This window comes from Loxodonta africana, chromosome 15 (genome assembly GCF_030014295.1).
Source record: "Loxodonta africana isolate mLoxAfr1 chromosome 15, mLoxAfr1.hap2, whole genome shotgun sequence".
Lineage (NCBI taxonomy): Eukaryota > Metazoa > Chordata > Mammalia > Proboscidea > Elephantidae > Loxodonta > Loxodonta africana.
In genome coordinates, this window is record NC_087356.1 from 15,842,205 (window position 1) to 15,986,383 (window position 144,179).

Here is a 144,179-nt window from a genome sequence, read left to right on the forward strand (position 1 = left end):
CTCAGGAAGACCTAAATCCTCAGCCCAGCCTCCAGGAGTCCCCTGTAAGGGTTCATTTCATGCGTCAACTTGGCTAAACCAAAACAAAACCAAACCCAGTGCCGTCAAGTCGATTCCGACTCACAGCGACCCTATAAGGCTATGGTAGCTAGTCTGGGTGTTGCTGTGAATGTACGTTGAGTCCCTGGATGGTACAAATGGGCAATGCACTTGTGATGGTCAAGGTTGTGTGTCACCTTGGCTCAGCCATGATTCTCAGTGGTTTGGCAGTTATGTAATGATGTAATTTGGCAGTTATGTAATGGTGTATGTAATTATATAATGATGTATCATTCTCCATGATGTGATCTGATACGATCAGCCAATAAGTTGTAAGAGAAGTTTCCTCAGAAGTGTGGCCTGCAACCAATATACATATGGACCTTCTGGCAAAGCTCACTTCCTTGCTCTGGATCCTGCACCTGGCTCATCATTAGCTCATCTCCGGCTCCTGGGACTTGAATCAGCTGCCTGCCTTATCGCCTGTCAATCTTGGGGTTCATTGGCCTCTGCAGCCTCTGAGCCAGTGGCCTGGCATCGTACCTGACAGTCTTAGGTTTGTTAGCCCCTGCAGCTATGTGAGTCAGGAGAAGCCTCCAGCCTGATGCCTCACCCATGGACTTGGGACTTGCCAGCCTCTACAACCACATGAGCCAATTCCTTAAGATAAATCTCTCTCTCTCTCTACACATAAAACCAAAAACCCATTGCCATCGAGTCGATTCCTACTCATAGCGACCCTATAGGGCAGAGTAGAGCTGCCCCATAGGGTTTCCAAGGAGTGCCTGGTGGATTCGAACTGCTGAGCTTTTGGTTAGCAGCTGTAGCTCTTAACCACTACGCCACCAGGATTTCTCTCTCTCTCTTTCCCTCTCTCCCTCCCTTCCTCTCTCTCTCTCTGCTTCACTGGTTTTGCTTCTCTAGACAACCCAGCCTAAGACAATCCTGAATCTACCTCACTAGCAATTTCTCCATATCTGATATAAGTACCTCTGGAATTTTCATCAGCCTTGTAGCTTTCAGTGGAGCCAATCCTTTAACCGCTTGGAGAATTTTTTCTTTGTTTTTGAGGATCTTTGTGATTGTTCATTGCAACGTGCCTAAATCCCGTTCTCCAGTTGGGATTTCTGAACTCTATTAACCTCATGGGACCACAGATGTATATGTGGTTGGACATTGCTAAACTATACTGTCATTTCCTTTCTTCTTTCCTAAAAAACAAAAAAGGAAAGTAGGAGAAAAATGATTCCACTCCATGGTGATAAAACTGTGCATGGCTGGAGCAGGACTGGGGACGATTAATCATAAAAAAAATTAGCTTTCATTAATACATGTCAAGGAGTTCACATTCATTACCTCATTTAATTTTCACAATACACTCCAAGAGTTATGGTTATTCTATTTATAGATGAGGAAATTCAGGCCTGAAGAAGAAAAGTGACTCGATAAAGATTACCTATTGCTGTCAAGTAGATTCTGACTCATAGTGAGCGGCACTACAGGGCAGAGTAGAACTCTCCTACAGGGTTTCTAAAGCCGTAACCTTTATAGAAGTAGACTGCCACATCTTTCTCCCATGGAGTAGCCAGTGGTTTTGAACCATCTACATTTTGGTTAGTAGCTGAGCACTTAACCACTGTGCCACCAAGGCTCCTCTTATGGTGGCCCTATAAAAAAAAAAAAAATTTTTTTAGGACAGAGTAAAACTGCCCTCTTCCCGGCAGCAGATCGCCAGGTCTTTTCTTTTGAGAAGCTGGTTGGTGGGTTCGAACTGCAGAGTGTGACCCCAAATACTCCCCAGCATTGTTTTCTCCTATTTCAAAATGGGCAGCTGAGAACGTGACATAACTAAGGCTAGGATGAACCTGTAAGTTCTCCTTCCTCTGCCTGCCCCTCCTTCACATACCTCTGTTAATGACTTTGTTTTGACCAAATGTTAATGACTCAGTCCTTTGTTTTACACTGATGCAAATAACCTTTTGTTATGTCTGACCACCTGTGCCTTACAACCCCCCACAGGAAAATTAGAGCCCAGGTGTCTGATATGTATATCTTTAGCCTAATAAAGAGATGTCTGGCAGGTATCTTTTGTCTCTATTCTGTAATGAATAACTCCTCTTGAGCATACTTCTGGCCAAGTAACTACAAAGACACTTCTAACCCTTGTAAAATTCTATATAAGCTCTAATGTAAAATTGCTCTCTGTGACTCCATAGAGACAGCCTGTGTTGCTGTGGGTACCTGGTGATGTATGCATCTCCTTAATAAACTTTTTCACTCTTTCTGACTTGGAGTATGTTTCATTGGCTCGACTGCTCCAGGGCACGGACCCTAATCGGGTAACAAGAACTTTTGATTAGCAGCTGAGTGCTTAACCATTGCACCACCAGGGTCCTTTTGATAATGATTACACAGGTAATAAGAGAAAGAGATGAACTGGATCTACCAAGTTAGAAAGTCTTTCTCTTTCCAGCATGCACTTCCTTCCTCCTCCCCCTGCTCCAGTGGTCTCTCTTTCCCCTCCATTTGCTCTTCAAACTCACCAGGTCCAGGACTCATAATTCAGGTGAGGGCCCCCCCAAAAAAACCCACTGCCATCAAGTCGATTCCGACTCATAGCGACCCTATAGGACAGAGTAGAACTGCCCCATAGAGTTTCCAAGGAATGCCTGGCAGATTTGAACCGCTGACCTGTTGGTTAGCAGCTGTAGCACTTAACCACTACGCTACCAGGGTTTCCCAGGTGAGGGCCCAAAACAACAAAAAACCCCAGTGCTGTTGAGTCAGAATAGGCTTTAAATTTCAGCCAAAGAATGAGTTAAGCAGACTATTGAAGGGGGCCTTCCCTAGAAAACAGGTCCTGTTCCTATGGAAAAATCCATATGGCACTCCCCAAAAACCACTGATAAGTGAACATTTCGCACAAAGCCCATTTTAAGTTACAGGCAGCAAAGAGATCTCCAACAGGGCAAAGAACGGTGAGAATCATCTTGATCTGCTAGGGCCTGAGGGGGTTTCTGGGGAACAGACATCTTAGTTTTAAAATTGGGAATGTCCCTGGAAAACTGGGACAAGTTGGTCACTCTCAGGCAAGGAGGAGTTTTCCACAAAGGGACTTTCACCTTAATACATTCTGACCACTTTCATTCACTATATAAACCGTGTTTTTCAATTTTTTTTTGCCACAATCTACCCGTTGCCATCGAGCCAATTCCGCCTCATAACGACCCTATAGGGCAGAGTAGAACTGCCCCATAGATTCCAAGGAGTACCTGGTGGATTCGAACTGCTGACCTTTTGGTTAGCAGCTGTAGCTGTTAACCACTATGCCACCAGTTATATATTTTACATCACAACCCAGCATATATTCACAAAAGGAAATATAATTTAGATGAAAAACTCATGAAATAATACTTCCCCTGTCCACATCTAATAAACTCTGATATTCTGTACTCTATTCTGCGTCATGAAAAAATGTTGACTAGCAAAATATCGACTCGACGACACTAGGTTAGCAAAATACTAAATTGATTTCAAGACCTACCAGTAGGTTGCAAAACATGGTTTGAAAAAAACTTCATTAAAATATGACTGGGAACTTTCACTTCTGGAGAAGATCCAATAACAGGGACTGGATTTACCCTCCTGCCGGAAACAACTAAAAAACCAGACAAATATATGAAACAATTTCCGAAACTCTGGACATCCAGCAACAAAGGAGCATGAACCCTGAGAGACAGGAAACAAATGAGGTGAGCCTTATGACTGTCCCAGCTTACTGCCTGAAGAGGGTTTTGAAGTCACCACACATGGAGGGAAAATCCAGGCAGAGCCTGGCAGCATCCCTGAGTAGGGGAGACAAAGCTGAGGAGCCACAGGCCAAAGCCGCTAGTAAAAGGCAGAATACAGGGAAAGTACAAGAAGGTAGAGTGATATGTAGAGAAAGAACTTTAGAGGTCTCTGGGGGATTCCCTTAGGTCTCTAGCTGAATTCTAGATCATCATAACCTTGGGAAGAAACAGTCCAAAGCTAGAGAAGGAATCACTTGAAAGGATTAGAGAGGCCAATCCCCACAGGCCTCACAGGACTGGGGATAGTCCCAATTTTCATCAGCCAGAGTAGAAAGGAGCCCTGGTAGTGCAGTGATTAAGAGCTTGGCTACCAACAAAAAGGTTGGCAGTTTGAATCCACCAGCTGCTCCTTGGAAACCCTACGAGGCAGTTCTATTCTGTCCTGTAGGGTTGCTATGAGTCAGAATCAACTTGACAGAACAATGGGTTTGGTTTTGATTTTTTTTTAGAGTAGAAAATCTTATAATTCACAGGACATGGGGTATAATATTCAAAGGGGTTTTGTTTCAGTAATGGGAAATTTGCCCTTAGACTAAATGCTGCCCTGTTCCTGCCTAACAAAGCTTAAAAGCAAATTTCTAAAAATGAAAACTACTACGTCTGGGATGAAGAATACAATGGATGGAATTAATAGCAGATTCAACAATGCAAATATATAGACTAGGGAACTTGAAGACATAGCGATGGAAACTACCCCAAATAAAATGGAGAGAAAAAAAGGCTTAAGGAAAAAAAAAAAAAAGAGCAGGGAAGATCATCAATGAGCTGTGGGAAAACTTTAAAATCAAAACAACATTGGAAAAAAAAGAACGTTTGACTACTTGACTCCAATTTGTGTTCTAAAGCTACTGCAATCAAGACAATGTAATATTACTTTAAAAAAGAGACAAATAGGTCAATGGAACAGAATAGGGTCTATAAACTGTTGTTGCTATGTGCCATCAAGTCAAATTCAACTCATAGCGACCCTACATGACAGAGTAGAACTGCCCCGGTGGGTTTCCTAGGGTGAAATCTTTGCAGGAGCAGATCGCCAGGTCTTTTTTCCCTGCGGAGGTGCTGGTGGGTTCAAACCACGGACCCTTCAGTCAGCAGCTGAGCGTTTAGCCACTGCACCACCAGGTCTCCTTAGTTTATAAACAGACCCACATACATATGGTTAGCTGGCTACTGACTATGGTGCCAAGACCAGTCAGTAAAGAATAGTCTTTGCCACTCCTGAGGCTCACCCGTCAGCCAAAGATTAGACAGGCCCACAAAACAAAATGACAATAAATGAGCACACCAGCCCAGGGGCAAGGACTAGAAGGCAGGAGGGGACAGGAAAGTTGGTAATGGGGAACCCAAAGTTGAGAAGGGGAGGGTGTTGACATATCGTGGGGTTGGCAACCAATGTCACAAAACAATATGTGTATTAATTGTTTAACAAGAAACTAATTTGCTCTGTAAATTTTCATCTACAGTACAATAAAAAAAATAGTCTTTGCAACAAATAGTGTTGGAACAATTGTTAACAAACAAATAAATAAATAAAACCAAAGTTCAATCTATACTTCATACCATTTAATTCAAAATGGGTCATAGTGTAAAATATAAAACTTAAATCTGTAAAATTTCTAGAAGAAAATCTTTGAGATCTGATTAGGCAACTATGACACCAGAAACACAATCCATTAAAGATAAAAATAATAAACTGTATTTCAAAATCAAGAACTCTGCTATTTGAAAGAAACTTTTAAGAGAATGAAAAGACAAGCCAAAGACTGAAAGCAGACATTTGGGAATCACACATCTGATAAAGGACTTATCTCCAGAGTATTTAAAGCATTCTCAAAACTCAACAAACAACTCAACAATTGGGAAAGCAAACAAGAAAGAAAAAATGGTAAAAAATTTAAATAGACATTTCAGCAAAGAAGATATTCAGGTGACAAGCGTGTGAAAAGTTGCTCAACATCATTATTAGGAAAATGCAAATCTAAATCACAAGGAGATACTACTATATACCTACTCAACCAGGAAACCAGTTGGTGTGGAGTAATGCCAACTTATGGTGACCCCATGTTGTCAGAGTAGAACTGTGCTCCACAGGACTTTCAATGTCTGATTTTTCCAAGGTGCCTCTGGGTAGACTTGAACCTCCAAATCTCGGTCAGCAGCAGAGCTTGTTAACCATTTGCCCTATCTAAGGACTCCATAAGCCTAAAAAGCTAAAAAATAAAAAAATAAGCTAAAAACAAAAACAAAACAACACTGACCAAAGCAAGCATTGAGTGAAATGTGAAACTTTCATACACTGCTCACAGGGATGTAAAATTGTACAACCAGTTTGAAAAACAGTTTAACACCTACCATTTCATTCAGTCATTCCACTCCGAGGCGTTTATCCAAGAAAAATACAAACATACCCATACAAAAACTTGAAAGTAAAATGTTCCCAACTCGCCCACAGCCATCAAGTCAATCCCAACCCATAGCAACTCCACAGGGCTTCCGAGGCTGTAAATCTCTACAGAAGCAGACTGCCACATCTTTCTCCTGTAGCGCCACTGGTGGTTTCGAACCGCCAGCCTTTCGGTGAGCAGTCCATCACTTTAACCGCTGTGCAAGCCAAATATCCATTAACAGGTGGATGATAAATTGAGGTATATTCATGTAATGGAATACTCCTCAGCAATAAAAATGAATAAACTGTCGATACGTGCAACAACACAGATGAATCGCAAAATAGTTATGTTGAGTGAAAGAGGCCAGACAAAAAGAATACATACTGTATGATGACTCATTTTATATAGAATTCCAGAAAATATAAACTAATCTATAATGACAGAAAGCTGATCCTTAGTTCTGCCTGACACTGGGGATGTGGACTTGGGCAGAGAAGTTCAGAAGAGCAGGATTGGCAAGGGGCATGAGGAAACTTTTTGGCGGGGGTAACAAATGTGTTCCTTACCTTGACTGTGGTGATGGTCTTATGGGTATACGTCAGAAACTCTGGTGGCATTGTGCTTAAGTGCTACGGCTGCTAACCAAAAGGTCAGCAGTTTGAATCTGCCAGGCGCTCCTTGGAAACTCTATGGGGCAGTCCTACTCTGCCCTATAGGGTCGCTATGAGTTGGAATCGACTCGATGGCAACGGGTTTATACATATGTCATAAAAACGAAAAACCAAACCTGTCGCATTGAGTCAATTAGGATTCATGGTGACCCCATGTGAACTGCTTCACAGGGTTTTCTTGGCTGTAATCTTTACGGGAGTAAATTGCCACGCCTTTCTTCTGTGCCACCACTTAGTGGGTTCGAACTGCCAAACTTTAGGTCAATAAAAAATAAAAACCTATTGCTGTCAAGTCAGTTCTGACTCATAGAGACCCTACAGGACAGAGCAGAACTGCCCTATAGAGTTTCCAGGGAGTGCCTGGTGGATTCCAACTGCTGACCTTTTTTGGTTGACAGCTGTAGCCCTTAACCAGTGCACAGCCAGGGTTTCCTTTAGGTCAGCAGTTGTACAGTGAAAACCATTTGTACTGTATGTCACAACTATATGTACAGTTTATTGTATTTCAATTGTACCTCAACAAAGCTGTTTGAAAAAACTAACAGCAAAAAAAAAAAAAAAAAAAAAAAAGACAGAAGTGATTGGATTGGTCTGCACCCAGCACAGACAAAATAATAGGTACTTAACTCATATTTCTTGAATGAATAAATGAATGAATGGTTTTATGGCCTTGGAATCATGACCTACATACAAATGGTAATGATAGAAGGGAGACTGTAGAACTTCCATTTGTCTATAGACTCCTCATTTCCCATCCCACCTCTAACCTTTTATCCTAGTTTATGCCTGGAGCGAGAGTAGCTGCCAGCTGTCCATCTTCCTGGCCAGGAAATGGTTAACCATCCATATAAATCATTCATTGCCCTGGGTCTAATCTACTGCCTGCTGTGGGGGGTGAACTATCTACTTCACCATGGCTATTTCAGGGTCTATAATGTAGTGCCTGACAACTCTTTCCATTCTGGGAACACGTTATCCAGTTTCCATTTCTACCTTAGAGCAAATTTTCTGCCCCTGTAGCTAGGTTGAACAATTTGGAGTTAGCTTGGGTCAGCCCACCTCCAAAAAGGTCTCCAAATTTGCTGAGTTCCCCAGTTATCAAAATCCAAATGAGCCAGTGTATGGAAATGTATTATTTTAAACCAAATCTCTACATAACAGTGGATATTGCTGTTGTTGGGATACTAACTCAGTAAAGAGGGCAGTGGTGCTTCAGTGGTAGAATTCTCCCTCTCATCCAGGAGACGCTGGATATATGCCCAGGCACATGAGTGTCACCCCCTGCCTATCAGTGAGGCTTGTATGTTCCTATGATGCTGAGCCGATTTCAGAAGAGCTTCCAGACTAAGATGGACTAGGAAGGAAGGCCCGGTGATCTACTTCCAAAAATCAGCCAGTGAAAACCCCATCTGCAATCAATCGTGGGAATGGCGCAGGTGCAGGCAGTGTTTCGTTCTGTTGTGCATGGGACCATCGTGAGTCTGGGGCCAACTCAGAGGCAGCTAGTAACATCAACAGCAGCAACGCAGTGAAAGTGGGTGAATTGGGAACACAGGGAAGGAGAACCAGGTCCAGCCTAAAAGAACAGCAGGACCAGTGGGGGCCTGAGGGGCGCCACCCAGCAGGAGCATGCTGATACCTGATCATCTAAAGCAGTGGGCCCACAAGTCAAGCGCCTATTATCCCAGATAAATGTATAGAGGAATGCTCATCCTTATTTGGACCAAAAGTCTCTGAGAGATGTCTGAACTATATAACCTCTCCCCTACACACACACATACACAAAAGCAGAATATAAATGCAAACAATTTCTAGGAGCCTCCATACTCCTTGAAGTCTATCCACAGACTCCTGGGTTAGAGCCCCTAGGATATAATGGATAAAGTTGCTAGAAAACTACCTGGCACATAATAGGTGCCCGATTAACTCTGTGTCCCATGGATTAATTAATGAACTAATTAATTAAAGAGTCTTGCAAATGAACAACCCAAGAATTATTTATTTTATTTTTTAAAATTTTTATTGAGCTTCAAGTGAACGTTTACAAATCAAGTCAGTCTGTCACATATAAGTTTATATACACCTTACTCCATACTCCCACTTTCTCTCCCCCTAATGAGTTAGCCCTTCCAGTCTCTCCTTTAGTGACAATTTTGCCAGCTTCCAACTCTCTCTACCCTCCCATCCCCCCTCCAGACAGGAGATGCCAACACAGTCTCAAGTGTCCACCTGATACAAATAGCTCACTCTTCTTCAGCATCTCTCTCCTACCCACTGTCCAGTCCCTTCCATGTCTGATGAGTTGTCTTCGGGAATGGTTCCTGTCCTGGGCCAACAGAAGGTTTGGGGACCACGACCACCGGGATTCCTCTAGTCTCAGTCAGACCATTAACTAAGGTCTTTTTGTGAGAATTTGGGATCTGCATACAACCCAAGAATTTATTACCCCATCCAGATTTTAAATCAGTAGCTCTCCTGAAGAACAAGCAGCAGGGAAATTAACATAATGAATATTCTTCTAAACACCGGGGTGCTTTCAGGACTGAATCAGCCTAGGGAAACCCAGCCGCGTGTTCCTCACTCCCTCTGTGTTTGAATCTGTAGTCCACACTGGGAAAGCCCGTTGCCATCGAGCCGATTCCGACTCATAGCGACCCTACAGGACAGAGTAGGACGGCCCCATAGTTTCCAAGGAGGGCCTGGTGGGTTCGGACTGCCAACCTTCTGGTTAGCAGCCGAGTTCTTAATCACTACGCCTTGTAATTCTAGTTCAGCCGTAGTTGCAGATGATTTACCTATTCGTTCCCTGAATTTAACATATATACTCGTTAACTCCATCTTCAAACCAACGACCTCAAATAATTCTACCAGCAGTGACATTTCATCCTCCCATTACAGATGGCACGATAAACTGAGGTCCGGATATCTCACGGTGTTGAACCCACCGGATAAAATGACCAGTCATTTGGGGTGCAGGAGGGAGGATGGATTGCTATCCATTTTTTCATCTTTGTTTTGGGGTGTGGGGGATCTCCGGACCAGAATATCCCAAAACTCGTTCTGCGCCGTCCCTCTGCCCCCCATGGCGCACGTCGGGGGCGGGGGGGCGGGTTGCTGCCTGGGTCCAAGTCCCCGTGAGGGGTCTGCCCTGTTTAGGTTTTGTTTGTTTGTTTTTTGTCTGTGATTTTGCGAAATATTCCGAGACGAGAGACAGAAAGTCTTGGTCTCTAAGAACAATCAAAATATTGCTTTCAACTTAAACATCTACTGGGAAACCTCAAGGTTTTGAATATCATCATTGTGGAAAACAGATTACAAAAGAAAATAATTTAATCTCACTCTCTGGACTCGAAGGGATTCAGTTTGACCTCAGTTTATCCTTTCTCTGTTGGGTTTTAAGTCTTGAGAAAATGTGACCAAGAATTAAGAATCGCCAAAGGGTGGTAGATGCCTGGGGCGGGGAGGGGGGGAGCTGGAAAAGAGGTTTACATTTTCAAATTGTACCTGGAAAATTGTCCATTTGTACCTGGTTTAAGTGGTGCCTCAGGAGCCCTGGTGGCGCAGTGGTTAAGCGCTGCGCTGCTAAACGAAAGGTTGGTTGGAACCCACCAGCCAATCCCCGGGAGAAAGATCTGATGACCTTCTCGCCTAAAGATTACATTCTTGGAAACCCTATGGGGCAATTCTACTCTGTCCTATAAGGTCACTTTGGGTCGGAACCCACTCGAAGGCAACGGTTTGGTTTTTAAGTTATACCTGCGTATTCCTTTTTCTTTTCTTTTCTTTTACCCTCACCCCAAATTAAAAAAATTCAATCATTGATTAGAGAGAAATTCCTTCTTGAAGGACACACTAGTCTAATCAGTGGGTGTGCTGAAATCGCCACGTTCCTGATAACCTCTTTTCTTCTTCAACCTTTTGATCCTCCCAACTAAACACTCAAAGGCTCTGCAACCGAATTCAGGAGCTTGGCCAGGCCTCCGCCCGCTCCCCGACGCTCTGTCATCCGAGGCGGGGACTGCCCCTGGCCGCTCCCCGGCCCCTCCCCCGCCGGCACCGCCTCCCCCACGCTGCCTTCCCGGCCGGCCGCCGCCTGCGGCCCAGAAACGCTCGGAAGCGCCCTAGGTGCACCGCCGCGCCGTCGCGGGGATGTGAGCTTCAGAACCGATTGGACAAAATGAAAAGGGCGACTCCCCCGCGGCGCCCGCGGCTCGCCAGAGCTTCCCGGGCGCTCTGACCGCGCGGCGCGCTCTCGGCCCGCACGTCCGGCTCCTCCGCGCCGCCGCCGCCTCCGCCCGGCGCACCGCGCTCCCCGCCGCCGAGCGCACCGCGCTCCCCGCCGCCGCCCGGGCCCGGGACCCCGCTCGCCATGCAGCCGCCGCAGCCCGGCCCCGCCGCCGCCCTCGGCACCGCGCTGCTGCTGCTCCTGCTGGCCAACGAGTCCTCGCACAGTGAGTACCATCCTGCGCGACCCCACACACGCGGGGTGGAAAGCGGGGCGCTGCTGCCCGCAGTCCTCGCCTGCTCTGTGCTCCCGAGCCGGCCCTGCAGCAGCCGAGGGAGCCACAGAGGCTGCGGCGCGCCCCGGGCACCCGCCGCCGCTGCAGCATCCCCAGGTCAAGGGCACGGAGCCGGTGCCCGCAGTGTGGCGTGCGGGGCCTGAGGAGCAAGGGGCCCGGGTTAATGGCCTTGTTCCCTGTTCTCTTCCCCGCTCGCCCCCTTGCCTCCTGCCCGGCTACTTCCCCGCCCGCTTTCCTCCCCTCTGCGCCCGCGCGGGTGACCGGGCAGCGGTGCTGCTGCGGGCGCGCGAGGCGGCGCAGTTCCTGCGGCCGAGGCAGCGACGAGCCTACCAGGTCTTCGAGGAGGCCAAGCAGGGTCACCTGGAGAGGGAGTGCATAGAAGAGCTGTGCAACAAGGAGGAGGCCCGGGAGGTGTTCGAGAACGACCCCGAGACGGTGAGCGCGGGCCTCGCGGGGGGTTCGGGAGAGAGGGTTGCGCAGTTTTCGCGCTTCCGCCGGCCGCCGCTGAAGTCCGGGTGTCAGCAGTCTGCCTAGCAGGGGAAGGTGGTCGGAAGAGAGGGTCCGTTATATAAACAACGTACACTTTACCACGTAGCCGACCTTGTCTTGCCGGGGGCGGGGGGTGGGGGGGAGAGGATTGAGAGGAGTTTGAGGGGCGAAACCATCTAGAGCGCTCTCCCTGCAGCACCTCATTTATGGGGACAGAGATCCCAGCACGCACTGATGGAGAGCCTTCGGGATTCCTCCCAGCACCTCACATTTCCCTTCCCGGGTTCCCCGCGTGAGTCCCTAATGTGAGGAGGGTCCAGTGCAAGTCACATTCCAGAACTCTTGAATATGCAGAAACCATCTCTATAAGAAATGCTGAAAAGCGAATGTCAGGTGGCAGAGGAGAAAAGGGAGTAGGAACTCTGAGGTCACCCTCACGTCTCCCTCCACGCTTGATGCTCAGTTCTCTTGGCGGCCTTCAGTCCTCTGAGAGGAGGCAGGGTGTTGAGTGGCGTTCTCCCATTCAAGACACTGCAGTCATCTTCTGTCAGCAGGCCCCTCCCTGAAGGCAGCCACTTAGAAGAAAATATGCACCATGTTAGACTTTGCCAGAATAAAATAGGGAATCCATTTTTAAAGTGTAAAGGAAATACAGTGGAAGAAACAGCTTCCTACCTTCCCTGGCCTGTTTGCTGGATTAGACCGTGAGGGGTGTAGCCTCACACAGCTCCTTGATCTGCATCAAGGGAAGATGGAGAGTTTTCATGAAAGAGGAACTGAAAGATCTGAGGGGTGGATTTGCTTGCAGCAGCAGGTCCAAAAATATTATTACAGGAATAGTGCAAAGAATATATATTTGGGGGTGCTAGGAAACAGGGGGACTGTCAGGGTAGAAAGTAGGGAAGGGTCTAAGCCCCAAGTGTGTGCAGGGGCCCCTTACAGCAAGGTGCTCTTTCAGGAGCAGCTGGTGACTTCAGGACCACAGCCTGACAGGTGCTGGCCCAGGACATACTTCTATTAATAATGTCCTTGGAGAATGCGTGGGATGGGAAGGCCAGCCAACTTGGAAGAGACTGCCCGAGTGTGGAGGCCATGTGTCTCTGTAGGAGCTGAGTGATGGTAAAGGAAGGGACAGAACGCTGGGGGGTCTCTTATTTAAGAGCATTTTTTGTAGTTAGCACCTGCAGGACCCATCGGAGGCTTGAGATGTTTGTCCGTTCAGAAGCAAATGACATTGGAAAGGAGGAATGATAGAAATAGTCTTGGCTTTACATTGTCATTTTAAACAGTGAGGTCAGAGTGATTTCACAGCTAATTTTTTGGTACTCCTGGAATTTTTCTTTTAAAGAATTCTGGAATGAAATAAAAACCACATGCAATGAAAGAATGGCTCTGTATGGCCAATGTGTGCTTTTATTTTGACTTACATTTCTTATCTGTTGACTTGACTGTCCCCTTGAGATTCCCTTTTCTGAAAGAAAGTTTTAAAACTATTGGTACAGTTCTCTTTCTGGCACAGCTAATCATTACCGTAATTGAAATCTGATAGAGATTATTTTCTCTCATTTAACTACCCTCAGTATCAATAACAACAGGGCTTCCAGCCCTGTCTCCCTGGACTAGCATTATGCTGCAGTTTTTTTTTTTTTTCCTAGCTTCATTTTTTTTCCTTGTTTCTTTAATGATGAATCATGGTGGCCCTATGAATCATGCACCTGGCACAAGATCTTTAAATATGCTAGTGGCAGGGCTCGTGCACCCCAGATCACCCTGGGTCATTGCTCAGTTTTGCGATTATGTGGCAGGAGCAATGCCCTCCAACCCCCATGCCTAACCTTGAAAATTTTGCTTGTTCTCTTTGGGATGAGGCTTTCTGGCTTCAAGAGTTGAAAGCGACAAAAATGCCACCCACCTCAACTAGCCCTTGCCCTGCTGCTTGCCAGCTGGCCCAGGATGGAGACACCCCACCCTAGCTTTTCCGTGCTGACCTCTAGGGCACAATTTGTGCTAATTGGCAAAACACTGTTTAAATATAATACATGATTGGTAATAAGCACTGTGCTGCTCTGTTCTTCCCAGTGTTAATTCCCTTTCTGATTTTAATGTACTTTATGTTTTATTTAATTATAATGTATAAATGTGACATCACTTTACAAAAATGTCCAATGAAGACAAGAAATAAAAAGTACTCATGATCCTGTCGCTTTAGTACAACCTCTGGTATTTGGGGCCATTGCTGTGCAACGCTTTTATATTTCCTTGTAATCAAGTGTTTCAGATCCCTTCTGCCTTTTTCTGCACACTTGTATTTTTTTAAGACTGGGGCTTGCCTTTCACTTCTGTGTCGGCTGCCATCTCCTCCTTCAAAAGCCCTCTTTCACAGTCTTTTCACAATCAGAAGTTGGTAAACTTTTCATAGTAAAGTTATCTGAGCTTTTCAGAATTTTGTCCTCCCCCGTTTCAACTCCCATCCCCAAATAATAATATTTTTTTTCTTTATCGGTTTCCCACATTGGGCCAGCTACTCTTTGAGTCTTCCCCTGCAGTCCACGCAATTGCAAGTCATTTATTTTAACCTGCCATCTTGCATTTTCATGTATATCCTTTGCTTTGTTTTCTGGATTTGGCTGGTTTTCTTTTTACTTAACAATGAACATAATTTGAGAGGCAGTGTGGTGTGCTGGGAAGAGCCCTGGATTAGGAGTTAGGCACTGGTTGTATCCCCAGCTCTGCTCTGAGAGACAATGAGTGTTCAGGGCAGGTGTTCACCTCTCGGAGCCCTGGTGGTGCAGTAATTTAGAGCTTGGTTGCTAACCAAAAGGTCAGCAGTTTGAATCGACCAGCCGCTCCTTGGGAACCTCATGAGGCAGTTCTGCTCTGTCCTGTAGGGTCTCTGTGAGCTGGAATTGACTCAATGGTATTGGGTTTGGTTTTTGTTTTTTGTTCACCTCTGAAAGGTCCTTATCTTCTAGTCCAGACTTCTCAACATCTTTGGGGAAGTCCTCAAAACACAATTAGTGCTAACGTACCTTAGTCAAAAAAAATCGATAAAGCACTTTTTAAAGGGGCCAAAACTCATTGCTGTCAAGTCTATACCGACTCATGGTAACCCTATAGGACAGAGCTGAACTGCCCCATAGGGTTTCCAAGGAGCAGCTGGTGGATTCAAACTTACTGACCTTTTGGTGAGCAGCTGACCTCTTGAGCACTGCGCCACCAGAACTCTGAAAGGGGCAGTGCTATGAAATTACTGGAGCAAGAGTTTCTGTACTCCAGAACATTTGAGTTCTCTCTAGGAAATAGGAATTAATGTCTTTGCCTTTGAAATGTAGCTCTAATACTCTGTGGAATGAGGCTGATAGGGTTAGCTCAAGAAATAACCCAGAATCTGGCTATAAGACTTTATAAGACTGGTACCCTCCTTGGAATATTAAAAAAAAACCAAGCCCAGTGCCGTCGAGTCAAATCTGACTCATAGTGACCCTACAGGACAGAGTAGAACTGCCCCATAGAATTTCCAAGGAGCGCCTGGCGGATTTGAACTGCCAACCCTTTGGTTAGCACTTAACCACTACGCCACCAGGGTTTCCCCTTGGAATATATCCTAGAGAAATAAGAGCCTTTACACGAACAGGTATATGGACACCCATGTTCATTGCAGCACTGTTTACAATAGCAAAAAGATGGAAGCAACCAAGGTGCCCATCAATGGATGAATGGGTAATTAAATTATGGTATATTCACACAATGGAATACTACGCATCGATAAAGAACAGTGATGAATCTGAAACATTTCGTAACGTGGAGGAATCTGGAAGGCATTATGCTGAGTAAAATTATTCAGTTGCAAAAGGACAAATATTATATGAGACCACTATTATAAGAACTCAAGAAATAGTTTAAACAAGGAAGAAAATATTCTTTGATCATTACAAGAGTGGGGAGGGAGGGAGGGAGAGGGGTATTCACTAATTAGATAGTAGTCAAGAACTATTTTAGGTAAAGGAAAAGACAACATACAATACAGGAGACGTCAGCACAACTGGACTAAACCAAAAGCAAAGAAGTTTCCTGAATAAACTGAACACTTCAAAGGCCAGTGTAGCAGGGGCAGGGGCTTGGGGACCATGGTTTCAGGGGACATCTAGGTCAATTGGCATAATAAAATCTATTAAGAAAACATTCTGCATCCCACTTCGGAGAGTGGTGTCTGGGGTCTTAAACGCTAGCAAGCAGCCATCTAAGATGCATAAATTGGTCTCAGCCCAGCTGGAGCAAAGGAGAATGAAGAACACCGAAGACACAAGGTAATTATGACCCCAAGAGACAGAAAGGGCCACATAAACCAGAGACTCCATCAGCCTGAGACCAGAAGAACTAGATGGTGCCTGGCTTCAACCCTGATAGGGAACACAACACAGAACCCCTGAGGGAGGAGGAGAGCAGTGGGATACAGACCTCAAATTCTTGTAAAAAGACCAGACTTAATGGTCTGACTGAGACTAGAAGGACCCCAGAGGTCATGGTCCCCAGACCTTCTGTTAGCCCAAGACAGGAACCATTCCCAAGGCCAACTCTTCAGACAGGGATTGGACTGGACTATAAAATAGAAAATGATACTGGTGAAGAGTGAGCTTCTTGGATCAAGTAGACACATGAGACTATGTGGGCAGCTCCTGTCCGAATGGGTGATCAGAGGGCAGAGGGGGTCAGAAGCTGGCCGAATGGACACGAAAATAGAGTGGAAAGGAGTGTGCTGTCTGATTAGGGAGAGAGCAACTAGGAGTATATAGCAAGGTGTATATAAATTTGTAAACTTTCACTTAAAGCACAATAAAGATTTTAAAAAACAAAAGACTTTAGGTAAATCAGATACCCTCCATGGCCTTCGCTTCCTGAACTATAACAACGAAAGAGTTGCCCTAAAGTCATCATTTCGTGCACTGTGGTCCACAGATTACCTGCTTCAGAACCCAGGGGTACTTGTTAAAAATGCCAGGGCTCACCTTCAGGGTTGATGATTCCACCTACGCGCCCCCCCGTCCCCCCGCCTGCCACACACGCACACACTGCTGTTTACAGAGTTAGGATGCTGAAAGCTGGCAGCCTGTCTTCAATGTGTCTCTCCCAGTTTTCCCTTTTAGTAAAAAATCAAAACAAAACATCTGTCCAACTCTGGCCCTGCCTGTAGTAAGGAGTTTACAAATGCAGCTTCTTTCCCCTGCTGGCAAAGAAGAGAATGGTACATCTGCCACTCCAGCAGTTTCCCTGTGGTCTCAGGCCGCCGTAGGGGAAAACCCTGGGAGAGGGAGTGGGAGAGCCTGTCCTGGGCCCCGCCTGCTCTGCCACTTACTAGCTGGTGGATTTAGGCAACCTCAACTCTCTGGGCTTCAAAGAGAAGCTAGGAGGAATTTTCTTTCTCTGGGGAATTAGATTTGTTCATTCTACAGGTGTTTCTTGAGCACTTACTGTGTGCCAGGTATCCTCTTGCTTAACCTTTCATCATTCCACGTTGGGGGGTTTCTTCCTCTTTTTCTGTGAGGGCTGGAGCCCAGCCTTCTAAGTTATTCTCCTTTACAGCAGGTAGATAATTAAGCAGGAGCCCTATTGGCACAACAGTTAAGCACTTGGCTGCTTGCTAAAAGGTGGTTCTAAAAGTTGGTGGTTCGAACCTAACCAGTGGCTCCAAGGGAGAAAAGACCTGGTGATCTGCTCCCAAAACCAAAAAGCAAACCCCTTCCTGTTGGGTCTATTCTGACTCATAGCGATCGAATAGGACAGAGCAGAACTGTCCTATAGAGTTTCCAAGGAGCGCCTGGTGGATTTGAACTGCCGACCTTTTTGATTAGCAGCTGAGCTCTTAACCTCTGTGAAAACCCTATAAGGTAGTTCCGCTCTGCACTTTAGCAATAGATAACTAAGTACAATAGTAGACCATCCCAGATTCCTGCCAATTACACATAAGCTGGAGGCTTAAATGTCAGAGACCACTACTTTGATTTTATTATAAAAAACGAAGGTGTGTGCTTTTCTAACTCCTGCCCCACCTGTTGCCACAGAACTCCCTTCTCTCCCTTTTTTGCATTCGACTCCAGGGCAGTGGGTTGGGGCAAAATTGCCAGCGAGATAATTTCAACATTTAGCAACCCTATAGAACAGCTGAGCTCTTAACTACTGGCCACAGATAATAACATTTAAGCCCCAGGGGTATGTACCTTGTGTTCTGAATAACAATGCTGCTGCCTCGGCCACTGATTGTTGCCACAGGTAATCTTGTCTGGCCACTGATTGTTGCCACAGGTAATCTTGTCTCAGCTCTCCAGAGCCTTATCTGCCCTTCTCTCTTTATCTTCCTTTTCTTTTGGTATTCTCCCCTTTTTTTTTTTTTTTTTTTTTTGGTATTTTACTTGCTTACTTGTTCTGAGTTCTTGCAATGCGGAGAACCATGGGCTAAGTAATCCCTGTACAGTTGTCTCTACCTGGGATTTTTCTGAGTTCATTTTAATGCTCCAACCCAGGGACGGATTACCCAATAAGCAAGGTGTGCACAAACTTGCTTGTGCTTACTTACGTATCTGTAGTACACAATTTCATACGTGAAACCCATGTGAGAGTGTGCACTACAGATAAGTAAGCACAAGTAAGCCCGTGTGTACCTTGCTTACTGCATAATCTGGCCCTGCTCCAACCCCTGCATCCCAGCCCGGGTTCTCAGCACCAGAGTCACCTTTTTACTTAAATGCTTCTCAAAGCAGGTGGGTTGTTGGCTGCCTGATGATCAGTGTTTGCTTCCAGAGAGGATTCTGGACAAAAGATTTCTTCCAGCCAGGGATTCGCCGTGCAGCTACTCATCTGTTCCTGCATTCTGCTCATCTTACTGCACACAGTGTGTCTGTCTAGCAGGCACCGACAGGTACAGCTTGATCCATGAATTACTGGTAGGAAAAAAAAAAAAAGACAGAGCTGCAGTTCTTGATCCCCCCACCTTATTTGTGTTTGAAAGACAAAGTACAGTACTTGTACAACACTGCTAATGGCATTCTCTTTCTGTCTCATCGCTTCAACACCGCCCCCACCCGCACCCCCAGCTCTTACAGACATACTAGGCCTCATTGATGGTGAAGCATTTAGGACGGTTTTAGGGGTGCAGTTTCAGAAAGCTGCTGGTGTGGCTCACCTTGTCTTGAACCACATTTGCCCATCAAGGGGACATGGGTTTTACTTAGATGGCAGGTTCTTTGGAGATAGCTGGGGGAGGGCCACCCCTATTGGAGACTAAAGCATTCCCCTGAAGTCACCTCTTGGCACAACCACTCTGGGAATGTGAGGCATCCCAAAATGTGGCAGAGGTGTGGTGGCCTCTGTAGGTTGGGTAGCCTAAAGGATCACATAGGACCCAGGAAGCCCTGAGTCTCAGCAGGAGGGTGGGGGAGAGGAGGCGGGAGTGGAGATCTGATCTGTCCTGAATGACTTGCCATCTGCAATGTGAGTGAGCCAGCTGGCGAAGGTGACATTTCTGCCAGCAGATGGCCTTCTCACTGGTTGTGACTTCCATAGCAGCAGCAGCCCCCTCCCGCCCTCCAGTTCTGCCTTTGCTGGACCCCCCTCCCAAACACACACACACACACACACACACACACACGCACGCACGCACTTTCTATGGCTTTAGGGGTTGGAGCAGACACAACAGAAAACATCAGACTCGTTAAAAAGTAAAAGGATCTCATCTTCCTATGGAGGCCCAGTCCTTCTGGCTCCTTCCTCAGGGATGAGTTCTCTTCACTCCCAAAAGCATCCTGTCCTGCTCCCCCAAGTGGTGCTGCTGCCCCACACTGGCCAGGCTCAGGGCAGGGGCTCCCGCCTTGCCCTGGGTCCCCTGCCGGCCATGGCCGTCCTTCCTGCGCCCTTTCTCTTCCAGGGCTTTTGCCGCTTGAGGCTTTGAGAAAACTGGTCAATTCAGTCAGACGACCGTTGTGGTGCTGCTTTTTCACGGAATTGACTGGTTGTTCGCAGAACAGTCAAACCGGTTATCCTGAGAGGCACCCTCCCTTTTCTCAAGAGCTTGCCGCCTGCATGAGCTCAGAAGTTTGCAGATGGAGCTTGGTTAGACCACGGTTTCAGACATCTCTGTCAACCTCCCCACTCAGGGTTCTGATGTGACAGTGGCCTGTCTCCATCACCCATATTTAAATGACAAAGGGACAACCTGAGTGAGTGCCTGAAACCATCCATGAGCACCCAAGTCTTGGGATCTACATTTCATTGAAGGGCACCTTGTGGGTCCTCAGAGCCCAGACCTGCTGCTGTTTTGGGGTGGGGGGTGGAGTGGGGTTGCTGAGAGGTACACTTTTGATTAGCTTGTGGCTTTGAGAGAAGATTCTGTACTTTCGTCTCAGTTCTGTGCTGCCTGACTCCCCTGTTTGCCTTTTGTTATGCCACAGTGTACTTTTGCCTGTGCCTGTATATATACATAGAAAACCCTGGTGGCATGGTGGTTAAGTGCTACAGTTGCTAACCAAAAGGTCGGCAGTTCAGATCCACCAGGCACTCCTTGGAAACTCTGTGGGGCAGTTCTACCCTGTCCTATAGGTTCCCTATGAATCGGAATTGACTCTGTGGCAACGGGTTTGGTTTTTGGTTTATATATACATAGAAGCCATGGTGGTGCAGTGGTTAAGCAATACAGCTGCTAACCAAAAGGTCAGCAGTTCAAATCCACCAGCAGCTCCTTGGAAACCCTATAGGGTGGTTTTACTCTGTCGTCTAGGTTTGCTGTGGGTAGGAATTGACTTGACGGCAACAGGTTTGCTTTGCTTTTTTATATACCTAAATGTATATATGCATATATGTATTTTTCTTTAATCCTAGGGTGTACAGGGATTTAGGCTTCTTCCGGTTGCTTTGTGTAATAACAGTCAGGTATCCCAGGAAAGTGCCAGGTACTGTGAATTACACCTAGTTCCTAGCCAGTGGACTGAATCTCTATGGAAAACTAATTAAAGACATTCTGAAACATTTCCCTTTGTTATTTAGGAACAAAACACACTCTTAAGAAGTTAATGTTTATTGTCTGTTTCTTGAGATTCTGAAATAAAGGGACTTTAAGATAGCTAGCTGGGGCCAGGACATTCCTAACACTTCCTGGGTTATTGTTTTTAGCCTAGAGCCATTGACAACTGTCAGAATTTCTTCATGCTTCATTTTCGCTTTGTTTTTCCTAAGCTGAAAATAGGAAGCTGATTCTATAATGCAGAGAATTTGCTGTTGCTTAAGGATTGAATACTGGGTGTTGGAAATATTCTTTACGTGTTGTATGGTTATTATATTCCAGTGAACCCGGTGACTGTGCTTTGTAGATTTTGACCCTGAAGGATTTAAGAGTTCATTTAAAAAGCTTAAAAGTGTTTTTAAAAATAGGGTTGAAAGTGGAAAATGGGGGTGGAAGACATTGACAATGAATCAGTTTTTTATTTCCCTCTTGACAAAGGCACAAATTTGCTTTGAGTGATTGACAGACACTGTGAATAATATAATATGAAGAAGAAACAGTAATGTATAGTTGGACCTTATGAATGTCGCACTCACTCTCTTGGATCTTTCTTTCCAATTGTTGGTAAAATTTGTTTCCTTCTAGTTTTTCCATGTGCCAGTTGAGTCAACTGCGACTCCTGGAGACCTCATGTGTGACAGAGGAGAACTGTACTCTGTAGGACTTGCAGTGGCTCACTTTTCAGAAGTAGATTGCCAGGCCTTTCTCCCAAGACACCTCTGGGTGGACTTGAACCTCCAACCTTTTGGTTAGCAGCCAAGCATGTTAAATGTTTGCACCACACAGGGTCTCCTTCCAGTTTTTAGTGCCCATGATAATAAAATATATTTTAAAAACATCTGTCCAAAAAGCCTGCCATCTAGACCCAGTTTAATGAGGACCACCTTGGAAAACACACAGCTCAACTCAGCCAGCACCTAGGGGAGGGCTTCTGCTAGGCCACAGCCTCCAGCCAGGTATTAAGATATAAGTGCTGCTGACAGCCGAGCCCAGAGCGCCCTTCCCTCTAGCCTGGCTGGGATTGTCTTCCATCCAGGAAGACTTAATTGTCAGCAGTTTGATTAGGCTGTCTGTTTAGTCAGCATTATTTCTTTTTGGAATTGCTAAATTGACCATTCTTTCACCATACCTATTTAATCCGTATGCTAAGCAAATAATCCGAGAAGCTGGACTATATGAAGGCATCAGGATTGGAGGAAGACTCATTAACAACCTGCGTTATGCCGATGACACAGCCTTGCTTGCTGAAAGTGAAGAGGACGTGAAGCACTTACTAATGAAGATCAAAGACCACAGCTTTCAGTATGGATTGCACCTCAACATAAAGAAAACAAAAATCCTCACAACTGGACCAATGAGCAACATCATGATAAATGGAGAAAAGATTGAAGTTGCCAAGGATTTCATTTTACTTGGATTCGCAATCAACAGCCATGGAAGCAGCAGTCAGGAGATCAAAAGACGCATCGTATTGGATAAATCTGCTGAAAAGGACCTCTTCAAAGTGTGGAAGAGCAAAGATGTCACCCTGAAAACTAAGGTGCACCTGACCCAAGCTATGGTATTTTCAGTTGTATCTCATATGCATGTGAAAGCTGGACAATGAATAAGGAAGACCGAAGAAGAGTTGACACCTTTAAATTGTGGTGTTGGCGAAGAATATTGAATATACCATGGACTGCCAAAAGAACGAACAAACCTGTCTTGGAAGAAGTACAGCCAGAATGCTCCTTAGAGGCAAGGATGGTGAGACTGCGTCTTACATTTTTTGGATGTGTTGTCAGGAGGGATCAGTCCCTGGAGAAGGACATCATGCTTGGGAGATTACGGGGTCAGCGGAAAAGAGGAAGACCCTCAATGAGGTGGATTGACACAGTGGCTGCAACAATGAGCTCAAGCGTAACGATGATTGTAAGGATGGTGCAGGACCGGGCATTGTTTCATTCTGTTGCTCATGGGGTCGCTATGAGTTGGAAGTGACTCCATGGCACCTAACAACAACAACAACAACAAGGTGACCATCCTTGTGAAAGCTGCTAATTTACAGTTAGGCACTCCTTGCCGCTCCCCCTACCCCCCCATGGCAAGAGCAGTGGGCTTTGAGTAGCAGAGCCTTGGACTTTGCATATTATGGACTATTTCCATTTCTAAGGTGAAAGGCTCCATTTTACTACCTTCTTCTATTTGTAGGAAAGACAGAAAAATAATGTAACAGTGTTTACAAAACAGACAAACAAACCCATCGCCCGTGGAGTTGATTTTGACTCACGGTGAACCCTGTAGGACAGAGTGGAACTGCCCCAGAGGGTTTCCAAGGAGCGCCCTGGTGGATTAAAACTTTGGTTAGCAGGCAAGCTCTTAACTACTGTGCCACCAAAGCTCCAACAACGTTTACAGGCAGGTGAATCACTTTTTCTTTTTTTTTTAAGAAATGACTGACCAGCATCAAAAGTTGATAAAATTTGTATTATGAAAAACATAGGTTACCCATGATTTCTAGAATGGTCTTCTGTGGAAGGAGAATCGTGATCGTGAATAATACTGTCTAGTAATCATAATAGCACACAGTATGTCCCAGGCATTGTTCTCAACATTTACATGTATGGAATTGTTTTGTCTTCATAACAACTCTATGTAATAGCGACTGTCATCATTCCCATTTTTCAGATATGGAAACTATGGTTGAGAAACTTCTGGGGTTGCACAAGAAGCGGCAGCGCTGAGATTTCATCTTCAGACGTTTCAGCTCTAGAGAACCCCATCTTAATCACTGACTATTGCCAGCAGAGATTAGTGGGGAGAGCAGGGGATCCAGGTGATACAGCAGGCACCACGAAGCCTTAGTGTGCTCGTGGTAAAGGGAATCGTGCCCCCTCAGGTCAGCAGGTGATTGGAGAGTGTCAAATGAAGTAGTATATGCTAACGCACATGATAAATTATGGCATATGTGCTAAGGCACGTGATAAATCACGGCATATATGTACAGTTTGATTGATGGTAGCATCAGCATGGAGGGATCAGGATATAGTACAGGTCGAGGATAAGCATGGTATATACAAATTATCAACTCAACAAGGAGCATAAGTTCAGTGTGAGTGCTTCTGTGCTGGGTCTGCAGAGCCAGGCTATACCTATTACACACATGGCGACTTTTGCTTTTGTACTGGTTGAGTTTCCTACCTGGTGAGTTTTGCTGACCTGATGAGGTGAGAGGAAAGTGCAAACCCACATCCGCTGCTCCAGCTTCCTGACACCTGCCGACAGCCACCTTCTAATGCTCTTCTGTCCGAAGCGTTTCATGAAGAAAACACCTGTCCAAAGCAAAAGAATCTGAGCATATTTTCAATCCCCCAAGAAGGCTGGGACTAAAACCACCAATCGTTGGTCAGTGAGATAGCGTTAGTGCCACGTGTTACTGGTTTTCTGGTTGCAGACATGCTCAGAAGCTTGGATAAAACTGAGTTAAAAACGGACCACATTTGTTGATTGGGCACCTGCTAGGAAAGTCTCCATAGCTTGATTCAAGAGGCTTCGTAGTTGAGTGGCGTTAGCAATTTGCTTTTGCGTCATATTCGGGTAGTTACGCATCTCCTGTACCCTTGATTTGTTTTAATTAAATTAGCTGGGCAGAGTCCAATAGAATGAGATGCAAGGAGAGATGCATATGACACATTTTGAGGCAGCAACAAATAAGAGGCCTAGAGAGGGACCCCTCTCCGGGTTAGAAGCCTTGAAGTTGGGTCTTTGAATTGATTCACACTTGCTGATGAAACCAATCGTTTCAAAGGAATTGGGACACACTTAGAATCACACAGAAAGCCAGGGTCATAGTCACATGTTCAGGAAGCTTTCTTTGGATTCAGAGAAGCACCAAGATCCACTTAAAGTTCTCTTTTTATAAGCCTGAGGAACAATCGAGAATTTTGCAATAGCATTTGTCACAGACTCATAATCCTGTGGCCGGCAAGTCTTAGGCGTCCTGTTTAATCCTAGGCACTCATGAAACTGAAGTTCAGTCATTTATTTCGGCACATGTCCAAGTTAGCTCTTTAACCAGATGAAAAGTCAGGTCACCAGCCTTCAAGTTTAACATGTTAACGTTGAAGTAATTAACACCTTCCTGAAGTTATTGAACTTGGGCCCGAAGTAATTGCCTACACAACTCATTATTCATAGGGAAAACTGACTTCACTAAGAAGATTGACTTGGGCCCACGTTATTTTATCCAACTGCTAAATTGTTAACCCTGTATTCCACTGAGGAGTCTCTAGGTGGTATAAATGGTTAATGTACTTGGTTACTAACCGAAAGTTGGAAGGTTTGAGTCTACCTAGAGGTGCTTTGGGAGAAAGGCCTGGAGATCTACTTTGGAAAAATCAGCGATTGGAAACCCTAAGGAGCACAGTTCTACTCTGACACACATGAGGCAGCTAGTTAACTGGTTTCTTTACCGATAGTGAACTCTATCCAGAACCTGCTGGAATTTTCCCTGCTGGGATTTTTCTTTGCTCCAGCAAAGCTTATATGTTGAATGTATTCTACATGCTGGGTGCCCTGCTAGGGGCTTTTGGAGTGAGCCTTTTGTTTCAGGCCAGTAGTGTAATAGAAAGGCTTTGGAATAAGAAGGACAAGGGTTTGAATCTCAGCTTTGCCACGGTGCAACTGTAAACAAGTTACTTAAGCTCTCAAAGTCACCGTTGCTGCAAATGTAAATTGGAGATACTAACGTCTATTGTGGAAACCCTGGTGGCATAGCGGTTAAGAGCTACAGCTGCTAACCAAAAGGTCAACAGTTCAAATCCACCAGGTGCTCCTTGGAAACGCTACGGGGCAGTTCTACTCTGTCCTGTAGGGTAGCTATGAGTGACAAATGACTCAATGGCAACTGTTTTTGTTTGTTTGTTTAACGTCTATTGTATGTGGTTTCTGTGAGAATAAAATTAAATGAAAGATGTATTAGTTTCCTAATTGCTGCTGTAACAAAACGACAAATTTAATGGCTTGAAGCAACACACTTAGAACTTATAGTTTGGAGGTTGAAGTCCAGAATGGGTCTCGCTGGGCTAAAACCAAGGCGTCAGCAGAGCTACATTCCTTTCTGGAGGCTCTAGGGGGAAATCATTCCCTTGCCTTTTCCAGATTCTAGAGGCTGCCTATCTTTTTTGGCCCACGGCCCCATTCTTCCATCTTCAAAACCAGAATGTCAGGCTGAATCTTTCTCATACTACCATCTCTCCGGTTCTCTCTTTTCTACCTCCCTCTTCTGCTTGTAAGGACCCTGATGATTATGTTGGGTCCGTCCAGAAAATCCAGGATAATCTCCCAGTATCAAGCTCAGCTGATTACCAACAGTGATACCGTCTGAAGCCTTAATTCCCCTTTGCGTGTAACCTAACGTGGAACAGGTTCTGGGGATTAGGGCATGGGCGTATTAGTTCTGCCTACCACAGAAGATACATAAAGGGCTTAGCACTGTGCCTGGTATTTAGAAATCCCTCAATACATTATACCCTTGATTTTAATAGAGTTCCGGTTGAATCCCACATATAAATCACCTTTCTCCAATAAGAATTTGGCTGGTGTAATCTAACATTAGAACCCGTTTAGATTCCTGAGAAGAGATTTAAGCCTGCTCAGCACAAAGGTGGTTCCTATGAGGCAGAAGTCAGACATACCTTTACTCTCCAACTTTTTCACCATTTCTGGCCCCAGCTGTCCTCCACAGGGCACTCTCTAGTTCTTTTCTGAGTTTGGTAATTTGTTGGCAGTGGCCACACAGAACTCACAGACCAGATCCATAGTTACAGGTTTATTAGGGAGGTAATAGGCTACAGCTCAGGAGACAGGATTACCTTCATCAATCAGGACAGCTTCCAACCAGGTCTGCTCTCAGTTTCTTGGCCATGCCAGCCAATGGCCCTTCTCTAGGCCTCTGCCACTGTGCCCGCTAGGCCTCTACCCTGCTTTGGCAAGTGTTAACAGCTTTTTAGCTCCACCAACAAGTGCCCAGAGGCACCTCTCTCCACCAGCAAGCCTCTTGCTCAAAGGCACTCAGCTCTCTTTCGCTCTGTGGGCCAGCAAGCCCACCACAGCTGTCTGCTGGTCCTGTGGTTCCCGTGGCTTTAGGAGGTTCCCTCTCTCTCTGTATTGCCTCTCTCTGAAGCCTCCGTTGGGCTAGCTGCTTATATACGCAAACTCCTTATTAATTTCAAGGCATGGTCCTCCCAGCTGGGCCACAAACTGACCAATCCCCACAAGAAAATTTAATCCTTACTGGTTAATTTTATGCACCCTGTTTGTATAGTAATTGACCAATCTTTTTGCAAGATTGTGGCAGCCAGACATTTTGGGCAGAACTGTAAACCTGAGGCCAGAAAGGGCATATATAAGAGAAACTGATTGCACTGCAGCTAGCCATCTAGAAGGCAGGGCCTACCAGAGTGTGGCATTTAGTAAGGGCTTAATCATTTCTTGACTTCTTTTTTCTGCTCATACCTGTGAGTGGCATCCATTGCTAAACCCTGCTTTTGACATCAAGAACAAAAGAGTTCGCTGTGCTTAGCTGTTCATAATAAACAAGCAACAAACAAAGTACTGTGAAAAGTGAGAACCCAACAGTCCTAAAGGACCTCGCTAGAAGAGCACTGTCAGTACAGGGAAAAAGGCCATTTCCAAGGAGCAACTGGTGGATTCAAACTGCTGACCTTTTTGGTTAGCAGCCGAGTGCTTAACCACTGTCCCACCGGGCCTCTGAGATCACCATTACATAATAAATGTAAAAATTGTTCTTTAGAAATGAAACTACACATCATAAAAATCAATTTATTCTACTTTGTAGAATTTTGATTATAAATGCAACTAAATCAAACCCATTGCTGTCGAGTTGATTCCGACCCATAGTGACCCTATGGGACAGAGTAGAACTGCCTCACAGTTCCCAAGGAGTGCCTAGTGGTTTTGAACGGCTGACCTTTTGGTTAGCAGCCATAGCACTTAACCACTATACCACCAGGGTTTCCAAATGCAAAGATTGAATTAAGAGCTGGGATAGGGCATAACTTTTTCAATACAATGATTTAAACTCAACAATCTTACCATAGATGGGGATATTTTCACACACACAAAAAAAATGCTCGATGACTTTATCCATCTTCAAATACACTTTGAGAAATGTTATGAGTTGAATTGTGTTCCCCAAAAATATGTCTCAAATCCTAACCTCTATGCCTATGGTTTTACTCCCATTTGGAAATGGATTATCTTTGTTATATTAATGAGGCAGGATTAATGTAGGTTAGCAGCCGAACTCTTAACCACTGCACCACCAGGGCTCCTGGTTATGAAAAAGTACCCAGAAAACTTGGCTATCCAGTTGTGATTGTAACTGGCTCCTTGAGGGCCCCTGCTAGTTCAGGACTCCCCTGTAGTTGCCACAACTCTGATTGTGTGGAGTACAGAGGAGACGGCCATCTGGGCATCCAGGTGGGTGAGACCTTCGAAGGCGCAGCCTGAAGCAAGCTGAGGGCTTCTGTGCAGCTGGCCCAGCTGTCACTGCTATAAGAGGCTTTTCCCATCTTTCATTTCTGTAGCTCGATGGTAACGCCCAGGATTTCGATCTGGCAGGAACTTCTTCCAACCAAACATGCATTTTCTTGTTAGATTTGGAATTGTATTAAACTCGAGGATGGATTACCCAACAAGCAAGACAGGCACGGGCTGAATTGTGCTTACTTGCTTAATCTGTAGTGAGCGATTTCTCATGGGTTTCACCACTTCTTTACTTTTGCTTACTTACTTACTCATCTGTATAGCAGAGATGTGGTGAAATTGTTCACTACAGATTAGTAAGTAAACACAGTTCAGCCCGTGTGTACCTCGCTCACTATAAACCGGTGCATACCATGCTTACTGGTTAATGGACCCCTGATTAAACTCATAGTGTCTGAGGAAGGAAGAGAAGCATGTCCTTGCCCTCTTTGGGGAAAAATGAAACCAACATTCAAAATAAGCCTGTCTCCCCCTGGTTACAAGCAGCCCTGCTGACTCCATTGATTTCCTTCGTCTTGGGGGTTCACCCCCTGATAGGGCCAGCCACGTGCGGTCCCCTGTCCTGGGGCCTGGGGTAGGGGGAGAAACCAGAAGCCTTCTGCCTGGAAAAACCCCTCTGTGAGTTTCCTAGGGCCATTGTAACAAAGTACCGCAAAGTGTCTTAGGGCTGCCGTAAGAAACTACCACAAAGTGCTGGGCTGAAAACAACAGAAGTGTGTTCTCCCACAGTTCTGGGGGCCAGAAGTCCAAAATCAAGGCATCAGCAGGGCCAGACTCCTTCCAGAGCCCCTAAGGGAGGACCCTTCCGTGCCTCCTCCATCTCATGGCTCCAGGTGTTCTTGGCTTGTGACAGCATCTCTCCAATCTCTGCCAATGTCCGCCTTCCTGTGTCTCTTCTGTTTTTCAATAAAGACACCAGTCATATTGAATTTGGTTGTTGTTGGGTGCTGTTGAGTTGATTTTGACTCATAGCAACCCCGTGTGACAGAGTAGAACTGCCCCACAGGGTTTTCTAGGCTGTAATCTTTATGGGAGCAGGTTGACAGGTCTTTCTTTCTCCCACAGAAAAGGGTATGGGTTTGAACTGCCAGATGCTTGGTTAGCAGCCAAGTGCAGACCTGTTGCACCACCAGGGCTCCGGTATTGGATTCAGTCCCATCCTTCTCCAGTGTGACCTCATGTTAACTGATAACATCAGCAAAGACCCTATTTCCAAATAAACACATTCACAGGTCCCAGGGGTTAAGACTTGAACATAACCTTTTTTGGGGGGACAGAATTCAACCCATAACAGCACCTAGAGCGTGCAGCAGTACTGGGGAAAGTCGTTTTCCTTTGATCACCCTCTTCGGGCATGGAGGAACCAAGTTTCCGTCATGTGGAGTGCTTATGCCAGACAACCGGTTTATAGACGCTTATGACGGGATTTTGCAAAGAAAGGCGAGAAGGACTTTGATGTGGCCCATGCTAGAAAAAGATGAATAGAGCTAACACCAGTCTAAGAGAGATGAATAACTCTAATCTACTGACTTTAATTTGTTTTATTACCTTGAACCTGTCATTTAAACTATTGAGGGATTTATTTTATTGATGCGGGTATATAATCTGTTTTTCTTTGGAGTTGCAGTGCTTCTATCCATTTCTTATTGGGACAGCTTTCCCTCCTCTAAACACCATGGCACAAGAATTTTTAAGTTTTAAAATTTAAAGCAGGTGAACATTTTAAAAGCATCCCACAGCTCTGTTATTATGTTCTATTATATAATTATGTAATCTCACAGCTCTCTTGTTATATTGGAGATGCCTTAGGTCCTGAAAACCAGAGTTGGGGACCACTCCTTTACACGTATGTGAACTCAGAGGAAGAGTTTCCTTTCTAATGAACATAAAAGCACTGTACGGAAGTGGGAATGCTGACTTCACGTAATAATAGCAGTAACCCTGAGGGTGGTGAATGCGGACATATTAGTAAAGAACTGCACGTGTCATGAAATAGTTATTATTTGCTTCTTGAACCATCTTAGTTTCCAGAGTCTTTTCTAAAACAGGAAATAGGTGGAGAGAAAGAATTGCTAGAAGATGTGTCTTGAAAAAGTGTCTGGGGGATTGGTGGGCGTATATATAAACACACCATCTAGTTCGTATAGGAAATATGACTAAAACTTGGTGATCTACAAGCTGGATCTGGCAAAATTCAGAGAGATTAACATGTCATGGGCGTGAAATAAAATCTTTTCACCCTAGGTACAAGATGTTGAAGGACATTCATTCATGTGTTCCACAAATACTATTGAGTTTGTGCCATGCATTTGGCCTTGTCCTAGGCACTGAGCGTAGAGCAGGGAACCTGCCTGTGTGAAACTTAGATTCTAGTGTAGAGAGCGTGTTTTATTATTATTATTCTTCATGATTATTAGCAAAAGCTCATCTTGGAGTTGGGTAGGCTATGTTTCACTTCTAGTACTGTCAGTATTCCATGGTCACAGGACTTTTATGCAAACTGTTCAACCATTTTTGCCCCTTTTATTTAATAATGTGTTTGAGCATCTACGGAAAAACCCTAGTGGCTTAGTGGTTAAGAGCTACGCCAGCTAACCAAAAGGTAGGCAGTTCAAATCCACCAGGGGCTCCTTGGCAACTCTATGGGGCAATTCTGCTCTGTCCTGTAGGGTTGCTATGAGTTGGAATCAACTCGGCGGCAACAGGTTTGGTTTTTGGTTTTGAGCATCTACTACTTGCTAGGACTTATGGGGGATACTAAAGTGCTTGAGTCAAGGTCCCTGCTTCTAAAAAGCTTACATTTCAGGAGGAGAGGGATGGGAGCAACAGGGCAAAGGGAGATGGGGAGAATCCTTGTGGAAAAATAACTGCTACAGGTAAACATTGCCCTAAGCATCTTGAATGGTTCAACGGCATTCTAAAGGAATTCAGGAGGTGAGGGGACATTTTTAGGGCAAGCAGTCAAGGGGAATTTCTTGGAAGGACATAGTATTTTACCTGGGCTGGAATAATAGCTGCTATTACAGCAGGAAAAGAAACGAGAGGGAGGCAAAACAAGCCTTTCAAATAAAGGGAATAGAACAAACTAAGCGGAGAGGTGGGAAAACCCAAGGGGAATTTGGAGTAGGGGCGTGGTCTCTCCCTCCCTGGGCTGATGTATGGGGTTTGGTGTGGTCTTTGCCCCTAAGCAGGGGTGGATTGTCCAATAGGCAAGGTAAGCACGGTGCTTACCTGGCTTACCAGGTCATCTGTAGTGAACATTTTCAGCACATCAAAGATTCTGCTTCTGGGTATGGCTGGCATCTGTCTCTCTCCCAACCCCACAGCTCCTTCCTACAGAATGAAAGCCTCTTTTCAAATTTACAGTCCCTGACAGGGGCAGATGACCCAGTAAGGAAGGTAAGCATGGGCTTATTTGTGCTTACTTATTAATCTCTAGTGAGCAATTTCACAACAAAGACGTGGTTGGAGTGCAACTTTAAGAAATGAAGATGTTTAGCAAATATTTGAAGGTTGTGCTTACCAAGATCTTTGAACCTTCAGAACTGTGTAAGCAGCCTTGTGTACAAGCTACACGAGGGCGACTAGGAGTCCCGCACATTTTAGACTCAAATGCCGTTTTCCATCTTGATAACTGACCGCACGCGTTCCACAGTCTTACTTTGTGTGATTTTTGACTATTTTTGAAAAGCAAGTCTGCCCTCGGAGGATGAAGTGTAGTTACCGCTGAAAAGCCTCAACAAGCCTGCACACTGCAGCAGTTGCCACAAAGGAGTTCCAGAAATATTTTGGCCAGGGAAAGAATTTCACACGATGACCACCTGGAACGGAATTCTGTTCCCCTAGGTATCTGAATTCTCTTTGATACATGTGTGGAAGAGCCAGGTCGTGGTGTAGTTAAGGGCATGGCGTTGCTCTAACCCCTGGTTTATAGAAGAGGAAACTGAAACCGAAACTCGCTGAAGGTCGCAGTTAATTTTGGACCTGGGATTTCAAACCAGGTGCCCTGGCCCCGCAGTCTCTGTTCTGAACTGCCACACCTTGCTGCCTCTCCTGGGCAGAAGATGCTCAGTGAATGTTGGGGAGTTATTGGCAGTCCGGCTGACCCACTGTTCCAGTGTGGAATGTATTCTTTACCTTTTGGTATGTGAGAAAGTTGCCAATTGGAGCCCTGGTGGCACAGTGGTTAAGCGTTTGGCTGCTAACCAAAAGATTGGCAGTTCAAATCCACCAGCAGCTCCTTGGAAACCCTATGGGGCAATTCTACTCTGTCCTATAGGGTCTCTATGAGTCAGAATGGACTTGACTGCAAGGGGTTTGGTTTTTGTTTTGTTTTTTTAAGGGGTTCAGTGGGAGCTTTGAGGGAGGTGCAGACAGTGAGTCCTGATAGTTAGTGCAGAAGTGGAGGTGGGAGCCAGGAATGGGCAGGCTCAGGTCTTACTGAAATATCTGTCCACAAACATTTCAATTCTCAAGGATTTTACCAAATACCTTATTTGTTCTCCTTTCTTACTTTTCCCTGGTTAATGAGGTGACCATTGGTGTGACAGAATGCCAAAATATGGATCTGTAACTAAGGGAACAAAAACTAAAGTGGAAGTGAGGGGCCTCCTATGGCTGAGGAGATTTATCTTATTCAAATACTTTTCAGTAGTTCCAGAACAAATCGCCTTACTCTAACACTTTTTGGTAGTTGCAAAACAAACTGCCAGACCTTGTTTGAAACCTCAAATGGGACTAAGCCCCTGTCTTTCAGGCTTAGCTCCCTCATCTGAGCTTCCCTCACAGGTGTTTTTGGTCACGTGGTCTCCCACCTGTATTTACAAAGTCCAAGTAAGCAAGGATGCAAATAGAATCTGAATCTTCTCAAGGCTACCGGTTTTGTTGATGAAGTTCAACACTCTTGTTTACACAGGAAAGTTCTCTGGAAGGCTTGGATCCCCAGTCAGGATCCAAGCTTCCATAACCTCCTTGAAACTTGGGAGCTTGGAGCAAAGCCCCTGGCAGTGTGGTTTTCTCCAAAGTACAGCTGTGTGTGTGTTTCACAGGGTGCTACTTTACTTTTGTGCAATCCTCTTCCTAGTACTGATAATAAATCACATTATGTTTTCTAGACAATTTGATTGTTTATTCTTACAAGCACTTAACACCCTGTGTCTAATGGCTACCTAGAAGGGTGCCAGCTCATATGCAGCCTTTTCAGAGCCTCATAATAAAGGTGACAGTTATCAGCACAAAATAAAAAGGTGTGTATGTAGCAGAGATTGGAGTGAATAGCGGACAGAAAGTTATGTAAATGTCAGTTAATGGTAAGGACTTAATTTTAAAAACACATTAGCAGTTTGTAAACTTGAGGGAACCATATTATTTCACTTCTGTACTATTCAAAGAGACAAGCTGATAGCATTGATCTAGATTTTTCTGCCAAGCTGGTATGATATAATTAAAAGCAAGAATCCAACATTTTGTTCAACTGTGTGGAAACTGGACAACTTAGTGTGTTGCTCCTCCATCCATCCGTCCATCCGTCCATCCATGCTTTCACCTGATGGTTCTTCAGGGCCTTCTGTGGGATAGTCAGCACCAGTCTAGGTGCTGGACAGATAGACATTGTCCTTCTGTTCTTGCAGCTTCAGCTTACAGTTTAGGGGCCTGTGGCTCTGCTCGTTTCTTTTTATCTTTAGCTATTTAAACACTGTAGAGGCAAACCCCTGAGGAAAACAATTGCTAGGTGACAAATAGCTTGCTCAGCAGAGGCATGGCTGGCTCGAGGCCAGGTTTGGCCTCTGTTTCTGGGCCTAGATGGTCCAGGCCTCCTTCCTTGGCCTGATTGACCACTGTGAGCTCCTTCTGACCGTTTCTCTTTGAGTCCATAACCCTGCCTCCCAACCCAACACCAGTCTTCATGCAAACCTATTTTCACAGCCTTTGCTCCTTGTGGGGCCCGTGAAGAAAGCGTAGAAGTACTTATTTAACTGAGTCTGTGGTTTTAGAAAGCTTACCTGGGCCATTTGAACTGTGGACTTCCATGTGGCGATGTTCCTAAGATTGGACCTGGGCCACAGGGTCTTCTGCACCTAATAAAACTTGTAATCAGATGGGAGTCTGGATGACTTTGAAAAGAAAGTGTTCTGTGCTTGATCCTTTGGCATCAGAATGGAAGGTCCAATATTAATGTAATTAAAAAAAAATGTAATTAGGATACCATTTATTCACGGTGATCTCCATTGGTATTACCTCTGCCACTTAGTAAGGACAATTTTGAAATGCTTCTTTCTCTTGGGAGAGTACATATACAGCATTTTTAGGTGTGTTTGCATGTTTTGCTTTGCTTTTCTTCAGGATTTAGCCATCTCTCTCTTAAATTACCAGGAAAACTAACATGTGCTTTCAGCCCCTCCCCTCACCAGATATAAATCAAGCACACAAATTAGGATAAACTCTCACCAGGTTATGACCTTTTGGTTTCAAAAATTGCATCCCCATGTTGCCGTCATTGTTATTGTTGTTGTTGGGTGCCCTCGAGTCAGTCCTGACTGATAGCAACCCTAGGTACAACAGAACGAAGCACTGCCCAGTCCTGCACCATCATCACAATCTTTGTTATGCTTGAGCCCGTTGTTGCAGCCGCCGTGCCAATCCATCTCCTTGAGGATCTTCCTTTTTTTTTGCTGACCCTCTACTTTACCAAGCATGATGTCCTTCTCCAGGGATTGATCCCTCCTGACAACATGTCCAAAGTATGTGGAACATAGTCTCGCCATCCTTGCTTCTAAGCATTCTGGTTGTACTTCTTCCAACAGATTTGTTCTTTTGGCAGTCCATGGTATATTCAATATTCTTCACCAACATCACAATTCAAAGGTGTCAGTCCTTCTTCAGTCTTCCTTATTCATCATCCAGCTTTCGCATGCATATGAAAAAAAAAAAAAAAAAGGCGATTGAAAATACCATGGCATGGGGCAGGTGCACTTAGTCTTCAAGGTGACATCTTTGCTTTTCAGCACTTTAAAGAGGTCTTTTGCAGCCGATTTGCCGAATGCAGTGTGTCTTTTGATTTCTTGACTGCCGCTTCCATGGGTGTTGACTGTGAATCCAAGTAGAATGAAATTCTTGACCAGTTCAATCTTTTCTCTGTTTATCATGATGTTGCTTATTGGTCCAGTTGTGAAGATTTTTGTTTTCTTTATGTTCAGGCATAATCCATATGGAAGGCAGTAGTCTTTGTTCTTCATCAGTAAGTGCTTCAAGTCCTCTTTACTTTCAGCAAGGAAGGTTGTGTTATCTGCATATGGCAGGTTGTTAACGAGTCTTCCTCTAATCCTGATGCTGTGTTCTTCTTCATATAGTCCAACTTCTTGGATTATTTGCTCAGCATACAGATTGAATAGGTATGGTGAAAGGATACAACCCTGGCGTACACCTTTCCTGACTTTAAACCACGCAGTATCCCCTTGCTCTGTTCGAATGACTGCCTCTTCATCTATGAGCACAATTAAGTGTGTTCCTAATGAGTACAATTAAGTGTTCTGGAATTCCCATTCTTTGCAATGTTATCAGTACTTTGTTTTGATCCACACAGTTGAATGCCTTTGCATAGTTAGTAAAACACAGGTAAACATCTTTCTGGTGTTCTCTGCTTTCAGCCAGCATCCATAAGTGGAGCTAAACAAGGGGAAAATTAGCATGGTTTTTCTTTTAGTAATTTTTTTTTACAACAAAATAACTCATTATTAAAACAGATTACACATAACTATTAACTAGTATTACTAGTCATGATTTTGAAAAATATAATACACCTTTCTAGGAAACTGTGGTGATGCAAACATTTATGTATAATCAGGTACTTTACTTTCTCATTCTCAGTTGTTATCAACCCTTTCGTAATCTAATTCTTGGTTTTCTTGACTTGAGTGGGACACCTTTTGCATCCATCCTAAACATGTTATTTTGGAACGAAAAGCCTTCTCATTGTGTTTTCTAGTGTGACAAAGCCCCTGTGGCTTTTGTTCTTGCTCTAAACCCAGAGAGATGCAACCACCTGCTTGCACTTAATTAAAAGGGCACTAAGCACCCATCGGGAAATCCTGGTGGTGTAGTGGTTAAGAGCTACGACTGCTAACCAAAAGGCTGACAGTTCGAATCTACGAGGCACTCCTTGGAAACTCTATGGAACAGTTCTACTCTGTCCTACAGGGTCACTATTAGTCAGAATTGACTCAATGGCAACAAGTTTTTTTTTTGGGTAAGCGCTCATCCATCTTCTACTCCTAGAGGTTTTACCAGAGGGTCGGTTGGCTTTGCTGTCCTTACATGTACTGGGAGTTTGCCAATGTGGGAATAAAAGCAGACAAGAAAGAAAGAAAACCACCCTTGTCAGGGGGACTCAGAAATTCTTATTCTGGTAAGAAAGGGGATTCTTCCCCCTTCCTTGACCTCATAGTCTCTGACTTCTGAAACCAGGTCTCTTCATTGTCATGTTTGCACTGAATGTTGCCTTCACAACAATCACACAAGTTTAAGGACCAAATTGCTTCTGACCCTTACCGTTCATTTAAGAGTTAATGAGTTCAAAGAGGTCCCTGGGTGGCACAAATGGTTTGTAATCAAGTACTAACCTAAAGGTTTGATTCAAACCCACCCCCAACAGTGCCTCAGAAGAAACGCCTGGAGATCTGCTTCTGTAAAGACGACAGCCAAGAAAACCCTAAGGAGCAGCTCTACTCTCTAACACATGGGGTCGCCATGAGTTGGAATCAACTCAATGGCAACGAGTTTGATTTCGGTTTTTTATTAGTTAAAAAAAAAACCAAAAACACAGTTTTACTACAATTTAACTTCCTAAAACACATCTAAACACATCTTAGTAAAGTTTTACTAACTGTACGCTAGTCGTCACAACAGTTTTCAGTTGCTTATCACGTGGTGAAGCCCTGGTGGTGCAGTGTTTAAGAGCTATGGTGAGCTACGGCTGCTAACCAAAAGGTCAGCAGTTTGACTGCACCAACCGCTGCTTGGAAACTGAGGCAGTTATACTCTGTTTTATAGGGTCACTATGAGTTGGAATTGACTAGATGGCAATGGGTTTTTTTGGTTTATGAGTCGGAATCTATTTGACAACAACGGGTTTGGTTTTTTTTGTTTGTTTTTATCATGTGGCAGAGCCCTGTGGCACAGTGGCTAAGAGCTCAGATGCTAACCAAAAGGTCAGCAATTGGAATCCACCAGCTGCTCTTTGGAAACCGTATGGGACATTCTTATTCTGCCCCATAGGGTTGCTATGAGACTTGACGGCAATGCTTTTTTTTTTCTTTTTGGTTTTATTATGTAGCACCCACCCACCCAGGCTCTTCAGACAAAGAGCAGAAAGAGGGGGCTCTGGCCAGGCATTGATGGGAAAGTGGCAAATAAAGGTGGTGTCAAAACAAATTTTGAAAGCTGGTAAACATCTTGAAGAATGGTGATGGAGGCACACAGCTGGGAGAAAAACTCTGTAAGCTACACAGATTAAGCTCTCTCTAGAATATTGCCTTGGCAAAAGTACAGCAAATTAATTTATTTTAGTGCTATTTAAAATTACGGTGTTTCATTTGAAGCCCTTCTCAGCTTTGTGACCTTGGTCAGATTCCAAAACTTGTCTTGAGCCTCAGCTTCCTCATTTGTAATAATGAGATTACAAAATGGCTTCCCTAGAGGGTGATGGTGAGGATTAAATAAAATAATGTAAAAACACTGAATGCCTACCTGGCATACAGTTTACACTCAGTATACAGTGGCTGCTGATATTATTTCCACTAGTACTAGTCTCCGATTTCAGTTAGTATTTGGGGTCAAATTGCTTAAGTGATTGACCCTAAACTGGAGATTAAAATTTACCATGATTGGAGCTACTTTAACCAGGCTGTTGTTGTTGGGTGCTGTCGAGTTGACTCCAACTGTGACAGGGTAGAACTGCACCATAGGACTTGGCAATCTATAGGGCAGTTCTGTTCTGCCCTCTAGGGTCGCTGTGAGTTGGAATCAACTGGACAACAACGGATTTGGTTTTTTTGTTTAATTTTTATCAAAACAGATCTCCAGGTTTTTCTCCTGTGGAGTCTCTGGGTGGATTCAAACCATCAACCTTTCACTTAGCAGCCGAGTGCTTAACCACTGGGCCACAAGGGCTCCTTTTAACCAGGCTGGGGCTGTAGAACCTGTGGACTGTGGCAAATAGATTCTGAAGAAATTTTCAGCTGATACCTACTGCTAGCCAAGAGTAGGGTCAGTAGTTCTAATATTATGATAAAAAAAACAAAACCAAACCCATTACTGTCGAATTGATTCCAACTCATAGCGACCCTATAGGACAGAGCTGAATTGCCCTACAGGGTTTCCAAGGAGTAGCTGGTAGATTCGAACTGCCACCCTTTGGTTAGCAGCCATAGCTTTTAACCACTGTGCCTCCAGGGCTCCAATATTATGATAATATTATGATAGTCCACTTAAATCATATATAATGTGGATGGACCTCGTAAATTTGCATTCATAGATAAAAAAGATCCCTTATTTATATCCTCTGTGGCCCATCCGGAGACCCTGTTGCCGTAGTGGTTAAGTGCTACGGCCACTAACCAAGAGGTCAGCAGTTCAAATCTGCCAGGCGCTCCTTGGAAACTCTATGGGGCAGTTCTACTCTGTCATATAGGGTTGCTATGAATCAGAATTAACTTGATGGCAGTGAGTTTGGTTGGTTTTTTTTATGGCCCATCCAACACCAGTTTGTTTCACAAATACAGTAAGTCCAAAACAATGCCCCATAGTCGTCCAGGTGTCTGGGGGTGTCCCAGTTCCTGCGGGAGCTGTTAAGTCACTGAATAACTAAGACTTCGTTTTCACTTGGAACATAGTCCAAGTAAACACATTGACCAGCCCTTTCTAAGGCGCTATAAATGACATCGCTCTTGCTTGTTACGGAAAGTCTGGTCTCACAATCGCACCGTCAGCTTTGCACAACACTGATTCTGCAGAAACAGTCAGCAGCCTGGGCGTTTCTCCCTCTCACTTCCTCTCCTCATTACCATGGTCTGCATGGCAGAAGTGGATCTCTCTGCCGTTCCTCAGGGAGGCCTTGGTGGAGAAGTCACCGATCTTCCTCACATACCTCACCTCCACGATAGTCATTGTTTCCGTACTCAAAAAAAAAAAAAAAAAGCCGAGCCTTAATTAACGATCTACGGATTAAGTTGTCTAAGAAGCTGCATACCGTGCCAGTAAACTGTTGCCCTTTCTTTTTTTCCTCTTTCCACAGGACTATTTTTATCCAAGATACTTAGGTAAGCTCAAATCACTACTTTCTTTAGTTGATGTAAAGTATACGCAGTTAGGAAATACGTGCTCCATGTGGGAGAACCAATTGGTCGGAATCCCATTACCATGTTATCCCTGGGAGGAAGATTGCTTAATTACACACTGAGTTTGGAGCTATCCAGAGCACTCAGATCCATAAAACTTGTTTGTTTGATTTGTGCCGTAATGATCCATGTTAACCGAACCTCAGTCTAATGCCAATAGACTCTTCTTCTCTGCTCTAATTCCACACTTAGCTCATTGTTTAGAAATATGATTGATATAGTCCAGTGGTTCTCAGACTTCTTTAATCTCAGGACTTTTTGCACTTTTTGAAATTATTGAGGACCCCAAAGAGCTTTTGTTTATGTGGGCTATATTTATTGATAATTGCCATATTATTAATTAAAACTGAGAACATTAAACAAATTTCTCACTTAATTTGGAAAACATTATGCAGAAGAATATACAAGCAAACATTCCATTAGCCTCTGGAAAACTCCACTGTATGCTTGTGAGAGAATGAGAGTGAAAAGGGGTGCAAACAGTAAATTTGCTCCGGGTTCAGTCTCACCCAGAGGTGCCCTGGAAAAAAGGTCTGGCAAAACTAGCCATTGAAAACCCTATAGAGCACAGTTCTACTATGACACATGGGGTCACATGAGTTGGAGTCAACTCAATGGCAACTGGTTTTTATTATCATGAAAATAATTTTAACCACACTGACTCTCTGAAAGACGGGTCTGGACTACCCTTTGGAGCCCTGGTGGCATGGTGGTTAAGAGCTGTGGCTGTTGACCAAAAGGTCAGCTGTTCGAATCCACCAGCCATTCCTTGGAAACGCTACGGGGCAGTTCTGCTCTGTCCTGTAGGGTCACATGGGTTGGAATCAACTCAACATCAACAGTTTTTTTTTTTTTTTTTGGTTTGGACCTTTGCTAACTGCTAATTTAATTGGTTTTAAAGTTCTTTGGATGAATATTATATATAATGAGAGAAATATATTCCTGAGATTTTCTTTTTAATTTTGTAAAGTGCATTTTGGCAAATTTTCCGTTGACTTTGTATCCTCTCCGAAGTACCTCGTCTGGGTCCAAACTCTGGCCATGAGTGAAATGAACCAGTCAGTAATTAGTCCTGAAAAGCCCAGGAGAAATCTGCTTTATGTAGGGGAACAGACTTTACTGTTTTTACCCTCTGCCAGGCTTGGTAACTTCGAATACACTGGGTGTGTGTCTTGTTGGCAAAGGATGATTAGTTATCCAAATGAGCCCATCCTCCAGATACCGTTGTGTTGCACATAGCCCGTTCACCTGTGCATGTGTGAGCCACAGTAACCTACCGAGTGACCCAGCTGAAGTGGCTCAACACCCATTCTATGCAATTTCAAATCTCGGATCGTCCCTGAATGCACTTGTTCAAAAAGCCAAGTCTTCGCTGCCCAGGGCTCCCACATGGAACTATGGTAAGGCTGTGTCCACTATGTCAGTTAGCTTGGAAGGACTTTTCTGCAGAGCAGGTTGACTATTCAATTAAGGACAGAGTTTCCTTGAAATTGAGGCTTAACTCTCTGACACAGTCAAAAAACTTACTGAATATTATTAGTGATTCTTCTGTACCATGAGAGGAGGAATCCACTTGAGATGCTACAGATAACATGCTTTCACACTTGGTAGTTTTGGGTACTCCGTTTTGCCATTTTGGTTGAGACATTTTCCTGTTTGTCATTGTTAAAATCTTCTGTAGTAAGATTACACTATTAGACCTGGAGGGCTATGTAGCACCCCATATAAATGTGAATAGTCTATGTTTGCAGAGTTGTCTAAAAAACTGCTAGTGGTACTAGTTCTAAAGTCTGTTCTATTGACAAATGATAAATGACGCTGTCCATTTCTCTCTTTCAGAGTGCAATAGAAAATATGGATCTCCATACACCAGAAATCCACGTTTTATTACATGCGTTCAGAGTAAGTCTGTGTCCTTTGACTTCCTCAAAGCACTGTAGCAACTTCAGGCTTTGTTGTGGTTTGCAGGGGGAGTCTCAAATATTTCCATTGTCTTAAAGAGCTATAGTATCTTCTTTAGGTCTGCTTCCTTTTCAGTAAGCTTTTCTTTTTTTAAACAAGTAAATTTTGGGTTTTGAATGGGCAATAAATGTACATAGTACAAAATTTTTTAACTTCACAAGGGTATAAACCAAAAAGCACATCTCTGCCTGCCCTTCCACTGCTTGGGCCCTCTCTCAGGAGCAATGGCCAGATGAAATGGGAAAGTAAAGAGCCCTGGGGGCACAGTGGTTAAGCTCTGGGCTGCTACCAAAACGTCAGCGGTTCGAACCTACCAGCGGCTCTATGGAGAAAAGACCTGGCAATCTGCTTCTGTAAAGATTACAGCCAAGGAAACCCTATGGGGCAGTTCTACTCTGTCACATGAGTTACTGAGCCAGAATTGACTCGATGGCATCCAGTGATAGCAACAATGGGAAAGTGGCATTGCTGTCACAGCCCAGGCTTCTGCTCTGACCAGTGGCCAACCTCATCATAAAAGGGGACGCAGAGCACAACTCTTGTTTCTTTTATTTGGAACAAAGGTGCTTGTTAACTCAGAGGAGTCAGAACAGCCGTCTTGGATTAAGAAAGATAAGAAGGTCTGGGCTGTTCCCTTCTAGCCCTGTGTGACCTAGAGCAAGCTCTTTCCGTTAAGCGTTCCCAGGGGTCAGATTCTGTGACCTCTATGGGGCTTTAGGTTCAGGTAGACGTGGAAGCATCACCACAACTTCAGCCAGTCATGTGTTCTTTGACTTTTTTAGCAGTTTTTTTTTTTTTAATTGTTATTTATTAGATTATTTTAGTTTCTGGGTTGAAAAAAATTATCTAATGTTTTATGTTTAAGGCGTCCTGGTGGCACAGTGATTAAGAGCTACGGCTGCTAACCAAAAGGTCAACGGTTTGAATCCACCTTGAAAACTCTATAGGGGCAGTTCTACTCTGTCCTGTAAGGTCGCTTTGAGTCAGAATCGACTCGACAGCAGCAGGTTTAGTTTTTTTGTTTTTATGTTTAAATACATGATCCATCTGATATTTCTTTTGATGCAACGAATGAGGCAGAGATCTAGATTTAGTCTTTTTTTTTTTTCCAGATAATGTCCCACTTGTTCTAACTCCACTGATTTAATATTCTGTTTCATCCTCAATGATTTGAAATGCCATCTTTCATCGTATACTAAACACCGGTGGGCATTTGATGCATTTTCTGTTTAGTTTCGGTGTCTGTTCATGCTTCAGTGCCACTGTTTTTATTACTGTAGCTTATAATATGTGGTAAGACAGCTCCCCTCATTAATACTCTTTTTAAGTATTTTCCTGACTCTTGCTTATTTTTTATATGAACTCTAGAATCATCATATTTACTTCTAAATTTTTTTTTGATGTTTCTAATTGGGTTTATGATTAATTTATTAATACATCTAAATGATGTTGAGTCTTCTTCAACTAGGGGGGATTCCTTTCAACTTGTAAAAGCCTTCTCTTTTGGTCTCTTTGAGCACTTAAAAAGTTTTTTGCATATAGGCCTTGCACTTCCCTTGTTAAGTTTCTTTCTGGGTATTTCGTTGCTGTAGCAAGTAGGGTCATTTCTTCCATTCTGTCTTCTAACTTGTTTGTAGATATGAAGATTATTAATTTTTGTACCCAGTCACCCTATTGAATTATTGTATTTTTAGTAATAGTTTTCAGCTGGTTCTTTTATGACTGCTGGGCATAAAAATCATATCATGTATAAATAATGATAATTAAACTTCTTTTCCACTTGCTACACCTTTACTTCTTTGGTCTAAGGCTATTGATTGGTTTCACCATAGCAATGTTTAACAATAATGGGGACTGGACATCCTCGTGGTGTTCTCGAATTGAACAGAAATATTTTCAGTGTCTGTTCATAGGTGTCCTAATCTTTGTAGTGTCTTTAATCTTTCTTACATAAAGTGAAAGAAGAGCACTTACTAAGTACTTTTCCCAACCATATTTTCAAGGCTTTTGCTTCCTCGTTCAAATTAACGAGTTCATGCCAGTGTTGCTTGGTGGAAAGAGCCCTGATTGGCAATCCGTAGCTGTGGGCCCTGGCCTCACCTCTGTCACTAACCAGCAGTGTGTGCTTAAGCAAATCCCTTCGCCTTCACAGCATCATTTCTGCTTCTATAGAATGAGGGATGTAAGTGTTCTCATCACACTCCGTTACGACTTCCCACCTATCAGCTTGAGTCCCTTCGTTAGACTAAGACTAAACCCCTTGAGGGCAGGCACTATATGGCAGGCACTGTTGTGGGCTTAGGCCGAGCTGGGCACCTTCTGAACACCCAGCACAGGTTTGTCAAATGAATGAAGGAATGAGTAAAAAATTCTAAAAGTCTAGGCTTAGGAGATTAAATGAATGGCAGTGTTTTTCCTTGATTTGTCTTCTTCCTGCCCATATCTCTGAGTCCTATTCTCAAAGAGCAAGTTGAGAAATTTTGTTAGTGGTATTTGAGCCCAATAATTATCTGAGTTTCACCCAAAAGAGAGGCAAAAACAATCCTGGTTGACTTATTTCCTATGTGAGACATGTCCTGGCGTTAGAATCATTTAAGGTGTTTTGAATAGCAATGATTATTTCTTAATGAGAGTCCAGACTTTCTCTTCTGGATGATGGGCAACCTTGGGAGATTGAGGACAGGAAGTAGACTCCCAGAGTTTTTGCTTTCAGAGGTGATATTTAAAGGATGAGTCTTGTGCCGCTGCTTTCACTGGATGTATTAAATGTACTTCTACTGCTCTGTTTTCCCCCAACAATAACTGAAGCCTTGCCAAACGTAGCACTGCCTCCCACACCTGGTTCTGTATTCGTTCCTGCTGTTGACTAGCTGTGTGGCCATGACCAGTCTCTCACCTCCTCACCTCTAAAAGTAGAAGACATTTTCCAAAACTAGAAGACATTTTCCACAAGTATGGTATGGGGTCATTTTTTTGCACACATCAAATGATGCCTAATTGTTAAGAAAGTACTCTGAAAACCTAAAATATGGCACAAATATGCCTGTTATTCTTATTGATGAGCCATATGAAGACTACCATATGATAGTCTTGGTTAGACTCACTCATTAAAGGAAAGCATGAAGTACCCCCCGCAAAAGTCACCCCAGGAGGAAAAGCACAGTCTGCACTATTGTCCTTGTTGGCACCATATACAAGCCTGAGCTAAATGGACCATGAGGATAGCATTTTAAGGCAACTTTATGTTTTCGTCATTGTTTACCTTATAAAGATAGTCTAGTTTTCCTGGGGCGGTTTATAATTGCTTGAGTTCTTTGGTTATTCATTATTGTTAACATTAAAGCAATGGCCTTAAAGACATAATTTCTTAGTTTCCCAAAGAGCCCAAATTCAGTCCAAGCACCAGCCCCTAAGGTGGTTTTGAGTTTGAATCCCACATGGGTTCCAGCCCTGAGCCCAAGGCTCTTTATGGTGATGACAGTGTCAAGAGCTGACTGGGAGGGATCTGCATGGCCCCACACCCTGACAGGGACAATGGTATCAAATATGTTGTTGTTGGCTACTGCTGAGTCTTCCCGGGCTCATGGTGACCCCATGCACAACAGCATCAAACACTGCCTGGTCGTGAGCCATCCCCATGATGGGTTGTGAATTGGATCATTGTGATCCGTAGGGTTTTCATTGGCTGATTTTCTGAAGTAGATCTCTGCGCCCTTCTTCCTAGCGTGTCATAATCTACCTCAAGAAGTTTTTTACTTAAATCCAAGAGTCACCTCAGTTTTCATTTCCTTCATTTCACATGGACAGTTCTAACTTTTTCTCATCAAAGCTAAACGTTCTCATCATGCCCATTCTGTATTTGGCCATGAGGACAAATGTTTGAGGTTGGTTTTAATGCATAGGTTTTTGTTAGTTCTTTTGCCTTCTTAGGTTTACCTTGAGAAAGTAGCTTTCATTCAGGCTTTGAGTGAGGTCGTAAAAAACCCGTTGCCATCCAGTCGATTCCGACTCATAGCAACCCTGAGGCAGTGGTTGCTAAATTCCCCAGGTCTTTCACCATCATTCTCCCCATGAGGGAAAACATCTTTGCCTTCTTCACCTCGGTCAAAACAAACACAGGGCCTTGTATTGTAGTGTGTTGTCCAGGTTATAACTTGTCATTACCCTGAAATTTCGGTGAGGGGAGGGGGGCGGAGTGCAAAAAATAACTGAGAAAGGCATTCTGTTGGCAGTCAGCAAATGTTTCACATTCCATTCCACAGCAACAAACTAGTTCCTTCCTCCCTTTCCTTCAACACAGCTTTCTGCCAAGGCCAAGATAAATCCTTTATCTCCTAAACAGCTCAGTCTGGAGGCCCAATGTCCAGGGCACAGATCAGCCATTCAGCCCAGAAATCCTTCTGCCAAAGAGGGTGGCCACTCAGGGGCTTGCCAAGAAGGTGGCTAGTTAAGTGGATGGCCCTTGTAGCCTTGTAAAGGTTTTATTTCTTCATCTGCTTTTCCTGAATATGTCAACTTAATTCCACAGAAATTTTCAGTACCTGCTGTGTATCAGATAGTCCTCCTTCCTTTTATCCTTGAGGTAAATTTTCCTGCTGTGCTCACACAAAGGGCAATAAATAAAAAGAGGTGGTGGGTGGGGTTCTTTCAGGGGTGGGTGCTGTAAAGTTTACTCACACTGTGATTTCGAGAATCTCTTGATAAAATTGTTTGTCTCCCTTTGCCTTCTGCCACCGTGGTAGAAGTTGGTGTTTGGCCCTCAGCCTTAGGGACACTGGGACTTTTAAAAAGGGATAGTTAAGGCATTCTTGGCAATTTCAAAATGAAGTTAAACAGCTCTTTGTGTACAAATGTATAATAATATACTTCTGAAACAACATTAAATCTTTCACCAGATATTTTAAATAGAAATACATACCATCTCCTAAACATCCAACCCACAGTGCGATTCAGTTGGAGACGTTTTGTTGAGTGGTGGCTGTGGGAGAGAGATTAGCTTAATAAGCTGGGTTCCCATCCTGGCTGGGGTGCCAGTGGGTCAGGGGGACCTATGAGACTAAAGAAATACTTGCTGGACATCTCTTTATCAGGCTAAAGATACACATATCAGACACTCGGGCTCTGATTTTCCTGTAGGGGAGCTGTAAGTCACAGGTGGTCAGACAGAACAAAACAGTTATTTGCATCAGATTAAAACAGAGAACAAAGTCGTTAACATTAGGTCAAAACAAAGTTATTAACAAGGGTATGTGAAGGAGGAGGCAGGCCAAGGAAGGAGAAAAACTTAGAGGTTCATCATGGCGTTAGTTATGCCAAGCTCTCAGTCACCCATTTTGAAAAAGGAGAAAACATGCTGGGGAGTGTTAGGGTCACAGCGTGAACACGTGTAATGCCAGCGTTAAGCCAAGCAATGGCAGCATGGGAGCAGAAGCCAAGGGAACAATGTTGAGGGAAGGGATTTAGTGGTTTTACCTGTGAGCTCATGTTGCCGCAGTGTATGATGCGTAATTCCCTAATCGTGTTTCTCCATTCGCCTGTTACTTTGATTGCCGGACACAATTCCTACTTGCTTAAGGGTAAAAGGCATTTATGGTGATCTGCCAAAAACAACTGTGCGATTACTTCAAGATGCTGTGTTTGGTTTACACTTGCAAGTGTTTTGTTGGCTGTAATTAACACAGAACAAGCAAACTTTAAGGTGTTCCAATGAGAGGTCACAAAAAGAACCCATTAAGAGACACCAGTTCCAGTTATTCAGACACAAGACAATTCTGCAGATGCCCTGAGAAGCCTGAGATTCTCTGCCTTGGCCTTTCTAGGAAAGAGATGGGGGTAGGTGTTATCCGATAAGCTTAATGCCCAGATTAGGGTTGGGATAGAGGTTACCCAAAGTACAGTGGAGTCTTGAAGCTGAATCTGAGCCAATGAGACGTGGTTAACACATAAACACATACAGCGTTGAAATTCTGAGACTCACTGGCTCACTCACCTTCTTTGTGCCTGGCACTAGGTACCCCCTAAACCCAGCTGGGTGAGGGAGGGAAGTGTTCTACCAATAATTCACTTGCTGAAAACCAAGAGTCAACACTATGGTGGACAAGCTGTTTTCCAAACTTGGCATTGGACTTGAAACATCAGTCATTTTAAAAATGAAGTACCCGCCCAGCAAATCCTCACTGTGCCTCCTCCTAAGGACGGTGGCGACCCCCTGCCCAGATAGACAGTGACACATTGTTCTAAATGGCCGCGTTGGCTTGGATGGTTTCAAATGACAGGGTAGATCCTCTATAAAATATGGAATGAATGGGTGGCTTCAGATATATACTGGGGATGGGGTAGGGGGCAGGGGAAGGAGAAACTGAAGAACCCATGCATCTTTCGTCACCCCGGCAATCAGATGACCCCTTTTAAAAGCTACTAACCTTCTACATTATTTAAGATGGGCTATTCACATGTAAGAAAAATATACACAAAGTGTGTATCATGTCTCTTAGTTTCCTCCTAAGAGCAAAAAAAAAAAATTGCAATTTTCATATTTTGGGTAGGCCATTTAATACTTCTGGGCCTCAGTTTCCTCATAAATACAAAAGAGCAATGATAATAACTTGATTCAAATGTAAATGAATACATAGGCTCCTTGGAAAAGAATCATTGTGACCTGGCTATCAGGTGGTACTAAAACGGGAATTTAATATAGGGTTGCTATGAGTCAGAATTGACTCAACGGCGCTGGGCTTGGTTCTTTTTTTTTGGTGGGTCTTAGCCACTGCTCAGTGCAGGGCTGACCCAGCTTCTGACCCCTGAGAGGCAGTGGTGTCACTGGTGGTATGTAGACTGCAGCGGGTGACACTGTCAGAGGGGGTGACACGAAAATAACTGTCTATAAAATTTTCGTGCAGTATTTCAGCAGAAATTGATTATTTTGTATGAAAATATCCTTGTAGTTAGTTATAACAACAACAAATTTTTTCATAAGCCCAGCTCACATGTATCAGTGTACCTACAAGGCTGAAACTCTGCGCTCATTTACTTTTTGAACCTACTAATGTGCTCCCGTCAGAGCTGTCATTCTTACCCAATTACAGTGACACCATGAACCACACGGTTTTGACTGATAGAAGCACATGCTGTTGTGTGTTGCTGCCAGTGTTTTTATAAGTCGCTGATTTCGTCACATTTTCTGGTGCTTTAGTTACAATATCGTGGTAATTAGCATGGGGGGGTGACACCATGTGTTGTCGCACTGGCTGACACCGGCCCTAGTGATGCCACTGCTGAAGGGGCCTGGGTCTGCATGCCCAGGGCACTAGGCAATCCCTTTTGCCCTTTATTACCTTGCTTGCCATTTGCCGAGACCTGGAATTTTTGACAGTCAGTTGGCTTGAGTGACCACAGACTAGATGCCTTTGACTGAAAGCCAACAAAATAATCCAGAGGAACCAGCTTTTGTAATTGTCTGTGCAGTTAAGATCCACATACCATGGGAAGTGGTAAGTGACCACAGACCGGTTTACAGTGGATCACCTAGGTATCAAATTCAGGTCTTCCAGAGCCAGTATTTCTACAGCGCCTTCCTCTTCTAACTGTAACTGTAATATATAGTATATATAATGTATAATACAATATAAACCAGTCCCCCAGTCCTTGTTGTCATGGATTCCCCTGTAGCTCAGAGGCTGGATAAGTAATATTTACATCTTAGAAGGGAAGAAAATAAAAGAGGGAAAATGTAGTGAATAACTTGGAGATTTTTAATTATCTGCAGGAAAAGAGTTCACTCATGAGCAGGAGACAGTCAAGGAGCAAAGGCAAAAAAATGGATTTAAATGAAGGATGAGAAAGAGAAAACCAGCAGATGGCTGGGGACGGTAAATCACGTTAGCACACGTTGTGCAAACTCCGTGGTGGGTGCGGAAGAGAGAGGTCAGTCTAGACCAGTGTCTTTGAGTAGGCTGGTTAGCATCAATGGAAAGAGTTTCACTTGTTGAAAGATTCTCTTGGAAGCCTTGGCAGTTCAGTCATAGCACCTGCAAGGCAAGCTGTCTCTAATATCTGCCATTGTTCTTCCTTTAGCGTCTACATCTTCTTCAGGCCTGGTCTGTGCCATTTCCCTCATCAGGGTTTCTCCAGAGCCTTTGAGGAATATTACAAACCCATTGTGTTTGTCTGCAAACACTAACCCCTCCTTAGGCAGGTTGAGTCTTAACCGTTACTAAACAGTGTTTTGACACCCACTCCATCCAGTTGCTTTAAGATACATGTTGTTGTGCGCAGCCGAATCACTTCCAACTCCTAGAGACCCTGTAGGATGCAGTAGAGCTGCTCCATAGGGTTTTCTAGCTTGTTCGCTTTACAGGAGCAGTTTTACAGGTCTTTTCTCCTGCATAGTAGCTGAGTGGGTTCAAAGTACTGACCTTTTGGTTAGCGGCTGAGTGTTTAACCATGGTGCCACCAGGGCTCCTTTTAAGATGCATACAGTGTTCCAAATTAAACTGACATGCTGGTGGCGATGACAGAAAAGTGGACATGTAAAGGCCATCTGTTAGAGCCTTCCATCCTTCTAGGCTCTTCTGAGCCTCTACCATGCCCACTTCTGCTCTGACAGTGGGCACTGTGAAAGGATACTTTGAGTTCTGTGTATAATAATAGCTGTTTCTCCCAGGCCCATTTGGCTCTAAACTTCCCAAACTTGAGTATTACATAATTGTCGCATTCGGGTGAGCTTTCCTGTCTGCCGCTGTGGTATTGTTTTTGTTGGGCTCTCTGTCATGGAAACGTCAGCTGTGTTTGTGAGAAGCTCCTCCCCACGTGAACAGCTCTTTTGAAAGCAGCTCCTTTGGTACAATCCCTCTAACCATAGAACCCTTCAAACAACAGGTTGAAATGATGCGAATGATTGGTGATCTACTCAAGATGCCCCGCTTTGCTTGTCAGAGTTTGCCCCCATGGGTGATGTTTGTTTAGATGTGTTGTCCTTGTTGCATTGGTGGACCCAGGGGAGCAAAATGCCAGTCACTGAGCTTCTGTTAAGGGTGATGGAAAAAGTCCTGAATGGTCGAGGGTGATGGTCAGACAACATGATGAACCTGATTAATGTCACCGAATTGTACCTTTGAAGGTTGTTGAAATGGTAGATATTTTGTTACCTATATATTTTGTTGTTGTTGTTAGGTGCCGTCAAATTGGTTCCAACTCATAGCGACCCTATGTACAACAGAACAAAACACTGCCCAGTCCCACGCCATCCTCACAATCACGGCTGTGTTTGAGCCCATCGCTGCAGCCACTGTGTCAGTCCTTCTTGTTGAGGGTCTTCCTCTTTTTCGCTGACCTACTGTCCTTCTTTAGGGACTGCTCCCTCCTGATAACACGTCCCAAGTATGTGAGATGAAGTCTCACCATCCTCGCTTCTAAGACGCATTCTGCCTGTTCTTCTTCACCTATATACTCACCACAATAAAAAAAAAAAAGAAGAAATGCCATCACTTTGGAGTTACAAGACAATGTTCAAAGTAGGGCTCCTTTTAAGGGGTACCCAGCCATTTAAGGGGTACTAGGGTGTTAATCAGACAATGAATTCCAAAGAGGCCTTACAAAACCCCCTCCTGCCAGCGGGGAATTTTGGCCTTAGAACTAGAGTTCTCCACATAGCTGTGGCAGGCAGGCACATTGCTGGAAAAGGACGGTGTGTGCTATCATAGCCACGGCCAAGCCCTTTGGAGAGAATGTTCACAAAGGTTGATGGGCTGGTGGGGAGTTTTGAGTGGGCAGCCCCAGGCCTAGCTTGGGAAAAATCAAGAAATTACCATTGGGGATGATGGAATGTTTTGAATTTGTCTGGAAGCCCCTTGGGTCAGCCAGTGGGATTCTATCTAACTTGCTCCTTGGGAGGTCCTCTCTGAGCTCACTGCAGGAGAGCCAAAGGCCTACTTCTGCTCCTTCACCCCAGCTCCCTCAGAGTGCCAGGGCTGCAGTAGTCTTTCCATCTGGCTCCAGTGGGCTATGGCCTCTCCCTTCAGAGCTTATCTGAATTTTCCTGGAACAGGCCCCTGGGACCTGACCAATCTCTTCCTGTGCACCCACTCCGGCCCCAGGGGTGGGAACCCTGCACAGGGCTGGCCAGAACAAGGAGGTGCATTTGACCTGCCTTGGCATTTCCCATTCAAAGCTTCTTGCCAAGCGCTGGTCTTCTCAGCTGGGTGGCCTGATTATGAGGCCATGATCCTACTTACTCCCCTGTAGCTACACCAGCCCAAGCTAAGTCGGGAAGCTATTGGGAGCAGCTTTTCTGATGATTCGTTCCTTCTTTGTGTCTTGTTTATCTCAGATTTGCCTGACCAATGTACTCCGAATCCCTGCAATAAAGAGGGCACGCAAGTCTGCCAAGACCTAATGGGCAACTTTTACTGCCTGTGCAAAGCCGGCTGGGGAGGGCGGCTCTGTGATGAAGGTAAAACCGCTCCCCTCCTTGTGAGTGGAGGTGCTATCCGGCATGTGTTTTTCCACTGTGCTATGAGATGGAGAATGTGTGTGTGTGTCTGTGTTTGCGCGTCTGGGTGTGTGTGTGCGCGTGCGTGTGTGTGTGTGTGAGAGACTAGGGCCAACACACTCAGTAGGACCTCCCCCTGCAGGGCTGCTTGAATGGGCCCAGGAGGCAGAGAGAGGCTCCCTTCAGGTGTGGGAGGTGGATTGGTCCCTCTCCTACCTTTCTGGCCCTCTCCCTGCCTTGATCCCACCTGGGTACATGGCTGCTGTACTGCATGTGTTCTGGCAGAGATATGGGGTAGGGGGAGGTGTGGGAGTTGGTCCCCAAGGCTGTCCTGGGATCAGGGCCCTCACTGGCTGACCTCTGTTCAGCCGGGAGGATCTCTGTAGGCCTACTCAAGCCTCCTCAACCTTGTTGGTCCTAAAGTCTTCCAAGAGCGTTACATTTAGCCAATGCTGGGAGGTGCCTGGTTTAGCTCTTCTCGGACAGGGGACTCTTCCAGCATGAGAAGCCATGGGGAACACTACAGCCATGAAGGGTTTGCTTGGAGCAGAGTCAGCTTCTTGAGAGAATTTGGGAGGAACTGGACAGTTCCTCTCTAGAAACAGGGCTGGGATAAAATGAAGCTAGGTCCCTGTGTGGCAAAAGCCATTAAACGCTTAGCTACTAACCAAAAGGTTGGCAGTTCAAACCCACTCAGAGGTGCCTTGGAAGAAAGGCCTGGCAATCTGCTTCCGAAAGGTCACAGCCTTGAAAACCCTATGGAGCAGTTCTACCCTGAAGCATATGGGGTCACCATGAGTCAGAGCCAACTCGACAGCAACTGGTTGGTTGGTTGGTTGGTTGGGTTGGTTGGGTTGGTTGGTTGGTAGCCACAGCATGAAGGGATAGAAACACCACAGTGGAGCTTGGCAGCTGTGACTTCATCAAGTAGCCTGATTCCAGGCAAGTCTGCTATCCCTGTTGGCCTCAGCTTCCTCTGATGAAAAAAGGTGAGGGAAGTAATTTCATCTCTGACATCCTTGGAATCTGCAACTATGATACCAATAAATAAACATGAGAGAAAAATACCCCAGGGCTTGGTTAAAACCCAGAGGCATGATCCTTGGATGTTGGTAGAGATTGGCCAGCAGACTAGACCCCTCACCATTCACATGACTGCCCCAGCCCTGAGGGAGAGGTTCCTGCTACCCGTACCACTGTGCCTCTCTTGAGGAATTGGTTCTGTTGCCTCTGGAAAACCTTCCCTAGGCCTCTTCCTCCTGGGAGGGCACACTCAGCCCACTCCACACAGCGGCCTGTGGACGGAGCAGGTCAACTCAGCGTGTGCTTGGGCCTGTCTTCTCATGGCGGCTTGGCAGTGTCAGCCCTCAAGCTGCCTGGTCACTCTTAGACTCCACCCTCCTCCTGTGTTCACTGGGTGCCTGCAAACCCTGGAGACCGTTCCTCACTTGAGGGCCTGTTGCAGCTCGGTAGGGTACTCAAGGGCTGTCCTTGTGCCTTCTGCCCTCATCTCCTCCACACTGCGCTGCCCTACAATTTCAAGTCTGGCGGTAATGCCCCTTTGGTTGTCTCCTGCAGAAATCTTCAGGGGTGCTCCCATTTCACACAAAAATGAGCGATGCCCAAAGATTTGAAGGAGTGGATGTAGTGGAGATAAATGTGCGTAGAGGCTCTTTTGTGCTACCCAAGTACGTTAGGATGTGACCCTTTGGGTTTTCCCTCTCTGTCATTGCATCCAGACGTCAATGAATGCAGCCATCAGAAAGGGGGCTGTAATCAGATCTGCTTCAACAAGTTGGGCAGCTTCCACTGTGCCTGTTACAGCGGCTATGTGCTCTCCTCTGACAGCAGGACCTGCGAAGGTAAGCCCTACATTTAGGCCTCTCTTTCTCCTTCTCCTGCCTCCCCGCTCTCCCCCATTTATTTTTTTTTTAATAATTTTTATTGTGCTTTAAGTGAAAGTTTACAAATCAAGTCAGTCTCTCAAACAAAAACCCATATAAACTTGCTATGTACTCCCAATTACTTTCCCTCCATGAGACAGTCCGCTCCCTTCTTCCACTCTCTCTTTTCGTGACCGTTTTGCCAGCTTCTAAGCCCCTCTACCCTCCTATCTCCCCTCCAGGCAGGAGATGCCAACATTGTCTCAAGTGTCCACCCAAACCAAGTAGCTCACACCTCACCAGCATCCCTCTCCAACCCATTGTCCAGTCCAGTCCATGTCTGACGAGCTGGCTTTGGGGATGGTTCTCGTAGTGGGCCAACAGAAGGTCTGGGGGCCATGATCACCAGGGTCCTTCCAGTCTCAGTCAGACTATTAAGTCTGGTCTTTTTATGAGAATTTGGGGTCTGAATCCCACTGTTCTCCTGCTGCCTCAGGGGTTCTCTGTTGTGTTCCCTGTCAGGGCAGTCATCGGTTGTGGCCAGGCACCATCTAGTTCTTCTGGTCTCAGGATGATGTAGGTCTCTGGTTCACGTAGCCCTTTCTGTCTCTTGGGCTCATTATTATCTTGTGTTCTTGGTGTTCCTCATTCTCCCTTGATCCAGGTGGATTGAGACTCATTGATGCATCTTAGATGGCTGCTTGCTGGCATTTAAGACCCCAGACGCCACTCTTCAAAGTGGGATGCAGAATGTTTTCTTAATAGATTTGAATATGCCAGTTGACTTAGGTGTCCCCTGAAACCATGGTCCCCAAACCCCTTGTCCTGCTTCGCTGACCTTCAAAGCATTCAGTTTATTCAGGAAACTGCTTTGGTTTAGTCCAGTTGTGCTGACCTCCACTGTGTTGAACTTTTTTTTTTTTTTCAAATTTTTGCAGTTGCACTGCTCTTCTTGCCAACATTGGAGGTCATATTTGCTCCCTCTGCAAGAGGCTGCTGCTGGCGGCTGGGTTCCTTTGGTTCTGGTGGTGGGAGCAAGACAGGGAATGCATCCTGCCAGAGTGAGCACATGCCCAGGCATGCCAGTAGTGACAGGGAGCTGCTCTCCAGCACTGTAACACTGGAATGATTCACCAGGGGATTGTGGGCTGGAGCTGGCTGAGGCTGGGCCAGCCCATCGGGCCACACTTCCTGACTCAGGAGAGGGAGGAGGCTGGGGAACCAGGCTGCCAGGTCTCCTTCCAGTCCCAGGGAACTTGCAGATGAGCCTGGAGCTGTTTGTGTGCAATGCTCCAAACCCAGGGTAAAAGCCATAGATGCTTTAAGGAAGTCGAGGTCACCCTGGGAGTATGCGGGTAAAAAAAGCAGGGCCCAATTAGGCCTCTTTTCAGACTCATTGAGCTTGCTGGTAAGCCTGGAGCTGTTTTTGTGCAACTTTGCAAGCTGGGACATTTCATGAGGGGCAATGTACAGGGACTGTGGAGGACAGGGCTCCAGCACCAGGCCACTGCTGCTAGTAAACTACGAGCCTTCCATATATCACCTTGTCCACACCAACCAAGCTCTCTTCCCAAAAGCCTCTCCCCGTCCCTGGTCTCCCTCACTAGCCAGTTTCAGATGCTGAAAGGTCTGCTCACCAAAGCAGAAGGCAGTTCAGTCTTTCCCACTTTTCTTGTTCCCACTTCAAGGAGTCTGGAGCTCTTTGTGGCCTAGAGCCAAAGACGGGGAGGTCTTGAGAACACCCCCGAAAGTCGTTGCAAATGTATGTACACTGGGTCCTCTCTGTCCCCTGGGAGTACCTGCCCAAAGCCTTTCCAGGGCTCCAGAGTAGCACCACACCACGTTTGCAGGAGCTAGTGACTTTCTGCCTCCCGCCTTCCCTCCCTCCCCTTCTGACCTAGACATGCCCAAGGACACCCTTCCGCAGGTTCCCCTCCAGAAATCTGGGGCACGAGTCTTATTGCTGCAGGCTGGCTTCCCCAGGAAAGTGGAACTGCGGCCGCCTGTGGCTTAGGGAGAAATAGCATCACAGAAGCAGAGGGATCCTGAGGAACGTCCCTGGCATCAAAGAGGTGAATCTCTATCAGATGGGACAGAGGCATCAACCCCCTGTGGATACTGTTCACCCATTTCAGAAACGACAAATTCCATTTTTGCCCATTTCAGTGGCTCACATCCCTGAAGGCTCAGGCTTATTTTATGTCCAGATGAGATGCTGCCCATCTTAATGCATAAATGAAGCCCGTTTCTTTTTGCCATCTGTGCTCCATGGACCAGGAGAACAGCTCTGCCCTCTCATCAGCTGTGGGGCCACATGCAGGTGTTGAGTTAGACCCAAGTTTAGATTCCAGCCCCATCACTGGCTGTGTGAATTAGAGTAAGTGGCTTAACAGCCCTGCGGTTTAGTGTCCTTATCTTTCAAAGGCAGGATGGCAGCACCTATATTATGGGCTGGATTCCATGAAATGACGTCTATAAATCATTTAACACTCTGCCCAGCGTATAGTTAGTGCTCAAATCCTGGGAGCTAGTCTTACTATTACTTGAAGACAGTAGTGAAGAGATCCCTTATATATAATTCTCTGCAGACTAAAGAGGTCCAGTTTGGTTAAGTCAGTGGTTTGCCACTCTTGGCTGCACGCGTGCAAAACATAAAAGGGCCAGGCCCCACCCCAGAACAGTAAAGTCAGAGTATGGGGGAGGCCCAGGCACTGGTGTTTGTACAAAGATCCCAGGTGATTTTACTGTGCAGCCAGGCATGAGAACTCTTGCTTTAATCTCTGCTTTGAGAGCTTTCTTAGGACTCTTTAATCACTGATGCTGTTATCTCATTGTTCCCATCAACCTTTTGAAGCTGAGGACTCAGGTGGTCTGACAGAAGCCCGGTGTAGGGGGAAGGTTACATTATTATTAGCTCATAAAAAAACAAACCAAACCATCAAGTCAATTCCGATTCATGGCAACGCTATAGGACAGAGTAGAATGGCCCCATCGAGTTTCCAGGGAGCGCCTGGTGGATTCAAACTGCCGGCCTTTTGGTTAGCAGCCGTAGTGTTTGACCACTGTGCCACCAGGGTTTCCATCACCTTGTATATATGGCCCTTTAATTTCAATCCCGAATCCTGTTGACATCACCCCCGCCTCCCCAGACAGCCTGCCTTTGCTGAGTCATGTTTAGTGCACCGCTAGCGATAGAGCCAAAGGAGTCTGCCTGTTCCAAGGTCACGGCTTCAAGGTGCTCTGATTAGCATGCTGGCCAGTGTAGCAGTGCTAGGCTCAGCGGGGTCTGGGCACACCTGCCAATACCAGCCCCCACAAACACTCCTCTTTCTGTGGCCGTAACTGTTCCTTTTCCAGGGGCAATGGTGGTCCAGGAGTAGAAGTCTTGCCTTCCATAAAGGAGACTGGGGTTTGATTCCCAGCCAGTGCACCACAAACACAGCCATCACCCATCTGTCAGTGGAGGCTTGAGTGTTGCTGTGATGCTGAACAGGTTTCAGCGGAGCTTCCAGACTAGAATGGAGTAGGATGAAAGGCCTGGCGATCTATTTCCAAACAAATCAGCCAGTGAAAACCGCATGGATCACAACGGTCCCATCCTATTGTGCCTGATGTCTCCATGAGTTGGAGTCCGACTCGGCAGCAGCTAACAACAACAAAGTTCTCTCTTCCGCCTTGGAACCCCGAAACTTAGGTACGCGAGTTTGGGATAAATGAGGATCAGCAGTCCTTGACATTGCGGCCAGGAAGAAGACAGAGCTTTCTAACATGCCTCCCTTCAGCTTCCAAAGGCATCTGTCTAGGCAGCATAAGAAAATGTGGCAAGGAGTCTTGAGCTGATGGGAGAGCTCCAGCTTGTTAACCTCAGCCCTTTTAGCCAGGGAGGCCAGGGACTTTTACATTGTCTGATGATTTTCTCAGCTGCCGGAACAGGAAGGGACTGAGTTGGCCACATTTGAGTCTGGGTTCCCCAGGCTCTGGCTGAGAAGTGTGGGCTGGCCAGCTTGGCTGGCCTCGATCTCCAGGGGAGCCGACCTGTTGCCATGGTGCCCAAAGTGGTGGGCACCAGGGTGAGGGCCCTGCAGGTGCAGGGTTGGTACCTTGATTTAGGGTCGGCGGGAGTACTTTTGCAACAGTGCATATGAAGTGCTGTTGGCAGGCTGGGTTTTCCATGCCTGGTGCCAATGCTACTCAGCCATAAATTCCTTCTGAGGGGAGCTTGAAAAGTATTTCCTTCACCCACTCATGTCCAGCTTTCCCGGATCATTGGTGTTACTGTGGTTGTTTATGGTTACTGGTTAACAAATTGTTAACTTCTACAGTGGGCCAAGTGGTTAAAAAACCAAACCAAATCCATTGCCATCGAGTCGATTCTGAGTCAAGTAACCCTATGGCCACCCTATAGGACAGAGTTTCCAAGGAGTGCCTGGTGGATTTGAACTGCCGACCTTTTGGTTAGCAGCTGTAGCAATTAACCACTATGCCATCAGCATTAGGAAGGCAAGAATCAAGCCTGCAAGAGTGGAGTTGACCAGGGTCATGGAAGCTGAGATGAGGGCAGAGGAGGGGTTGGGAGAAGACCCAGGGGCAGAATTCCAGGCCTTCTGTCCACCTCCAAGCTTTCAGTGTCACAGGAGCCAGTAGGGTGCCTGGGTCCCCTGCGGTGATACTGCTGCAGTAGAAGAAGCAGTGATGACTCAGAGAGGAAACAGGAGCCTTTGATAAAGCAGGGCGGGGACACTGGGGATTTCAGGTTCCACCCCATTGTTTGACTTGTGGAAGGAATGACCCAGCCTCTGGTCTGCTCAGGATGCAGCAAGGATAGACATAAATCTGGCCCTGGCCCCTGCCAACAGAGAATTTTCCACAATTCTGGGACCTTCATTGGAGCTGCTTGCTGTGAGGTAGCGGTTCTCAAAGTGTGACCCGGTCTAGTGCATTAGCAACTTGTGAGAAGTGCAGGTTTTTCAACTCCCTTTCCGGATCTCCTGAATCTAAAACTCTGGAGGCAGAGCCCAGCAATCTGTTTGAACAAGCATTCCAGAGGATTCTGTTGCATGCTCACATTCAAGAACCCCTGGTCTAAGGCAGAGCCCCTGGGTGGTGCAAATGATTAACGCTTACCAGAAGGTTGGAGGTTCGCACCTCAGAAGAAAGGCCTGTTGATCTACTTCCAAAAAATCAGCCGTTGAAAGCCCTGTGGAGCACAGTTGTACTCTGACGCACATGGCGTTGCTGTGAGTCAAAGTCGACTCCATGACTGGGACTGGGACTGGGACTGGTCCTGGAGTGGCTTGGATGTGGGCCAGCTGCAGCCAGTTCTGCCCTTGAAAACCCAGCAGCTGATGGTCTGGCTGTTGAGACAAGTCCTTTTTGGAACTCTTCTTGGCCGTTGACTCAGGACAAGGTCAAGAAGCTGGGTTATCTGGCCCCATCTAGCCAGTAAAGACTGGTAAAGGTTTCTGGGTTGTCCCTAGGATTTTTCCTGTCATTGTTGTGTAGCAGGATCTTATCAGGCGAGATCAGAACGGTGCTGTTCTCCAGCTGAGAGAGACTTGAGCTACTGTGAAGGCCACAGTTGACTGTAAATTAGGAATCTTTGTGCAGTGATGGCCCCTCTGATAGGGAGGCCAGAGCAGGTCTGGAAGTTCTCCTGGAGGGAGCTGGGGAGGAGGGGGGAGCTGCTGGAGGGTCCAGACCCATTTCACTGCAGCTTGCCTGTCTGGGCTTGGCCAGCAGTAAAACAGCCATTTACATGATTAGGATCAGATCTTGGCTTCCAGTCAGCTGTCACTGGTCAACTTAGAAGGGCCCCTGACTCAGTGAGTGTGAGGACTGTGCTGATGCTATGCCAGCGCTATTCTGAGCAAAGGCAGGAGCCCGGCTGGCCCTGCCCTGAGCAGGACAGGTAATTCCCTTCTGGGCCTCCAGGGCTCTGCCTGGTGGCTCCGCCATGGTGTGGCTCCTGTCTGTCTGGTCACAGACCCAGCCAGAGAGCTGGTACTCATCTAAACCCCACTGTTCCTGTTGTTAGGTGCCATCAAGTCAGTTCAATTCATAGCTATTCTATGGGACAGAGTACTACTGCCCCATATGGTTTCCAAGGAGCCACTGGTGGATTTGAACTGCCGACCTTTTGGTTAGCAGCCAAGCCCCAACCACTACACCACCAGGCTGAAATCTCTGCTAAGATGGATACACACACCAGCTGCCGTAAAGGCTATTCCAACTCGTGGCGACCCCACGTGTGTCATGGTAGAGCCGGGCGTGCTCCATAGAGTTTTCAATGGCTGGTTTTTCAGAAGTAAACCCGGCCTTTCTTCCAAGGTGCCCTTGGATGGACCCGAACAGCCAACGTTTCAGTTAGCAGCTGAGTGCTTAACCCTTTGTGCCACAAGGTAGACAAGACTAATTATAACCACTCCTTCAGGGCATCAAGAGTTTGTCCAATCTGGGGACTTGAACTGAAATACAGTTTCAGAAGGATCAAGAGTTACATTTTTTGTTTTGAGGAAATCACCACAGATCAAGTAAAACTCAGCAAAGGCTTATACATTTACTCTAGGGGAACAGCAAAACGCTTCTTATGTTGGCTCATTCCCCTGATTAATGAGTGATAGCTTAGTGTCATGTTTGAAAGCCTGTGTTCTTGGGTAAGCTGCCCTTGCAACAAAATTATAAATAGTTGGAAAGTTTTGGGATAGAGTTTTTTTTTTTTTTTTTTTGCCATCTGAGGAACTGTATATTTAAAGTAATGATTGCACTTTCTTGATATTTCTTCTATTTCTATAGGAAGTTTTTTTTTTTTAACTACAAGGCTTTTCTATTTGGTGTTTGTGGTTTGCCAGAATGGCAAAATGAAATGGAAACATCAGTATAAAACACTGATGATTGATTAATACTTTGGTGTTTGAGCGTCAATGACTATACATACATCTGAGCATGATTAGAGTGATAGGAACCGAGTCCCAGGGCCTGGTTGGCAATAAGTCTCCTTGAATGAAAGAATGAGTGCTTAGCACATTCTTTGCTGTGCTCACTCCAGGTCGCTGAGGAGAGAGAAGACTACTGACACACTGGTCTGTTTCAAATTATAATATTCAAGTCTTAGAATTTGGGATAATTCTAATGTTAAAAATAGGTTGTTTGATCAATAGATGGATCCCGATAGAAAGGGGAGAGATGTAGCACAGAACTTCAAATTCCCAAAGAATCCGGACTTACTGGACCCACTGAAGCTGGAAGAATCCTCAAGGGTATTGCCTTGGGTATTCTTCAAAAACCTTTAAGCGAAACCATCTTTAAACAAAGTCATGGTTTAGCTCAAAAAGTAAAGACTGTCATCCTTAAGGATTGCACTTTTTTTTTTTTTTAATCTATACTATAGAGCTGTGGCTGCTAACCAAAAGGTTGGCAGTTCGAGTCTACCAGCCACTCCTTGGAAACCCAATGAGGCAGTTCTACTCTAACCTATAGGCTTGCTATGAGTCGGAATCGATTCGATGGCAATGGGTTTGGTTTAGTTTTGGTTATATGAAACCAAAGGGACCACAGTAACTGTAAAGCATAGATAAGTTTAGGGGGCAGTGAATCTAAATTGATGTGGGTAGAACAAGTAGAGCAGAAACAAGAAGGTTGAGACGATGGGAAAGATGAAACCTATGACACTGAACAGTATGTGTAGAAATTGTTGAATGGGAGCATTTTTTGATGTGTATCTTGTCACCAAAAATTAAAATTAAATTTTGAAAAATAAGTTATGTAAAGCCAATAAGCCGCTAACTCTGAGGGGTGGTAATTTGGGTTAAGAAAGTTGCAGTGGGGGTGGGGGGCGTTACTTGTTTATTTTTCCATACTACAGTTATTTGAATTAAACAACAACGGTGTGCACGTGTTCCTGGCCAGTCAGCATAATGTCTGACACTGACCTTCTCAACCTGGGAAGATCAGAAATTGCTCCTGTGGTGTTCAGCCCCTGCCTGCCCCTCACCTGAGCCTCTTGGCCAAGAGCTGCAAGCCAAGGTGGAACCTACTGTTTGTGGTGGAGGAGAAGGAAGGAAAAGAGGCAAGAGAGAGAGGAGAAGAAGGGATTGTTCTTGGGAGGTAGTGGAACCCAGGGCGTCATGCTGAACACCACCAGACACCAGGGCGTGATTGATTCCACCAGAACTAAAGGCTATCTTGCGTGGCCTTGTATTTAATCCCTGCCAGATATCAAAAAAAAAGCAAATCTCCTGTTACTCCAAAGGTAGCTGGGAGCCTTGCTTAGCCGCAGCTGTTCTCATCCAGATCTGAAGTACAACTGTGGGTCTTTGTTGCCTGGGTTTTGCTTGCAGATATAGATGAATGCGCAGATGTGAATGCCTGCGGGGAGGCGCACTGCAAGAACCTGATGGGGTCCTACTCCTGCCTTTGCGACAAGGGCTACAAGTACGACAGTGATAAGAAGGTCTGCCAAGGTACTGACTGCCTCTGTGCCACCTGAAGCCTGCTCCCTTTGTTTACCTCCCTCCTTCTCCTCTACTTTGTCCTCCTCTTCCCGGAATCCTCCAACTTCCCAGAAACACTTGGTGTTTGTACTTCCTAAGTGGGTACTGAAGTATAGGAATGACTGGCCAAATATCCAGGAAACATAGAAAATGGATAGGGTGTCCAAAAAAACACTCATATGAAAGAACGCCTCTCCATATATACCTGCTCCTGGCCCCAGAAGTCCCCATGTGGTGCCCCAGTCACGGCTTCCCTTAACACTGCCCACACACACACCCACACGCTTAAGTCTTGATGCAACTCAGTACCCTTCTCCCACCAGCCATAGGCACAGAGAAAAGATTTAATGGGAAAACATCGCTGTGCAAAACACCAGAAAGGCAAATCAAGCTCTCTCCAATCCTCTGTTTCACCCTGGTTCGGTGACTCTCACGGAAGAGGTTCGCACCCTGGACGTGTTCCGGGCTCTGGGCTACCCGAGGGCTTCCTTGCTCCTCCACTTCCACTTGACCTACCCGCTTGGGAGTCTGGGTGGAGCAGTGGCTAATTGCTACGGCTACTAACCAAAAGGTCAGCAGTTCGAAGGCACCAGACACTCCTTGGAAACCCTATAGAGCAGTTCTACCCTGTTGCGTAGGGTTGCTATGAGTCGGAATTGACTCAACGGCAACAGGTTTTTTTTAGGAGACAGGTCTGATGAAATCCTAGTTCTCACTGCCCAGTTCCAGCCAGATTCTGGAGGAGTTGTAGAGAAGCAAGATTCTTTCTTACCATTCGTCTTAGTCTCCTAGTGCTGCTGTAACAGAAATGTCACAAGTGGATGGCTTTAAAGAACAGACATCTCTCTCCCCACTGTTCAGGAGGCTAGAAGTTTGAACTCAGGATATGGCTCTAGTAGCTGACAGTCTTCAGAGTTTCTGGCCTCGTAGATTCATCCGCCTCCATAATCTTCCAATAGAGTCTGTCTTCCCCTGTATGAGCTCCTTTCTGGTCTTAACTGCTCGTTTTATAACTCAGAAGTGAGTGGGTTTGAGAAACAGGCTACACTGATAAGGCCTCATTACATAACAATGAAAACCCTGTTCCCAAATGGGATTATATCCACATGTATAGGGGTTGGGATTCCAACATGTATTTTGGGGGACACAATTCAATCCATAATACCATTCTTCCTTTCTGGTAGCCGTGGGAGGACCATGCCCTGTTCCTGATGGTGTGGAGTACCCTGGCATGGGAACAGTCCCTCCTTCGTGATGGAGAACATCAAGGAGGGGCCTGAGGAGAAACACTGAGAGTGTGGGGTGGTCTCACCTCACCTGCAGGAACAGGGTGCCTCCCGATCAGTGCTGCTGATCCCCCTCCTTCTCTCTCTACCAGAAGGGCCCTGACTGCTGGCCACCCCTCAGACTCTTAAGCACCCCAAGGATGGCTGCTTGAATTTGCATCAGTTATCTTCTAGTCCACGTATTTTATGAACGTGATTTTAATAGCAGCCTAATTGTGTGTAGATTTGGCGTATTTTAAAAATTCTCTTTAAATTATTCCAATTGTTGTTGTTAGGTGCTGTTGAGTCAGTTCTGACTCACAGTGACCCTATGTACAACAGAATGAAACACTGCCCAGTCCTGCACCATCCTCACTGTCATCGCTACGTTTGAGCCCCTGGTTGCAGCCAGTGTGTCAGTCCATCTCATTGAGAGTCTTCCTCTTTTTCGCTGATACTCTACCAACCATGATGTCCTTCTTTTGGGACTAGTCCCTCCTAAGAACATGTCCAAAGTGCATGAGACTAAGTCTCGCCATCCTTCTCACGAGCATTCCGGCTGTACTTCTTCCAAGACAGATTCGTTTGTTCCTCTGGCAGTCCATGGTATATTCAGTATTCTCCACCAGCACCACAATCCAGATGCCTCATATTCCAGTGCTTTGCTTTTTTCAAGGAAAAGGAGGGCTGAGGAAAAAGGGATTATCCATCTAAGAGGGGTCAGCGTGGCCTTTGACCCTGGCTGCAGGTCTGGAAGAATGTGGGTAGAAACTGGAATACAGTGATCTAGAAGGGGAACAGGATTAGAGAGACTTTTGTTCACATTTCCATAGTGAACACATTACACATTACACGTGTGATCAGGAAAAAAGAGATATGTCACTATACAAAGAATGTGGTTTAGAGACGTTTTCTTTTGGAATAATGCCAGCACATTTACATTTTCCCCCACTTTCCCTTTTGTGGCCTGCAGATGTGAACGAATGCGAGGATAAGCTCTGTGAACAGACCTGTGTCAACTCCCCGGGGAGCTACACCTGTCACTGTGACGGACGCGGGGGCCTCAAACTGTCGCAGGACATGAACACCTGTGAGGTAGCGTTTTCCCTTCGGTCCTGTGGAATGAAATTCTGCCTTCAAAACCCAGGATACACAAAGCCAGCATTGCTGGGGGCAGGGGGCATTTTCAAAAAAACTGAGTCATACTTAGACTGGGTTAGCAGTGAAATTTCACATCTACTTGGATCACAGTCGTGGTGTTTTGTTGGTTACTCTTTGACAACTGACAGAGTAGGTTTGTCGAGAAGTGCTTTTGGGACTACTTAGCTTTTCCTGAAAGGCTTTGGTGTTCTTTGAGGCCCCATGGAGAGATTTGGGATAAGAAATGTGTCTGTTTTCTGGAAGTGTTTGGTTGTATTTATAAAATCACTATAGCAACTACCCACTCAACAACTGACCAGCATGGTTGTGGACCCAAAGTGTGACACAGCCACAAACTAATGCACATTTTCTACTGAATCTGTCACACTTACCCAGGAAGCTAGCTAGACCATCGTTTCGTAACATGTGTATGTAATTAGGTCCTGGGCGATTAGTACCTCCATCGGAGAACTAGCTGGCTGTATTACTGAGTTTTCCTGTTCACCTGAGGCCGTGGTATAGGCTAAAGAAATCTGCCTGGGAAGTTGATTATAGTGAACGTTTCGAGAAAAAAAAAAAAGGTTCTTCCAGATGAAATAGCCCTCCGTGGATGGTTTTACAATACTGCAGATGGTGGAAAATGGCTGCCAATGGTCTCTGGAATCTGTGCCTGAGGAGGCGGTGTTGACTGGGTACAGTGGAGTTCTGCTTGTTCACACATCTTATTCTTTGTCTCAATATTTACCTTACGTTGAGTGGAGAGAATATGCCTTTCCCGGCATCCTCACAAGGCTGCACGAGTCAGCTGAAGTCCCTGCTCTCTACGCTGTGGCCCCTCACGCCATCTTCTCGGGGGAATGTGGGGAGCAAGCACTGTGTCAAGTCAGCAGCTTCTAGCTCCCAGCTCTGCCGCCGACTAACTATGTGGTGTCGGGCAGATCAGTTCTCCCTCTCTGGTCCAACCCCTAATCTGACCTCCTCAGGTGCCTTCCAGAGAGGTCAGCTTTAAACTTCTGTGGCTTCCTGCTCTCTTTATTGGCAGAGTGGAGAAGCTGTATCAGTGATCATGGCTGGTTGACTAGAACTAGAGCAGAGAACATTCTAGAAACAATGGTTTTCAAGGCATCCATATTTTATGTATTTTGTAATAGGTTGTAGTATCGTTGTTTTTAAAAAATTATTCTCTGTGTTTTTCTGTGTGTTTGAAGTATTTCAAAATTTAAAAAAGTAAAAGCAATTAGGGAAGTTAGGAGTGGAGGAGGGCAATGAAATATCAGAAGAAGCTGACTGGATCTCCCTGGGATACACAAATTATGTATAAATGAAACCAAAGCCTTCTAGAAATGTATATATGTATGAGACAGACCTCTTCTCCTGGAAGCCCTTTAACACACTGGGAAAAAAAAAAGCTAAACCCACTGTCATCAAGTTGATTCCGACTCATAGAGACCCTACCAGACAGAGCATAACTGCCCCATAGAGTTTCCAAGGAGCGGCTGGTGAATTCAAGCTGCTGACCTTTTGGTTAGCAGCTGAATGCTTAATCACTGTGCCACCAGGGCTCCTTAACACACTGAGGTCTGGTTATAACAACCTTTATAGGATTTCAGTAACTAACCCTGGGGCACCGAGTTGCAGAGACTAATTGTATACTTAGTGTGACCCCGGCTTCTGATGCCCCGGAGGTGGAAGGTGATTAAGCTGTTGGTACAAGCTGTGGAAAGAGAGACAGAAAGACATGCAGCCTCACATAGGCACTGCGATTATCATGAGGCCTTGTGGTTAAAGGAAAGAAGCTAAAATAAAGGGCTGTTTCCTCCATGCCTCATGGTTATCACTCCTGTTTTGTGACAGGACATTTTACCATGTGTACCTTTTAATGTGGCCAAAAGTGTGAAGTCTTTGTATCTGGGACGGATGTTCAGTGGGACCCCCGTGATCAGGCTACACTTCAAAAGACTGCAGCCCACAAGGTGAGAAGGGGATTTATAACACACACAGATTGTTCCAGATGAAACAGCCACCATGGGTGGCTTTACAATAACCCCAAACCTGTTGCCATCAAGTTGACTTCGGCTCATGGTGACCCCATGTGACAGAGTAGAACTGCCCCATAGGGTTTTCTTGGCTGTAATTTTTATGGAAGCAAGTCAGCAGGCCTTTCTTCCATGGCACTGCTGGGGGGTTTGAACCGCCAGCCTTTAGGTTAGTAGTTGAGTACAAACTTTGTGCCACCCAGAGACCTCACAGACACTGGAAAATGGAATCTGTGCCTGAGGAGGTGATGTTGTCTTGAGTACAGTGGAGCCCAGGATGGTCCTGGACCACCTCCTCAGTCTCAACAAAATACAACCTACAGTGTCACAAGTTTAAATACTACATTTCTGAGTAATTTGTCACCAAATGGTCCCACCATCCAGCCCATCATTTCTGGAAGACCACTTCTCAGGCAGGAAATCTGCTTTTGGTGGCGCTGGAAAGAATTATGGGATCGCTAGGGTAGAAGCTTGGCCAGTGTTTGTCCATGAACTGCTGTGCACCTGTGTGGCCATAGCTTGCTTATCTGTTGCTTTTTCTAATGCCAGATTTTAAGATATCAATAGGGAAAGAAGCCATAAGTTGTTCTGACCTGTGCATAATTCTCATTTGTTTCTTGGCACCCTCGTGATCAGACTTATGGCTGAGTTCGACTTTAGAACCTTTGACCCTGAAGGTGTCCTTTTCTTTGCTGGAGGCCATCAAGACAGCACCTGGATTGTCCTTGCTTTGCGGGCCGGCAGGTTGGAGCTGCAGCTCCATTACAACGGGATTGGCCGCGTCACCAGCAGTGGGCCCGTCATCAACCACGGCATGTGGCAGACGGTGAGTGTGGGTGCCCATTTCCCGTTCCTCTGGGGCTGCCTTTCCTGGCCAGCCCCAGTGGTTCTCCCTGAACTGAGGGCCCCAGGAATAGTCAAGTACTCGAACACTCAACAGTTTCTGAGTAATGCCTGCCTGGTGCTGGTGACACAGTGAACAGGAAGAGCTCTTGTCTTTGTGAAGCAGAGGGGCTCAGCATGAGTCTCAAGGGGCTTATCTTCTTCGTTTCACCACACAGTCTTAGCATGACTCCCTCAGAATATGGACTCACCCCTACAGCTGTGGTTCCCAAATGGGAGTGTTTCCCTGCCAGGGGGATTTGACAACGTCTGGAAGCACAAGTGGTTAAGAGCCAGGCTGCTAACCAGGAGGTCAGCAGTTTGAATCCACCAGCTGCTCCTGGGAAACCCTATGGGGCAGTTCTACTCTGTCCTATAGGGTTGCTATGCGTCAGAGTCGACTCGATGGCAGTGGGTTTTTTGGTTGGAGACATTTTTGGTAGTCACATCTTGGGAGGGGGGATGCTATTGGCATCTAGTGGGTAGAAGACAGGGATGCTGCTAAACACACTGCGATGTACAGGGTGGGTCCTCACAACAAAGAATTTTTGGCCAAAAATGTCAGTAGGTCTAAGGTTGAAAAACCCTGAACTAGAGGTTCAGGGGCTTCCTGCTTCTCATCTCTGTGTGTATCATTGGCCCATAGTCTGAGCAGACTTCGAAAGCTTACCTTTTCAGTGTAGAGTAGTCAAATATGTCCTACAGACACCCTGATCGTCCTCCAGTCCCTGACTTATAGAGCCTGTTCATGTACTCATGGGCATCCACCCCTTCTGAGGTGGAAAAGCTAGTTATTGAAGGTCACTGGGAGCTCATACTTGGGCATGACACTTCCTAGAGAATTTTCTGGCTACACATCCAGAGTCAAAACCTTTTGGCAAATCTGAGGTGAGCATGCAGCTAACCTCCTGATTCAACCTGTACTCGAAGGTTTTTAAACCCGTTGCTGTCAACTCGATTCTGACTCATAGCCACCATGTGGCAATGGGTTTTTTTTTTTTTTTGGTTAGAAAGTTTTTATTTTAGGGAGCTCTTCTGCAAGCTGTTGGCTTTTTGGAACACAGTCTGACCTACTTTATATCCAGATCCATGGAATAAAGTGGTCTGTAATATACGGGCTCTCACTGTCCTTGCAAAGTGTCACAGTAACTGAAAGTGGGCTTTCAGAAGTGATTGTGAAAAAGAAATGGGAAAAGCACTCTTTTTTCCCTTAGAAATTAAGATAAAATGGAAAACTTCACCCTGGCCTCTGTGAATAAAAACACTGTAGACATTTGCTAATATTTCCATCCTCTCAAGTAATGTCTAGTTCCTTTCCTAGCCTCTTAAAGGAACAAGTATCTGCAGAGTGGCAGGAGAGGTGTTTCCAGCCTAAATACAGATAAAAAATAAATCTAGAATAAGACGTTTCTGAGAATGGCAAGCCTTGCAATCTGCAGATAGGAACTTGGTGCTCCCCAGCCCTGGAGATTCACGCCCTTGTCCTCCGTGTGGGGGCTGCAGGATGGGTGGCCTCAAGATGAGATAGCTGTGTGGAAAACATGACCTAGTCGATTTGATACAGTCTGCCCATTGATGACTCAGAGCTGCCACCGCACCCTGAAGAGATGAACCACTAGGGAGTAAGTGGCAGATCCAGGGGGTACCTCCTTCAAGAGGCGTGTCAGATCAATTGTGATATTTCCCTCCCCTCTATTGTTTCTGACTAGTCCCCCAAATTGCACCTCACACCCACATACACGCATGATCTTTTTGACCCTTTGGACTGTCCTATACACACAGTAACTAAATTCAGACCCGATACCTAAATTTTTTTTTTCCACTTAAGCACAAAAGGAAATTGGTATAGGTCTCAGAGATTAGTGCCTAACCAAAGAAGTGCGACAATGGAAATAAAATGTGGCTGTGTGCCTGGCAGAAATGGCAGACAGGGAAGGGCAGGGCAAAGGTACATAAATTGCAGTCCCTCCTGGAAGTATGGGAAGCAACGTTAACCTCTATAGGTAGGGCTGTTTTTTTTAGTTCCCGTAGAGTCACCTCTGACTCAGGACGACCACAAGCACAGCAGAACAAACATTGCTCAGTCCTGTGCCATGTTCACGATCGTTGGTGTGCTCAAGCCCATTGTTTTGGCTACTGTGAGTTCCTTCCAACCTAGGGACTCATCTTCCAGCACTATGTCAGACAGTATTCTGTTGTGATCCATAGGTTTTCGTTGGCTAGATCACCAAGCTTTTCTTTCTAGTCTGTCTTGATCTGGAAGCTCCACTGAAACCTGTCCAGCATGGGTGGCCCTGCTGGTATTTGAAATTCCAGTGGCATAGCTTCCAGCATCACAGCACGATGCAAACCACTACAGTTCAACAAACAGGCAGGTGGTGGGTAGGTAGGGTACATAGGTATATTATTCATTCACAAGATCAGGCCAAACCATGAATTACTCTCAGCAGAATTACTTTATAAGGGTCCACAGGGAGAGCCACTTTACCACTCTGAGCTGGTTTCTTCATTTGCAGAATGACAATTAGAAAGGTCAAAGATAGCAACTCTATGATATGTAACACTATCATTTTCTGCCCCTTGCCCATGGCAGATATTGCTGAGCGATCATGGTGTGTGTCTTCCTGCTGAGCAGCGAACTGATACCTTTTTACCAGCCCTAGACTAGATAATCTCCAAGGTCCCTGGCAGCACAAATATCGCTAGGACCTTGCCCAGAAATAAGTTTAATCAAGGCAGAGTGCCATCAGTGCTTGCCCAGAGAGTACAGAAGAAGGGGAAGAGTCATCCTTATAAGAAGAAATCAGGGATGGTCTCATGAAGGAAAAAGCATTTGAAGTAGAGATGGGAGAAGGGTCTTTAATGTGGAGATGTGGCATTGTCCCTCAGTAGAGAAAGTGGCTTCTTTAGAAAATGACAGAAAAGGACTTAAAACATGAGGCATGGGGAGATAGTGAGAAAGACAGGTTAAGGCCCATTGTGAAGGCCTCTGAGAGCCACGTTAAGGAGTTACTATTTACAAGAAACCCTAAGTGTAACAGAGGAGCTCTGCTGCGGTTTGGTTTGGAGGTCATAAAAAAACGACAGGGGTTTGCCAGCCCTCTGATGGACTACAGCCAGGCTTTGAGTCATCCACATGGCCATAAAAAAATATGAAACTCTAAAACTGGATTATGGTGATCCCAGATGCTGGTGCCCACAGGCACCTAGCAGAAGCAAATGAAAATAGTCTATGAAGGAAGATAACATAATTTTAGGCCTTAAATTATTTTTACACATAATTATTTCAAATGCAGTGATTCAATACACTATCAGAGACAACCAGGCACACAGAGAGAAGACGACATAGAGGAGAATCAGCAGAAATAACACAATGGAAACAAAACCTCAGAGAGTCCAGATATTGGAATTATTGGATACAGATGGTAAAACAACTGTGCTCAAGGAGAAAACTACACTTGAAAAAATTTTGGCAAGAAACTGGAAATTATTAAAAGTGAAAAGATAGATTTAAAAAAGAACCAGCCAGCAATTCTGTAACTGAAAAATATAAAACTGAAAGGAAGAACACAGTAAACAAATATAACAGCAGAAGTGAGAATTAGTACACTGGAGGATAGGTCAGAAGAAAGTATCTAGAATGAAGTATGGACTGACATAAGGAAAGAAAATACAGGAAAGCAGGTGAGACACAGTGATCTAGTAAAAAGGGGTAATATATGGTGAATTGGAGTCCCAGAAAGATAGGAGAGAATGAGGCAGAACTAGTAGTCAAGGAGATAATGACTGAGAATTTTCCAAATTGGTCAAAGACAAAAGTCTACAGATTTAGGAAACCAGATGAATATCCAGATGGATAAGTAAAAATAAGTCCATACCTAGGCAACTCATAATGAAACTCCAGATAACCAAAGACAAAAATGTGGTTGCAAGACTCAACAGACCAGTGGCAGTGGTTGTACCACTTTGTGAATATACTTAAAGATCCATTTAATTGTATATTTGAAAAATAAAACAAACTTAAAAAAAAAAAAAAAAAAGACCACCCTGGCAGTGGCTTTCCTCAGCATTGCAGAAGGACCCAGGACAGCCAGCAAAATAGCATCAGATGTGTTGTCAAGGGGAGTCTTCAAGAAATCCAGGATCTAGGTGTAAGAGAACAAGACCATATGAGTGGCAATGGGAGTCACAATTGGTTAAGAGCCCAGTTTTTTTTTTCTTGTAATAGCCCATTAGTGTGACTTCCTGTGGTCTTGGTAAGGGAACGCCCAGTTACAAGACTGTATTACACTCAAGGAAGACCAAAGCCATGGCTTCCCACTGACTATAATTCACTCCTAGTCCTCTCAATATTGTCTCCTAGCAACATTGCTGACATCCACCTTTATCAGGGTCCCAGGGCAACAATGACAAGAAGACAAATTAAAGGTCATGTCCCATACAGCAAAAAAAATTTTTTAAAAGACCTTTAACCACATATATTCAGCAAAAATAGCTTTTAAGAATGAAGGTAAAATGAAGACCTTTTCAGAAAAATAAAAACTGAGTGAGTCCATTATCAACACCAAATGAAAAACCAAACCTGTTGCCATCGAAACAATTCCTACTCATAGCAACCCTACAGAACAGGGTAGAACCCATAGGGTTTCCAAGGAATGGCTGGTGGATTCAAATGGCTGACCTTTTGGTTAGCAGCTGTAGTTCTTAACTACTGTGCCACCAGGGTTCCCCATCATCAATAGACATGCACTAAAGGAAATTTTAAAGGGCCTTCTTCAGGCCTTCTGAGATGAAAGCAGAAAAGAATAAAGAGAAATAAAAATGATAAATGTGTACATAAATATAATGAACAATAATAGTTTTAAGCTATAATACTTTTGTAGGGTTAAAAGGAAAATATATAAGTATATTGGATTTATAATATATCAAACAAAGTCAGGAAGACGTTAAATTTATTTATCATTCTAAGGCCATTACATTGTCCAAGATGAGTGTAAAAGCCTCCATTAACATTAACATTAGGCTTTGATAAGCCAAAGATGCATGTTGTAATTTTCTAGGGTAACCACTAAAAGAACAGGAAAAAGAGTGTCTACTTCCAAACCTACAGAGGAAAAAAATAACAAAAATTACTAAATTCATCCAAAAGAAGGCAATAAAAGGAAAAAAAAAAAGGAACACAAAGCAGGTGGGATAAATAGGAAGAAGACTGTAAAAAGGTAGATTTAAACCCAAATACATCAAATTAAAAAACCAAACCCATTGCCATCAAATAGAATGATCTACTAAAAGACAAAGATTGTCAGACCATATTGAAAAGAAAAACTGTATGTTATTTGCAAGAGACATATCTCAAATATAAGGATAGAGAAAGGTTAAAATTAACAGATTTACCATGCAGGCACTGATCAACAGAAAGCTAGCATAGGTGTATTAACATTGGACAAAATAGACTTCATGGGGAAAAGCCTTGCAAGAGATGGAGGATCACTTCTTAATAATAGTTCCGTTCACAAGGAAGATATAACGATTCTAAATTTGTATGTGCCTAGTAACATGGTCTAAAATAATATGAAGCAAATATTGATAGAGCTACAAACAGAAAGGAAACCTGGTAGTGCAATGGTTAAGCACTCAGCTGCTAACCAGGTCAGCAGTTCAAACCCATCAGTGGTTCTGTGGGAGAAAAGACCTGGAGATCTGCTCCCCAAAAGATTACAGCCTAGGAAACCCTATGGACCAATTCTCTGTCCATAATTCTCTGTTGCTGTGAGTCAGAATTGAAAGCACACAGCAACAACACAGAAATCCACAATCATTGTGAGACACATTAATCCAGCCCTAGAGAAGGACATCATGCTTGGTAAAGTAGAGGGTCAGTGAAAAAGAGGAAGACCCTCAATGAGATGGACTGACACAGTGGCTGCAATAGTGGGTTCAAGCATAACAATGATTATAAGGATGGCACAAGACCGGGCAGTATCTGTCGTTCTGTTGTACACAGGTTTGCTATGAGACAGAACCAACTCAATGGCACCTAACAACAACAATATAGAGTAGATGGACAAAAGAAAGTCAATAATGAATAGAATATTTGAATAACTCAGTTAACAAAGTTGAACAAACTGGCATTTATACTACACAAAATGCGGCTAAACATTTGGCTGCAAACCAAAATGCTGGCAGTTTGAATCCACAAGCCGCTCCTTAGAAACCCTATGGGGCAGTTCTGTGCTGTTCTATAGGGTCGCTATGAGTCGGAATCGACTAAACGACGGCAAAGGGTTTCGAGTTTTTGGACACAAACTAATTTCAGAACATATGTTCTTCTAGACATGCATGAAGTATTTTTAAAAAGTTGACTACAGTAAACTAGGCTAAAAGGCAAGTCTCAACAATTCAAAAATATTGGAATTATACAGAGTATGTATTCTGACCCAAATGAAATTAAGCTAGAAATCAACAAGATAGAAAATCCAATACGTTTAGCAACTAAGAAATACGTTTCCAAATAATCCACTGTGCAGAGAATCACAATGGAAGTAAAGTAATTTGAATGAAATAATGAAAATATCACCTGTGAAAACTTACGGTATACAGACAGGACAATGCTCAAAGGGAATGTATACAGGCAGCCCCTGCTGGGTCACATCCGACAACTCGTACTTAAGACGGACTGCCATAAATCCTAGTATATTAAATTTTTGAGTTAAATGCAATGGTTCGCGCATATAACAACCAGGTGGTTCAAATCCAGAATACATTAAGAACTACAAATCAATAAGAAAAAGACAACCCAATAGAAAATAGGTAAAAGAGTTAAACAGGTGAAATCTAAATGGCTAATAAATATATGAAAAGTTGCTGAACCACATTAGGAACAGAGAAATGCAAATTAAAATTAAACTGAGATACTAGGACACGCCCCCAAGAATGGCAGACATTAAAAAGCCTGCCAATACCAAGTGTTGGCGAGGATCTGGGCCCATTACAGGAACTCTCATACTTCTGGTAGAAGTTTGAATGGGTGCAACTGCTTTGGAAAACACGTTGGCATTATCTAGTAAAGTTGAAGAACAAACATACCCTATGCTCCAGCTTGTTTGTTGTTAGTTGCCGTCTGGTCAATTCTGACTCATGGCGGCCCCATGTGTGCAGAATGGAACTGTTTCATACAGTTTTCAAGGCTGTGCCCTCTTGGAAGCAGATTACCAGGCCTGTCTTCCAGGGTGCCTCTGGATGGGTTCAAACAACCAACCTTTTGGCTAGTAGTTGAGCATTGAATTGTTTGCACCATCCAGAGACCTTACGATCAAGCTAGAATTAATTATGTATACCAGGATACATATAAAGAGTTGTTTGTAGCAATGTTATTATTGGCAGTAGCCCCAAACTGAAAAACCCTAATCTTATCAACAGTAGCATGAGTAAGTTGTGATCGAGTCACACAATGGAATACTGTAAAGCAATAAAGATGAAACAATATGCAAAGACATGGATGAATCTCAAAAACAACAGTGTTGAGCAAAAGAAGCCAGACAACAGAATACACACCGAATGATTTCACTTACATTTGGTTCAAATGAAACAAAACTCAAATTGATTACTTAGGGATTTATATTTAGATGATAAAACTAAAAGAAAAAGCAAGCATTACGGTTACTCCTTAGCAGGGCAGGAGTTATGGTTGAGAAAAGACACCCAGGAGGGCTTTAGGGGTGCTGACAGTTTCTATTTCTTGATCCGGGTGGGTTACATGAGTGTTTGCTTTATAGTGATTCATTGAGCTATTATTTATGTTTTATGTGCTTTTCTATGTGTGTGTTATATTTTCCAACAAAAGAAAAGCTTTGAGACATTATTCAGTTTGCTTTAGGGTTCAGCCTGGTTGATGGCTCATTGGTTAGTACGTTCAAGTCCCATCCCAGATGGTCATGCATGTTGACAATGGATGGGCATTCTCCTTAATCCAAGGTCCTGCTGACTTGGATCTCTGCTTAGAATCAGAAGAAACTGAAAACATCTTGCTCAGAAAAGAGAGCGAGAGAACAAACGGCACACATCTTGTGTGTTCGCTTTACAGAAGACATTTGTTATATTAGTTTAAATCTGTATGGAGACTGTGCGTGAGGAAAACCACACTGCAGATACCCAGGCCTTGATTTTAACTTCTCTCTGAAGCTTTGTGCCTCCATCAGCCATTGGTTCATTCATTCTTGAAGAACCAGCAAAAGTGGCAATTGGAACTTTCTATAGAGGTGGCTTGTGCTGCAAATTGTTTTCTGTTGTACAGTAAAACCTGTGAAAGCCGGAACCTCTGTAAGGCAGAAGCCTGTCAGAGAAGGAAAACTCAAATATTTTCCACTAAATAGAGAGGAATAGGAAAGTGGTGACTGCAGGGTGGGTTATCTAATAGGCAAGGTAAGCACAGTGTTCATCTTGCTTACCAGATCATCTGTAGTGAACAATTTCACATTTTTTCACGATCAAAGATTCTGCATTTAAGTATGACTGGTATCTGTCTCCCCAACCCCGCAGCACCTTTCTACACCATCAAAGCCTCTCTTGAAATTTACAATCCCTGATAGGGGAGGATGACCCCGTAAGCAAGGTAAGCACGGGCTTACTTGTGCTTACTTAGTAATCTGTAGTGAACAATTTCACATCAAAGATACGGTGAAACCCATGTGAAGTTGTTCACTGCAGATGACCTGGCAAGCACAGCTTACCTTGCCTCTTGGGTAATCTGCCCCTGGGTGACTGCACCCTGCCAAAGGCAGAAAACTTGCAAGATGCAGAAAAACAAGGTAGTCCAGTCGAGTTCCGGCTCTCACAAGCGTCACTGCATTAGGCATGTTGGAGAGGTTTGCTCTTCTCTTCATTTGTTGGCACTGTGTCTGCCTAGTTTCCAAAGCACTGACACGTCAGCTCCCAAGGTGATTTGACAGTGTGGTCAGGCCCCCTGCCTGCCCGGAGCTTGAAGGGTTGGCCTCAGGGGAGGAACTGTGAAGCCTTAGACTGGCCCTAGGTGGCCTTGAGCACATGGTTTCCCTTGAGGTTAGGGTCCCTCTTCAGAAGTGTACTTCTGCCTTCCTGCCCAAGCAGAAGGCCCTCTTCTTACGGTGTTGGTTTTCCTCAGATTTCTGTGGAAGAGCTGGAGCGGAATCTAGTGATCAAAATCAACAAGGATGCTGTTATGAAAATAGCAGTGGCTGGGGATCTGTTTCAGCTGCACAGAGGATTGTATCATTTGAACCTCACAGTGGGAGGCATTCCCTTCAAAGATGAAGCCCTCGTTCAGCCTGTAAGTATTGTCATCAATCACTGGGGTAGGAACACAGCAAGCAGTGTGTTTGAGAACCTGGAATCTGTGTCAGGACAAGATTTAGCCATGAGCTGACATGTGTTTGGCGTGAAACAAGCTCGGCGAAGGACTTAGAGGAAGGCAAAAGTTACCTAGCGTTCAGCAACCAAAACTATATCATTAATTACATGAGCTACTTCTCACCATCTCTTTTTATGAGACTCAGGTTTTCATCTGAACAGGATAATAAAAATGTCTATTTTGCAGTGGGGATAAAATACAATGACATTATTCTTTTAACTAAAAGAAAAATGAACTTTTTTGGACTATTCCTGAGAACATTTTGGGATGTTAACCTGCCAAGATTTCCATGGGGGAAAAAAAGCCCTAATAGGGAAGTTAGTTTTGGTAATTTTTCAACATTCTGCCTTTTCTCACCCCTTCCCCACATCATATACCTTTCCATCTTCCCAGCATCCCGATGTAAATAAAGGGCTAGAATTCTTGATACTGTGGCTATCATTTCCACAGTAAATACAAGGAATAAAAGTCACAAGCAACTTTAGGCACTGGATAGTGGGATTTTTAGTACTTCCTTCTCCTCAGAGAACGGTGAGGAGGAATATCCTACATACGTCCTCTAGGTCAGACCCATTGTTTCCAGACTTCAGTCTGTTAGTGACTTTGTACCTCTCATACCTTCTCACATTACAGATAAAGGCTGAGGTGACCTGATTTACTCAAAACCAGATAACAAGTGTGTGGCAGAGTTAGAACCGGCATCACAGCCCCTAGATTTCTATTTTCCATATGTGCATTAAACAAAATTACTTTTTAGGTGCCAGGTAAGCAATACGAGGCACAATGATTACATAAAGTTCACCTCTCCTCACATCCATTCAGCTAGGTGGTTAGTGCTTCTCGTTTCTACTTGATAAATGAGAAGAGAAAATGCCGACAGAGAGGGTAGGCTTTGCATAATGTGATACACCCTCCTTAACATGCATGCTTGCTGCATGCGCTACACTTGGCATTCAGAGGTAGTCTGCAATAAATCATTTTATAAAGTGAAGAGCTGTTTTGTGGAAAAAAAAGTAACCACCACAAGTTGGATCTTTCCATTTTTGCAAAAGGAGATTTCCCCATGCCTCACTTGAGCTGGGGGCACTCTGTCCCTAGCATGATTGAGGACTCTGTTTATCTGTTCAAGGGTGTCACCAGTCATCTGGCGCCTTGTTGTGATATCCAGAAGTGTATATGGCTCCCAGGAAGCTATTGGGATTTCTCTCTTTCCAGATAAACCCTCGCCTGGATGGTTGTGTGAGGAGTTGGAACTGGATGAATGGTGAAGACACCATCATCCAAGATACAGTAAAAGTGAACACTAAAATGCAGTGCTTCTCTGTGACGGAAAAAGGGTCATTCTACCCTGGCAATGGATTCGCCTTCTTCAGCCTCAATTATAGTAAGTGTTGGTTCTTTAGGTTGAGATAGTTATGGTTGCACTTTCAGGCAATTATACACTAAAAAACAAAACAAGAGAAACAACATACCTTCGATGACAGCATCGGGGTAAGTTGATGGCTGCAACAGATTTTGGGGGCAGCACACAGTAGGGATGAAGGCAGAGGCTCCACCTCTCAAGACACTGGCTCATAGTCTCATTGAGTTTCAAATAAGCCAGTGACACAAAAAAAAGTGTGACCTTCAGAGAAGATAGCTAGCCATGCTGGTGGCTATGATGACCCAGGCTGGGTAGGATGTGAAAGCTTTAAGGAGGTACTTTGCAGAAAGTTGTGAGACAAGACGAGCTTAGGATTTTTCCAAGAAGGTTGAGAAGCTCTCAAAAATGTGTTTGACATTGCAGCCAATGATTCAAAGAGGAATAAATAGGGAGATAGCATCTAAAAACAGCAGTGTAACAGCCAAAGGACCCCAGTGAGCTCAAGTTGAAAGAGAAAAGGAAAGGGGTTGGCGGCATCTAACCAGGGATGAATATAAGCAGGTACACAATACTGTCAGGGAGCCTAAAGTTTCCAAAAGGAGAGAGGCTTATCCAAACAAGGCAATAAAAGAGCTTTTCTTTTGTACCTAGAGGGGGAAAAAAAAAAAAGGAACATGACTTCTTGAAGTGGGTGGCATAATACCAACATGTAACAGAAAGTGGGAGATGGGACAGATTAGAGGAGAGGCAGGTGTCAGGTAGGGTGGAGGAATCCTAAGATCCGTTGTTGCTGTTAGTTGCTGTTGAGTCAATTCGGACTCATGGCGACCCCATGTGTGCAGAGTAGAACTCCTCCATAGGGTTTTCAAGGCTGTGACCTTGCGGAAGGAGAGCACCAGGCCTGTCCTCCAGGCACCTCTGGGTGGTATCAAACCACTAACCTTTTGGCTAGTAGTCAAGTGTTTCATCATTTGTGCCATCTGGGGACTCCTAAGATCTGTTAGGGACACAAGCTGAGATGTCTGTTGGACCTCAGGTGGCGATGTTGAAGGATTGGGCCTAAGGCAGGATTGGGAATTGTCATCATTGAGGTGGACGCTAAAATCAACGGCCTGGATGAAATGACTTAGGAAGTGAAAGTAGGTGGAGAGAAGGCAGAGAAGCAAGCTCACAGGCCTCCCCGTCCCGCCCCCGGCCGAGCTTTTATAAAACAGAGCTCTTCATTTCTTAAAACAAAAACAAACAAAAAATACAACTATTTCTTTTATTACCAAACTGATGAAAATTTACAGTAAAAACACAATCCCAATATGCTGATAAAATGAGCCACTTAACCATAAACTTGACATGCCTTGACACCCCAAATCATGGCAAGTTACCAGCTGTCCAATGATAGAAACAAACACTCTTCCGAGAAATATCTGTATGAATAATTCAAATTAGGGGTAGAAGGTTAAGCAGTTTATATTGTTTGCCTTGGACACACGTGATTTTCTGTGATGTTCTTCTTAGACAGGTTTTAAAATTAACTGTTATTTCTTGAGCACACATCAGTTGTTGCCCTTCATTTCAATCACTGGGTGCATATACATGAGTGGCTTTTGACTTTGAGAATCTTAGGAAGGCCATGTGTCCTGCCCCAGGAAAACAGACATGTATAGAATTTTTCAGACTATCTTAGCAGGTTCACAAGGCTCCTCAAGTTTGCCCTTGGGCCCCAGGTTAGGAACCCCTTGCCTGTTCTGATATTTATTACACATGCCTCCATAGTTATAACACGTGTCTTGTATTTCTCAGGCTTTCTGCTTGATATCTTGGTCTAGGTAGGTTCTGTAGTAACTTCTCCTTCTCCCCTTACCATCACCCCTCTCCTGCTCGGTCTCCTGGTTATTGCTGCAATGGCCACCTCCCCTGGGGTCTTTTTTTTTTTTTTTCAGGTTTTATATTTGGTAAAAATATGCATAATAAAACATATACCCGTTCAACAATTTTTACATGTAGAGTTCATTGACAGTAGTTACATGCTTCACGTTGTGTCACCATTCTCACTATCTCTGCCCATGTTGTTTCACCGCCCTTAACTTAGACTCTCTGCCCCTTAAAATTCTTGTCTGTGTTTTAGAGTTAATGTTGCTCATTTGGAGCTCCAGTGGCCTAGTGGTTAAGAGCTCAGCTGCTAACGAAAATGTTGGCGGTTAAATCCACAGTTGCTTCTTAGAAACTCTATAGCACAGTTCTACTCTGTCCTATAGGGTCGCTATGAGTCAGAATCGACTCAACGGCACCTAACAACAACATTGCCGATTTAATGGGCTGAAATATAGCAAGGATCATGAGGATGGCTCAGGACTGGGCAATGTTTCGTTCTGTTGTACATAGAGTTGCTATGAGTTGGAACTGACTTGATAGCACCTAACAACAACAAACATTTGCCCATTTAATCTCCTATATTTATTTCTTTAAAAGAGAGTAATGCTGAAGGTGAACGTTCTTTATTAAATGAGCTAAATTGTTTAGTTTAAAGATGACTTCATGGACTAGGCTTCATGTTTCCAGGCAACAGACTCAGGGGTTCCTCCAGTGTCAATATATCCAGTATTTTTATGACTCTACCCTCCCGGTCCCCACATTCCCATGCTGCATGAGTCTCACCAGGGTGCCTTCGGCCCCTTCTCCCTAAACTCCAAGCCCTTTATGGTTGAACAACCGGACTCTTCCTTCTCCCCTGCTCATCAGCCCAGAAGGGTAGGCAGCCAACACCCTTCTTTAGACCTCCTCTCTCAACATGTGTCCCCTCAAGAATCCAATTTAACTCCCAAGTTTAAGGAAGACCCAATCCAGACCACAGTCAATGGAATCAGCCTTTCTGACATTAGCAAGACAGACAAGTCCTCTTGAGACTTCATATTGTCATTTTTTTCTCCTTTGTATCTTTGCTTTAATTGTCAAAAATATTACCCTATCGTTAAAGGTATTTTTAAGAAAAGAACCATTCGCTCTTAATTCTACCACCAGATAACAATAAATGCATTATTCCATATTCTTTTAGTCTTTGTTTTTATATATACGAATCTGGGACATCATTATAATCATGTTTAATATAAAATCATGCAATAGAAAATGTTGAATTTTTTCATATAATATACATAAACATTTTTCATTTTGTAATATATACATCACATATATAATTTATAATGACTGCAGATGCACCCTGAACTATGACACCATAATTACAGATCACTTTTGCTATACGGTTTTCATCTGTAAGTTCTATGAAAGCTAAGGCCACATGGTACTTGCATCTCTGCATTTTTTATAAATTTTAAACAATACTATTCATGTGCGTTTTATAATACGGAAAAGATTCGTCAGGCACTGGTGTGGTACCCATTTCCTCTGCAGCAGTTCAAAATGGGTTTAGACTCACTATATTTCACAGCCTGAGAAGTCCTTAGAGTGAGGCAGGGAGGCAGATGGTAGAATTTCACCATTTTGTATCCAAGTTAAGTTGAGGCATGCTGCTTAAGGTCAGCTCAGTCTCCTACCAATAGATTCTGGTGCCTTAAAGACACTTCTTTATAATTAGTCCTTATGCCTAAATACCCTGGGAGGGGTGTAACTTACGTACTAAAGAACACTCTTATTTCTTCCTTCACACATAAAGGGAAAACTTTGGCAACAGAAGAGAATGCTGTATTTTGTTGTTGTTGTTACTTTTCCAAGACTACGTGCATTCACATCAATAAACAATGAGAATGGACAACACTGGATGCCATTTAGGGATGGGGAGACATACAGAATATTCGAGGCGCTCACAGTCCAGCAGAGAAGTAGGAAGAGAAAGTTGTAATTCATCCCGAACATTAACCCCAGCCCAGTGGTAGAGGGGCATCTGAGCTTGAATCTATGGAAACATTGATTCAGTGTCATTTTCCCTAAACACAACTCCTCTGATTAGGACTCTGATGTTCTCAGTGAGATAAACCCAAAAAACCAAACCTACTGCCGTCGAGTCTTTTCCGACTCATAGCGACTAAATAGAAACACTTAAAAGCCAAGAGGGTGAAGGTTCGCTCCTGGATTGTTTTTTTTTTTTTTAATCAGCAGATGATTTAAATGTGGAAAAGAAATGTAGGGTGGTGTTTGTCCTTGGGGAACCAGAATCCAGCCCTTGTCAAAATATATTTCTTGGAACTACTTGTGTAAGGTAGATGGATGGATGGGTGGGTGGGTGAGTAGACGGATGGATAGATAGATAGATGGATAGACAGATATTGCATCTGAATAAAAAGTAACCCCACTGAGACATTAGAATGGTGAAAAAAATTGCAACTCAAAGTATAAAATTGTATATGGTCTACTTGGAATAACTCTAATTACAGCTTCCATTTCATTGTATTTTAAACTCTTCCAAGTACTTTCAAACTTGCAAAATTGTCTAAAAGTCATAGGGAAGATTCAGTGTTCATGAAAAAAATGGGATTGTGAATTAAGGATTGTAAATTTTCAACAAGCTATGTCATTGAGTTCTTATAGTAAGAGAGACCAATAGGAAGGTGGACAGGCCCCATGGTCACAGTCCCCTAGCCTGCCCCCTGTGGGGCCAGCAGGTCTGTGAGGTCTAGAGGTCACCTAAAGGAGCATTTGGAAGTGGAGGGAGCTGGTATGACCAGGGAGGAGGCAACTATCCCTTCGCTTCCCCGGTGCCCTTCGCACTATGAGCTAGAATGTGAATCAAATGCTGGAGTTTTTCTGTTATCTCCCAGATATAGGGCTGCTTGCTGAAATAGCTGATGGGTTTTATAAAACTCTACATTGAGTTATCTGTGCCAGAAAGGGGCATTGCTGTTTTCCATTTGCTTTATCCAGCCATGTCCAGCGTTCCTCACTGCCCAGTAGAAGGTGTTGGGAGCTGTTTACTCACAGTCTTCCTGTCCTCCTGGCAGAGTCAATCATGGCTGCCTTTCCCCCATTTGTATCATCTTGTAATGTGCTGCCTTCTTCGCAGTGCGAACATCACTGGACGTTGGAATGGAAACAACCTGGGAAATAGAAGTCATTGCTCGGATCCGCCCCGCCACAGACACTGGGGTACTGCTGGCGCTGGTGGCAGAGAACCACACCATTCCCCTCTCTCTGGCCCTCGTTGACTACCACTCCACAAAGAAGCTCAAAAAACAGGTATGACTAGCTCCCTCTACCACCGAGCACTGAGTTACTAAAACCTCTAGCATCAGAGCAAATCACTATGTGGCTTTTCTACCCACAAGGATCACAAGCTCCAGAACTTTGGGTCAAGTTACCCAATCTTGCCCCTGCCTCTGCAAATCTGATTCCAACCTATAAAGACCAAACAGTTAAGCATTCAGCTACTAACTGAATGGTTGGCGGTTTGAACCCACCCAGAGCCACCTTGAAAGAAAGAAGACATGGTCATCTGCTTCCCAAAGATCACAGCCTAGAAAATCCTGTGGAGCAGTTTTCTGCACACATGGCGTCTCCATGAGTTGAAATTGACTCCACAACAACCGGTTTGGTTTCTTTTCGTATTTTAAAGTCTCTGACCAGAGGTTTAACGCAGGATGCCCTTGGCTTTGGGGGGATATTGTTGACGTGAGATCAACTCAACACAATTGCAAGTCAAAGCCGTTGCTGCAGAGGTAGCAGGTGGTACTCGACCAGGGGTCTGCAACCAGCAACCTGAGAGCGAAAGTTGGGCCACAGATGCCATGTGGTATTTTCTTGGCCTACACCCTGTTGGAAACCCTGGTGGTGTAGTGGTAAAGTGCTACGGCTGCTAACCAAAGGGTCTGCAGTTCGAATCCACCAGGCACTCCTTGGAAACGCTATGGGGCAGTTCTGCTCTGTCCTATAGGGTCATTATGAGTTGGAATCGACTCGACAGCACTGGGTTTGATTTTGGTTGGTGACACCCTGTTGGCCAGCACAGTGGTTTAGAACAGTTTGAATTAGTTGCTAATATTTAAAAGTCAGGTGATTTCACAAACAAATCCAAATTTCTGGTTTCTCTTGGACCGTGTCCTCTAATGGCATCATTCTCTCATGGTGACACCAGGCAGTGCTGAGTGCAGGCGCCCCCTTCAGACACAGCCTACTCTTTCCACTTTACCACCGTCCCCACCACTCCTGATCATGCACCTGACACTAAGTCAGTCTGTTATCTCACCGTCGTACAGGCAGGCCCCAGGTTACCGACATCTGACCGGTGGAGAAGTCCTACTTGCCCTTTAATGTTATGTAAATTTGCCCTTACTTTGAAAGGGCTGAACCTGTCCCTACTCGCAACAAATTCTTCATCGCGGTCACCTTCATTGGCTGCATATACAGCTTCTAAATCATTGAAAAAGCTTTTAGTCTTTTCTTACACTAAAAACAAATGAACAAAAAAAAACAAATCCATTGCCATCGATTCCGACTCATAGTGACCCTGTGGGACAGAGTAGAACTTCCCCATAGCGTTTCCAAGGAGCACCTGGTGGATTCGAACTGCTGACCTTTTGGTTAGCAGCCATAGCACTTAACCACTACGCCACCAGGGTTTCCTTCTTGCACTAAACTGAGGTTAAATAAGAACCGTGTGCACCTGTTCCCACTTACCTATTAATTATTCAACTTAAAGACACAGTTCGGAACGGATCTTGTTCTAACCGTGGGACTGCCTTGCTTGCCCTTTTTTCCTCATAGAAGAATTAAAAGGAAGTTGGATTCTCTTGCCTCTGCCAAAAGTTAACTCAGGGGGTACGTGTTCACCAAATCTGCTTGATTTGTTGACACCACCTGCTTACCTTCGGAGACAATTGAATTCTTCTGGGTACCTGGACTAGACAGTAACAGGTTTGGTTGACACATTCATTAATCACCAAAGAGGTGAGACCCATGCACTCTCTAGGAATGTTTTTCAAACCCAAAGACCTAGCATTTGAAGTAAACAGACAAGAGTTGTTAAATAGCAATGGTGACAAATTCCCCTGGGTGGAGAAAGTGAAGGGGAAGATGGATGGGCCTGCAAGGATTTTATCAACAAGATGTCTTTCCACCCAGTGTGAATACCCACTAGAGGTTGGCGGCGGCCCCGGGCTGCTTCCTTTGTGTTTTACTGCCAGCCAACACACCATTACTGCTTGATTTCAGCAGCTTCTTGTGGCAAGATTCATATGGAAACCAAAGCAGTGTACTGTGTTCCCTGTCATGCAAACACCAGTAATAGCCTTTAGTTACTTTCAATTCAGATGTGTACATTTGTGTGGGCAGCTAGAATGTATGATTTTGATCACTCCTGACTCGTGGCCCTAAGATGGCATTCCTTTTTGTGCTCATTCAGTATCAGAGTTGGAAAGAACCATGGACTCTTTCCAGTCAGTCTCCTCATTTTGCACTTATAGAAACTGAGTCCCAGGGAGGTGAAACGACTTACCCATAGTCAACAAACTGCAGGACGGAGACTAGAACCCAGGTCTCCTAAGTCCCACACATACATGCAGGGCTGCAAGAAATATCACAACCAAGGTAAGTATGTAGCTTGTAAGAAACAGGAAGGCTCTTCAGACACGAATTTTTAACCCAAAGTACAAGATATCCCTCCATGCAGTTTGCAGTGGTTCACGTGTAAGAGTGATGGCTTTGTGACATGGCTCACAGACAGCCTCTCTGGTACCTTCCCTTATTCCCTGTGTACTAAAATTTGCTTCTTGCCCCTTCAGCTGGTCATCCTGGCTGTCGAAAATGTCGCCCTGTCCCTGATGGAAATCAAGGTCTGCGACAGTCAGGAGCATGTAGTGATGGTCTCTGTGAAGGATGGGGAGGCAACCCTGGTGGTCGATGGCACCAAGGGTCAAAGTGAAGTGAGCCCTGCCCAGCTGCAGGAGAGGCTGGCTGTCCTCAAGAGGCACCTGCAGGACTCTGTGCACACGTTCGTGGGGGGACTCCCAGGTAGGGCCCTTGCAGCTGCCTGTTCTGGAGGTGGGTGGGACTGGCTGTGGCATGTCCCTGCCCCATTCGTTCTAACCACTGCTAGCTTGTTTGCTCTATATCAACCTTGGGCAAAAGTTGGCATTTCTAATAGTAGCTATTGAAATGGATTATATTTTTTTAAGGGGAAGCGAAAACACAGGTATGTTCATCAGCTAACGATTGTGACACCTCAGTGTTTATCAGCAGGGAACTCAATTGAAGCTGAGAAAATAAATTATTGGGACAATAATTAGCTTGAGTCAAATCCTCACCTTCCCTTGCCTCTTCAAGGAGTATCCATCTGAAAATGCCCACCAGTCATTTTGAACTGGGCCAAGGCACAGTAGACAAAGCCGTAGTTCAACAGAGGCTGGGCAGGCCTCAGGTGAGGTAGGGTCCAGTTACTGAGCCAGGGGCCAGGCCTCATCCTTCCCGGGTCCTGCAGGTTGTTCCTGCTGCTGTGAGCAGCTTATAGGGTAACACCCAGCCTCTCTTACACCTAGCAGAGATGGCAGAAAAGCCCGGGGTGCTGCTGGCTTACCAAGAGCCAAGGGGTGGAACTTTTAATTAAATGAAGAATGTGCTTGTCCATGGCCTTGAGCCAACTGATTAGGGTAAAATGGGTGAAAGCAGATTACAGCCAGGTGCTTACATAAGTCCTGGTTTCCTCCCACTGGTCAGCACAGGTCTCTACTTGCGGCAAGTGGCGGATGGCTGGGAATTTCTGGCTTGGCTACCAGACACAAACTTCATTTAATTTTAATAAACAAAGCTTTGTAGAGGATGAGAGCGAGCTGGGACACCCTGCAGCATGAATGACTCATGTTGTGCCAATAATAAGATAATATTTATTTAATTGATTTGACTATCTGGGTGTCCTTCCTAGGGGGGAGAAAAGGAGGGTGGCTTGCCAAAAGCTGGGCTGGCAAGTGTTTGATGCTTGCTTGCCAGGATACTTAGCCAAACCAGGCAAAGTGATATTCTAGATGGAAAGGAAATCAATGCCACTTGAAGACACATGTCAGGGACTGAGAAGGAACCAAAGATTGGCAGTGAGCATTACAATGGAGAGGATACAAAAAGGGAGACCAGCAGAGGAGAAAACTGAACGTTGCCTGTTGGAAATAATCAAAGGGGCGTGGGGCCACGTTCCTTCCAGACGGCACGGGCTGTTAAAGATGGTTTTTTGTTCTTTCCCCATTGACCCAGATGTTCCCATGACTTCAGCGCCAGTCACGGCATTCTACCACGGCTGCATGACTCTGGAGGTCAACAAGGAGGCTCTGGACTTAGACGAAGCCGAGTACAAACACAGCGACATTACGTCACACTCTTGCCCTCCGATTGAGCACCCCGAGCCATAGACTCCGAGGCTACCGGGCACACGTTTAATAAGAAGAAACTTGCCATGCTTTTATTTTCAGAACAACAACAACAACAAAAAGAAAACAGGGAAGATAGAAATTATTCCAACTCCCCTGTGCTGTGTGTATAGTTTCTTTAAAAACACTGAAGAAGGTAGGAACTGCTGATCGTCACAAGTTGAGTTTATCGTTGAAATATCTGTTTGCCTTGTAATATAGTTGTAAATAGTTGAGAAGACTAATATTAATGATCTGAAACCACACACTTACACTCCCAACTGTGCCGAAGTCAGAGCGAACCTGTACAAAGGGAACCAGAGCTTGGAAGACGGGAGACTGATTACATATCAAAGTAGACTTGAAGAAAATAATTCTTGCTTATTTTTATTACCAAATGCTTCTTTCTGATTTAAGAAATATGGGAAAATAAAGTATTTGCAGAAAACTTTTTAACTCTGTGTTGGCAATTAATCATATTTGTGTGTGTGTGTATTGTTTTGAATAGTTAACAGCTTTCAGGGCCAAAGGACATTGAAGGCAGAGCCGAAGTACATGTTTCTGTAGCTGAAGGATATCTTTGTGTTTCAGTTCTTAGCAGCACTAAGAAGTCTGTCCTTTTTCTCCCACTTGCCGGGACTGTGTCCTAATGCTGAGTGCTGAGTTACACAGGTTCTGGGGTGACCCTGGTCGTGGCCGTCTGCTTTGTGGGGAGCTGTGTTTCTGACCCCTGTGGTGGTGATGGCAAGACTGCAGTCAGATGGACCTGGTTTGACAAGCAGCTGTAGCTGATGAGCTGTGTAACCTCGAGTGACACTAAGGTTCCGTTTACTCACTTTGTAAATGGAGATAAACACCTACTGTATGCAATCAGAAATGTACTGTGCCCTTTTTGAAACTTCATGGGCCAGATACTGCATTGGGAAAACTAAGATGAGGAAGACACAAGCCCTCGACATACTTCTGATGGGCGGGAGTTTGTTGTTGTTGTTAGGTGTCATCGAGTCAATTTCTGTTTCATAGTGACCCCATGCAACAGAGCAGAACTGCCCCATAGCGTTTTGCACGCTGTAATCTTTCTCTTGCGGTGCCACTGAGTAAATTCGAACTGCTCACCTTTCAGTGAGCAGCTAAGCGCTTAACCACTGTGCCACCAGGGCTCCTTTAATCATTGGTTAGCCTCTCTAAATGGCTAACTGTCTAGGCAACTTTCAGCAGAATTCATCAAATTTTTCTCTATTCCTACCCCCACCTTTTAACTTAAAACCAAAAGACCAAACCCATTACCATTGAGTTGATTCTGACTCATGGCGGTCTCATGTGTTACAGAGTAGAACTGCTCCATAGGGTTGTCTTGGCTGTAATTTTTACAGAAGTTTAGGACATGGAAATACTAGACTGTCCCAGTGACCTCTGAGAACGCAGAGGAGTGCCTTTAGGCCAGCCCAAGATCATGCTTCAAGGTGTTGTGAACCACTGGGAGGTTAAATAAAATAATTCAGGGTCAGCGCCTGGCACACAGATGCTTGATCCTAATTTCCCTTCTCCCTCCTGGACAAGTCCATTCACTTCTTGGCCTAACATTTTCTCTATTTAAAAAGAAAAATGGAGCACTAACCAAAAGGTTGGCGATTCAGACCTACCCAGAGGCACCTCCGAAGAAAGGCCTGGAGATCTGCTTGTGAAAGGCCACAGCCAGGAAAACCCTACAGAGCAGTTCTACTGGGCACATAGGGTGTTGCCATGAGTCAGAATCAATTTGATGGCAACTGGTTTGTTTGGTGGGGTTTTTTTGTTTTATTTTTTGTTTGGTTTAAAAAGAGAAACACTCTTTTCTCTATTTCAGAAGGCTGTTAGAGCTGAAACGGCATTAATCTAATGTAGAATACAGACACAATTAGGAAAACCTGGTTTCTACTCTTAGCTTTCCCACCGGGCAAGTTTTACTTTCAAAGCCTCAGTTTTCTCATCTGCAAATGAGGGGGTTGGAATAGATGATTACTTAATGCTCTTTAACCCCAACAGGCTGTAACTGCCCAAAGAAAGGATCAAGATGGTGATAACAAAACCACAGTAAGCCAATCATGTTAAACTTCTGTTTGGAAATAAACTCCTTCACTGCGTCCTAGGAACCCGTTCCTTAGAGGGTCAACAAGAACCACATACAAATGACTGAAATTACAAAAGGGTCTTTGAGCAGAAGCAGCTTCTTTTACTTGGTCCCAAGGGAAAGACTAATGGTTTGAAGCTACAAGAAGATATTTGAGTTCAGTGCAAAGACTGTCCAGAGAGAGAACGCCTGGCCTGACTGGCTGGTGCACCCATAGCTGGAATAATCCAGGTGGAGGCTGAGCAGTCACTTGGTAGGTCCTAGGGAAGATTCTGGCATCTTGTGGGAGTTGGACTAGATGAATGAAGATCTCCTTCAAGACGGAGACTCTATTTTTTCCTTTTTTTTATTTATACCAACCCAAAACATGTTCTGAGGAAGTCTGCAAGGTTATGGCTTTGTTTACTTCGCAAACAGCAGTAAAGTAGCCTACATTGTTGTTGTTAGGTGCTGTCAAGTCAGTTTTGACTCATAGCGACCTTATGTACAACAGAACGAAACACTGCCTAGTCCTGTGCCATCCTCACAATCATTACTGTGTTTGAGCCCATTGTTGCGGCCACTGAAGTAGCCCACAGCCCCCGCCATTTCACTAAAAAAGTTAGGGCATTAATTCCGATAAGCTGCATCAACAAAGAGCAGAATTGGGCAATCTGAGTTACGGTAGAAGTCATAACATGGCCCAGAGATAAGCAGGATGGAGAAAAAGGGACAGAAAGCCCTAAAGAACCCATCTACTAGCTAAATAGTACATAAAAAACTAATTTGGCTGAAGCTAAGACGAAAAGGAAGAGAAAACCCTTCCACATATCTAGGAAGGAGATTATTGGCTGTGAGGAATACCATTAAAGCCCCCTGGGATTCACAAAGTGGAATAAATCCTGAATGGGCCCCAGGCGCCTAGAGCCAGGCTGAAGGAATCAAAAATTCCTTCTCAACCTCATGTTCCCGGCATACCTTCAGATAGCTTGTTAGCGGCTGTCCAGTAGGCGTCCAACTCGTGGAGGCCCCTACTCATGGTGGCTCCACGCAGGCTGCTGTCCAGTAGGCATCCAACTCATGGAGGCCCCGACTCATGGTGGCTCCACGCAGAAAGGAACGAAACGCTGCTTGGTCGTGCACCAGCCCCGTGATTGGCTGCAGACTGGACCGTTGTGATCTACAAGGTTGTCACTGGCTAATTTTTGGAAGTAGGTCAGCAGGCCTTTCTTCCTGGCCCATCTTAGTCTAGAAGTTCTGCTGAAACCTGTTCAGCATCATAGCAACATGCAAGCCTCCACTGACAGATGGGTGGTGGCTGTGTATGAGGTGTATTGACCAGGAATCGAACCCAGGTCTCAGGCATGGAAAGTGAGAATTGTACCACTGAATCACCACTGCCCCCTCTAGGCTATACTTAGGAGTTGGCAATCATGGAAACCAATCAAGAGGGACCAAAGGTACAAGCACGGCATGCCTAAGGACACGCAGTGTTGGCAGAGTTGCCACTCAAACCTAAGACCCCTAGCGTCCCAGCAGAGCACTGTCCACCCTGCTGGCCAGGAGTAGCCTGAACTAGCCACATCTGGAGTCTCCACTCCCTAGCAGTCACCATGGGTTCTTGGCATACTTGCCCCTGTGCCCTTGGGGCTCTCATTGACCTGAATTTACTTTTTCTGTTCTTCGGGTCATGTCATCCATCCGACCACGTGTCTGTACCACCTAGGGCACTACCTCCACCCAGCCCCATCACCTTCTGGGGGCATGACACAACTTGCTAGGGCTTTGCTACGTGCCTTCCTTTGTGTTTGTTCTTTTTAAAGTTTTGGCACCACCTTAGTAGAAGCTCTGTTGACTCAGGACTTGAGAAAAGTAGTCTAAGAGGTTCTTCAAGTAATTTTCCAAATTGGCATCGTGAAAAACGAGGTGAGCAAATGAAAGTCGCTGGCCTCTTGTAGCAAATATTCAGTAAATCCCTGAGCTGCTCACGACCATGTCTTTATAAATATCACCTTTAACCAATGTCCCTATGTTGCTGTGTGCCATCAAGTCGATTCTGACTCATAGCAATCCTATAGGACACAGTAGAACTGCCCCACAGGGTTTTCTAGGCTGTAATCTTTTATGGGAGCAGATCACCAGGTCTTTTCTCCGGTGGAGAGGCTGGTGGGTTGGAACTGCCAACCTTGCGGTTAGCAGCTGAGCATTTTAACCATTGTACCACCAGGGTTCCTTAATGTCCCTATAGTGGCCATGGTTGTTTTTCACCCAGTTGCTTCTAATAGCAGCACTGTGGCTTTTCCTCAAGGACAACACCCTTTCCCTAATCTAGGCCCATGACCAGGGTAGATATGTGGTTCAGGATCACACCAGTAAGTGAATCCCAAACACAGGCCCACTGTACCTGGTTCTGGGATGGACAGGTTGGTCTGGGGAGGGTCAGGCCTACATGGAGAGGAGAAACTCTCTCTTCCCACTGGCCTTGGAACTGCAAGGACATAAGCTTCAAGCTGTCCATCTATTGGGGTAAGAGAACCCATCCAAGGTAGCTCTAGTTACTAGGGACTTGGGTGTGATCAGGAGAACGCTAAGGCGTGGACGCTATTTACTCACTAAACTGGAGATCTAACCCAGACCACAGTGGGGCTCCCTCCCCAGAGCCAGCTGAGCACAGTCTCCTGAGAAGCATGAGAAGTGCAGTTCCTCCAGTGATCTCTAGGGGGTGAAGAACCCTGTGCTGCTCACCCATATTGCCTCCAGGAGCCCAAAGCCACTTTGGAGTCGTGATCCATTTCTCAAACTAGCCCCTTAACAAAGTCACTGCAGCATTTCCCGCAGTGCTTTCTGGTTTTCATTCGCTTTGGAGGTAGCTCGGAAATATTCTCACGGAACGTTCCCCTTGCTGGCTGGGAGCCTCCTGTTGGCCAGTCCCAATTCTCCTGAAAAGACCAAGACGGCCAAGAGGAGAGGATGACAAATACTGAGCTTTGGGGCTAGGACCACTCTTGAGCCCCTGCAGAAACATAATGCAAAGGCCAGCATCTCAGGGTGTGTTCAGTGGTTGCCTTTGGATATCTCTTCTGTCCTGGGGAGAGTCTGACACACCTCTATTTCCTGGTATGGTTTTTTTAGACTTCCACGGGGTGCCAGGAGGGCTGTTCTACTTACTGCCAAGAAAAAGCATATAGCTGTTAGGGAGCCAAATGCTGCAACACATTCCCCCAGATGTGCCTGCCAGTTTGGCCTTCTTGTTAGTCTCTGATTCCAGGCAGGGCCTGGGCTGCAGAGAAGGCTGCAACAGATGGCGTGGTTGATGTTTGCTGATATGTACTATGGAGAAGGAGCCATGTAATGGATTGTGCTGTTGACATTTATGGTCTGAGTTGATTTTTTACTTTTAATTTAAAGGAGGTGTCATAATAGTTGTCTTTTCTTCTTTTTTTTAATAAGGACATTATTGAGAAGGCTTTTTTTGTTGTGAGGGGCTGTCTTGTGCATTGTAGGATGTTCAGTAGTGTCTTTAAAACCCTGCTGCCATCGAGTTGATTCTGGCTCATGGCAACCCTATAGTAGCATCTTTAGCTAGTAGCAAAACCCCTCTTGCCACACCTCCACACACTTATGACAATCAAAAATGTCTCCAGATATTACCAAATGTCTCCTGGGGGAAAAATCACCTACCCACCCTTAGCTGAAAACCACTACTTTAAAGAAAAAGGGAATTTACCCCTACTTCACAAAATATACAAAAAATTAACTCAAGTGCATCATAAAGCATTTAGAAGATAATATAAAACAGGGCAAACTATAATCTGTGGCCCACCACTTGTTTTTGTAAATAAAGCTTTATTGGGACACAACCACACCCACTCATTTACTATTGTTTATGGGTTCTTTTGCACTACAACAGCAGAGTTGACAGACCATATGACCCATAAAACCTAAAATATTACTATCTGCCTTTTTACAAAAAAGTTTGCTGAACCCTCTGCTGGAAGGATATTTTTCTCACCCAGCGGAGGGACAGATTTCTTAAATAAAAGACAAAAAACACTAATGATAAAGGAAAATATTTTAAAATTGGGCTATATCAAAATCAAGAACTTCTGTTTACCAAAGGCACCATAAACAGAGTGAAAGACAAGCTTTGAGTAGGCGGAGACATTAGATAGATAACCAAAAAAGGGCTCTTGTCTGGAATAGATAGTGAATTCCTATCAAGCAGTAAGAGAAAGCAACCCCGCAATAGAAAAATGGGCAAAAGGCTTGAATAGGCATCCAACAAAAGAGGACACTCGCATGGCCATGTGGTATGTCAAATGGTGCTCAACCTCATTAGTACAGACGAAGAGGCAATTAAAACATAATGGGGGAAAAAAAAATGAAATACCCCAGCATATGACAAATAGTCAAAGATTTTCAAATTTAATAATACCAGGTCTTGATACGACTCTAGAACAACAGGACCCTCCGTACCCTACTAGTGAGCATGTATATTGATACAACCACTTTGAAAAGACTTCAGCATCATCTAGTAAAGTTCAAGACGTGCATCCCCTGTGATCCAGCATTTCTACTCTTAGGCATATGCTCTGGAAAAATCCACGTTCATGTGCACCAGAATATACACACAGAACTGTAGATCAAGGCACAATTTATAATAGACCTCAATGTCCACCAGCAGTAACACGGGCAATTAAGCTATTACAATTACAACAATATAAAAAGGAACACTATACGGCAATAGAAATGACCACACACACACACATGAATCTTACAAGCATAATGTTGAACAAAAGAAGCAAGATGGAAAACAATACAATTTCATTCATATAAAGTTCAAGAACAATATTGTTAGGCAAAACTATCACTAGGAGGTAAAACTTTAGAGAAAAGCAAGGAAATGATTCCCTTACAAGTCAGTGTATTCCACTGGGCGATAGAAAGAACACGGCACTTCCAGGTGCTGGTATGTCTGTTTTTTGTCCTGGGAAGTTGTATGGTCACTTGCTTTGTAACTAGTCATTACATTATGCATTTATTTTAAGCACTTTTTTCTGCATGTGTATTAAATTTCATAATTTAAAAGTTTTAGAAAATGAAAAGAGATATCTATATAGATATATAAAATCAAGCCCGTTCAGCTGAGTTGATTCCAACTCATAGCAACCGTATACATAGGACAGAGGGAGCTACTCTGTAGGGTTTCCAAGGAGCGGCTGGGGGATTTGAACTGCCAGCCTTTTGGTTAGCAGCTGAGTTCTTAACCATTGTACCACCAGGGCTCCTTACAACTATATATAAATAAAACTATTACCATCTAAGAAGCTGCTAATTGAGTGAGGTCTCTGCCCTCATGAATTTCTTTTCTCCTCTTCTGTGGTTCAGACAGGAGTCCTTGGGTGGTGCAGTTAATGCACCCTGCTGCTAACTGGAAGGTTGGAGGTTTGAGTCCACCCAGAGGTGCCCCGGAAGAACGTCCTAGCAATCTACTTCTGAAAAACCAGTCATCGAAAACCCTAGGGCACACAGTTCTACTCCGACACAGACGGGGTTGCCCCCAGTCTAGGTAGACTCAATGGCAAGTGCTCACCGGTGGTTCAGACAACCAGCTCACGGAAGCATTTCCCCTAAAACTTCAGACGGTATCTGTACTCCTGACACTTTTCTGCAGACTTTGTATCTCCATTTTCAAGCCCAGAGGGTTGCGGAATTAGTTTGGGTAAGAACAGGACAGGGCAGGAAGCAGAGCGGCAGTGTGGAGGGCAGAGTAGTACCTGTGGCTCTGCTGAGTTGTCCACAGAACACGCAGAGATTGGACGTGGAGTTATTCTTACAGTGATGATAAAAAAACCAAAAAACCCAAACCCATTGCTGTCAAGTCAATTCCAACTTGTGGCACAGCGGTTAAGAGCTTAGCTGTTAACCAAAAGGTCCACAGTTTGAATCCACCAGCCTTTCCTTGGAAACCCTATGGGGCATTCCTCCTCTGCCCTATAGGGTCACTACAGCACATACGATACTCCTAGCACTGTTCTAAATGCTTCATTTGCATTCATTAAGTTAATCTTCATGACAACTTTGTAAGTGGGGAGTACCACAGCGCTTGGCTGATAACCACAAGGTTGATCGGTTGAATCCACCCAAAGGCACCTTGGAAGAAAGGCCTGGCAATCTACTTCTGAAAGATCACAGCCATTGAAAACCCTATGGAGCACAGTTCTACTGTGACACACCTGGTGTCACCATGAATCAGAAATGATTCAACAGCAACTGGTTTACCACAAGTACCTATACCTCTCTTTTTTTATGGAGATATAATTCGCATACGATAATATTCATCCTGGTAAAATGTATAATTCAGTGATTTTTAAGGTATTCACCAGGTTGTATAACCCTTTCCACTAATTCCAGAACATTTCCATCACCCCATACTCATTAGCCATCACTCCCTATTCCCCAACCCCCAGCCCCTGCCAACCACCAGTTTATTCTCTCTGGATTTACCTATTCTGGACATTTTGTATAAATGGGATCATACAATATGTAGTCTTTTGTGTCAGACTTCTTTCACTTAGGATAATACTTTCAAGGTTCACACATGTTGTAGAAAACATCAGTACTTCATCCCTTTTCAGGGCTGAATAGTATTCCATTGTATGTATGTACCACATTTTGTATATTCATTCATCAGCTGATGGACACTGAGTTGTGTCCACTTTGGGGCTGTCATGAATAACGCTGCTATAGCATACCCTTCTGACAAACGTAGAAACAAGGCACAAGGAAGTTAAGTAAGTACCCAAGATTACAAAGCTAATAGGATGGAGTTGAGATTTGAGCCTGTACCATCTGGTTTCAGAGCCCATGCTCTGACCACCCCACCCCACAACCACTGGGTGCTATGTGTAGCTCCTCAAACCCTCCTGATCACAGCCAGGCCCCCAGACACCCCTGAAATGGATGAGGAATGCCTGTGCCCTTGGCCGTCTTGTCCCCAAAGCACAGGTGGGGCAATGGGCATAGCACTGCCCCCTTCCCTCACCTCCCTGGACAAGCACCCCAGCCCAACCCTGGGGTGTTTGGTTTGGCTCTCCTGAGTATACACTGCCCCACAGGATTCCCAAGGCTGTAAATCTTTACAGAAACAGACTGCCACATCTTTCTTCTGCAGAGCGACTGGTGGGTTCCAACTGCCGACCATTTGATTAGCAGCCAAACACTTTAACTACTGTGCCACAAGGACTCCTTTCAGGAGAGCTAGAGCATAGAAAACGCTCTCATAACCATCAGGACATGTCTCCCATAAGACCTCTATGGCACACCTCACACTCCACCAGATTTCAGCACAGAGCCTACTGAATGCCACCCTCAGTCTGCGGGGGAAAACCAAGGCGGGTTACACTCAGCAGAGGGGCGAGGGCTTGGCATGAGGAAGCCTCATCAAGACCCAGCCCTTGAGAGTGGAATCGGCGGCAGTGCCATTGGACTAGCTGATCCAGGGCTACCCTATGGAGCATCCTGACGTCAGTCAGGGCTGTCACCGGGCTCTGTTGCTGTGAATGAAATGCTTTGTCAGAAACAAACCCTTCCCAGAGGATGGCACCCAGGGCCACTGCAGGGCAGGCGTGGGCAGGTGCTGAGGTGCCAAGAATGAGGGAGGAGACCCCTTGACAAGTGAAGAACTTTTTCGTAACACAAAAAGGAGGGAAACCCAGGTTGCTGCAGGCATGCCAAGCAGAGGTTGCTAAAGATCCCCCACATGACAGAATTACTGTAATATTTCCCAAGTTTATTTTCCAAGCAATAGGTTAGCGTCATTTGACTAAGTCATACTTCTTTGCACTTTGAACCAAGAACGTAAAACCAAAGATCCACTAGAAAGTAATTCAGATGTGGGAAGAATTATTCTCAGAACCTACCGGATGCCTAATGGCCTAAGAAAGTTTTGATGTGGTTGAAGGCTGCCATATACAGAGCAGCAACAGTCACCCCTCCAACATTTTTTTGTTGTTTCGTTTTTTTTTTTTTTTAACATGTTGAGATGGAAGTCCGCGTGGCAGGCACACTTTGAGCATACCAGACCAGTGGGCAGAGCTTCAAAAGAGCAAGTCATTAGGGGTGTGGCCACAGGGAGGTGGGCTGTTCTATATCTCAAGGGCCAGTTCCAGAGTCAACAGCTCACCTCTAGCCCTAGGTCCTGGCAGGCTTCTCCATTTCTTCACCCCTTATGATATCACTATGTTTTTTCTTGGTCTGTCCATTTGCTGAAATGGATCCAGGAATAATTGAACTCTCTGGCAGCCCAAGTACAGTGAGAAGTCAAGGGGATTCTTTTAAGCCTGGTACACAGAACAAGGCATCCTTTACTCTAGTCCTAGAGGAGCCAAACCTAGTTAATATACACTATTTTGCCAAGAAGGAGCCCTGGTGGCACAATGGTTAAAGTATTCGGCTGCTAACCATAAGGTCAGCAGTTCAAACCCACCAGTGGCTCCGTGGAGGAAAAGACCTGCTGATTTCCTCCTGTAAGATTATAGCCTAGAAAACCCTATCGGGGCAGTTCTACTGTCCTATAGGGTGTTGCCATGAGTAGGAATTGACTTGACGGCACACAACAACAACATTCTGCTGAGACCAACTATTAATACATCTGGCTCATTTACAACTTTCTGAACTTGCTCAGAGAAAGAAAAATGACTACATTACCCTCACCCTGTCAGGTACCAGGTTCTGACAGTTTATAGTGTATAGGCCAACACTACAGACCATATTCACATCACATCACTTTATAAGAGTTACTTAACTGCCCATCCTGTAGTAAGTCAGTGGTGAGTGTGCAGGATACTAAAGAAGGTCTAACTAATGTGAAGAGGAGGCGGAAAGTTTATTGAGCCCCTCTGGCCTGGCAGGCAGTGTGCTCGGTGCTTTATACAGAGTAACCTAAGTGGCCTTGAAGGCTGTATGTGCACACAGACATGATTTCACAGAGGATTTTAGACAAATGCCCCCAGTTTAAATGTTGAAAAGACTTTTACAAATGTAACAAACTGTGGTTGCATGAACTCTGGTATCAATGGTATGGCATCTCCCAGTAGATATTGTGAGAACAAATTAAAATGGCAGGATCTTATCCGATATTAAGCAAAATGAATGGATTAGCATGATGTCGTTGGAGGTGCAGATTTTAAATCAAGTAACCAACACAGGAAGCATTAACTCAAATAAGCTAGAAGCAAAGGTTACTCGGGAATTCACGGAACTAGATGATAGGTAGGTGTTTTGGGACGAGATGGAACAGAAACGTGTGTAAGTCAGAATCTAGTTCATCACCCCCAGAAAGCCTAGGAGCTGATGGCAAACATTTTGGTCATTTGACTATTTATGCTTTACTCACTAATATTCTAACATAATTCTCAGTGTAAATAATACATGTGTGACTATCAAATTCTTAAATTTTATTGACAGTCCCTAAATGTTTCTGGGTTAAATGTATATAAGTACCTGGGTGGCACAGATGGTTAAACACTCAATTACTAGCCAAAGGGTTGGTGGTTCGAACCTACCCAGAGGTACCTCAGAAGACAGGCCTGGTGATCTGCTTGAAAGCACCACGGAGCAGCTCTGCTTTGCACACATGGGGCTGCAATGAGTCGGAATTGACTTGGCAGGGACTGACAACAACTTTACACGTACAACTTTTACAAAGTTACGAACTTGCCTCCCAGCTTTTTTTTTTGTCAGATAATATATCCTGATTTTTATTCAAACTATGGGTCTTATCATCCCAGTTTCTGGTCTCTTTGTTTTCAATTTTTTTTCCCAGCTTTTTAAAGAACTGACAATGTTTTAGAATACATGAAACATGTCTTCTATTACACCAGTCAAGCCACAACCCAGAATGTAGCTTTCCTGTCCCCTTTGCCTCTCATCTAGGCTAAAGAACAGTGGCTGTTTTACCCTCTAACGGAGCTTAAGGAAATAAAGAGGCTGTAAAGTTAATGGTAAGAAGCTAGGGCCTTTCTAATGCAAAATCGCCAAAGAGACCCACTTGGTTCTTTATAGCCTTCTGATCAGAAACAAGAAATCTCCTTCCACACTCTGATGCATAACCTAGACAAGGAAAATATAGTCAATTGTTTGGGATCTCTTTTTATACCTGATTTATATGATGTTTGAACTAGGCTACTTTGGTGAAAAAAAATGATCTCACCAAATTGCAGCAGATAGATTGGACTATTTCTGCAAGGGCCCATCTTATGTACAGTGCCCCTCTTACTATGGAGTTCTGAGGTTACCATATAGGCCCTCCCCAAGCCCAAATTACCAGGCGTTGGTATCAGGCAGACTCTCCTAGGAAGGAACGCCTGGCCGGATTATCAGAGGTTAGCTTTAACCAGGGTTTATTTTATCAACATAAACAGCGACTATACACATGGGCCTCGCCAGGTAGAACACACAGAAATCAAATTGATTACATCTGTGCAAAGAGGCGATGGAAAAGCTCAATATCATCAGTCAGAACAAGGCCAGGGGCCGACTGTGGAACAGACCATCAATTGCTCATATGCCAGTTCAAGCTGAAACTGAAGAAAATCAGAGCAAGTCCACGAGAGCCAAAATATGACCTTGAGTATATCCCACCTGAATTTAGAGACCATCTGAAGAACAGATTTGATGCATTGAACACTAGTGACCGAAGACCAGACGAGTTGTGGAATGGCATCAAGGATATCATCCATGAAGAAAGCAAGAGGTCACTGAAAAGACAGAAAAGAAAGAAAAGACCAAGGTGGATGTCAGAGGAGACTCTGAAACTTGCTCTTGAGCATCGAACAGCTAAAGCAAAAGGAAGAATTGATGAAGTAAAAGAACGGAACAGAAGATTTCAAAGGGCCTCTCGAGAAGACAAAGTAAAGTATTATAATGACATGTGCAAAGAGCTGGAGATGGAAAACCAAAAGGGAAGAACACACTCGGGTTTCTCAAGCTGAAAGAACTGAAGAAAAAATTCAAGCCTCGAGTTGCAATAGTGAAGGATTCCATGGGGGAAATATTAAACGATGCAGAAAGCATCAAAAGAAGATGGAAGGAATACACAGAGTCATTATACCAAAAAGAATTAGTCGATATTCAACCATTTCAAGAGGTGGCATATGATCAGGAACCGATGGTACTGAAGGAAGAAGTCCAAGCTGCTCTGAAGGCATTGGCAAAAAACAAGGCTCCAGGAATTGATGGAATATCAATTGAGATGCTTCCACAAACAGATGCAGTGCTGGAGGTGCTTACTCGTCTATGCCAAGAAATATGGAAGACAGCTTCCTGGCCAACTGACTGGAAGAGATCCATATTTATGCCTATTCCCAAGAAAGGTGATCCAACCCAATGTGGAAATTATACAACAATATCATTAATATCACATGCAAACAACATTTTGGCTGAAGATCATTCAAAAACGGCTGCAGCAGTATATCGACAGGGAACTGCCAGAAATTCAGGCCAGTTTCAGAAGACAACGTGGAACCAGGGATATCATTGCTGATGTCACATGGATCCTGGCTGAAAGCAGAGAATACCAGAAGGATGTTTACCTGTGTTTTATTGATTATGCAAAGGCATTGGACTGTGTGGATCATAACAAACTATGGATGACGCGGAGAATGGGAATTCCAGAACACTTAATTGTGTTCGTGAGGAACCTGTACATAGATCAAGAGGTAGTTGTTTGGACAGAACAAGGGGATACTGATTGGTTTAAAGTCAGGAAAGGTGTGCGTCAGGGTTGTATTCTTTCACCATACCTATTTAATCTGTATGCTGAACAAATAATCGGAGAAGCTGGACTATATGAAGAAGAACAGGGCATCAGGATTGGAGGAAGACTCATTAACAACCTGCATTATGCAGATGACACAACCTTGCTTGCTGAAAGTGAAGAGGACTTGAAGCACTTACTAATGAAGATCCAAGACCACAGCCTTCAGTATGGATTACACCTCAACATAAAGAAAACAAAAATCCTCACAACTGGACCAATGAGCAACATCATGATAAATGGAGAAAAGATTGAAGCTGTCAAGGATTTCATTTTACTTGTATCCACAATCAACAGCCATGGAAGCAGCAGTCAAGAAATCAAAAGAGGCATTGCATTGGGCAAATCTGCTGCAAAGGACCTCTTCAAAGTGTTGAAGAGCAAAGATCTCACCCTGAAGACTAAGGTGCGCCTGACCCAAGCCATGGTATTTTCAATCGCGTCATATGTATGTGAAAGCTGGACAATGAATAAGGAAGACCGAAGAAGAGTTGACGCCTTTGAATTGTGGTGTTGGCGAAGAATATTGACTATACCATGGACTGCCAAAAGAATGAACAAATCTGTCTTGGAAGAAGTGCAGCCAGAATGCTCCTTAGAGGCAAGGATGGCGAGACTGTGTCTTACATACTTTGGACATGTTGTCAGGAGGGATCAGTCCCTGGAGAAGGACATCATGCTTGGCAGAGTACAGGGTCAGCAGAAAAGTGGAAGACACTCAACAAGGTGGATTGACGCAGTGGCTGCAACAATGAGCTCAAGCATAACAACAATTTTAAGGATGGCGCGGGACCAGGCAGTGTTTCGTTCTGTTGTGCATAGGGTCGCTATGAGTCAGAACTGACTCGTCGGCACCTAACAACAACAATTTTATCAAGTAACCAGCTATCAACCAGAGAAAACAGGACATAGACAAGTCAGTTTTGATGACTTGGGGAGGTGAGAAGGAAGAACATGCTGGAATGTGTGGGACTAACTGGGTAGAGAATTATAAACAAGGCTTTGGACAGTTAGAGGGAGAACAAGATTATTGGTGTCAAAACTAGAGACTGAAAACGGAAGACAAAGGAGGTTTCAAAACCTAACTTAACTTTACCTTATTTCACAGTATGTCCAAGAGCTTCATTTTGGCCAGTGAGAACTGTTTTTGCTAATTTTTACTATTTTTTAAGTTACGCCCAAAGCAAGTCAAACAATTCAGCAAAATTGGCCTCTGATAGTGTGACCTAAAATAGCACAAATTGACAAGGACATTGATGACTGAGTTCTGTTAATGGCCTTTGGATCTCAACGTCCTGAGAAGCATCAGTTGGGGACAAAAGGGAAGAGTGCGCTCCGGGTCTGAGAAGGCCAGGGCTGTGCTGCCTACACAGGTCAGTCGGGCAACCTCTGAGGAGAGGCCAAGAGCCGTTCTCTTGGAAAGTTCCTGAATCATGAGTCCTATATTTAACAAAATATCAACAGCAATGATGATGATAAAAAATAAGGGTTCACCAGCCTAGTGACCATCCTCCATACCTCTCTCTTCCTATGTATCACCTTTCTAAACTCAATTAGCCTGATTCCTGGGATCTGACTTACCAGATGTTTCTGTGTTCCAGGCATGTTGTCTTTCTTGTGTGAATGTGTATTCTTCATCTACCTTATAGGACACTTTCTATATTCTCAGAAAACTTAACATGTGTCTGTAACACACTGAGAATATCTTGTCTGTGAGACAGAATTGTCATTGCCAGCCAGCAGGGGGGGCACAAGACCGTGTCTTCATGAAACTCCTTTTTTCCTTTCCTCCCCTCTCCTCCCCTTCCTTTCTTTCCCTTCTCCAAGGATCCAGGATTATAATCTAGGGACTCAAACCTGTCCCAGATTTGATTATTTCCAAGGTTCCTGCTCCCCTGTTTAACCAGGGGTGTCTCACAAGGGGCAGGCACGTGTTGGGCCCTTAGTAAATATTTGTCAGTTTATAATAGTGATTGATGCAACCTTAGACTTTTGAAGCTGAAGGGATCTTAGAAATGTCCACTCAGTCATATCATTTTAGAGCAGAGAGGTGAAATACTTAGACGGTACCTGCTTTGCAAGCAGGAAGGATTCCCACACACAGTAGGACTGTGTAGAATAGATCCCGCTCTGTGAACTGGGCAGCTTCTAGAAATACTTTATGAAGAAGGCCAGTTGGGAGCCCAGGCATCATGAATATGAAATACTCAACCTTAGGTAGAAAAACTTCTCACTAGGAGGCAGAGGCAGATTTTAGGTTTGAGAGATGGAAAAAGACTACACACACAGACTCCAGTCGACTCATAGGCCTTTAAAAACAGCATTTTATATTTGAACCAGAGCATCTTTTCTTTCCAAGCAAAGCCAGCCAGGAGAGCACTGCATATATGGGGTGGTGGGGACACAGCCCCTTTTTTATGACATACACACACGTACATATAAATATATATAAGCTTACAATATATTTCCTCAAAAACTAATCCTCATATAGGAATACACTGGGCCATATTTTCTTTGAAAATAACAACTCATAAGAGGATGGTAGGGAAATTAAACAGAGAACATGTTTGTTTTTTGTAAATGAGAACAAAATACTGGAACAGCCTCTTTCAAACAAGGAGGCTCCAGGTTGAAATTTTAAGCAATATTTGATGTGTATTTATGAAAAGGGAAGCCAAAAACCAAAAAACAAAAACAAACCAACCAACCCACTGCTGTCAAATTGATTCCAACTCATAGTGACCCTATAGGACAGAGTAGGACTGCCCCATAGAGTTCCCAAGGAGCGCCTGGTGGATTTGAACTGCCAGCCGCTTGGTCACCAGCTGTAGCACTTAACCATTACGCCACCAGGGTTTCCAAAAAGGGAAGGAGGCGTGTACAAAAGAGGTGGTGTTACCTCTGGAGGGAGCAAACATTTCTGGTTGGCAACTCCCACCTCTCTTCCCTGCTGCCTTTTACAGGCTGAGAGAGGTGGCGGGGCAGGAAGGGCGCCTGCCTGGGCTAGCATGGGATCTGTTTTCCTCCTGCTTGCTCTGATCCACAACACAGTGGACGTGACCAGGGAAAGGAAGGCAGGTGCAGACTTCTGCAGGGCTCTCCTGGACTACCTCTAGGCGGTTGATCAAAGAGGCAGGATTTTTAGAAGGTTTTTTTCAAACAAATTAAAAAAAAAATTTTTTTTTCAATCTACCACCTGTGTGTCATGGTGCGTAGGGGGGAGGTTTCTCCCCCGGGAGGAAATAAGTTGGTGTATAGAGTGGTGGGGCATTGAGAGGAAGCCCGTAGTTGGAGCTGGATTGAGACGGTGGCTGCGTGTCATCAGATAAAGAGATATCAGTGGAAGACGAGACTGGAAAGTTGCTGGACGGCTGCAATTAAACAGAAATGGCTTCTTCAGTAAGCAGGTAAAACGATGTAAGCAGTCCATGTATGGAGAAACATGATACACGCTAGGCGCCAATAACCTCCCTTGAAAGACTTGACGTTGGGCACTGGCTCCCTTCCAGACCCAGCCTCACCCACTTATTCAAAGGACTGAGCTCGGCTGCTAACCAAAAGATCAGCAGTTCAAATCCACCAGCTGCTCCTTGGAAACCCTATGGAGTAGTTCTACTCTGTCCTATAGGGTCGCTATGAGTCGGAATCAACTCCACAGCAGTGGGTTTGGTTTTTGGTTTGGCCCTTCTAAAGGCAATGCACCATGACCACAAAGAGCATTTCCCCAGAGCAAGGCAAATCAGAGAGGGACCTGGCCACTTAGCCCAGCTGGGTAGGGTGAGTCTCCTTTTTCACAAACTCTGCTCTTAAAAACCACATGGTTGCTTGGAAAAAATGTTTTCAGAGGTACCCCAGAAAGGGCTTTGCTAAAAGCACACCTGTTCAATCGCTCAGGCCTCTGTAGCCTGTGTGGCTGAGGCACTTTAGCCTTTTCACTTTCAAAGTGGTTGCCTTTTACCAGACTGACACCGGAGTTGGCAGAAGTTAGAACACAGGGCCATGGCGCCCCCTTCCATCTATTCTATGGGACCCAGTCACAGAACAGATGACAGCAACTGGCAGGCTGCAACATTGGTACTCTCTTGACTGGAGGCTGGCTCTTCTGGGCTTATCTAACTCTTCATACATCAAGGAAAAAACAAACAAAAAAAAACCCCAAAGCATCAACATTTTCAGCGTAATTCAAAGTAAAGTGATTTGGGAATGAGAAAAATGTTCAAAGGGGACACAATTTAAATCAATGAAATCTGCAGTCTGTCTCCATCATTTCTTTACCTGTGGACAAACTTCTTCAACGATAGTTGTTTGTTTCTTTTAAGTCCTGGGGGTAAAAAAAAAATCCTACTAAAAATAACATTAAAATAAATAAAGCAAACAAAACACTTCTTCTATGAAACACAGAATGAGTTCTTTAAATAACACTTCTCTAATCTACCCAGATGTGTGTGTACATTCTTGTGCTCTCTGCCACCCAGCTGTGCTGAAGGGTCCCCTGAGGTGTCAGTCTGTCTACCCCCCTTACTGAAGACCTCTCCATTAAGGAAGCCTAAGTAAAGAGCCAACTGGACCTCATGATTCTGAAAGGAGAATCTCCTCACAGAAAGCCGCTGAAGCCAAGAACTCCATCCACTCGTCAAAAAGGTGATTATAGTGTCGATATCATCAGAGATATCAGTGGAAGATGAAATATATAAGTATTTATCAGTACACTGTATACATATAGTTATACATAAGCATATAAGCTCAAAAAAACCAAACAGGATTGCCATGGAGTCAATCCTGATCCATAGCAACCCTATAGGACAGAGTAGAACTGCCCCATAGGATTTCCAAGGAGCGGCTGGTGGATTCAAACTTGTGACCTTTTTGTTAGCAGTCAAATCACTGAACCACTGTGCCACCAGGGCTTCACATAAGTATATATCAGCTTATATTCACAGAAAACCTTGCCTTCCAGGATGCGATGGCCCCAAGCTGCCTGCCCTCTTCCTCTGTCTTTCTCTCAAACTCACACCTCTTTCAGACATCAGGGAGAACAAAGCAAACCTTGACTGAACTTGCTCTCAGGTCCGCAGTGAACCTGGTAGGCTCTGTCCCCTGCATGTGTCTTCTCTGTTCTGTACCACGTATGGGCAGCCTGGCTAACCATGGAGCTAAACCACTCCAGCCAGGCAGGGGCCTATTCAAGGACAAGAGTTTCTGCCCAGACAGGTAATTTCCATCAGAGGAACATAGAATAAATCTCTTTATTAACAGTACAGGCGCTAAACCGCTGCTTGTAGACTTATTCGATGCCAGGCCTTTCTCTGCATTTCCTTCTGGGGCAAGCAGCTGGGAACTGGATGGAGCTCTGGCTAGCAAAAGTGACTTTCCTTCAGGTTTTTCTGTTAACTGACCACTTAAATGGAGCCTTGATGGCGTAGTGGTTAAGAGCTCAGGCTGCTAACCAAAAGGTCAAAAGTTCAAACCCACCAGGCATTCCTTAAGTTCCACTCTGTCCTATAGGGTTGCTATGAGTCGGAATCGACTTGATGGCAATGGGTTTGGTTTTTTTTTGGAACTAAATCCGTCAAAAAGCTGTCTCATCCCCTGCTATCTGTTCTGTGAGTATATTTTTTGCTGCTAATGACTTCGACAGAACACTTAAAATATTTCCTTTCTGTCTGTTGGTTCGGCTGAAGCAGAAGCATCAATTCTGTTATTTTTCCCCCCTAAGGAACCACATGAGCCTCATTCGATTTGTCCTTGCTTCTGAAATCTGATTATTAATGCATATGTAATTATACTCCAACATATGCTGGCGATACAAGCTGATTAAGCCACAGGGACAGGAACTGAGGCATCCCTCGGGAGGATGAAGAACAGAGCGTCTGCTGTTTGTGAAAAGCTGAAGGTCCCCAAAGCTGGATGAGGAGGGAAAACAGCATGGTCATAAAATGGATCGGTTCACAAGCATCCTGGCAGTCTGTGCTTTATTGATGAAAACTCACCTCCACCACACCCATCCACTCCCACAGGGAGCACACTGCCCCTTGTCTGCACAGGGCAGGAACAGTGTCAACTTCCTATGAGGATAACGGGCCCCCTGAAGCCTAACAATCTACAAGAGTAGGCTACTCTGCCCAGGGCTCGAAGCATGAAAGTCAGGGATCAGAAATCAGGATTCAGACTTATAAGCACTCTGGGCATTGCTGCTTTGCTCAATGGCTGAGATAGGAAGGAAACCACTGTGGTTTCCAAGGGGCCCTGATGCTGCAGCTAAACCAGAGGCTTCAGAGCCGATACTTGCTGGCATCCCAGGGCAGACACTCAACATCAGAAGCCACAGTCACGACTAGAGACAGGTGCTGGCTGGTCACAGAGCCTGCAAAGATTCTAAGCATCACACAAGGAGGAAAGGGCCCTGATGGAAATGCCTTTCATTTCCTGTCGAGAAAGTTCAGTCTCAATCATGTACTGCCCCCTCCCCTCCACAATGTCACAGTGTCACAATGTGACAGTGGACACATCACCTTTTCTTCCTAACTTCTTGTTTTCCCATGTGTATGGGAGGAGGTTGCTCAGGCTTCCAGTATTGATGTGGACAAAGCAAATGTAAATTATGGAACAGGACAATCGGAACTATGTGTCTGGGATGCAGGAGCGTTTCTCTATGTCTGTGCCTTTCCAAGCCAGCATAAAGATGGCCAAACCAGCTAAGGTGTGGCACCACCCTTCAGGTCCATCCAGCATCCCTGGAAAAGCAAGCACCTAGAGTGTGGGCCTAATTTTTTTTTTTAATTTTTATTGTGCTTTAAGTGAATGTTTACAAATCAAGTCAGTCTCTCACACAAAAACTTATATACACCTTGCTACACACTCCCAGTTGCTCTCCTCCAATGAGACGGCCCACTCCCTCCCTTCACTCTCTCTTTTCCTGTCCATTTCACCAGCCTATAACCCCTTCTACCCTCTCATCTCTCCTCCAGGGAGGTGATGCCAACATAGTCTCAGGTGTCCACCTGATCCAAGAAGCTCACTCCTCACCAGCATCCCCCTCCAACCCATTGTCCAGTCCAATCCCTGTCTGAGGAGTCAGCTTTGGGAACGGTTCCTGTCCTGGGCCAACAGAAGGCCTGGGGGCCGTGACCATCAGGGTCCGTCTAGCCTCAGTCAGACCATTAAGTCTGGTCTTTTTATGAGAATTTGGGGTCTGCATCCCATTGCTCTCCTGCTCCCTCAGGGGTCCTCTGTTGTGTTCCCTGTCAGGGCAGTCATGGGTTGTAGCCAGGCACCATCTAGCTCTTCTGGTCTCAGGCTGATGTAGTCTCTGGTTCATGTGGCCCTTTCTGTCTCTTGGGCTCGTAATTACCTTGTGTCCTTGGTGTTCTTCATTCCCCTTTGAGCCAGGTGGGTTGAGACCAGTTGATGCATTGTAGATGGCCACTTGCTAGCGTTTGAGACCCCAGACACCTCTCTCCAAGGTGGGATGCGGAATGTTTTCTTAATAGATTTTACTATGCCAATTGACTTAGATGTCCCCTGAAACCATGGTCCCCAAACCTGTGCCCCTGCTAAGCTGGCCTTCGAACCATTCAGTTTATTCCGGAAACTTCTTTGGTTTTCGTTTAGTTGTGCTGACCTCGCCTGTATTGTGTGTTGCCTTTCTCGCCACCTAAACATCAAAGAATATTTTCTTCTCTGTTTAAACTACTTCTTGACTTCTTATAATTGTGGTCTTATGCAATATTTGTCCTTTTGCAACTGACTAATTTCACTTAGCATAATGCCTTCCAGATTCCTCCATGTTATGAAATGTTTCACAGATTCATCACTGTTCTTGATCGATGCATAGTATTCCACTGTGTGAATATACCATAATTTATTTATCCACTGATCGGTCGATGGGCACCTTGGTTGCTTCCATCTTTTTGCTATTGTAAACAGTGCTGCAATAAACATGGGGTGCATATATCTGTTTATGTAAAGGTTCTTATTTCTCTAGAATATATTCCAAGGAGTGGGATTGCTGGATCGTATGGTAGTTCTATTTCTAGTTTTTTAAGGAAGCGCCAAATCAATTTCCAAAGTGGTTGTACCATTTTACATTCCCACCAGCAGTGTATAAGAGTTCCAATCTCTCCACAGCCTCTCCAACATTAACTATTCTGTATTTTTTGGATTAATGCCAGTCTTGTTGGAGTGAGATGAAATCTCATTGTAGTTCTGATTTGCACTTCTCTAACGGCTAATGATCGTGAACATTTCCTCAAGTATCTGTTAGCTACCTGTACATCTTCTTTAGTGAAGTGTCTGTTCATATCTTTTGCCCATTTTTTAATTGGGTTATTTGTCTTTTTGTAGTTGAGTTTTTGCAATATTATGTAGGTTTTAGAGATCAAGCACTGTTTGGAAATTTCATAGCTAAAAACATTTTCCCCAGGCCGAATATTTTATGTTTGCAAACTAATTCATAGTTAAGAAGATGAAGGTGGGCTAAGCAGAGACCCCAGCACCAAAACTGTGGTCTGAGATGACATGTCTGTCCCGCAATGGGGACCAGGGAAGGAGGACCTCCTGAGGAGGGGATACAGATGTAGGTTCATGAGAAGATGAAGGCTCCTGAGCTGTAGTCCTCCTCATCACCTCCTGGCAGGGCTACCTATGCCTCCAGGATGGCTCTGCCCTGTGGTGCCCAAGGAACGAGCCTAACCCCTCAGAAGTGACCACCACCTGTGGTCATTGGTGACATTCTAATCATGTCCTGGGCTGGGTTGTTGAGGACAACTCTTCTTTCTGAACCTGGGGATAATTCCTTCCTGGAATTATCCAGAAATGGATAAGATTCATTCCAGGGCCAGACCACGCCTGGTGCACAGAGGGGGCTATGAGGTGACCTTGTGTCCTCTGAATACAGGAATCCTTCCGTGGGTCCTCCACAGGCACCAGGGCTTGCTGGTCACAAAACAGCACAGCCGACCCCCACCCAGGACCCGCTGAGTGAGTGACTGATCGCCCACCATGGAGGGGGCCGCTGATGGCAAAGTCTGCAAGGGGTCACTCCACGGAGACCAGATACACTCCTGGAGCTCCTAGGTGGGGCTGCTGCTTCAGCTTCTCCTAGCAGGAATCCTGAAGGACCCAACAAACACCCAGGGACCACAGCCACTAGATTCATTTTCAAGGTGAATCGAGGAAACTGAGGCAGAGAGAGAGACAGGGACTTTCCCTTTTCCATGTGGAGATGACAAACCCAGGAGATCCCATTCCTCTTGACTAAATTCACACCCAGCTGGTTTATCCTTGGCAGAAGTGAATGGAGACAGCTTTGCCCAGCCTGCTGCCCCCCCGCACCCCCCATCCTGGACCTCGGAGAGCCCCCACCACATACCTCCACCAACAACATGTGCTGCTGGGGTCCTGGGGAAACCAGGTTTCTGACTTTCTCTACATAAAGTTATTGGCATGGAATACCCTCCCCGTCCCTCTCTCAGTGTGGCAAACTGAAATGATTGCTGTTTCTTTAAATCATAAAGGGGACTTTCCAGAGAATGAGGAATTCACAGGACAGCTAGGAGCCCTTCCACAGAAAAGAGCTCTTTTGATGACTTTCAAATGCAGGGATTAAGTTCATCATAGGAGTCCCTGGGTGGTGCAAATGGTTAAGCACTCATCTACTATCCAAAAGATTGGCAGCTCGAATCCACTCAGAGGCACCTCAGAAGAAAGGCCTGGCAATTTACTTCCAAGAGGTCACAGCCATTGAAAACCCTATGGAGCAGTTCTACTCTGAAACACATGGGGTCACCATGAGCCAGAAGCAACTCAATTGCAATTATAAAAAACAAACTCATTGCCATTGAGTCGATTCCGACTCATAGTGACACCATAGGACAGAGTAGAACTGCCCCATATGGTTTCCAAGGACCAGCTGGAGGATTCAAACTGCTGACCTTTTGGTTAGCAGACATAGCTCTTAACCACTACGCCACCAGGGTTTCCCAGTTCATCATCGTTCCTGCTTAAATTGGACAGTTGCTTTTGGGTCACAATCTCAGGGAAGCTGGTAAATCCCTCTTTTTCCTGGACAGTCCAGAGCTCGTAGGTTTCATAAGCCCTCTTTCTGAAACAGCCATTTTTTCTAAGTAAGGTCTTACTTCCTGTCGGTATAATTCATCTGGTGTCATCGGCCTCTTTGAGCAAGTAACTCTATAAAAAGTTACCTGAATCTGAGCCCTGGTGGCCCAATGGTTAAGAGCTCGGCTGCTAACCAAAAAAATGTCAGCAGTTTGAATCCACCAGCTGCTCCTTGGAAACCCTACAGGGCAATTCTACTCTGTCCTATAGGGTCTCTATGAGTCAGAATCAACTCGACAGCAACGGGAAGCCTTTCCCCCATTCATCCACAGGCCTTCCTGATTACAGAAACTCAATACTGAATATATGTTAATATATGTAAACTGCTTGGAACTAGACCTGGCACACAGAACACTGTATGTGCACGTGTTGCTGTTATTGCTATTGCTACTAATGGCAAAACAAGCTGTACCAAGTCAATTTGATTATATATAAGCCAGTCCTGCCTCCCATTCCAAAATGAAATCCTAGATGAGTTTGTCTACAGCAGTGGTTCTCAAATGTTTTTGCCTCCCTGGGGGCATTTGGCAATGTCTGGAGACATTTTTGGTTGTCACACACTGAGGGAGGGTGTGCTACTGGCATCTAATTGGTAGAGACCGGAAATGCTGCTAAACATCCAATACACGGGACAGCCCCTCACAACAAAGAATCATCCAGTCCAAAACGTCAACAATTTATAGGTTGAAAAACTGATCTAGAATCAATAAGGTGACTTCTGATTATCCAGGGTCTACTTTAACCACAACTACGAATTGAGGCTTCCTAAAATACAAAGAAGAAGAGGCTGAAACCACTAATGGCAATAGGAGAAGGACAAAGCAAATGCTACTGGATAAGCAAGAATTTCACCTCCACTAAATGTCTCTCTTCCTGTAATAATCCTCAAGGCAAAGGGGGCAACAGAAATATATTAGGATTAACCGTATGAAATTGCTATTTTTGCACGTAAAAATTGGTTGGATGTTGGCAAACTCATGCGGTACAAAGCATTCAAAACACTCTGCTGTGCTCACAGGGCATTCAGCTACCCAGGAAGCTGGGGTCGAATCCTCAATCATTCTGACCGGAAAACCACAGCCAAAGTCTGTGGTGACCAGTTCACGGGTTAGCAAAAACTAGAAGCTGGAGGAACACCAATGGCTGTATCACTAGGGCCACAGAAAGGAAATAACATCTGAAATGCCAATCTGGTCATCAAATGGTCCATCAAATGAAGACGAGAACCCACGCTTGGCTGTCACCCACAATGTCTTCCCTCAGATCATCCCTAAACCCTTGCTAGTTAGTTAACATTGACTCCACCATCTATCAGCCGCCTAAACTGGAAGAGGAGGGGCCACGGGACCAACTCCAAACCTCCGGCTCCTGATCTGACATGCCTCTGGCATGAATGACATGAATATAAGCACCTCTGGTTTTAGCCAGGCGACTCTCATGAGCAATTACTCTAGGCACTGTACCTGAAGAGGCAAAGGGTATGACGAGTATGTCGGGATGGTTGCTGACGATGGGCAGAAGCCCGTGTAGGCCAGGATCTGCTGGGCGGGATTGTAGAGGATCTGAGGAGGAGACGATGAGCCATAGGCCAATGAGGACAGAGGGACCTGCCACAGAAGATGGAGATGTGTCAGTCAGCACTGAATGGCTGAGGAAGCATTTAGCTTGCTTTTCTTTTCAAAAAACTATGCCAACACCACGAACCACAGAGCTGGCCTTATAGTTCATCCTTCTGCCTCTGGAAAATTGTATGTTCAAGTCACTCTAGAATACTGGTGTCCATCTTTCTATAAATTCTGCTGATGGAAAGATTCCAAATATTCTCTGAGATCAGTGGCTCTCTGGTTTGAATTAACTACCGTCTTAGTCATCTAGTGCTACTATAACAGAAATACCACAGGCAAATGGCTTTAAAAAACAGAAATTTATTCTCTCACAGTTTAGGAGGCTAGAAGTCCAAATTCAAGGTGCTGGCTCCAGGGGAAGTCTCTGTCTGTTGGCTGTAGGGTAAGGTCCTTGTCATCAATCTTCCCCTGGTCTAGGAGCTTCTTAGCACAGGGGCCCTGGGACCAAAGGACGTGCTCCACTCCTGGCTCTTTCTTGTTGGCATGTGGTCCCTCTCCTCTATGCTCACTTCTCTTTTTTATATCACAAAAAAGACTGACTCAAGATACAATTTAATCCTGTAGATTGAGTCCTGCTTCATTAACGTAACTGCCTTTAATCCTGCCTCATTAACATCATAGAGGATAATCACATCATATCACAAAATGAAAGGGAACCACACAATACCGAGAATCATGTTGATACATATTTTGGGGGGACAAAATTCAATCTATGACAACTACCTAAAAGCAAGGCTGTTTTTTTTTAAGGCTTTTTTTAAACTTTTATTTTTCTATTTATTTGTCCCCGGAGTCCCTGGATGGTACAAATGGTAAAGGGAAGCCAGGGATATTCTGTATAGCTGGAGCCCTAGGGGCTTGGAGCAGAGCAGGGCAAGGTGAGCTAGAAAGAATTTCGAGCCTTGAGCAGGTTAAGAATATTGGACCAGCTAAAGCCTCTCCTTTGCTAAGCAGTGTGCATTGTTGCTGGCTTTGGGGAGAATGTCAGGACCAGACATTTTGATTCAGGCCAGGACCACAGATCTGCAGTTGAAATGCCCCTAACAGGGCTTCTTTCAGTACTACACTCAACCCTCTTTCCGGCTGGGTGCCCCGTGAGCAGAGGAAGGCTAGAAAAAGAGCTCTTGAGCCCCTGCCCCTGGAAAAGGCATCCAGGGCCAGTGGTCATTGGTTACCCACCTCTTTCGGATCACTGTTATATAACCACGTCTCCACTCCCATCCCACCCTCAGTTCCTACTTTTGAAGACTTAAAAATAAAAACTCAGTTTTTCCAAGGAAAGGCCTTTTCTCTGAATTGACGTTACTTGGTATTTCTGTCCTACAGACTTGTCTCCTTTGCCCTGGCCTGGGATCAAGTCATTGGAATGTTGGCCCCTTTGCTCATCCCAGCTGTGTGACCCTGAGAAAGTTCTTCTCTCTAAAAGGAGGCCATTGTACTAGAGGCATTTTCTCAGATTTGGCTGCAACGAGAATCACTTGGGGAGCCCTTCAGAGTCCCCATACCCAGACAAATTGAATCAAGCCTTGGGGACTGGGCCCGGGCACTGGGCTGTTGAGTACTTTGAAAGAGTGAGAATGTTGGGGTGGTGCAAGGTGAAGAAGGGGCACCGAGGCAAGATGCCCAGTGAAGGCTGGTAATTCAGGAGCAGGAAATCAAGAGGCAGAGGGGTTGGGAGTTAACCCTCCGAGAAGCCCAGGCAGTGTGGGAAGTAAGCAGCACTGGGTTTCTCACCATTCACGGATGGGAACAGAAGGTGGCAGAGGCCTTCGAAACACTGAGTGAGCACAGAGATCACAACAGTAGCTGTCATGTTTAGGGCACTCACCACATGCAAGGCATGTTCCCAGTGCCTTCCCAGTCCTAGCTCATCCCATCCTCGCAACCACCCTACAAGAAAGCACTATGATGATTATTACCATTTGGTGCAAACGGTTAACATGCTTGGCTGCTCATCGAAAGGCTGGAGGTTTGAGTCCATCCAGAGGCACCTTGGAAGAAAGGCTTGGCATCTACTTTCAAAAAATCAGCCATTGAAAACCCTGTGGAGCACGGTTCCACTCTGATACACATGGGGTGTCGTAAGTCTGAGTTGACTCGATGGCAACCGGTATTTGCTTGTTTGTTTTTTACAGTTGCAGAAGCTGAGGCATAACGTAGTTAAGTATTTGCCCAATAGCACGTTGCCAGTGACTGGCTTGGGACAAATGTCAACATCTGCAATCTGGTTCCAGACCACCAGTTCTCAAGAGATCTGAAGAGCTCACATAAAGGTATAAAACAATGTTCTAGACAGAATGATGGAGAAGCTAGACAGAGAAACAGGGAATTCCCCAGGGACATGAGAGGAGGTTTCTCACAGGGCAAGTTCTGCTTGCTGGGCTCGGGAGGGAAAGGTGGAAAAGGAGCCACAAAGAGTGATTCCAGGCAGTAGAAGCGCAATTACATGAACACTTACATCTTCTTTGGGGAATAGTACATAGTTCTGTGCTCAAAGCTTGCACAGCATGCTGGGAACTGACAGGAGATGATGCTAGGAAGATGAGCTGAGCCCAGATGATGAAAGGCCTTGGATGCTGAACCAAAGAGACTGGGAAGCCACCAAAGCAGTCTCAGCTGGGGAGGGACATGATCAGATTTGGGTTTCAAAATGTCTCCCTCGGCAGCCTTGAGGACTATGCTGAAACCAGTCAGGAGGCAGCGTGAAGAAGGCCCGAACATGGGCAATGACCCTCAGGATATGGAGGTGAGAGCGAGAAGACAAAGAGCTAAGAAATATCAAGGAGACTGAACCAACAATACTTGGTGCCTCAAGGAAAATATTAGCCTAAGAGACAAAAGGGCCACATAAACCAGAGACTCCATCAGCCCAAGACCAGAAGAACTAGATGGTGCCCAGCTACCGACAACAACCGCCCTGACAGGGAGCACAACAGAGAGACCCTAATGAGCAGGCGAATAGTGTGCAGCAGGACTCAAATTCACGTAAAAAGACCAGACTTAATGGTCTGACTGAGACTGGAGGAACCCCAGAAGCCATGGCCCCCGGAAGCTCTCTTAACCTAGAACTAAAACCATTCCCGAAGCCCACCCTCAGACAAAGATTAGACTGGACTATAAAACATAAAATAATACTCGTGACGAGTGTGCTTCTTAGTTCAAGCAGATACACGAGACCAAATGGGCAGCTCCTGTCCAGAGGCAGGATGAGAAGACAGGAAGAGACAGGAACTGATCGAATGGACACAGGAAACCCGGGGTGGAAAAGGGGAGGGTGCTGTCACATTGTAGGGATTGCAACTAATGTCACATAATAATATGTGTATAAATTTTTGTATGAGAAATTAACTTGAGCTGTAAACTTTCACCTAAAGCACAATTAAAAAAAAACAATACTTGGTCCCTGTTCCTAATGAGAGGTATGTGGAGAAGGATGGAGGATGACTCTGAATTTTTCTGGGCCGGATGACATTGTTTCTGGACGATTAATCTTGGAGCCTGTTCTGCTTACCTGAGCACCCATTCCAAGAGCATCAGGGAGGAAAGGACCACCTGCCCGGCCAGCCAAGGCCACCAAACCAAGCCTGTTGGTCACGGAGGTAACAGCTGGATGTCCCAGCCAGGGCCCTCCCATCTGCCATGTATCCTCATCTCCTCTCATGGCTTCAGCCACTGCCTACACACTCATACCTGCATCCACATCTGCAGGGCCCACCTCTCCTCTCAGCTCCAGGTACCTATCTCCAGGTACAGACTAGCAATTTCCACTGTTTGTCCTGCGGGCACCTCAAATCCAGTTTACCAGTCCTTTAACACCTGCTTCTCTCCAGTCTGCATGAATAGCTTGCTACTGCCCAGCCTCCCATGAGGGAGCAAAACCTTCTGATATATGGTAAGGCAACATCAGTCCAGAAGGCCGATGGTCACCTCTGGAGCGGACGGTGGGGAGCTCTAGTCCCTCCCCCTGTCCTCTCAATCACACCACTATATGCATCTCCCTCTGTTTTTCCTCTGAGGACCTCAGCTTGTCCAGCCATCTTACCTCCTCAGCCTGGGCTAAATGAGGCTCCTCTGCTATGAGTGACTGTGAGGAGACCATGCTGGGGACATAACTGTCCATCTACACATCTCAGGACCCGGGGACTCAATAGAGTTCCTTTTCCCACCCAGAACTATGATGTAATCTCAGGGGCACGGGCATGACACTAAGTTTGAAATGACCATGTCTGTGTAAGTACCTGTTAACCAACCAGCGGCCATCGAGTCACCTCTAACTCACAGTGATCTCGTGTGTGTCAGAGTACAACTCTGCTCCACAGGGTTTTCAGTGGCTGGTTTTTGGACAGTAGACTGCCAGGCCTTTCTTCTGAGGAGACTCTGGGTGGACTCGAACTGCCAATATTTTGGTTAACAGCCCAGCCTGTTCCTGTTTATACCACCCAGGGATTCTGTCGTGGATTGAATTATGTCTCCCCCAAAATGTGTGTATCAACTTGGTTAGGCCATGATTCCCAGTATTGCGTGGTTGTCCTCCATTCTGTGATTGTAATTGTATGTTAAGAGGGTTAGGGTGGGATTGTAACACCACCCTTACCCAGGTCACATCCTTGATTCAATGTAAGGGGAGTTTTCCTGGGGTGTGGCCTGCACCACCTTTTGTCTCTGAAGAGATAAAAGGAAAGAGAAGCAAGTAGAGAGTTGAGGACCTCATACAACCAAGAAAGCAGCACCAGGAGCAGAGCGCGTCCTTTGGACACAGGGTCGCTGTGCCTGAGAAGCTCCTCGACCACGGGAAGATTGAGGACAAGGACCTTCCTCCAGAGCCAAAAGAAAGAGAAAGCCTTCCCCTGGAGCTGATGCCTTGAATTTGGACTTTCAGCCTACTTTACTGTGAGGAAATAAATTTCTCTCTGTTACAGCCATCCACTTGTGGTATTTCCGTTACAGCAGCACCAGATGACTAAGATTCCTATGTGTCTATTATCAGTACATGCAAACCCCACTGAGTTGACACACCTTCCAGGAGACCCTTGTCCAGACCCTGGTAAGGGGCTACTTAAGTCCAATCCTTCATCTCTGCATCTCACGCATACTAAATGCCTTTCTGGTGTTTCTGGGACGGGGCTGGTGAGGCTCTTCCTGGAGGGCCTTATGTCTGTGGGAAGCCGTTTGGCAGCAGGGCACTGTGAAGGTACCGGTGGCCACGAGATCCCTGCAGCTGCTGAGAACTCTGTTCCTGTACAGCTTGCTCTGGGCCTTTTGCATCCCAAGCATCAAGGCCAAGGAGCCTGGGGCCAGCTTCTCACATGCTGGGCCTGGATAAGAACAGTGAACAACCAAGACCAAACCAAGGAACATCTAGAAGGTGCCATCAAGAAGCCAGAGATGGAGATGTCCCCACAAGAACTGCAGCTCCATTATTTCAAAATGCATGCTTACGATGGCAATAATTGGCTCGACGGCTTTGAACTCTCCATCACTCATGACTACAAGGAGGAAGGGAGTGAGCGTGCAGCACAATGAACGAAGACGAACTGATGAACTTAATAGATGGTATTTTGAGAGATGATGATAAGAACAGTGATGGATACATTGACTATGCTGAATTTGTAAAATCACTGCAGTAGACGTCATCTGGCTATCTCCTAGTTACATGCATCCTTGGAAGAAAGGCCTGGTGACCTGCTTCTGAATGATCAGTCATTGAAAACTCTGTAGAGCACAGTTCTGCTCTGACACACAAGGGGCCACCATGAGTCCGGTCCATTCAATAGCAACTGGTTGTCTTGTATTAGTTTAAAGATATCTCAAAATCCAAGGTCAGGGATTGGAGACTTCGCACCCCTGGAGAGGTGAAAGCCTGGAGATTACTTGGGGATAACAGCAACTCACACAGTGTCACCGTTTTAGTCTGGGAACACGAAACCTTCCAAAAAATGTGAGATTGAGTAACAGATGTCAAGAGGAGTCCCTGGCTAAGTTATTAAAAATGATCAATGACCAGAATTTCTAGAACAGCTGGGGTGGGCAAGAAATCATTCCAGAAGTATCTTGGCTGTGGGATTTTTTGTTTTGTTTTGTTTTGCCACAGAGTATTTGTTTACATATGTATCCGCACTGAGCTTTCAGTTAAAGTTGTCGAATTGGTTTGGTGGTTCCCTGTGTGGCTGCTGGATGGTAAGTTTTCATTTGTACTCCTTTGTGTTCATGGCTGCTGAGATTTTTGGAGAAGGGCTTCCTTTAAACAAGGGACCCTGGTGGTGCACTGGAGTGGTTACTCGATCAGCTGCTAACTCAGAGGTGAGTGGTTTGAACCCCCAGCCACTTCGCAAGAGAAAGATCTGGCAGTCTGACTCCTTAAAGATTTATAGCCTTGGAAACCCCATGGAGCAGTTCTACTCTGTTCTATAGGGTCACTATGAGTTGGAACTAACTCTATGGCAATGAGTTTGCGTTTGGGTTTTGGTCCTTTAAACACCTTGCCATTCATTTGTTTATAGCCAAAAATCATGGAGTCAATTCCATTTGTTTATGGCACCTCTAAAAATTAAAGATAACTTGTTGCAGGAGTTTGCTCTTTGTGCACACTATGAGACCATCTGGTTCAAAACAAACAGGTCCCCCATGAGAGGACAGGAGGAGGGAGGATGTACCCAGCTCAGTCACAAGAATGAGCTATTTTCCTGTGAAAGAGAAAAGGTGTGGGGAGAGGCTTAGCTTAAATAGGCTTAAAGAGATAAACCCTACAGCGCACTTCACCTTCCTAGAAAAGACCCAGTGCTGGCCAAGTTCTTACAGCATCAACCTCCAAAGTACCCACTCTCCAGTGCTTCTCAGCCTGCGTGTCTGGAGCTTGTGAAATCTGGATCCCAAACCCCACTCCAGGTCTCCCAGACTGGAAACCCCAGGTGGTGTTTGTCTAATTCCACAAGTGATCCTGATATACAGTCAGGGCCGGGAAATGGTGGCAAGATCATGGATTGAAAGTCGAGGCGCCTGCATGCAAGTACTGGTGCTCCTTCTTTGTAGCTGAGCTTCCATTTCTTAAACGGGGATAATATAGTACCTATCTCATAGGGCACTGACAGTTTAGTGGCACAATTCTCACCTCTCACGCAGGAGACCTAGGTTTGAATCCCAGCTAACGCACCTCATGCACAGCCCCCACCCGCCTGGCAGTGAAAGCCTGCATGTTGCTATGATGCTGAATGGGTTTTAGCATAGCTTCCAGACTAAGAAGGACTAGGAAGAAAGGCCTGGTGATTGACTTCCAAAAATCAGCCAATGAAAACCCTACGGGTCACAACAGTTCATCTGCAACCAATCATGGAGATGGTGCAGGACTGGACAGCGTTTTGTTCAGTGGTGTATGGGATTACTATGAGTCAGGGGCTGACTCAATGCCAACTATCAGTAACAACGCCTTACAGGGTAGTTAAACCCATTGCTATCAAATCGATTCCGACTCATAACAACCCTATAGGACAGAGGAGAACTGCCCCATAAGGATTCCAGGGAGTGGCTGGTGGATTTGAACTGCCACCCTTTTGGTTAGCAGCCAAACTCTTAACCACTGCACCACCAGGGCTCCTATAGAGTAGTTGAGAGGATTAAAGTAATTAATAGTTGTAAAGTGCTTAAAACAGACCCAGCTTCCATAGTGAATAATCAGCAAACAATACATTACAAATAGTATCTATGAGCCTCAAACTCCTTTCTTGTAAAATGAGGATGCTAAGACCTGCCTTGCCCGACTCACAGAGAAATGGACCTCAAAGCCCCTTGTCCATTGTCAAGTGTGCTAGAAATGACAGTGATGTTATTACTTAATACAGTGAAGAGAAAGAGTCCTTCAACTCACCATATCCTTGAAGGCTCCCAGTATCGCTGCTGTGACGATGCCTAGGAACAAGCCAATGATGTTCAGCACCGTCGATGTCCACAGCAGCCGGTAAAGGTGGATCACATCCTCACAGCCACTCACACCAACGAACTCATAGTAACTTGTAGAGTGCTCTGTGCTACATGTGGTGAAGGAAAAGAACACATTTACCATAGCTATTATGGTTTGAATTGTGTCCCCCAAAAGAAATGTTGAAGTCCTTATCGCTGTACCTGTAAATATGAGCTTGTATAAAAATGTTTTTTTTATGTTTATGAGGTCATACCAGAGTTGGGTAAGTCCTAAATCTAATCACTTCTGTTTGGTGTCTTATAAAAAGAGCAGACTAAGACACAGACACATACAAGGGGAAGACAGACACCATGTGAGGAATCACCTACAAGCCAAGGAATGCTTGGAGCTACCGACAAGAAAGGATGCTGCCCTAGAGCCGATACCCTAAACTCAGACTTCTAACTTCCAAAACTTTGAGGCAAAATATTTCTGTTCTTGAAAGCCACCTACTTTGTGATATTTTTGTTACAGCAGCACTAGGTAACTGAGACAACAGCCCTTTCATATTTTAAAGTTGTGATTAGATAACCTTGCTACCAATAGAGAGCTGAAGAATGGAGTATTAGAATCATATAAAACTTCTACTGCAGGGACCAGTTTTTCTAAATCCAGAGAAACTGCATGTCATTGTCCTGCAAAAAAAGAATAAAAAAAAGGGTCCCTCAAATGGCCCCTTGGTTATGCAAAGGCAGGTAATCAGGTAACCTTGGTAAGTCAGGTTTGGCTGCATTCCCTGAGACCACTGGCAGGCAAAGGAGCCCAGAGCCTCTGAGAAGGAAGGAGCCACACCCCAACATGCGTCCTTCCACCCCTGAAAGTCAGGGAAACTGGCCCACATCAGGGACATGGCAGAAAAGGGCAAAGAGGTCCCTGATGTTAAATTACCTCGAGGACAGTGATGTCAGGGTGAGGCCTCCGAGCAGGCAGGACATGAAAGCTGACGTCTGAAGCTCATCTCAGCCCTGCCACTCTGGCAGGTGTCAAACAGTAACTGATACTCTTGTTAAAGTAAAAGTAAAGAGGTTGATTGAAAATAAAGCAGCAGCTTGAGCCAGAGAGACACTGAACCTCATAAAGTGAAATCCAGCACTCTGGGGTGGGAAGCTGCAGAAACGTATTTAAAGGGTGACAACAAAGAACTTTAGGTACTTTGTTTTGATTGGAAGGTACAAACTTAAATCATTGTGAGGTGGGCTTACTGGAAGCAGGTGGTGGAACTTGAGAGGGATTGGTTTAAGGTAAATGTGTGTCTTTCTCAGATTGGTTTTCAGATTGGCTACAGTGTGATAATTTGAAGAGTAGGTAACAAGGAGGGGGGTGTTACAAGTTAATTACAGGATATTTCTTTCTGAGAATACAATGTTAAAATAATTTAAGGTAGCACAGTCCCTGGGACATCTTGCACAGTGGTTGCTGGTAACAGCTTGCATCAAGACCCCCTGAGAATGTACTGACTGATACATGCTTTCTCAATCAACTACAAAGAACAAACATTTGTTTAGTGAAAGAATTAAGTTTGTGTAGAGGTTACTGGATGCTAGGATAAAAGCAGAACTTTTAGAGTGTTTGAGGATTAGAACTAGAGTTAGGCTGACCACCCCTCACTATGCCAATTGCCTTCGTTTTGGGACTCTTACACACAGGGAACAATGGTCAGGTATGGGAGTGTAAAACCAGAGGGAGCCAAGTGTGACACTCATGCCCTTGAGGTCTACAACTGTTCTCCCTCAAAAGAACATGGTGGAAGACAATGTTCTACATTCTACTTTGGTAAGTAGTGTCTGGGGTCTTAAAAGCCTGTGAGCAGCGATCTAAGATACTTCATTGGTCTCACCCCTTTGGGAGCAAGGAAGAATGAAGAAAACTAAAGACACAAGGGAAAGGTTAGTCCAGAGGACTAATGGACCACATTTATCACAGTCTCCACCAGACTGAGTCCAGCACAACTAGATGGTGCCTGGCTATCACCACCAACTGCTCTGACACGGATCACGATACAGGGTCCCGGACAGAACAGGAGAAAAATATAGAACAAAATTCTAACTCAAAAAAAAAGACCAGACTTACTGCCCTGACAGAGACTAGAGAAACGCCAAAAGTATGGCCCCCAGATACCCTTTTAGCTCAGAAATGATGTCACTCCTAAGGTTCACCCTTTAGCCAAAGATTAAACAGGCCCATAAAACAAAATGAAACTAAAGAGGCACACCAGCCCAGGGGCAAGGACTAGAAGGAGGGGTTGGGGGGGGGGCAGGAAAGCTGGTAATAAGGAACCCAAGGTCAAGAAGGGTGAATGTTAACATGTCGCAGCATTGTTAACCAACATCACAAAACAATATGTGTGCTGTTTAATGAGAAGCTAGTTTGTTCTGTAAAACTTCATCTAAAGTAAAAAAAAAAAAAAAGAATATGGTAGTCTGTGCAGGGCCTGGGCCAGCAAGACACCATGGCAAATGGACCAGGTCCATGGGCCATGAAGACCCACATTGCGCCCTGAGGGACAGAGTGACATTTCAGAGGTCCAGCTAGTGATCCACACACATGCTGCTCCTCTGATTTTGGGGTGGAAATAGGATAGAACTCTACTCTTTTGAGGGGAGAGATACAGCTTAACCCCCCCGAGTTTCCAACAATTCAGGAAGAGGGGACCTCAAGAAGCAAATATGAAACTTCTTACTGGTATCACATTACATTACTAGTCTGTCCAAGCTATTCATACATCTAAAAGACAGTAGGCCATAATTTTATCTCGAGTGTGTAGAACCAGTCATCTTGGCGATACTTACAACAAAGTAGCATGACCAATTTGTCATTGGTTAAGTACTTTCTAAGTGCCTACCATGTGCCAGGCACTGGGCTTACAATGGTGAATGCAAGGATCCTAGTCTCTACCTCCCTGAAGCGTATAGTTTAACACAGCATGGCTCAGACTAAATTATGTGTTAAGTGACACAGTGAGGTGTGGCCTGGGTGCTGGGGAAGCAAGCAAGAGCTGTGAACTGTGGTCAACCACTTGAGAAAGCCCTTTTCTCGTTAAGATTGCTCTTGCACCTAGGATTAATCCCCTGGTCTTCTCTTCTGCTCACTACCCTGCACCCGTCACATTTAGGGCTAGCTGAGGGGTTAGGTTTGACCTCTAGAGTTGGTGCAGGATAGGCGGCTCAAAGGAGCAAGGTGAGTAAGCTGAGTGGGAGAGAACACCACAGAAGAACAGGTCCCTGCCCAGATAAAACAGCTGCCCTCGGGAATCCAGAAAACACAGAAATGACACCACTGCCTGCTGCCTGTGACAAGCTGGGATGAGCAGGAGAGATGTCAGAAGCCCTGAGATGGACACCTGTCTCCCCCTCTTTCAGAGAAGGCGCAGTTAGGAGACAGCAGGTGGTGAGCCTGAGGTGGCCTACGGGGGATAGCTACTGACCACATGAAATGAAAGGGGCAAAAGCCCGTGAGGGCAATGGCTTGAATCTAACAAAACAGCATCCAACAGGGATAAAGGTATTCTCTCTTTCTGCATGAAAAATGCCAGTAGCATTTGCCTGGTGCGGGAGAGATGGGGTTCCCTGGCAACAGGTAAAAATGGCTCAGGAACAGTAAAGGAAATATGAGTCAGCAGTGAGGCACAGTCTCCAAAAAACACCTAGTATGTCTTCGATTGCATTAACAGAGGTATGTGCCTGGGGGATGATGGTATGTACCTGGAAGGTGATTGCTCCCCTTATTTTCTGCTGGCTAGGCCACACCTAGAACGTTGTGCTTTGGTCTGGCTACCACAAGGTAAAAAAGATACAGCCAACTGATGTATTCAAAGGAGGTCAAATAAAATAGTGAAAGGATTATAACAGTCATATGAAGACCAAAAGAGAAAAGAGGATAATGGAAGCAGGGGTAAGTTGAGGGGGGATAAGAGCAGAAAAAACACATTGCATTCTTCGTAGGGTTGCTGTAGTACTACCTACCTGGAATGAACAGCCAATTGGTCCTGGGCTGGTAGTCATACCATGGCTGAATTGTGTCCCCTCAAAATGTGTGTTGTAAATCCTAATCCCTATTACTTGTGGTTAAGAAGCCCCGGTGGTGAGTGGTTGAGTGCTTGGCTGCTAACCAAAAGGTGGGCAGTTCAAACTCACCAGCCACTTCATGGGAGAAAGATGTGGCAGTAAGCCTCTGTAAAGATTACAGCCTTGGAAGCCCTATGGGGCAGTTCTACTCTGTCCTATAGAGTTGTTATGAGTCATAATTGACTTGACAGCAATGGGTTTGGATTTTTTTTGGTAGGCTTGTTATAATCCCATTTGGGAATGGGTTGTCTTTGTTATGTTGATGAGGCAGTATTAGTGTAAGGTATCTTAAGTCAATCTTTCTTGAGACAGAAAAGACCAGATTAAGTGCAAGGAAGCACAGCTGGGGGAAGACAGACGTCATGAGATCACCAAGGAGCCAAAGGAACTCCAGGCCTACAGATGCAGAAAAGAGACAAGGACCGTTCCCCAGAGCCAACAGAAAGAGAAAGCCTTCCTTTAGAGCTGGCACCCTGAAAGCAGACTTCTAGGCTCCTAGACTGAGAGCAAATAAATTTCTGTTTGTTGAAGCCACCCACCTGTGATATTTCTGTTATAGCAGCACTAGATGACTAAGGCAGTAGGCTCTGCAACCCTTGAGACAAAGGGGTTTGACTGGTTCTCCAGGAGCGGCCCTCTCCCTGTGTCTCTAGTGGGTAAGCAGCTATATTCCAGCAGTGGGTTCAGTAAAGCCTTGAGGTTTCCCCAAAGAAGGTTTGCTACAGGTTGATGCCATATTCAGTGGTATATTGAGTGACATGCAGCCCTTTCTCAACTCTGGGTGCAATGTCAGGCAGATGACAAAGAGACAGGTGCTTGACTTCCAGATAGGACCATATAGTCTTCAAAAGCAGACCAGGCAGAGGGGTGGGGTGCAAAGGGCTGGGCATGCCACCCCCTGCCATCGGTGCATCTCAAACACAGGTGGCAGGCATAAATTTGGTCTGCAACTGTGGTGAGTGAGCAATGGGACTTTTTTGGTTTTCCAGAAACTGAATTTTAAAGTCTCTGTTCCACCCTGGGGCTGAAACATTTTCCCAAATCATTGGGGTTCCCTCCACCTTACTGGGGGACTATAGTAAAGTTTGAAGGGGTTGGCTAAGATCAGAGCCTCTCAACTGGTGTACCCAGGCATACAGGTGAGCCAAGAACAGATAACAGGTGTGCCAATACCGTGACCCTCCTCCCCAGCTCTTGGGATGGACAGGTAGGACCTGGGGTGGCTGGCATCCCAGGGAGAACTGCTTCCATGTTTGAGCAACCTCATTTGTTCTTACCAGTGAGCCAAACAGTCTATACTGTCATTTCCTGTGCATGCCACGAGGTAGGAAAGGTCAGGAGCCACTAGTTTAGCTATTACAGTGCCCCTGCCTGAGAGGGAACAATTTACTGCAAGGCAGCCATCACTGTCACCCAGCAGGGTCTACACAGCCTGGGCAAGCGCAGAGGCCTGGGTGTCCATGTAGTAAACTGAACATGCACTGCAGCATGGTGGTCTGCCCCTTTGGGAATTCTGCCCCAATTTTTTTTTTAGTGTCATGGGGCCACAAAGAGGTGGGAGCCAAAGTGGGGAGGAGCCAGGGTTAATCCCCTCCCCAACATACACTAGTTATGTCATTGCTATAGGTTAAGTTGTGCCCCCCCACCAAAAAAAAAGTATGTTCAAGTCCTAAACCTTGGTACCTATGAATGTGACTTTATGTGTCAGTGGGGTCTTTGTAGATGTAATTAGTTAACCTGAAGTCATATGGTAGTAGGGTGGGTCCTAATCCATACAATTGGTGTCCTTATAAAAAAGGAGTAGAGATACAGAAACAGACAGACATACAGGAAAGACAGCCATGTGAAGACAGAGGCAGAGATTTGAGTGATGCTGCCACAAGCCAACGAATGCCTGGGGACCAGAAGCTGGGAAAGACAAGAAAGGATCTTTTCCTCCAGTCTTCAGAGAGAGCATGGCACAGCCAATACCCTGAGTTCAGACTTCTAGCCTCCAGAAATATGAAATGATACATTTCTGTAGTTTTAAGCCACATGTTGTTGTTGTTGTTGTTGTTAGGTGCCATTGAGTCGGTTCCAACTCATAGCAACCCTAAGCACAACAGAACAAAACACTGCTCGGTCCTAAGCCATCCTTACAATGGTTGTTATGCTTCAGCTCATTGTTGCAGCCACTGTGTCAATCCATCTTGTTGAGGGTCTTCCTCATTTCCACTGACCCTGCACTCTGCCAAGCATGATGTCCTTCTCCAGGGACTGATCCCTCCTGACAACATGTCCAAAGTATGTAAGATGCAGTCTCGCCATCCTTGCTTCTAAGGAGCATTCTGGTTGTACTTCTTCTAAGACAGATTTGTTCATTCTTTTGGCAGTCCATGGTATATTCAACATGCTTTACCAACACTACAATTAAGCCACATAGTTTGTGGTAATTTGTTACAGCAGCCCTAACAAACTAATACAGTCATTTTGGGTAGGTTATGCAACTTTTCTGAGCTGCAGTTTCCTCATGTATGAAATAGAGTTAATGACTTTTCCTCACGTAAATGCTTGTGGATGAAATCAGATGATGTAGGTACGGCATCTAAGGAAGCAGGAGAATGGGAATTGAGGCGAATGATGGGAAAGAAAAAGAGAGAAAAAAAACCCTGCCTAATGCTGCATAAAATATACTTGATAAATGCCAGTGGCTCTATCACATCACCTCACCCCATCCTCCAGCTTGGCACCACGGAGAGGTTAAGATGAGGGATGTAACTGCTTAGTAGGGGTTGTCTGACTCTGACTATAACATGGGACAAGTAGTAGTTTTCAAGAAGAGTTTGATGAGGCTTTGCCCAACGCAAGTACTATCTATGGTAGGTCACAGGCCCAGTTAAAGATAGCCCCCACCCTCACCTTGCCCCTCATACAGTGCCCGACTCACTTATCACAGTTGTACAGGTCACAGCAGTAACAGGTGTTGCTCTTCACCTTCAGCTGGCACTTGCCATTCAAGGAGTGACAGGTGACCTGCAAGTAGGGAGACCTTTTCAGTTCTCTCAGGGACACTTCCCCACTGAGTGTCCACTGCCTCTTCCCTCACACCCAAGTGTTGGGCAGAGCTGCCTCTGCTGTAGATGTAGGGAACCCCAGCCTCTCCTCAGGTCTGGAGAGTGACCCTTGGCTCAGGCTCCTCCCATCCTCCCTCAGATTCCCAGGTGGAGCAGGTAGGGACCATGGGGTCCACCCCTTTCAGGAGGAGTTAGTCGGTCCAAACAAGGACCAGGCTTGGCTAAGCAGAGGGGAGTCCAGGCAATCAACAGTTGTTGAACAATAAGAGGGAGAACATTCCAGTCACCTGTGCCACCCAGGTGAGGAATCACCATGACAACATGCAAAGGACAGCTCCAGACAACCTCCCATTTGACCAAGCAGACACCGTCTCATTTTACAAGAAGCTTTCCTCTTTGATGCCAGCTGTACTGAAACCGCAAATGTTTGGGGAAAATTTCAGCATTAAAGGAATACAAGTGAGGCAAAAACACCCAACCTTCCTCACTCCCTCAGAGCCATTTGATGCGAGGGGGGTGTGCTGGTAAAGCTGACAATGTGTGCCCCACATGATTGTGAAGCAGGCATGGCAGATTCCATCACCTCCAGTTTAGAAATAAGGACAATGAGATTTGGAGAGGTTAAGGAGCTTCCCGAGGCTTCACAGATGCTCAGTGAAGAGCTGGGATTTAAACCCAGATCTTCCAGCTCTAACACAGAGCTTTTCTTAGCATGTCCCACTGGAAGGTAGAGCACCTTGGTTACCAGGTGGAAAAACAGTGCTGCTCAGAACTCTAGAAGATTCAGAGGGAGGCTTCTGGAGGGCCATCAAAGGGTCTGTGGAATCTCCTTCTGGGTGGGTCTTTGGCCCTCTTCAGCCGCTCTTGACCTAGAGTAGCCCTGCTTTTATCTATTTTACACATGGCCTTTCTTTCAAGGGTTTTGTGGTTAAAGTTCGAGAATCATCAAAATTGGCAGCTTCTGAAGTGCTTGAGGGAGGGAGTGATCCCATCAATGTATAGTAGAAAGATGAACATGGAAAGATTAATATGCAAAATGGACTGGACAGGGTGAAGACCAGAAACAGAGACCATTTGGGAGGCTATTCAAGTTGTCCATGTGTGAAATCTGACCTGGCGAGGAAGAACTGCAGGAGAGGTGTTACAAATGGACAGCTGAAGGAGCAGGAGAACATCGCTGGTAGATACAGGAGCAAGAGACAAGGAAGGAACACAAGGTGATGTCATGGTTCTGAGCCCAGGAATCAGGAAGGCAGAAGATCAGATCACAGAATGTTAAGGCTGAAAGAGGTCAACACCCTTCATTTTCCCAGGCAAGATCACTGAGCCCTGGAAGGATGAGGTGACCTGCGGAAGGCCACACAGAAAGTTGCACAGCTGGGACCTGGATTATGTTGCATAGTGAAGAGGTGCATTAAGTTTTGTGTAGGTTTAGCTGGTGGTCTGGTGAAATGTCCAAAAGGAAATGTCTAGTAGATCACTGGATTGTCAAGGCTGGGGCTCTGAGAAAGCTGTCCAAAGGTATAGAGTAATAGGGAGAGCTATGGGAGGGGCTGAGTGGTAGAGGGGAAGCACAAAGAGCAATGACAGGCAGAGAGATGGCCACTGACCACATGGCAAGGGATCATCACCTATTTCCTGGTATCTCATAGGTGTTCAGTCATGTTGAATGTACGAGCTGGGAATAAGCCATTAAAGGGTTGGGCAGAAAAGCACTACAGAGGCAGAGTTTTAGGAGAGATGGTCAATGATATTTTGGGCTAGAGACAGGTCAAGGAGAATGACTGAGAAAAATGCCACTGAATGTGCAAATGAGAGGTGGCTTTTAAGAGGACATCTCTTGAATAGATGCAGAAAAAAGCCAGACTGTGAGCGGGAAAGGATAGAAGGAGGAGTGTGGAAATAGAAGCAACCACTTTTTGCAGGAACTGAGAGAGAAAACACACCCAGATAAGTAAGCAGAGACCAAGGAAGTTTTTCAAGATGAGTAAAACAGTATGTGGTCTGTAATCGTGGGCAAGGAGGAAGGAGCCCTGGGAAGATGGATGGGAGCGTGCAGCAGAGAGGGGACATGAGAGAATCTGAGCCACTGGAGGAGGGAGAGAGTGGGGCTGGGACTCTGGGTCTGCAGGAGTATGTTGTGCTCTGCTGGTGGGCCCCACGGATTTAGCTATGGGGAAAAGGACCAGGTCCCTAACTTTGAACCCCAGCTGTTGCCTTGGTGTCCAATAAAAACCCAGTGCCGTCAAGTCAATCCCGACTCATAGCAACCCTATCGGACAGAGTAGAACTGCCCCATAACGTTTCCACGGAGCGCCTGGTGGATTTGAACTGCCAACCCTTTGGTTAGCAGCCGTAGCACTTAACCACTACGCCACCAGGGTAGACACCTCCAAACAAGGATCTGTGATGCCAACTTCCTGAGCATGCCTTCTATTTTCATTGCCTGTTTGGTAATGAAACCTTGCAGATTATTTCAGGAGCTACCCACCCACAGGAGCCCTGGTGGTACAGTGGTTCAGAGTTCAGCTGCTAACCAAAATGTTGGCAGTTCGAACCTACGAGCCACTCCTTGGAAAACCTATGGGGCAGTTCTACTCTGCCCTATAGGGTTGCTATGAGTTGGAACCGACTTGATCGCAATGGGTTTGGTTTTTTTGGTACCTACCTACAAGGTCAACAGTTTCTTGTATGTTCTTTCAGCCTCTAGATACAACATTTTGTCTGCAACTGGAATCCTCCCAGAGTCTCATCTAAATCCTCCCCACCCTAAAGAACCCAGTCCAGGTTCAGGTCCTCCTAATCTGTCTGGTGCTGCCATAGTTAACCCTTAGCCCTTCTGTACCAGCAGACAGGAAGGACCTTTTAGTGGGAGTCAGATGACCCCTGGAGCCTGGAATAGTGACCTGAGGACTAGAATTTTTTGAGAGCTAAAATGCTCAAGACACAAGAGAATCTAAGTAAATAGCCTACTAAAAAAACAAAACCAAATACACTGCCGTCAAGTCGATTCCAACTCATAGTGACTGTATAGGACAGAGTAGAACTGCCCCATAGAGTTTCCAAGGAGTGGCTGGTGGATTCAAACTGCTGACCTTTTGGTTAGCAGCCATAGCTCTTAACCACTATGCCACCAGGGTTTCCAACTGCCTACTAGGAAGTATCAAAAGCAAGAGCAGACGGCAGTGGTTTAGATCAGGGTTTGACAAACCACAGCCCACAAGCCAAATTCAGCCTGCTGCCGGTTTTTGTAAGTAAAGTCTTATTGGAACACAGACATAGTCATTTGTTTACATATCGCCTGTGGCTGCTTTCATACTCTATAGGTAGAACTGAGTAGCTGTGACAGAGATTGTACGGCACATAAAGCGTAAAATATGTACTATCTGGGCCTTTACAGAAAAAGCTTGCTGACTCCTGGTTTAGAGCAGAAGTATTCAACCATGGTCCTAGAATCACCTGGACATTAAAAATCTCAATGTCCAGGTCACTCCCCAGATCGATGAAATCAGAATATCTAGGGGTGGGGCCCTGAGTTGATTACAACGTGCAGTGAGATGGAGAACTCCTGATTGAGGGACAGAGCCTGGAGCAGCCTCTGTGTTTCATGCAGGGTATGCAGGGGCCTGTCCACAGCAGGTCTGTGGACAGATTTGGAGGAGTTGATAAATGGGGCTTCAGGTGAAGACAAGTGCAGATGTGCGGTCTTCCCAGCAAAAAAGGGCCTTGCTCCTTTATGATGCAGGGAGAGAAAGAGCCTCATTTTGGACTGGGACTGAAAAAATAAGGGTGAACTGTCCAAAAAAAAAAAAAAAGGGGGACAGAGTAGAATGAAGGCCATGCAGAGTGAAGGACGGTGTGATACACAGGAAGGGTCTGGAGAGCCTGGCCCAGGTGACTGGGTGACAGCAGACTTTACCTGTGGCCACCTCTGAACATGATGTTCTCCAGGATTTCTTCTGGCTCGGCTGGCTGGGGTCAAGGCAGGGATGGGTGAAAGGCCTTGAGTCCCAAGAACTAACTTTTGCAGAAGAAATCTACCACCTTCCATGGGGTGGGGCAGCAGAGGGCCTCCCAGCCCCGGCCAAGAGGCCTTTAGCATGCAGCTGCCCTGGACACTCATGACCCACACTCTAATTACACAGCATACAGATTGTCTCTGCTTTGAAATGTGCCCAAGAGTGTAAAATCCTTCCAGCAGTTCACAGAGAATTCCAGAACAAACTGATGTGGGACTTCTGGCTTCCTATTAACCCCAGTGTGCATATTAGTATTCTTTACGTTACTCCTTCTCTTTCATTTACACTCAGTTTGAGAGGCCCATGTTTATTTAAACTGATACATCTGCACAGATCTAGAGTTGTGACAGCCAGATGAGTCAAAACGGAGCTATGTGCCCATTTGGGATGGTCTAAGAGGAGATGTTGGTATATCACTGTACACTCTATTATTCCTGGCATTTTCATACAACTAGAAATAGAAAATAAAATCACTGTGCAGATGTTCTTGGCTCAGGGAAAGTCAAGTTTCTTAGCCAATGTAAATTTATTATCCTAGCTTTTCATTCCAGTAATTAAGTCAATAAAAAATGCTAAGAGAAAAAGCCACACTGAACTGAACAAATGGACTCCATGTGCCTGTTAGGTATCAAAGGAGGCATGTGAGCAACCTAAATTCCAAAACAAATACAACATATTAAAATGTCCAAGCTAGCTCAAAAATAAAGTGTGAGCTATACATTTCTCACCATGGCAGAGAATGAAGAGATGACAGGAAGAACTGTCAGAATAAAAACATCCAGATTTCGACTCAGGGCACAGAAAAAATTGTCAGGTCCATGAAGTAAGAACCAAACAAATTTAACGGTACATTTCTTTACCTCTGTTTGGTAGACATCGTATAAATATCCTATCCCACTTGAGTAAAACTGGCATCTTCCAGTGGTGAGCGGCCTTGGTTCCTAGGGGAAAATAGACACACATGTAATGAAATAGTTCTTTCTTCAATCCAAGAGGGGCCAGAGGCAATTTTAGGACCTGTCTGCCACAGGCTCTCAGCCTAAAAGAGAGGAGCCAAAGCAGACTAGAGCATGCCAAACCAAGAATACAAAGCAGGAAATACCACTGCTCATTCCAGAGCAGCTAGCCTCATGCATCTAGAAGGCAGGCAAGCACAATGCATCAGGTGAGCAGTCACCCTGTGCCCACAGGCAGGGCTGACACATCTCTTTCTCCCATCAGTCAACATGCGGGAGCTGAAGGGAGATGGTCTCGTGTACTCCTATAACTCTGCTCTAAAGGTGCTTTGGCTCCTGCCTCTTCCTTGAGAGTTCACATGAAAAAGGATTTCAGACTAATTTATTCATCTACTCAACTGACCAATCATCCACCAATCCACCCACTCAACCATCCACCTAATCATCTACTGATCTATCTATGCATCCATCGTCTATGTATCCATCTACCCATTCATCCATCTACCCATCCATCCACCTGTCCATCCATCCACCTGTCCATCTGTACATGCATCCATGCATCCATCCCTTCACACAACTATTCAACCATCCATCTGTCTATGTATCTATCCAACTATGCATCTATTCCCAACATTCATGGAGCAGGCACAGTGCCAAATTATAAGGATACCAAGGTTAGACACAGCTCCTGCCCTTAGGGAGTTTACAGAACAGTGAAGAAGATAGATCAATAAACTTACAATTACAAAACCAAAAAACCAAACCCATTGCCGTCGAGTCGATTCCAACTCATAGTGACCCTATAGGACAGAGCAGAACTGCCCCATAGGGTTTCCAAGGAGCATCTGGTAGATTCGAACTGTTGACCTTTGGTTAGCAGCAGTAGCACTTAACCACTATGCCACGAGGGTTTCCTACAATTACAAAGTGCTTGTAATTGCTATAATAGAGAATAGGAGTATACATAAATTTTAAAATACCAAAAACTGTATAATTTGCAAATTACAGTGAGTTATTATACCAATAACTTTTTAGTTTTATTACTGTGTTAGTCATATTTCTCAAAGCATTGCTATTTTTTCTAATCTAAGAAGAGAGTGTATTTAAAACTACTAGTAACACTGACAATAGATGAGGAGGACAATTTATTCATGTAACAACTATTGACCTTGTGCCTACTCTGTGCCAAGCCCAGTTCCAGGCAGGTACAGCATGGCATGGGGGAAGGGGGAGAGAGAGAGACATTAGAATTCAAGTAATAGATGTATTAGCATGGCAGATGGTGATAAGAGCTATGGAGAGAAACAAAGCAGGGAAGGAGGATGGGAAGGCTGTGGTGGGGAGGAGCAACATCGGAATTTCTGAAATTAAAAAAAAAAAATCTTTCAGGACACTTCAGAAATATTAGGTCGTAGTGCTTAAATCATCAACAGGAGGAAAGCAAGTCATCACCCATTGTATTCTTCGATGGAGAAATAATTGTGGATTTTGTGCTGACTTCTCAACATGCATTCCATCACAAATAATTAGTCTAAGGCAACCGTGGTAAGCCTACCATCCCACCCTTCCAGTGGCTGGTTTAGGAAGGGACATGGGGCCCAATCCTGGCCAATGTGATTTTGGGGGAAACCTACTATGGGGCCTCTGGGAAATTTTTCTCTGCTGCTAAAAATGAGACAAAGAATGTGATGACCCTTCCTCTTACTCTTGGCATTGTCATATCCAGATGTGGTTGCCTATAGCTGCTGTAGCCATCTTGTCACTGACATGAGGATAAGGTCAATAACAAGGATGGTAGAACAGAGAGAAGGAAAGAACCTAAGCTCTTGAAAACATTGTTGAGCCCCTGTATCAACCAACCATGGAGCCCACTATACCTCTGGACTTCTGTTACGTGAGTTCAAATATTGCTTTATAATTAAAGCCAAAAAAAATTTTTTTTTATTTGTTAAATGTAGCAGAGGTCCCACTTGTGCATAAGTATTAATTCAAACATTTCTTGTCTATATGCAGCAAACTGGTGGGGCAGGCCTGCCAGATACTTCTCTACAGGAGGGATTGAGGGGCTGCCAGACAAGAATTTACCCAGAGGATGAAGGGCCAGGTAGAATTAGGTGGGAACAGTAAGAAAACCCTGGTGATCAGAAGCAGATGTGATTCTGAGGAAACATGGTGCCTGTCACTCAAATTTATCTCCCAACTCAGCCTACTATTGATTCATTTTCCAATCCTGTGTTGTCAGCTCAGGCTAAGTTATGCTGTGGAAAAACAGTGACAATAAAAGCTTTGTATGTGTGCACGTTTCCCATATCTCTTGCAGATTGGCTACCATTCTGCCTCCTGTGTCTTCATTCTGGAACAGCTCTTATCTGAAACATTGCTGGTCTCATGGCAGAAGGATAAAAGAACCATAAGATGACTCTAAAGTCTTCTGCTTGGACATGGTACACCTCAGCTCTGCTTATAAGACGTATGGCCAAGTCCGATGTCAAGGAGGCAAGGAAGTAGGAGTCTCTCAGTGGGAGAAGTAGTAAATATTTTGAATGATAAAAGAGTCTACAATATGAGAACTGGGAGAATAATACAATTTATAGTATGAAAGGGGGAAGAATAATAACATCTACAAACTGTAGTAGACAACCACTCAGATCCTAGGTATAAGGAGTGGAGTTAGCTGGCAGACTCCAGCTATTGCCTCTACCAGGGTCCACCTCAGCTTTTGAGCTAAGGTCATACCTTTCTTGGGGGTGACCCCTGGCCCATGACTGAGCAAGGTGATGGGTGGTTCAAGGGCCTGACCATTTCTTCCCAACATGAGATTCCCCATTAGGCTGGCAGAAACTTCCTCAGGTCTGTATAACATTCTGATAGCCCTTTGTGCCATCCTGTTTCCTCCTTTTACTTTCACAGGCGATACACACCAATAAACCCGCGAACTCCTGACTTTCCTTCGCATCTACTTTCCACAGAAACCAACCAGCATAAGTAATAACCAGAAGACCCACCGGAAGTTTATGATCCAAGCAAATACCCAGAGGACATACCATTAACCGGGGCCATCAGGAATGTTCTGGAGAGACTGAACCATCAATCACTAGAGGGTTCAGTGGTAGGTCTCCTCCACAGCCCACGGGTGAAGGTAGAAAAGGCTGTCACAGAGCTTGGCTCACTGAGAACAATGGGGATGATAGGTCACTGAAGCAGTAGAGGTCAAGTGTAGAACTTAGCCACCAAAAGTCAGGAGTGATAGTTATAATAACCAATAAGACTGGAGTGGCAACCTGTAGAAAGCTGTGGAGATGATTAGCAAATTGTGTCCCCAGAGGCACTGTGAATGGGCAGCCAATGAGGGCACTGCTTAAAATATATGATCAAAAGAGAACAATAGATGAATAGGAAGTTGGGGGTGGTTGTTCCTATAAAAAGTCATAACCCCTTGCTCACTTTCTGGACCTAAGCCAATTTTTAGGCCCAGAGCCCAGCAACTGAAGAAGTAGCTAGGTTCTTGCCATGGATTGAATTGTGTCCCCCAAAAATACATGTATCAATCTGGCTAGGCCATGATTCTCAGTGTTGTGTGATTGTCCACCATTTTGTCACCCGATGTGATTTTCCTATGTGTTGTAAATTCTACCTCTATGATGTTAATGAGATGGGATTAGCAGCAGTTATGTTGATGAGGAAGGACTGAATCTACAACATTAATCTACAATTTAAGTCAATCCCTTTTGAAATATAGAAGAGAGAAGCGAGCAGACAGACAGGGGGACCTCATACCGCCAAGAAAGAAGCACCGGGAGCAGAGCACATCCTCCGGACCACAAGTTCCTATGCAGAGAAGCTCCTCAACCAGGTGAAGATTGATGACAAGGACCCTCCTCCTGAGCCAACAGAGATAGAAATCCTTTCCCTGAAGCTGACACCCTGAATTTGGACTCATAGCCTATTAGACTGTGAGAGAATAAATTTCTCTTTGCTAAAGCCATCCACTTGTGGTATTTCTATTACAGCAACACAAGATAACTAAGACAGTCCCCAAGAGGAAGAACCCATAACACCAACTGAAATGATTCCATATTCCTTCCCAAAGGCACCTCTGGCCAGTTACTCAAGTGACTGTACGCTGGAGAACGGGGAATACCCAGGCATTTCAAGGCCTGTTGGACTTGGGATCTGAGTTGATATTAAGTCCCATAGACATAAAGCATCCTCATGGCCCCCTATTAGAGCAGGTGCCTATGGGGATCAGGTAATAGAGTTCTAACCAAAGTCTACCTAACAGTGGGTCTACTGGGTTCAGCCCCACCTACTGGTCATTTCACCAACACTTGAATTAATAATTGGGATTGGCATTCCTGACTGTTGGAGTAACCTCCACATTGGTCACTGGCCTGCCCACGAGGAAATATCATAGTGGAGGGGCAAAGTAAAAACCCATGAAACTGCCCTTCCCCATTCAAAATAGTAATCAAAAACAATATTGAATACTGGGACAGAGGTGTTGTAGGGACGGTAGAATTTAGTCACACCATTAAAGACTTAAAGGACACAGGGGTGGCTGTTCTAATCATATCTCTATTTAATTGGCAGTCTGTCCCCTGCAGAAACTGTATGGACCCTGGAAAATGACTGTAGACTACTCAGTCACAGATGTTATCCAGATATGGAATCTTTGTTAAAGCAGATTATGGCCTCATGTACATGGTATGTGGCCATTGATTGAGAAAATGCAGTTTTTCTAGCATAATCAGAAAAAAAAAAAATCATAAATAGTTCACATTCACATGGAATAGAAAATAATATACATTTACAGCTTTTTTTCCTAAGACAATGTTAACTTTCCCATGCTCTGAACTACAGTCAGTTCTTGTTATTCTGGGTAGTTACGTCCTATAAAGTCACTGTAAACACTGAATTAGCAAAAACTGAACCATTCCCCTAGGGAAATACAGGACTAGGTTCCTGCAAGCCTCCGGTCACACTATTTTTATCAATCAATCAATACATAATTTTGTTTTATGTGTGTTTCTGTTTACAGGAAGGCACCCTGGTGGTACAGTGGTTAGGTACTCAGCTGTTGACCAAAAGATTGGCAGTTTGAACTCACCAGCTGCTCTGCAGGAGAAAGATGTGGCAGTCTACTGCTGTAAAGATCACAGCCTTGGAAACTCTCCAGAGCGGTTTTGCTTTGTCCTGTAGGGTTGCTATGAGTCAGAGTTGACAGTCACAGGTCTGTTTACAGGCACCTTATTTAATATATACTGTCGATTTATCAACATTGAACTCACGGCCCACGGCACTATAACTCATACCTGAACAAAGTTTAGCTAACACACGTATTTTTATATTTTCTCCATAAGGCACATCACAGCCTTCATGCACTTAGGAACATGAGCCAGAATTTCAACACTACCTGTGGGAGCCATTTAAACAGCAAAATTATCAACAAAAATGCAAAGATCACAGTAATAAATTGACTGCACAGAGGACACCTCTTTATAGTATAAGGGTTGAAACAAGAAGGTACAGCTGCCCATCCTCAGCTGGTAACATGCCCATTGGGCAATTCAAATTTTTTGCCACTCTGCTCATGTACACAAATAACCATGAAAGCACCATGAGTATTGATTTTGAGGTTACAAAAAATCTTAGCAAGTAGTCAAATTCACAAATACAAAATCTGCAAACAATGAGGATCAACTATAACTGGATATTCCACAGAAGATCATATTGCTCCATCACATGGCTGATATTATCCTGATTAGAGAGCACGAGCAAGAGGTGGCTGGAGTCCTAAAGATGCACTCCACAGGGTGGGAGATAAACCCTAAGAAGATTTAGGGACCCGCTACTTTAGTAAACTTTTTAGGGATCCATGGTCAGAGGCAGGCCAGGACATATGCTCCCAAGCAAAAGACAAAAAGGCTGCATCTCACACCCCCTGCTACAATGCCTGGGAGGCCTCTTTGGGTTTGGAAGCAACATAGTCCACACTTAGGCATACTGCTCCAGCCCATTTACAGGGTGACACAGAAAGTCATCAGCTATGAGTGGGCCTGAAGCACAAACGGGCTCTGGAGCAGATCCAGAGTATGAAGCAAACAACCTTCCGAGCTGAGCTATAGGATCCTGCAGATTCCATGGTGTTGGAGGTGTCAGGGGTAGAAAAATATACAGCCTAGAGTTTATGGAAAGCTCCACTAGGGGAATCACAATGTAGACCCCTGGAGTTCAGGGGCAAAACCATGCCGTTGGCAATGGAGAATTACATGCCCTGTGAGAAACAGCTCCTGGCATGCTCCTGGGCCTTTGTAGAGACAGAATGCTTGACCATGGAATACCCAGTGACCATTTTCCAGAACTGCCTACCATGAACTGGAGGGTTTCATACAACCCAATCAGCTAAAGGAGAAAGAAAAGCTTGAGCTTGCTCAGTATATGGTGCAAGCCAAAAATTACCAACTAACTGCATTACAACCTCACCAGGGGTTTCCTTGAAAGATACCAATGAGCAGAAATCTTCCAATGGGCAGAGCTCCAACACATCGTCTACCTTGCATGGAAGGAGAAATTACCCAAGGTTAGTATATACATGAACTCATAGGCAATGGAGAATGGTTTGGCTAGCTGATAGGGTGTTACAAGAAAAAAATATTGAAAGACTGGAGATGGAAGGTTTGGGTAGGAAGCACGTGGAAGGGCATACGGGGGTAGGCACAAAGTGCGAAAATCTTTTTATCACATGTTAACATTCACCAGAACGTATCCACACACACAAGAGGCCCTCAACATCCAAGTAGACAAAAGGACTCAGCCTTTGTCTCTGGCAGTGCTCTCCCAGTGCTAACACCATGGGCTTATGGCCAAAATGGATGAGGTGGAGGCTATGCCTGGGACCAGCAGCATGAACTCCCACTTACCAAGGCTGAGTGAGCTATTGGTACCACTTAATGTCCTCCTATAAGCCACAGCTACCACCTGGGCCCTTTGAGCCTGTAGTATTTAGGGACCAGCAGTGAATAGGAGGCATCACGATCTTGCAGGGGTAACTGCTCCTGTTCCACAAGAGAAGACAGATCTGCTGTTATACCACTGGGGCAGGGAAGAGAATGGGAACTCAGATGGCCCACTTGAAGTCCCTTCATACTCTCTTGCCCAATTGTGATGGAGAATGGGTAAGTGCAGAAACCCTGGCCTGAGAAGAGTATGATTATTAAAGACCCAGATCCTCCCAGAGTGAAGGTTTGGTAAGCCACTGGGGCCTGCCAAGGTGAGAGCTGAGGGTGAGGAGAACTCAGAATGCATGGTGGGGAAGGAGTATGGATGAGCACCAGTGTGGCCTTGAGATCAACTTTAGTGACAAGGCCTGGAGTTCATCCACTAATCTGTTTTCTAAGTTTCCACTCCCAACCCCTGGAGTCACTGCGCCCAAACATATAGGGATCTACATGGCACGAGGGTAGACTGTGAGAAACAAGGGTATTTACCACGCAGATCCCCTTCATGACAGGACTTGCTGCTGACCCGCACAGGCGTGGTTAGCTACAGATCTCCAGTTGTTAGTCCCTTTGGGGTCTTCCTCAGTTTTCAAGGTGCAGTCATGCTCTTTTCAGAGCAGCTCCTGAATGATGACTGTGCAAAGCAGTGGCAGCCAAGGGAACATCCTTCTCAGGCATCCCCAGCCACTGACTTTGCAAGGCTGTCTGTCTGTCTGTCTGTCTGTCTGTCTGTCTGTCTGTCTGTCTATCTATCTATCTATCTATCTATCAGGGAAGGGTCTGGCCAATGCAGTCTCCTCTGATGGGTACTCTGCTCTAGAGCGCTTTGCTTTGAGCTGGCAGAGACTTGTCAGATCTGAATATGGTCTGGCAGATCCCCGACCCAGTCCTGCCTCCTCTCTTTTTCTTCCAGAAGTGTTATTTCCCAATACTACCACCCGTTTGTCAATTTTTCATTCTGTGGTGGCTTGCATGTTGCTATGATGGGTGGAAGCAATGCCATTGGTATTTCAAATACAAGCAGAGTCACCCATGGTGGGTAGGTTTCAGTGGAGCTTCCAGATTGACAGACTAGGAAGAAAGGCCTGGCAATCTATTTCTAAACATCGGCCAATGAAAACCCTATGGATCACAACAGAACATTGTCCGATTTAGTGCTCGAAGGTGAGTCTCTAGGTTGGAAGACACTCAAAATACACAGTGGCTACAACAATGTATTCAAGTATACCAACTTGAAATGGTGAAAATGGTGCAGGACTGGACAGCATTTCATTCAGTTGTACATAGGGTAGCCATGAGTTGGAGTCAACTCAAGAGCCACTAACAGCAACCACAAGGATCCCCCAATAAAGCTTTTGCATTCTTAACTCTGTCCCAGGGTCTGCATCCCAGAGAGTCCAACCAGCACGCAAACTCAGTGATATTTGAGTTAGTACAATTAATGTGGCTGTGTACCTACATGCTGGTGAGAAACTCAAGTGACAAAAATTTCAGTCCTGATGGCATCTCCCTGTGAATATTTGCTCATTCATAACGCCTGGAATCATGCCTTATGATGAGATGTTCTTTTCAAAGACTACACAGAGACCTTGCTGTAAGGGAGTCAGACTCACCAATCACCTGAAGTCACCCTTTATGCTTCTCCAGGTATAGATTCAACCCAACCGAAGTGCCAGCAGCCTGTCCTTCTAAGAGCACAGTTTACCTATTAGCTCCGGAGCACAATTTAAGTGTCCAGCGTCTGCTCCTTGCTGAGTGTCATATTAGATCCATGACAAATAGCTGATAAACAAAACTTGGATTTTTTTTAATGAATCCTTTTCCCGACACTGAAACACTGGCGATTCAGTGTCATTTCTGTCTTGACTATTGAATCGGGATGAAATAATTCTTATTACTTTGAATTAAATTTTTAAAAAGGTAACCTATTTTAGTCTTAGCTAATCACACAAACTTAGTTTTCTAATTTATGATACAACTGGAAATTATAATTTCACTGGGGATAACCCTAATGTACTCTGGAGCTTGAACAAACCCAGAGGCCAAGTCATCTGGGCTTAGGAAAAGAATTTTACGCATCTTCAAAGTGGTCATGTAGGTCTCAGGAGCATTTAATATGGTTTTGTTTATTCACAGTTGTACATAAATTAACAATAAGACAATCAACATATTAACCACTAGAGTATCAACTCAGCTGAAGTTCAATGAAATCCCTGTCTATTGCGGGGACTGACAAGCTTTGGCCTGTAGGCCAAATCCAGCTCAATGTCTGATTTTGTAAATAAAGTTTTACTGGAACACAGCCATGCTTATTCATTCATGTATTATCTATGGTTACTTTTGTACTACAAGGGCAGAGTTGAGTAGTTAAACCGAGACCGTATAGCCTACAAAGCTAAAAGTATTTACTGTCTGGCCCGTTATAGAAGAAGTTCACCAGCCCCTGGTCTAAGAGAGTACCTGGCATAAGGTAAGGCTTCAATATGTGATAGTGGAATGAATGAATGAAGGTGCTAACAGGCAAGAGAACATCAAGACCTCTGCATGTCAGCGTTGGACAAAGGGCTATTTTGTGTGTTGTGCCATTGAAGATACCCTAGAATTAGCCATGAAATTAAAAACTCTTCTGTGTGACCATAAGGCTGCTCCCCAGAGAGTCCCCTCTGAATTGGGACTGAAGGCCTGGCTAAGTAACCACAAGCCTCATTATTTCATATTTATCCTGTAATGAACTGTGAAACCCCTAAGTCTGGGCAATCCAGCAAGCAGATTTGACTGAATGCCCAGCTGGGTGATAAAATAGATAGGTGGGCCAATTCAGCTGATAAATCTCCTTGGCAACAATGACCTTCTGATTACCGGGGAACTGACATTACAGTTCACAAGGCGTCCAGCCTATTTGGAGTAAAGGAGGCTGGAATTATATCTAATGATATTTATACCATGCCTGCCAAAGATGAACTGCTTCAATAAATCCTATTAGTTGATGAAACAAGATATGAGCTGAGGGATAAGCACAACTTGCCATTTTTATTCTTGTAGTACTGGAGGGAAGATATTTTTCTACTTGGGAAACATAATTGGTTTTAAAGGTAATTTCTCTCAAACAATGAGCTGAGAGGGAGATAAGTCCTGGAAAAAGCTGACTGCACACATCAGCAGGAAGGAGTGGTTTTCAGGCCTGGAGTGTGGCAGGCACATCCACCTCAGGCTGCCATCCATTGCTCAGCTCGGAGAACAGTCTCCTTCTCTTCGAAGACAGAACCTTTTGTGGTTGGGACCCTCTGCAACATTATCAGTGCTTTGTGCCCAGC

The 144,179-nt window shown here is 44.9% G+C and overlaps 1 protein-coding gene, 1 non-coding gene and 1 pseudogene across 3 annotated transcripts in view; 2 read left to right on the top strand and 1 right to left on the bottom strand.

The window, feature by feature from the left end:
• Window positions 1–11,302: 11,302 nt before the first annotated feature.
• GAS6 (growth arrest specific 6) lies at window positions 11,303–88,629 on the top strand. 2 transcript variants are annotated; one of them, XM_010593595.3, is made up of 15 exons: window positions 11,303–11,399; window positions 11,737–11,903; window positions 39,845–39,869; window positions 41,787–41,849; window positions 52,237–52,359; window positions 54,138–54,260; window positions 62,618–62,740; window positions 65,009–65,130; window positions 67,030–67,148; window positions 67,848–68,037; window positions 77,233–77,397; window positions 78,694–78,862; window positions 83,850–84,022; window positions 86,563–86,791; window positions 88,022–88,629. In XM_010593595.3, the coding sequence occupies exons 1-15, from the start codon at window positions 11,318–11,320 to the stop codon at window positions 88,174–88,176; spliced, it is 2,028 nt and encodes a 675-aa protein (XP_010591897.1). In that variant the 5' UTR covers window positions 11,303–11,317; the 3' UTR covers window positions 88,177–88,629. The 2 variants fall into 2 exon arrangements, with proteins under 2 accessions (XP_010591897.1, XP_064124689.1); XM_064268619.1 differs by lacking the exon at window positions 86,563–86,791 and having other exon boundaries at window positions 88,022–88,161.
• A 25,064-nt stretch (window positions 88,630–113,693) lies between these two features.
• LOC111751549 (multiple coagulation factor deficiency protein 2 homolog) lies at window positions 113,694–119,502 on the top strand (annotated as a pseudogene).
• Window positions 119,503–121,368: 1,866 nt separating this feature from the next.
• The window catches only part of LOC100657937 (uncharacterized), a 48,201-nt gene continuing 25,390 nt past the window's right edge, over window positions 121,369–144,179 (bottom strand). The window contains exons 2-4 of the transcript XR_010317912.1: window positions 133,772–133,852; window positions 128,766–128,851; window positions 121,369–121,842 (exon numbers count right to left, since the gene is read on the bottom strand). This is a non-coding gene — a transcript (uncharacterized LOC100657937). The remainder of the gene's footprint in view (window positions 121,843–128,765; window positions 128,852–133,771; window positions 133,853–144,179) is intronic.

Coding starts and splice junctions, on each gene's coding strand:
- GAS6 (XM_010593595.3), top strand. CDS start 11,318: ATGCAGCCGCCGCAGCCCGGCCCCGCCGCCGCCCTCGGCACCGCGCTG. Junction 62,741..65,008: donor TGATAAGAAGGTCTGCCAAG/GTACTGACTGCC, acceptor TGTGGCCTGCAG/ATGTGAACGAATGCGAGGAT. Junction 65,131..67,029: donor AGGACATGAACACCTGTGAG/GTAGCGTTTTCC, acceptor GTTTTGTGACAG/GACATTTTACCATGTGTACC.